Source organism: Ammodytes marinus, assembly GCF_949987685.1.
Source record: "Ammodytes marinus genome assembly, chromosome: 12".
NCBI classification, from domain to species: domain Eukaryota; kingdom Metazoa; phylum Chordata; class Actinopteri; order Uranoscopiformes; family Ammodytidae; genus Ammodytes; species Ammodytes marinus.
In genome coordinates, this window is record NC_137216.1 from 1926866 (window position 1) to 2071044 (window position 144179).

The following is a 144179-nucleotide window of genomic DNA, read 5'->3' on the forward strand; positions in this document are numbered from 1 at the left end:
ACCTGAATCTGACAGTTGTATACGTATCATGTTAAAACCATGAGCAGGTGTTGAACCTGGCTGCAGCGTCAGCATGAGTGATGTGGTGACCTGGCCAGGCTCACACTCAGTTGGATGGGCTTCAGGTCAACTTCTTCCAAAGCAAAGTGTGGAGCCCTGCTCTATATAGAGCTGCCAGCATTTATTTATTTTAAATAGACATTGCTGGTTGTAGTGTTTCTTCCCAGGGACTCCCAGTACTGGTGGGAGTGCTACTCATTGTGTTGGAACAGATCTTGATTTGGTCATCTTCTGCAACAGTAGACTTGAAGTGCTTTGGTGATACACAGGATGTTTCCTTCACTGATTCATGACATCACTGCTGGTGACTTGTGATACTGATATGACACATCCTATCTGACATGAGTAACAGCAAAAGCATTAACATTGTCAATAGAGATGATTTTATTCTTTAAATAATGTCTACATATGACAGAGGCTAACAGAAGACATGAGGTGAGTTCAAACTTCAGAGGCACATGACAACAGCATCATTGTTAAAGAACCTAACATTCAAAGAGCCACCTTTATCAAACCTGCAAACTCATAAGAGGTGAAAAAGGTGACAAACACCCGACCCCTCTAGACGACTCGGTATATCGGGGGATTTTCCTTTATTAGATTTTTTGGGGACATGGGACTACACAGGAATGTTGGGTGTGGGGGAGGGGGGGGGGGGTGGAAATGGGAAGAGGTTCAGTAATGTCCAACACAGAAGTAGGCCTACTGGTTATTATGAGCAATTGAGCAGGACCTAAGACTTTAATTTAAAATAATGTGAGGCCTATAGATACAAATAAAACAAAACTAAACAATTCTTGAATTTCGAGGGTGTAAGTTATGATAAAACCTTGGTTTGGGACACATTTTAATTGGGGGGATCTGGGGGTGCCCCCCCAGAAATTTTTGAGCATTCGACACTTCATTTCCTGCATTCTGGTGAATTTGTATGCACCAAATGTATGTAAAGTAGGCTAATTGACAACATTTAGGTTCCTGGTGACAACAATAGAATAGAATACAATGCAGTAATATCATGCATTCTGTATTGCTTTCAAATATTTATTCTCCTGTATTGTTCAAAAATTTGATTTAAACTGTAAAAAAAAGAAGTAATTATTCATGTCTATCATTGAGAATGTAGTGGCTGGTGGTATTTTACTTGCCTGCAATCTTCAAATATTTAAAAATAATAAAGTTTGAAATGAGGGTATAATCCTCATTCTGCTTCTTTTAAACTAGTGGTAGTGACGGTCTCTCCGAGACGGAGATGAAAAACGAAACTGAAACTAAACTATCCTGTCCTGCCTGGACTGGTGGATCAGCCAAATATAAATGAATACATATTGTACTAAACTGTAACACAAGTAATGAGTTGTGGAATTTGCATCGGTAGCCTACAGTAGTCCACATTCTTCAATCAGCCACTAACTGTTTCTTTAAGGTCAGGACACACCGACCTGATAATCGCCGTCGGAGAGTCTGGAAGGGGCGAGGACACGAATCTGTTTGGTGTGTGCCGTGACGTCGGTCGTCGTAGATGTCGTCGGGCTTCTTTTGGGCGGCGGGCAGTCTTTCAGTTGGAGTAATTTGATTGGTGGAGGGCTAGCGAATCAGTGAAGCCCGGAAGTGAGGCGGGTAGCAGAAACAGCTAACAACAGTTAGCCATTGTTTTAATGTGTTTGTTTGTTTCGTTCAGCGAGTACTCACATGCATCAACCCTTGTTGACTGCTCGACACCATGCTCGACACTCTCTGCTAAAAATGGTGCTCTTTATGGTCCATAAATATAAATACGTATTTCTATATATGTTTATGGTCTAGAGAGCCGTCCCATCATTTCCGGCTTCAGTATTTTTTTGGGCCACAATCAGTGTTGGGAATAACGCCGTTTAAAAGAACGGCGTTAGGTAACGCCGTTCTTTTTTCAGTAACGGGGTAATCTAACTAATTACTTTTTCCGCCGTTACACCGCCGTTATCGTTACTGAACGTTAAATGCGGTGCGTTACATTGATTGAATAAACTGTGTAATCCGAACGCACCCCTGGCTCCATACACAAACTGCTAGTGAGGAGACCGCTGTGTTTTAAATTGTGTTGTGGATTACATCATAACTGTCATTTAGCGCCGTCACGTCAGTCAGCCGGAGCGCTGTTTGGTGAAGTTTATTTTTCTTTCTCTCTCTGTTGTGTGAGCGAGCGTGCACGTTGCCGCAGTAACCACCTATCAATCCACGGTTGAAACGTGCTCTCTCCCTGAGTTTGTTTGCATCGCCCAGCCCTTGTGAGTAAGTGCATGGAGTTTCCCGATCTCTAATATAATTTATGCACGTTATTAAACGGCCGCGATTCGCCGGTTGCAACAGCTGTTTAGCTTGTCATCACGAGCCGAATATTGCTATTGTTCTTTTCCTGGGATCTGTATGCTGCTGTGCATGTTAAAGAAGAAATAAACAGCGGATAAATCCTTACTCCTCCTCTCATCGTCTCATGCTTCATAGTCTGACGTTTTTGGCCTTAAGTGGTGTTTTAGCCGACACCCCTGAATTGAATCCAGTGATAGCAGATCAGCACCGTACATTCAGCAGTTTCCTCTACTACTTTTGTTGAGAACAAAATGCTTGAAGTGCAGGATAAACCTCTTGCTGTCTGTTGATGTGCAATACATATTGAAGGGTATGTAGCCTACAAGTAGGCCTACCTGTCTGTTCTACTCATTTCAACTGACTTGTGAAAACTGCCCAGAAAAATCCAAATTTGTTGACATAGGCTATAGCAACTTTTTTTTTTTTTTACAGTAGGCTAACGCAAATAGTTACTTTCCTTGGTAACTAGTTACATCTATTATAAAGTAATTCAGTTACTAACTCAGTTACTTTTTGGAACAAGTAGTGAGTAACTATAACTAATTACTTTTTTAAAGTAACGTTCCCAACACTGGCCACAATACAGATTAGCGGCGCCTGCTGTTATGGAGACATTACGCCCCGCGCAAGCGCAGAGCGTACGGAAAGTCAGTAGTCGGTTTGGTGTGTTCTTGGCACTTTTTTGGCCGCGACGGGCAGACTGGTGCTGCCTGAAACGGCAGACTCCATTTTCGGGTAGTCGGACCGGTGTATCCTGGCCTTTAGTGACTGTTCCGCGATCTGTTTGTAGCCTATGTCTCGAGCCCCAATACACAGAGCCATGTCGGCAAACTGACAGCGCGACTAAAGGGACTGTACAGTGAGCCGCTCCCCTCCGTTAGTTTCTGTTTTCAGCCAAGTAAGTTACATTCACCTCCGACGCATGGACAGCGTTTAATTAAAGCCTCTAATTTGTATTATAAAAAAGGCTTTGATTGAGGCTTTTAGCCAATTCTAAAGTCTGAACACACACACCGGCAGCGGTGATGCTTAACGGTGCCCGATCTTGACGCTGATTGGACAATACCCATGACGTTTACCAAAGATGTTTTATTGCCAAGATAACGATATTCCCTTGTCTCACTCTACGGTCACACGCCCAAACAGTACAGTCCTGGGAAATGCTAGCGGGCTTCTCCAGCAGCTGCCGATACACCCCCTCCCCCCCTCTCCCAAAAACAAAAACACTTCGGATCTATACGATTCACGTGGGTGAATGAAACTCTGTTACAGCCCCACTTGATGATAACCATGAAGGCATTGGTGTAAGTAAATGTTCAGTCAAGCTGTTATTAGATTTGATTTAAGCTATCTGAAGGAACATCAGTACAATGGTACAACATTGTCCGGATATTAACAAGTTTATTAATATTATTACTATTGTCATAATTCATAGGATTGTTTGGGGAGGGGGTGCCCCCCCATATTGTTCATTTGGAAATTCAACACTTTTTGTGAAAGCAATTGGCTGACAGTTGGTAGATACATATGAACGTGTTGGCAACAATGTGGTGGATACAGAGACTGATCACTCAAGCAGTCTCTTTTGATTGGACTATTTAAAGGCACAAGTGTTATTTAGTCAGCTGGATGTGTACAGCACAGTTGGAGATGCAAATCATAAGCCACAAAGGAGAACATTGATACAAAGTAGCAGTGGCATGAAAAATCAAAAAACCTTCTGCACAACTTGACTGAAGTGTGATGAGCTCCACAGGGCTAAGAGGCTCCTTTAGCTCTCAGCTTGGACAGCAGCATCTCGTTCTTACGACACTCCTGGTGACAGAGAAGAACAAAGGCCTATATGTTAGAGTGTGTCCTCCACCAAACAACCACAGGTGGGTTTGTTCACTGTCAATGCTCTCACTCAATACATATGTGCATTACTGGGTTTTAATGTTAAAAAATAAATAGTTTTTTTAAATGTATTGCTTAAACGTCGATTATGGTTTGAAGATTTTTTTTTAAATACATGGGTATGCAAGTTCTTTTTTTTTCCTCAAAATTTGTCAAATATGTCAGTGCAGATATCTGTGTAGATTGAGTCTCTACTAAAACAAATGAGGAGTCACAGCATTCTACGGTCTGTTCCTCTGCATAATGTTAAGGAGAAGTCACCGTTATGGACCTACAGACATTGTTCTGATGGATCACTTCATGTCATATCAATCGGCTATCAGACGTTTACTGAACTAAACTTATAAATGATAAGTTATACTCCAATTCATAACATTGACTTTTCAAATAATGGTTTCAAACAAAAATAAATTATATGTTGTCATTGTTTATTTAACGAAAGAGATTGATTAAACAAAAAGTCAAATGTCATGGGTGTAAAAGTATGTGAACCCCTTCAGTTAATGTGATATTTAACCTCCTTTCTCTGCAATAACCTCAACCAAACAGTTTCTGTAACGAATAATCAGTCTCTCACTGGTAGGTGGTAGGATGGCCTAGAGGTAAGGTGGCCGACCAGTAACCATGAGGTCGCTGGTTCGATCCCCGGCACCGGACAGGAGGGTGTTAGTTGTAAAACTAGCAGAGGCTGGTATTGTGTCTACGGTACCCACCATCTCTACCATTGTGTCCTTGAGCAAGACACTTAACCCCAAAACTGCTCCACTGTACTGCGGCTGACCCTGCGCTCTGACCCCCTCCGAAGTGTGGTAACTTGAGAGGGGAGATGCGAAAAGACGAATTTCAATGTGCCTCGTGTACAACTGACAAATAAAGATAACTTAACTTAACATCTCTTTTGGGTGATCTTTGCCCACTCCATCTTACAGAATGCAAGTTGAATCAGGTTAGACGGGTTTCTGTCATGAACTGCCCCCTTCAGGTCCAGCCACAGAATTTTAATTGGATTAAGATCTGGACTTTGACTGGGCCAATCTAGAACAAGTATCTTCTTCCTCAACCATTCCTTGGTTGTTTTGCTGGAAATCTTCAGATCATTATCCTCCACCAAACAAACACAGGCCCAAATGGATCATGTTGTATGATCCATTGGGCCAAGCTTTAACTTCATAACTCAAGCCTTGAGGTTTTGTTCCAGGATATCACAGAATTCATGATTCTCTAGGCTAGGTGGAGTTGTCCAGGTCCTGAGGTATCAAAGCAGGCCCAGATCTTAACCTTAGCACCACCATGCTTCACTGTTGGGAGAAGGTTCTTTTGGTGGTAGGCAGAGTTGCATTTTCCAAAGCATGGCGGTTTTGGTTATGACCAAACAGTTCAAATGTGGACTAATCTGTCCACAGAATAGACTTCCAAAAGACTTCAGGTATCTCCAGGTGCTCTCTGGCAAAGTTGTGACTAGCAGTTTTGTTCTTTTTTGAGAGCAGAGGCTTCTTCAGCAACCCTCCCTTGAAAGCCATGTTGACTGAGTTTTCTTTGTATTGTGGAACCATGCACATCTGTCCCAGATGCTGCAAGAGAGGTCTGCAAATCACTAGATGTAATGTTTGGGTTGGCTTTTAACTGAAAAATAACTTTTCTTGTGGTGCTTGTGGATATTTTTGAAGGAAGTCCACTTCTAGGCAGATGTTCAGTCACTCTTAAAGCTCTCCATTTGTAGATGATTTGCCTCAGAGGACTGATGGAGGTCAAACTTTTTTTAAATTAATTTATAGCTGTCCCCAGACAAATGTGCAACATTACAACTATATTCCTGAGATCTTCAGATATTTTCTTTCCTCATGGCATGTCTGACCTGTATGGGTTCATGTTGATGAGCCTAAACTGACCTGGTTTTATCTTTGTTTTATCTAGTGCCGCCCAATTTCTTCCCTAAAGATCTCTCATTATATTGGTCTATTTCATCACTCAATGTGTCCCTCCTGATTGTGTTAACCTGCTCGATTTAAGCAATGCAGCTCAGGGTTCACAAACTTTTGCACATACAAAAGATGGCAAATCATTTGTTTTATTTTAGTCTTTTGAAAGCACAATTGATTTCCTCAAAAAAGTTTGTGGAATTGATAAACACACATCTGTTATTTGATATAAAAATACTGGTATTAATAAAATGTATTAAAAAGTGTTAAACTAAAAAACAAATGCTGAAGAGGTTCACATAGTTTCAAGCAGCAACTAGTTGGTTGCACTCTTCTATTGTTATAATGGTGTGTGCATGCCAGTGAAAGACAGTCTGACTCATTGTAAATGATGACAGGGCTTTGTCTGGGCGGCCCCTCAGCAGCTACTTGGTGTTGGTAGACCTTCTCCAAAGCACAGGGACAATGAATGGATGAGCCAGGCTAGCTCCTAGCCCATGCTATGGGGCTGCTTGTTTTACTCACCTCTTTGAAGTCCTTGACGGTTTTGAAGTAAAGCCTCTGCTTGTCCAGCAGCTCCAGGTATTGGTCATTCAGTTGATCTCTCCTCATTTTGTTCTCCTGCTTCTTCTTCTCCATCTGGAAAGAGTGTATAACATCTGACTGCTCTGTGTTGTCATGGTCTCAACACTTGACTTGGTGAGCCCAGTGTTTTACTAAGAGACATTTTTAGATTTGTACCAAGTAGACTGATCCTTAGGGAAAGTTTTACCTTGATGCGACTCTGTTTGATTCCCTCCACTATTTGTTCCATCTGTCTGAGGAACTGCTCCCTGGCTGCTGCAGACGCCATGGCCCTAGAGAGAGAGAGTTATTATTATAAATATATATAGATAGTAGAAGATTTTTTATACTTGTCTCACTATACGGCCATGGAGGGAGAGGGAGAGGGAGAGAGAGAGAGAGACTTAGGAACACAGACCTATAGTCTCGATTATACTATCACACCAAATACACAAGTGTGTTAGACTTACTGTTGGAAGTTATCATGAATGGAATTCAGCAGATTCACCTACATAAATGAAAGAAAGTTTGGATTAACATTAAAAACATACAGTATACTTGTATGGTTTGTGGATGTGTCCACCTTACTAATACAGTTACAGTACAGAGTTGCTAAACTCAGACAATTCTAACAGAAGCTGGCATCACATTTGCAGTTATCCAGAGTATTCTTAACAGATGCTTTCTGTTGGTACTCACCTCCTTCTCCAGATAGACTTTCTTGTCGTCTAAGGTGTTATACAGAGTGAAGAACTGCTTGGTCTCTTTGTGTGTTGCAGAAACTGAAAAGCAGGAATCAGCAGAGACATTTGGAAATGTAACCAATCATTCTAAAAAGGCAGATTTCCCAACTCGATGAATAATAGCAAAGATCACATCTATATGGAGACATGCACTCCTTTGCAATCTACAGACCAATCTCTCTCCTTCCTCACTTCTTAAAAATATTAGAAAAACGTTTTGTTCTAAGACTGGACCACTTCATAGAAAGCCACAACTTACTGACTGACCACCAATATACACTCAACAAAAATATAAACGCAACACTTTTGTTTTTGCTCCCATTTTTCATGAGATGGACTTAAAGATCTAAAATTCATTCCAGATACACACTATTACCATTTCTCTCAAACATTGTTCACAAATCTGTCTAAATGTGTGATAGTGAGCACTTCTGCTTTGCTGAGATAATCCATCCCACCTCACAGGTGTGCCACATCAAGATGCTGATGTGACATCATGATTAGTGCACAGGTGTGCCTTAGACTGTCCACAATAAAAGGCCACCCTGAAATGTGCAGTTTTGTCTCACAACAAAATGCCACAGATGCCACAAGCATTGAGCGAGCATGCAATTGGCATGCTGACAGCAGGAATGTCAACCAGATCTGTTGCTCGTGCATTGAATGTTCATTTCTCCACCATAAGCCGTCTCCAAAGGCGTTTCAGAGAATATGGCAGTACATCCAACCGGCCTCACAACCGCAGACCACGTGTAACCACACCAGCCCAGGACCTCCACATCCAGCAGGTTCACCTCCAAGATCGTCTGAGACCAGCCACTGAGACAGCTGCTGAAACAATTGGTTTGCATAACCAAACAATTTCTGCACAAACTGTCAGAAACCATCTCAGGGAAGCTCAACTGCATGCTCGTCGTCCTCATCGGGGTCTTGACCTGACTCCAGCTCGTCGCCGTAACAGACTTGAGTGGGCAAATGCTCACATTCGATGGCGTCTGGCACGTTGGAGAGGTGTTCTCTTCACGGATGAATCTCGGTTTACATTGTTCAGGGCAGATGGCAGACAGCGTGTGTGGCGTCGTGTGGGTGAGCGCTTTGCTGATGTCAATGTTGTGGATCGAGTGGCCCATGGTGGTGGTGGGGTTATGGTATGGGCAGGCATCTGTTATGGACGAAGAACACAGGTGCATCTTATTGATGGCATTTTGAATGCACAGAGATACCGTGATGAGATCCTGAGGCCCATTGTTGTGCCAAACATCCATGAAAATCACCTCACGTTTCAGCAAGATAATGCACGGCCCCATGTTGCAAGGATCTGTACACAATTCTTGGAAGCTGAAAATGTCCCAGTTCTTGCATGGCCAGCATACTCACCAGACATGTCACCCATTGAGCATGTTTGGGATGTGCTTGACCGGCGTATACGACAGCGTGCACCACTTCCCACTAATATCCAGCAACTTCGCACAGCCATTGAAGAGGAGTGGACCAACATTCCACAGGCCACAATTGACAATCTGATAAACTCTATGCGAAGAAGATGTGTTGCACTGCATGAGGCAAATGGTGGTCACACCAGATACTGACTGGTTCTGAGTCCCCAGATCCCCAATCAAGCAAAAAAATGCACATTTCAGAGTGGCCTTTTATTGTGGACAGTCTAAGGCACACCTGTGCACTAATCATGATGTCACATCAGCATCTTGATGTGGCACACCTGTGAGGTGGGATGGATTATCTCAGCAAAGCAGAAGTGCTCACTATCACACATTTAGACAGATTTGTGAACAATGTTTGAGAGAAATGGTAATATTGTGTATCTGGAATGAATTTTAGATCTTTAAGTCCATCTCATGAAAAATGGGAGCAAAAACAAAAGTGTTACGTTTATATTTTTGTTGAGTGTAGCTTCAGATCAAACCAATCCACCACAATGGAATGGAGTTTGTATAGGAAATATAGAGAAATAGAAGATATTCACAGTAGGAGTACTTATAGACTCATTTGACACAATAGATCATACAATATTAATAAGACGACTAGAAAAATATGGCATTAAAGGAGCAGCAGAAAGCAGGACGTACGAACACAAAATGACCAATCTGATTTAATGAAAGGTTCCACAAGGTTCAGTACTGGGACCAACACTCTTTATTCTGTACATAAATTATATCTGTTTTGAAATATGTGTTTTTGCTGATGATACAAATGTATTTTGTTCTGGTGGTTGGTAAACACGTACCAAACAGTTCCAACTCTATTTTTATATAACAAAAGAAGTATCATTAACAGAGCAGAATATCACAAACTAACCAATGCAGTATTTATAAACTCAAACACACTTCAATTTAGAGAAATGTGGAGTTCAAAAACAACGCAAATAATGAATGAAGTCAAGAGCAGGACGGTTCCAGACTGTATTCAGAAGTTGATTCAGATGATTAGAACAGGTAAAATGTAATGTAATGTAAATGTAATATGTGTTGTATGTACACTGCATTCCAAATTATAAGGCAAATTAGATTTTCCCAGATTTTCCTAAATAGTCGATGCAAATCACAGTCAGTATAATTTTCAAGTCATCAACCGTTAGAGTATATTTCAAATTGTATTGAACAAACCTCCCAATAATAAAAGTATTTTTTTTCAAAAATAAAAAAACTCAAAATGCACTGTTCCAAATTATTATGCACAACAGAGTTTCAAAACATTGTATAGGTTGTAAACAACTAAAAATAGTCATTTGTTGAATTTGCAGGATGTGGAGGTCATATTTAGTGAAATCAAAAGCTATTTAAATCAAAAACATCTTAACAGGCCAAGTAACATGTTAACATAGGACCCCTTCTTAGATATCACCTTCACAATTCTTGCATCCATTGAACTTGTGAGTTCTTGGAGAGTTTCTGCTTGAATATCTTTGCAGCATGCCAGAATAGTCTCCCATAGCTGCTGTTTTGATGTGAACTGCCTCCCAACCTCATATATGTTTTGCCTGAGGATGCCCCAAAGGTTCTCAATAGGTTTGAGGTCAGGGGAAGATGGAGGCCACACCATGAGTTTCTCTCCTTTTATGCCCAAGCAGCCAGTGACACAGAGGTATTCTTTGCAGCATGAGATGGTGCATTGTCAGGCACTGTCCTTTTTGTACGACGGAAGAAAGTGGTGAGTCAGAAACTCTACATACTTTGCCGAGGTCATTTTCACACCGTCAGGGACCCTGAAGGTGCCAACCAGCTCTCTCCCCATGATTCCGACCCAAAACATGACTCCGCCACCTCCTGTCTGCCGTCGCAGCCTTGTTGGGACATTGTGGCCATTCACCAACCATCCACTACTCCATCCATCCGACCATCCAGGGTTGCACGGCACTCATCAGTAAACAAGACTGTTTGAAGATGAGTCTTCATGTATTCCTGAGCCCACTGCAACTGTTTCAGCTTGTGAGCATTGTTTAGGGGTGACCGAATAATAGGTTTATGCACAACTGCAAACTTCTGGATCCTACACCTTGAGGTTCGCGGGACTCCAGAGGCACCAGAAGCTTCAAATACCTGTCTGCTGCTTTGTGATGGCATTTTAGCAGCTGCTCTCCTATTCCGATGAATTTGTCTGGCAGAAACCTTCCTCATATTACCTTTATCAGAACGAACCCGTCTGTGCTCTGAATCAGCCACAAATCTCTTCACAGTACGATGATCACACTTAAGTTTTCGTGAAATATCTAATGTTTTCACACCTTGTCCAAGGTATTGCACTATTTGACACTTTTCGGCAGCAGAGAGATCCTTTTTCTTTCCCATATTGCTTGAAACCTGTGGCCTGCTTAATAATGTGGAACGTACTTCTTAAGTAGATTTCCTTTGATTGGGCTTACTTAGCAAACTGATTATCACAGGTGTCTGAGATTGATTTCAATGATCCAAAGACACAATACCATCCATGAGTTTAAATTAAATACAAAAAATTAAATGTTTATGACACTTAATTCCAATTAGCATTATACTTTGTGACAGACTGTATACAATGCACAGGACTGAATAATATCAATAATTTTTATTATTAAAAAATAATAAATTTGAAAAAGATTGAAAAGATCATGGGGTACCTAAGAAAAACAGATAAATAAAATATGTAGTAAAAGGGGTAGGTGTAACGAGCAAATATAAGCTACACCTTTTCGCTCAGTATTGAGTATGAACAATGACAATGTATAAACTAAGACACCTTTGTTTTGAACTTTTTATGTATAATAATAATGGATTGGATTTATATAGCGCTTTTCTAGGCACTCTAAGGTCTTTACAGGGTTCCAGGTTCCATTCATTCACACAGTCATACCGGTGGTGGTAAACTACGATAGTAGCCACAACTGCCCTGGGGCAGACTGGCGGAATTTGTGGCCTACGGCCCCTCCGACCACCACAAACATACAGCAGTCATACACATTCACACCAGGCAAGGTGGGTGAAGTGTCTTGCCCAAGGACACAACAACCATGACACGGGTGGAAGGGTGGGAATCGAACCGCCAACCCTTGGATGATTGGCCGACCCGGTCTACCACCTGAGACACAGTAGCAGTAATGTTGTGTATCTATGTGATCCAAAGAAAGTGAACTAAAGCAGAGGCTGGGAGTGAGTGAGTGTGAGGTGAGCAGCAGCACCTTGGCTGTAGAGCTCGATGAATCTCTTCTGGTACTGTGTGAGCTCAGCCCGGCTGGGCACCTCGTCTATCTTCCTCTGCACCATGGCCATCTCACGGTTCCTCCGAGCCTGGCCCAGAGAAACACAATCGCTCATTCACAATCACAGAGAAAAAGGCTCATTTTCAGGCTCTCACTTTACCATTGGTTCTCTATTAAGACCTATTCACATTGAAGCAACATTTGGAGTGCTACCGTTTATACTGTTTGCTTATTTAATAATGCCTCATATTTAATCAAATGCTTATCTGCAGCATAACTGTAGCTCTCATATAAATAGTCTCTCTGAAATGTAGTGGAGTAGAAGCATTAAGCCCCTATCTCACTGGGCTGCGACTGTTTGTGACAAGTTGAAGACTGCATTCGCAAACGAGTCTCTAAACTGTCTCCAAACGTTCGCGGAGGTCTCAATTTCCTCGCATGAGTCGCAGAGCCGCGCAGTCCTGTCGCATGAATTTTGAACATGTTCAAAAAAAGTGTGCGACAAATCAGTCTCAAAATAGTCTCAGATTCGTCGCAGGTGTGTTGCACGCGTCGCAAACCCTTCTCAATTTAGTCTCCGCGAGTCAGAAAGTGCGAGGAGTGTGAGACAACTTTGCGAGGGTTTGGCGAGTGTTTGGCGACATATGAAACTAAATTGCGACTGCTTTGTGACAAAAATGAGACTGACATTCCGTTCGTGCGACACTCGCCAGACGTTAGTGAGACATAAATGCAACCTCTCGGCAAGGACATTCGCAAACGTGTCGTAAGTAGCAACTCAGTGAGACTGCAAGTGAAAATTGTCGCAAATTGGCATATTTTGTCGCTATTTTGTGTCTGCAACTTGTCGCAAACAGTCGCAGCCCAGTGAGATAGGGGCTTTACATGGCATAAGTACTGGAAATGGAAAAACTGAAATAACAAGCAAAGTACAATGGAACCTAATGAGTCAAAGACTAAAGTAATATCTATAGGTTGGGTTTAACATCCTTTAATGATCCAGACTAGAGAACTGTTCTGTTGTACAACAAACTATTTTGTATTACAATGATTGACTAGTGAAAAACCAACATTGACAGTACATGTGTTAATGACTGAATAGGCTGTTCATCTGTTTCCTCCACACAGTAAGCCATCTTATGTTCCTTAAGGAGCCCTTCTTCTACTGCTGGGTAGTAGATACTCAAAGACAATAGCAGAGCGTCAGACTCTGTTGGCCTTTTAAAATGCGCCTTGAAAACAGATATTTTAACCTAGCCTTTTCCAGCAGATCTGATCAAATGTGCATACGGAATAGAGAGCAAACATGCCGTTTCTAAATGACTTTTCTTTGATGTTTTCACCGATGTATTGTCTTATGGATTTCTTATTGACTGATGCCTTCAATGATTTGAAATGCCTTTCTATTTAGCTGATCTTCTAAAACATGCCCTGCTTCTTCTTGAAGCGCAAAGCATACATCTACTCTATTTGATCTTCTCTTTACTATTAATGTCAAGCTAGTATTTAATGTAATATTATCACTATTGTGCTGCATTTCTTGTATGAAAGGTGCAATACAAATAAAGTAGTGTTATTCTGATGGTCTCATTCTTCTGGGCTAATAGCCCAGGATGATAACTCTAATCTGGGTGTAGAGGTTACCATGAGCAGACGGATCTTCTGGAGCTTCTCTCTGTCTTTGTTGTACTGTGTGTCTATCAGCTGGTTCCTCTCCTGAGGGAACAAGCACAGCAGCTTCAGACACACTCTAGAGCACACCCAGGATTTTCACACTTTTTCTCAGGGAGCGTAGACAAATGTATATACACTGCCCAGCCCAAAAAATAAGTCATCACATGGATTTCACTAAGCAAATAGGTAAGAGCCCTCCATCGGTCAAAAACTGCAGTGATTAATATGTTTCATTTGGCAACAAGTTATTTAACCCTAACTGTTGCAGTGAATAGCTTCTTATTTCTTAAACAACCATGTCAGAAGACATATGCTGTGGTTTAGGAAAAGATGTAACTCTGTTTCAGAGGGGGGAAATGATTGGCCTGCATAAAACAAAGAAAACTACTCAGAAAAAGATGAAACTAAAACCATGTTAAGAACTGTCCAACACATTATTAAAACCTGATAGATAGAGGTGAACCGTCATCTTTGAGGAAGAAATGTGGTCGGAAAAAAATCCTTAATGATCATGTGGGAGATCACTTCAAATAAATACAATTATTTGGTGGAATCAAAATGTAAAATATCGACAGTAGAACTCCCGGCAATGTTTAATAGTGAAAGTAAGAGCATGTCCACATGCACAATGCAAAGAGAACATAAGGGATATGGACTATGTAGATGTGAAGCCTTAAGAAAACCACTCATCAGTGGGGCACATCAGGAGAAAATGCTTATATTTGCCAGGGAGCATACAAATTGGACTTTGGAACAATGGAAAAAGGTTGTGTGGTCTGATGAGACCAGATTGACCCTGTTCCAGAGTGATGGGTGCATCAGGGTAAGAAGAGAGGTGGATGAAGTGATGCTCCCATCATGCCTAGTGCCTACTGTACAAGCCTGTGTGGCAGTGTACAGTAGGATCTGGGGTTGCTTCAGTTGGTCAGGTCTAGGTTCAGCAACCTTATGTGCCAAATAAAGCTATCAGTATGTGCTACAGCGTATTCCCGCCGTAACCAAAACTAAAGGTGATCAAATGAAAAATTTGTGTGACTTTTTTTTGGCCAGGCAGTGTATATACACACACATCAGTGGGTGTCAGAGTAGGTAGGTTTGGGAGAGCTTTGTATGTGTGTGAATGTATTTTCTGTATATTTGTGTTAAGGAACCCTTTGAAAATGAGATGAAACATCTCAACGGGTTCTTCCTTCTCATAACATGATGCATTTTGAGACTTCCTTTCAGGGAGAAGGCTACTCACAATCTTTATGCATCTTAAAGGAGTAGTTCGGAATTTTGGACATAGGACCTCATTTCCTAGCCTGGCACCGCTCGCCTAAGTACTTCCGCTCAATTGTCATTTCCCTTCAGTAGTCAGTCTGGGCCTGCGGTATACTAGTGGGTTTTCTTTGCCAAATTTTGGCGGTCCAATCAGTGAACAGAGGGAGTGGCTGAGAACAATGGCGTGCGCTAGTTTCAGTTGTAGTCAAAAGCCGGCGCATAACAAACGTCACGACCAAACGTTATGCGTTTGGTTGGCAGATCCAGAGTGTCACTGGGCAGGTCCAATAGTTTTAAACTTCACCAGACACCCGCCTCCAAGTGAGTGAACGTTTGTCAATTGAGCGAATCCAGACCCTCTGTACAAATTAAATGAAGTACGATGGTCTGGTAGGACCAGGCTACTCATTTGCAAGTAAGCCAGTGTGTTATTTATCATTGGAGACGTCTTCAACAAATTTCATTCAGTCCTTCTAGTTGCAGAGGTCGCTGGTGCTAGGCTAGCGCAAGTCAAACGGTTGTTAGTAGCCTGCTAATAAAACAGTCTTACCCACTCCACAGTAGACCCGAGGCAAATCAATTATAACGCCAGATGTAAATGTCTGTGTTGATAAAATAATGTTAGAAATAAAATTAACCTTGCATTGCATGAATCATCGCATTTTGAGGGACTAGTTTCTCTGCAGCAGCGGAATATTACTTTGCTCCGGTTAGTTAGTAACCAAATCACTACAGCAGAAAGTAAACAGTGAAGCGCAGGACAGAAGCAGAAACAAACAACTAGGCAACACGGTGGTTCAGTGTGCATTTACCAATTGTACAAATAATCACTACAGATGGGCACCACAAAGTTTCCACCAATCTGTAGTAATGACAGCGGCAGGTAAACAAACTATTATAGAGCCGGTAACCTAGGTAATATCAGTCCGCCACTACCGCAGCCCACTACCAGGAATATAACGCTGCTGCTGAGACACAGCAAGCCCCTCAAAATGCAATATGCAAGGTTGGTTTTATTTCTAACATTATTCTATCAACACAGACATTTACATCGATAGTCTGGCGTTATAATTGATTTGCCTCGGGTGTACTGTGGAGTGGGTAAGACTGTTTTAGTAGCAGGCTACTAACAACGAACTCTGCAACTAGAAGGACTGAATGAATGATTTGTTGAAAACGTCTCCAATGATAAATAACACACCAGCTAACTTGGGAATGAGGTCCTATGTTCCTTTAATGTTTGTATTGTGTGTAGGACTCAAAAATGAGTGGATAGTGGATATAAGGTGTGGTGTACCCTGTCCTCCTGTGTGTCCTGCCCTGAAGCAGTCTGCAGCTCCTCTATGCTGCTCTGCAGGCGGGACATCTCTTCCTGGAACAGTGAGGAGAGTTAGGAGCATGCAGCTTTAACAGTGTGTGAGTACCCACTATGCAGTGTGTGTGTGTACCCACTATGCAGTGTGTGTGTGTACCCACTATGCAGTGTGTGTGTGTGCCCACTGTGCAGTGTGTGTGTGTGTGCCCACTATGCAGTGTGTGTGTGTGTGCCCACTATGCAGTGTGTGTGTGTGCCCACTATGCAGTGTGTGTGTGTACCCACTATGCAGTGTGTGTGTGTACCCACTATGCAGTGTGTGTGTGTGTACCCACTATGCAGTGTGTGTGTACCCATTATGCAGTGTGTGTGTGTGTACCCACTATGCAGTGTGTGTGTACCCACTATGCAGTGTGTGTGTACCCACTATGCAGTGTGTGTGTGTGTGTACCCACTATGCAGTGTGTGTGTGTGTGTACCCACTATGCAGTGTGTGTGTGTGTACCCACTATGCAGTGTGTGTGTGTGTACCCACTATGTTGTGTGTGTGTGTGTGTGTGTGTGTGTGTACCCACTATGCAGTGTGTGTGTACCCACTATGCAGTGTGTGTGTATACCCACTATGCAGTGTGTGTGTACTCACTATGCAGTGTGTGTGTACCCACTATGCAGTGTGTGTGTGTGTACTCACTATGCAGTGTGTGTGTGGTGTGTGTGTGTGTGCGTACCCACTATGTAGTGTGTGTACCCATTATGCAGTGTGTACTCACTATGCAGTGTGTGTGGTGTGTGTGTGTGTACCCACTATGCAGTGTGTGTGTACTCACTATGCAGTGTGTGTGTGTGTGTGTGTGTGTACCCACTATGCAGTGTGTGTGTGTGTACCCACTATGCAGTGTGTGTGTGTGTGTACTCACTATGCAGTGTGTGTGTGTACCCACTATGCAGTGTGTGTGTGTGTGTACTCACTTTGCAGTGTGTGTGTACTCACTATGCAGTGTGTGTACTCACTTAGCAGTGTGTGTGTACCCACTATGCAGTGTGTGTGTGTGTGTGTGTGTACCCACTATGCAGTGTGTGTGTGTGTGTGTGTGTGTGTGTGTGTACTCACTTTGCAGTGTGTGTACCCACTATGCAGTGTGTGTACTCACTATGCAGTGTGTGTGGTGTGTGTGTACCCACTATGTAGTGTGTGTGTGTGTGTACCCACTATGCAGTGTGTGTGTGTGTACCCACTATGCATTGTGTGTGTGTACCCACTATGCATTGTGTGTGTGTACACACTATGCAGTGTGTGTGTGTGTACTCACTATGCAGTGTGTGTGTGTACTCACTTTGCAGTGTGTGTGTGTACTCACTTTGCAGTGTGTGTGTGTACTCACTATGCAGTGTGTGTGTGTACTCACTATGCAGTGTGTGTGTGTACTCACTTTGCAGTGTGTGCGGAACTGGTGCTCCTGCTGCTGGAGGTTCTCATTCATTGTGACCAGAGCCCGCAGTGTCTCCAGCAAGCTGTTCAGACCAACCACCAATGACATGAACTTTATACTCCTCTCAGACATGTGTCCTTTATATTAAGGCTAGTGAAAATAAGGTTATTCATTTATTGATTGTGTAGGCTGAGCTTGTGTTGCTCTAAATGTTGGATCTTATCATGCTTTACACACAATGCAAATATTTGAAGGACTAAGTCAAATCCAAAGGTTGTCAGGGAATGCTGTTGCCTGTTGGATCCAAACAGGCAGCAGAACAAAGTTAGCAAAGGGCTTGTCCTCAGCCGGTGAAGCTGCAATGTCTTCCATGTGCCACAAGAGGTCAGTAAAAGTCTTAGGGCCTGACTGACTAAGATCCCAGATAAAGAGTGCTAAATTGGATGAGCATTTGAACAGATAACTCAAAGATATGGAAGAGTGTCTGTGAGAGAATAAATGCTGCGGGTAAAACAACAAGGGCTGATGAAATGAAGAGAATATGGCAGGACATTAGAGGAAGAGCAAAAGAACAAATAAAACCTCAGCAAATTAAAACATGTTGCACATGAGTACAGTCAAAGGCTTTGGTTTGGGAAAGCAGCCAGCGCTAAAACCCTGTTTGGTTTCATTCAGTGTGTCCGGAGTCTACCTGCCCCTACAGTGGGACATAGCATTACCCCACAGTAGAGATACAGTGAGACATAGCATTACCCCACAGTAGAGATACAGTGAGACATAGCATTACCCCACAGTAGAGATACAGTGGGACATAGCATTACCCCACAGTAGAGATACAGTGCTGGAATGACAGACACCAGGACATGTTTTGTCATGGCACATATTGTGTGACTCTTTCTTGTGGGTGGCTCTGAATCATCCAGAAGCTCCACAATGGCTTTACTGTCTGGGCCATGTGTTTGGATTATTTGTGTTTCTGTCAATCCAACTAACCTATTTGCATCGACTCGACCGATATTGCATATTCATCAAGGCAAACGTACATGTATGTAAATGGACAGAGCGTATTATTTGACACGCAATCCTCTTAGCGCGCCCATAGTAAGTAGATCAGCTTGCACCTTTTCTTTGCAGGTGAAATCCAGTTTGCAAACATTTTGACATTGAATTGTTTAGTAGATATCAGGCCCTTAGTTTTAAACTGCTGCAGCACCAGTCCATTTCACCTCCATACAAGAAGGACAGATGTTTGTAAAGTTTCTGATTGAAACCAAAGAGGTTATCAGTGCTGAATGTTGAAAAGTCTTTCTATGTATTTTAAAGAGCTGCTGGCCCCTCCTGTCTTGAAGAAGCCCAGAGGGAGATTGACTAAGTCATGCCACTGACCTGCTGTCAGCCTGCTCCTCCATCTCTTCTAAAGACTTGAGCTCTTGCTCCACTGTCTTGGAATGCTCCGTAACCTGGGGAGAAACACCAATGCCTCTTTATGGAGCAGTCACTAATGTTTCTGGATATTCATTTGAACACAGGTTGCACTTTGTTAGCATATGTCATTTACAGAGTTTGGTTTCAGGCTCATCTTGAATACTAAGTCAAGATCCAAAATAATAACTATCGGGTACCAACATGTCAGACACATCATTCAGCTCCCTTTGATAGCATTTAGTGCCAACCAACATCAGTGTCCCACTGGCAGTCTTACATTGTCAAGTCAAATGTTTTAGTGCAGTCCAATAACACAAATCACACATTTGGCTCAAGGGGCTGAGTTACTAATTGTTCCATGTCAATATATGAATCCTACCAAACAGATGATCAGAAATGGGCCTTCGGGCTGGTCTTACCTCCATCAGCTTTCTCTTGGCCTCTTCACAGCCTGTTTTCATCTCTGCATGCTTGGCTTGGAGCTGTCAATACAGAAATACAAATACTTGTTACTGATAGTTATGGCCCTTCCCCTTTATGGATCCATGATGGAAATTCAATTCCACAACTGTTAACTCATTCAGTTGCTCTTTTGTCCTTCCAGGTAAATGAATGCTGACTGTTTCTAGTAAACAAATATGGTCTTGTCTACATTAAATAATACAAATTGCACTTGTACCTCCAAATGGTCTAAATGTGGACTTGATACTGTTGTGTGAGCCTTACCTCCTCCAGCTGTGTGTTCTTGGTGTGGATGTGTTTGTGCAGAGAGGCCAGGGCTCTGCGGTGCTGCTGCAGGGGGCCGTAGTGCTCCCATGAGGACAGCACAGACTGCTGAAGACACACAGGAGCACACAGTCAGGACAAAGACATGCTGGACCACTACAAGCTGCTTGAATGCTTATGCTGTCTTTGGTAAATAGCTCTACACATGCCACTAGCCTTAACAAGTTTACCTTGGACCTGTTATGACAAAACTGCAGCAAAGGAAGGATATGACATCTGAGAAGTGAGCTGGGGATCCAGGCTCTTTACAGCAACTATTTGATCACTTTTAATCTGACATCATAACAGAGGTTAGATTAACACTTAGAAACATGGTGGTATGGTATTAAACAATACCACTTAATATTATATACACTATATATACTGTATTTATACACTCACCGGCCACTTTATTAGGTACAGCGGTTCATTTTCTTGTTAACACATATAACTAATCAGCCAATCACATGGCAGCAACTCAATGCATTTAGGCATGTAGACCTGGACAGGACAACTTATTGAAGTTAAAACCGAGCAACAGAATGGGGAAGAAAGGGGTTTTAAGTGACTTTGAACATGGCAATGTTGAGGGTGCCAGGAGGGCTGGTATGAGTATTTCAGAAACTGCTGATCTACTGGGAGCTAAAAACAGGAAAATGAGGCTACAATTCTCACAGGATCACCAATATTGGACAATGGAAGATTTAAAAATCATGCCTGGTCTGATGAGTCTCGATTTCAGTTGTGACATTCAGATGGCAGGTTCAGAATTTGGTGTAAACAACATGAAAGTATGGATCCATCCTGCCGTGCACCATCAACCATGCCACGTTCAAAGTCACCTAAACCCCCTTTCTTCCCCATTCTGATGCTCGGTTTGACTTCAGTACATTGTCTTGACCACGTCTAAATGCATAAATGCATTACATTGCTGCCATGTGATGTTTGTTTTTATAAGCCATTGAACAGGTGTACCTAATAAAGTGGCCGGTGAGTGTATATGCACAAGGTCCCACTCAGGGGCCTTTCATGATCCATTTACAGGCTCAATATAGGCCCCCCATTTTCATAGGCCACAAACAATGTGTAAAAAAGTTTTAAAATAAATTATTTACATTATTTTGTAATTTGTCAAATGATCTGCCCATCACTTGATATGAATGTTTGTGGCAAGTGACCTACGTGATCACGATGACACAACAGCCTATCAGAATGTAGAGAAGTAGTTTGGCATGTTGGCTAGCTAGTAGCAAATCTGAGAAGAAAAGGCTTGAGGGCGCACAAGAGATGTTATAAAGTTTGAGAGTAGCACGCAAGAATGAAGACTTCCAAGAGAGAAGGAGCTTCGGGATAAGGAATTATTTGAAAAATTCCCAAAGCTGTCTGGATTTTTTTAAACCTGTACATTTGTTCTTACTTTTTTTTGGTAATTCTGTGTCTCCAAATTATAAAGTATCAGAAAAAACAACTAAATAGCTCACTTAACACAGTTGATTTAGCCAGTTAGTTTTCCTCTCAAAGTGCATTTTACTTTTAAAGCCTTTTGTACACCCTTTTCTTCCAGGGGGGGGGGCATGCCCCCAGACCCCTCTAAAAGCTCCAGGGTCACCACCACAGTGGCCCAAAATCCTGTGTTTATATTTCAAATCATTTGACTGGCTTTTGTGTTTATGCACAAGTTACCTTAAAATGATTTGATCAACTATTAATATAAATGTGGCGTGTTATCTGTCTCAGAGAGGGACCAGTCACTAATACGTTTTGCGCTCTAGACAAACGTAGCTTTTACACATTTTCATAGTTAGACTCCTTTCAGTCAGGAGGCCTACACACCTCTCAGCCCCAGGGCCTAATGGCAGGTTAATGTGGGCCTGTCTACATGTCATCATTATGTCATCAGAATGAGTTCAGACTGTGGTTCTTTGTTGGTTGACATCTATTGAGTCTAGGGGAAGGTACAGTCCATGGGGCTAGCTGTTATTTGTGATATCGTGTTGTGTGGATAAGATGGTCTGACTTGAGTGTAAGGGTGTATTCACACTGGGAGAGTCCGCTAGTTCACTTGCTTTGGTCTAGACCAGGGGTCGGCAACCCGTGGCTCCGGAGTCACGTGTGGCTCTTTCATCCTTCTGTTGTGGCTCCCTGTGACTTTGGAGTATTTTATTAAAATTAAATTTTATTTTAGTTTGTTCATTTTAAAATATAATTCTGAATTTGAAGATTATGGTAAACTTGTAACATTAAAATAAAACGTTTTTAATATTTTTAGCGCCCAAAATATGCGTCCAAAGACAAAAATGACATTGAACAAATAGCGCTGTTCTGCCGATACGTGAGCGCTGCCGGGCCACAGGAAGAAATGATTGACTTAATACCGCTAAAAGGCCAAACACGGGGGGAGGACATCTGTGAGGCTGTCTTGGATTGTTTAAGAACCAAAGAAATAAAGACCACCCACCTGGTGTCAGTGGCTACTGGGGCACCGTGTATGACAGGAGCTCATAAGGGCTTTGTGACTTTACTGCAGAAGTCACTGGATAGAAAGCTGCTGACATTCCATTGCATCTTGCATCAAGAAGCACCGTGTGCGCAAACATTTCCTCCGGAATGCACAGAAGTAATGGATGTTGTCATTCAGATTGTCAACAAAATAATGGCAAAAGGTTTAAATCATCGTCAGTTCCGCGCATTACTAAATGAGGTGGACAGCGCGTATTCTGATCTCCAACTGACTGCACACTCCAGTACACGCAATGGAACACAGAAGCAGACTGCGCATTTTTCGGTTTGCCTTGTTCGTTCAATGCCGGTGGATAATATTTGGATAAGTTTAGATTTGTATTTCTTAAATACGAGGACTCAAATAGACACCGGGTATTTTATTTGAAATTAAGCATCAACCAAGTGTAAAATGCTTTTTGTTACATGCAGAAATAAAATGCTGTGTTCTCTGCAGCAGTTCGTTGATTTCATAAATGCAACATAGTCCCTATAGTTTTTTGTGCATAGCATACAGGTTATATGTATATATATACACGTATGTATGATGTCAAAATGGGTTGTGGCTCCGGGTGCTTTTTTTTTATTGGGAGGCGGTCCCAAATAGCTCTTTGAGTAGAAAAGGTTGCCGACCCCTGGTCTAGACCAAATATAATTTAGATTTTTTTTGTTTGGTGTGGTCCACTTTCATATTGCCCCTTATGCAATTGAACCAGGATTACGAAGCAAAACTACATGTGATCTGAGATCATTCATTCATTGGACAGACATTCTGCGGTGGAGAGAAGCAGGAAGCACGAAGTAAAAACTGCTAAATGGTTAACAATGATGGAGATATAAAGGCTACTGTGATCGTGTTTTTTTTGTTGTGCCATCAGCAAATAACAACTGTGCGTCATTAAAATCTGTAGGCTAGACTGAAGTCATACGTTGTAGAGAGAGGAAAGGGGGTGGACTACTGATCTACAGTTTGATAAAGTATGGGGTTAAAAATAATAAATAGGCCTAAATGTAGCCTTTAAATAAAGCAGAAAAACATAAAATTATTGTTGTTTCATATGGTTATAATATGAAGGCCTATGTCAATGCCACGTTATGTGGCTTGTACCATACGATGATGTTAAACATAATTTTTACTGTATTTTTGCTGCTGGACGCACGGGTTGCGAGAAGTATAGGCTCAAGCTGACCCACATCAGCTGTGTGTCAGTTTGGTGCAGCTCAGCTCCAAACTGACATGGGGATAGTATTGACGGTCCCGTACATGGGAAGCAAAATAAAAAAACACACTTCATGCAAAGCGCTGTGAGAACCTGTTGGCACCGTGCGGGATACGCTCCACCCTCTATCAAATGTAATATATTCACTCGGCTCCCGGTCAAACCACAACTAATCTTCCTAACAATGGCGACAACAACACTTTCTCTTAATGTGATTTATTAAAAAAGAAAAGAAAGAAAAGGCACAGTGCTTCCTGCATTTGGGTCGGATCGAGTCCGGCAAAATTCACACCACGAACGAACTGCAGCAGAGGTCTCGGAGCGCTAGTTTGGTCCGCCCCCGAGTGTGATTGCTGTATTCACACCTGTCTGAATGATGCGCACCGAAGGCGGAAGTGCACCTGAGTTCTTTTCAAGCAAACTGAACACGGCAGGTGTGAATAGACCCTAAGACTGTGTTGTGTCTTGATCTGTAGTTAGATTTGGGCCAATACATTAGCATTATTATCAGTGACTGTTGCTCACCTTGTCAGCGTACTCGGAGGCAATCTGTTTGATTTCCTCAGACTGCATTCCCACTATCTGACCCACTGCACTGGCTGTCAGCTGTCCCTGCACAGAGACACAGTTAACTGGACTATGCACATTCATGTTGCAGCCACTCTTTACAGTCAATACAGTGGTAACACAACGAGCACATTACTGAATATGGAGAACATAGAACAAAGCCTAGACAACAGATTGAATAATGTCTGACAGATGGATGCTAGAAAAAAAAAAGAAAAGTTGCTATGAGTATTGGGTAATAAAAATGATTTCCCTTCAGATAATGTTTGAGCCCAGCAAAGCACAGGAGAAATGGAAACTCAATTATTTACACTTCAAAAGTCAAGATGAAGAAGAGAGAAAAACAGGCCTTAGTCTACCTCTTCATTTGCCATGGCCGCCATGTTGGTCATCAAGGACTTGATTCTCCTCTGAGACAAACAACAAGCACACTTCATTTAAAGGCAGTACAGTCATGCAAGTACATTTGCAGAAACATACCTGTATTTAAGTAAAAAAGCAAGATTAGACATGATTATAAATACCCACGTCACTATTTATACATGATTTACAGTCAAAACCGAAATTATTCATACCCCTGGAAAATTCCGCCAATTTTTGTTCAAATGTTAATAAAAGCTTAATTTTTTTTCCCACAATGATGCCCCTTGTACATTGTCTTAATATATTTTGGGAGAAGCTTGTGTCATTTCCAATCAAGAAAAAGCTTGCTGGTTTCAAGTTAAGTAACTTTAAGTACAAATTTGCCATAATTAATATGAATAATGAATAATTTCGGTTTTGACTGTATATGGGTTTATACATTCTTATTACATGTTCTAAAGCAGGGGTTCTCAACCTTCTGCAAGCTGGGCCCCCCCACCGCCCCTGACAACACCCCCCTAGACAGACAGACAGACAGACAGACAGACAGACAGACAGACAGACAGACAGACAGACAGACAGACAGACAGACAGACAGACAGACAGACAGACAGACAGACAGACAGACAGACAGACAGACAGACAGACAGACAGACAGACAGACAGACAGACAGACAGACAGACAGACAGACAGACAGACAGACAGACAGACAGACAGACAGACAGACAGACAGACAGACAGATAGATAGATAGATAGATAGATAGATAGATAGATAGATAGATAGATAGATAGATAGATAGAGATAGATAGATAATAGATTATTATCACAAGGGCTAGGCCAGTGGCGCACCTTTGAGTTGAACATTGGGTTTAGGGTCCTAAAATTTCTTATATTTTAACGTTAAATGCATCATTCTGGTGCACTTTAAAAGCTAATTATGAGATCGTATCAATGAGACACTGAGGAAATGGTTTTTTTTTAAATCTCCTTAGAAGAGAAGAAAATAGTAGCCTAAATAGAAAATACACAGAATAAATTCTACAATAGGTATACCTGTTATGAAAAAGCTTCACAAAACAAAGTCTATGATTAATGGGAAACACTGCTGTCTGACAACCCAGTTCAGAGAATGTTTCAACTATTGAGTCAATCAAGATATTAACTTTAAAAAAGGGACCATTTACATTTAACATTGAGGAGAACACATTAAGCACTGTCCTCTCACAGATTTTTTTTTTTTACCATCAAACTCTTGAGTGGGAAATATAGCCTATAGTTTCAGGTAAGAAATCTTCCCAGCCCTTACACTTTCATTTTTGTCCGTTTTGGGAAGAAGGTTGTCTTTAATATTTGGAAAGTGGCCAGCTTTAGCTCAAAATGCTACCTGCGATTAATGTGCTGTGCAGCCTGAACGCGGAGTTGTGTGTGTCTCAGTGGCGTTTCCAGGAAATTTTGACTGGGGTTGGCCAAGGTGGGCCACAGAGCTAGAGTGGGGTGGCCATCGCACCCCTGAATGAATAGCATGTGATATGCTGTACAGCCAATTCAAAGATGATTTATAATCCCAAATGCCCAAATCATGTTAGTATCCATTGTAATGTTTGTCAGAAAACTAAACCCCTGAAGGGGGGTCTGGGGGCATCCCCCCCCAGAAGATTTTTTTTGTGTTTTTAACATGTAATCTAAGCATTCTGGTGCATTCTGGTGCATTCTGGCGAAGATAATAAATATTATTTCAGTTCAGATGAATAGTAAAATTAGCAAGACAACATAACTTGCTAGCAGCCAGATGCCTAACAACTGGACAGAGGGACAGATGACAACTAGCTTTTGACCAAATATCGTGCTAAAAAAATAAACCTTTATTTATGAAATTCTGCCCTAAGAACATGTTACACTTGCTAACTACAAACTTAAATTTTTTTATTCAGATTTCAAATCTGCTGGGACACGTGCCCATACATGTGCATGGGTGGCACGCATGTCACAAGCACACTTATGCTGTTTTCAAGACCTTTGCTGAACAGAGACCAGTTCTAGTGGCGACAGTCCTACCATTAATTTAGTAGTTGAAAATTGCAAACTGATCTCATATCAGTGGATTAGAGTGTTTGTGTGATGAACTTGGCAACTACCTATCAAAAAAAGTTAAGAAAGAAAAAAAATACATATCATCTCTGAACTAGGCTACATATCAAGAAAAAAAATTTAATTCCAAAAAAAAAAAATATTAAGATTTATTTATTTTAAATTTTTTTCTTCATCCTCGCGCCCACCCGGTAGAGAACCACTGTTCTAAAGGAAAGAAAAACATTTAATTTTTAATTGCAATATGTATATTCTTTATCTGTGAAGTATTGACATTTGTATTTCCCTGATTGTAGGTGTCTTTCATTTGTCCTTCTCTTAAGCCGCGTTTCCAGAGCGGTTCGGTTCGGTGTGGAATGCATTTATTTGCGTTTTCACTGTCAAAAGTTGGTCACAGTTTCTCTTGTACTGCTGGCTTGTGCACCAAATTGCTCTTCAAGGATTATACAGATACCTTGAACCTTGAAGGGTGCCAAAATAAGTGAATGTGCCACACCTATTTTTTTCACTCTTCCGTTGTACCAACAAAGGGTCCCAAAAGGGAGGAGCTACACACTGCTGTTCGTTGATTGGTCGAGAGATAAACCGTTGTGTGTAATCTCCTCAGAGAGAGTGAAGAGTCTTGTGTTTAGAGAAAAATGTCTCTTTGTTTATTGTGTGTTCCTCTTCATTTAATAAATCAGCAGGCTACACTGCTATCATATCACCAAAGTAACATAGCTGCTATGATGTCACCATGGTTACGTAGCTGCTATGATGTCATACGTTACATATTTGATATGTCATTACATGTCATTGAGCAGACACTTTTATCCAAAGCGACTTACAACTGGAGCACACATTCATAAGCCGATAGCAGCAGCTACCACGCAAGTTAACTATCGGAGCAATTTAGGGTTGAGTGTCTTGCCCAGGGACACTTGGACATGTGAGAGATGGGGGATCCAACCACTGACCCTACCGTTGTGGGTCGACCACGCTACCTACTGAGCTACATCCCTATGCTATGGTGAGCTATGGTGCTACATAGCATGCTATGGTGAGCTATGGTGCTACATAGCATGCTATGGTGAGCTATGGTGTTACATAGCTGCTACAGTATGTCACCATAGTTACGTAAGGGTAAGGGTGCTGTCAGCAGTGGAAACTCAAGCCAGATCTAGGGACACTGTGCCGTACCGTACCGTGCTGCTCAGTTGATGAGGAGCCTACCTCCTGTGCAGCCTGCAGCTCCTCCTCTGACAGCTCGTCCAGCCCAGGGGGCGCTGTGGAGCTCTGTCTGGCATCAGGCTGCAGGACACACACATGCTGCTGCTTACACACAGTCACACTCATGATGGACAATTTGAAATACTGTATCTTGCTTTTTAGTATTAACATTTCATTGTAAAAACCTGGTGCCTACATTACCCACAATGCAGCCTGTTACATCAGATATAAGGCTGAATACCTCTTTTTTCATGTATGCAGTACAACTTCCTAACAGCTTTAATGTCAATGTGTTGGTCTGATGTGTGTAGGTAGAGGAGAGCACACTGCTGTATCTTACTGTATAGACCTAGGAAGTCATTCAAATAAAGGAAATGCTCTGGGTAATAGACCCATTCCATTCAAACACCTACCTTGTCTTGTTTGGACTGTTTGCTGAATCCATATCGTCTACAAAGAGAAAAGAAAACTCAGAGAAGACGGAACAAAAAAAAAAGAAAAAACAAGAGTTCTCAATGCCACCATGCCACAATACAACCTCAGCACATCAAATGGCACTAATCCAGCATTGGGATAAACAGCCCTCTCCGGGCAACACTGTTAGATTCAATAAAAGACCACAAACCAAAGTGCAAAGCAGCCCTACAGTTTGCATCCATTCCATCATGCCTAAAATATGACAAGTGTCTGCATTCTCTGAGCCACAAAACACAGTGCTGTGAAGAATAGGCTTGCAGTTCAGACATACAGTACTTACAGGAGCAAATCTGACATTCTAGTACAGGGGCGGATATGGATGGATGGAAAAGACAATATGTCAGACAGATAGCACACTACACATGAGATGTGTGCATCAAAGACTACAACAACACATGACTGGGATTCAGCTAAACCAGGGGTTCTCAAACTTTTGATAGCTGAGGGCCAATTTAGGAACCCAACATTGGACCGAGGGCCGCCGAAGGAAAAAAAATTATAAAACTGAAATCATTTCAATGGCCAGCGTCTTTGCGTCTTTACAGTTTACATGTATTGGTCTGCATCCAATACTGTGTAATTAACACATTTAAAGTAATAAATGAAGGGCTAGGTCTCATTTCAACATTGGGGAACACATTAAAAGCGGGGGTCTGGGGGTTGTCCCCCAGAAAAATTTGAGGTTCGAACACTTCATTTTGTGCATTTTGGTTCATTTTGATGCAGTAATTTGTGTCTTCTGTATTTATTTATGGTGGACATGTTAAGGAAAAGACAACTCGCTCCCATTGACACACATCTAATGGAATATAAATCAAGGCACTGAGGCATTCTGTATTTCATTCAAATATTTATTCTACTTTATTGTTCAAAACTTTCTACACATTGAAAACGTATCACCTTTTGGAGTGGTTTTTTTTGTAGGACTCACTACTCATGATGCAGCAGCAGTGTTAACTATTATGACACTATACATTGGAAATAAACAGGGTGGGCTATCAGCAGTCAACTAGGCAGATAGTTCCATGGCTATCAGCAGCTAGCTAACGTTAGTTTGTTAGCTAAACTTTAGGCAAAAGAGTTAGAAACCAGATAATGTTAGCATCCATCCTTAGACACTTGACCTAATCTAATTCACCTTGAATGTGAGAAAGTGCATCGTATTAGGCTTGACAAGCTCACTATCTAACAACTTACATTGGGACCACTACACTGCCTGCTGCACTGCGGGAGGCTGACCAGCCGTCTGCAACGAGAGGCAGAGGCCAGCCGAACTTCGCAAGTTTAATAAGTGGGGAATGAATACAAACAATTAGGAGGGATATTTAAGTGTTTCGACCCCTGTACTGTTTTTACTGTTACGGGGGACGCATCCCCTCCGTGCGTTTCAATAAAAAAAAATAATGATTTTTTTTTTTTTTTTTTTTTTAAATAATTCATAATTCAATGCGGGCCGCCAGATATGTTTCCGCGGGCCGCACTTTGAGAACCACTGCTTTAAACGAAGGTAGCAGATGGTTGTTATACTGATGAGGAAAGCTTCTGGTAGCAGTGCTATCATGGTAAACCCCCCCTTACAGCATTGGTGTGTCTAAAAGCTTACATTACAGTAAATGTTACAGTAAATGTGCCAAAAAGCAGGTGCAGAGATCTTGCAAGAGCACAAAATTTCCGCTTGTGCGCTGTGCGTGCTCGCATCGTCTGTATCTCTGCCCACTATTATTTCCAGTAGCCCACCCTAATCTAACTGGCTAGAAACGACCCTGTGTACAGGTATGTGTTTATGTAGGAATAAGCGCATCATGCACATTGATACAAGTTCAGTATGAGTAAAGGGGGCCCAATGACTGGACCTTTTCAGGGGCCCAGTCATTTGTCTGGGCAGGTCTGCATACAGGTCAGACATGCTCAAACGGAAAAAAATCTCAGAGGATCTCAGGAATAGAGTTGTGATGCTGCACATTTGTCTGGGGACAGCTATAAATTAATTTAAAAAAAGTTTGAGCTCCATCGGTCCACTGTGAGGCAAATCATCTACAAATGGCCGCACTTTGAGAACCACTGAGCTAAACCATCCACAAGGCAGGCACAGGGACAATCTAGGCTTTAAGAAAGAAAGGGAAATACTTTCATCTTTTAGCTCCATGAGTTGGCCACCCAAACACAATACATACATTGTCCAAGGCTGCAGCTAACAGCTATTTATTATTATTATTATTATTATTATTATTATGGTCTATAAAAAGTCTAAGTTTTTGTTGGTGGGCAAGAGGAGGATGTCTGAATAATGTATTAATACAGAAGGACACACAAATGTTTTTAAAAGTATATTTTTTAAATTATTAAAAAAATTATGTGTTCACGTCTGCATGGTTATACTAGCCTGGCTCCGCCCGCCCGCCTACTTCCGGCTAATTTTCATTTTCCCTTCAGTAGTCAGTCTGGGTGTACAGTGCATTTCCCAGCTTTCGCCGGAGAATCTACAATCGTCCAATCAGTGAACAGAGCGAGTGGCTGAGAACGATGTCGTCGAAGTCGCGCTCCAGTTTCAGTTGAATGCTGCGTTCCTTTATACTCGGAAGAAGGAGATTTCCGACTTGGTAGTTCCGAGTTCCGACCTGTCTGTGTTCCAGTGCATCTGCTCGCGAAAGTATGGACGCCTAAAACTTTTCTCATCCAAATAACTAAACGTTAGGCCCTAACAAGTTACTGTTACCAGGTACCGGTAGATTCATAGACTACAATATGTAGTGAAGTTGGAAATTTCCGAGTTCCCAGTCCAACTGGAACGCACCGTCAAAAGCCGGCTCATGACACACGTGACGACCAAACGTGATGCGATTGGTTGGCTAATCCAGAGTGGCACTGGGCAGATCCAATAGTTTTAAACTTCGACAGACACCCGCCTCCAAGTGAGTGAACGTTTGCCAATTACAGCACTTCCAGACCTTCTGTACAAATGAAATGAAGTACGATGGTCTGGTTGGACCAGGCTATGGTTATACAGTAGGGGTGGGAAAAATAATCGATTCTCCGATGCATCGCAATTCTCTCTCGAACGATTCCGAAAATGTAATAATCGATTTATAAAAAAAATTAAAAAAATTCTAGTATCCAATACTAGTATTCCCTACGCCACTGTGCATGCACAACACACAAGTGCGAGTTGTTAAAAGTGGCGACAAAAGGGCAGAGAGCAGCAAACCCATATGACCTGCACTGGCTTTGTTACTGTTTACGTTTTTGTATGAGAGCTAAATTCCAAGCCATACTTTTTGCACAATGTGTTGAAATGACATATAAAATAATAGAATAGAAATCCTATAGAAACATGATTTACAAGGGGCGCCCTTAGCTCAGTTGGTAGGGCGTCCCCCCATGGGCCTCGGCCAGCAGCGGACCCGGGTTCGATTCCAGCCCGCGGTCGTTCTCTGCATGTCACTCCCCTCTCTGCCCCATTTCAACTCTGTCTCTACACTATCAATAAAGCATAAAAATGCCAAAAAAATACTCGGATGTGTATATAAATATATTTTTGAAAATCACCAATGTGTATGCACGTAAAAAAAAATTTGCATTGAGATGCATTGATAATCGATTTTGAATCGAATCATTGACCTCTGAATCGGAGTCGAATCGAAAGGTGCCAAGAGATTCCCACCCCTATTATACAGTAGCCTTTTATTAACGGCTGTGTCAGAACTAGTGTTGGAAGGCATGTTCTTCTTTGAGTATATTCTTGCGGTTGACAGTACAGCCAGTGTAATATGGAGATGAAACCACCTCATCCACTACAGAACAGGGTCAGACTGCTGACTTAGTGTGTAATGTTTACATCATGCAACGTGGAGTGAACAGGGCATTAAGTATGGCAGGTAATCAATGCCCTGTTTACTCCAGCAGAGTGGAGTGAACAGGGCATTGTTTACCTGCCATACTCCAGCAGAGTGGAGTGAACAGGGCATTGTTTACCTGCCATACTCCAGCAGAGTGGAGTGGACTCTGGACTCTTCATCCAGCAGCTCTCCTGCATCCCTCTGACGCCTGTACCTCCTCTGGGGTTTGTACACTTCCTGTTGAGCAATCAGTAGAAATACAGTATGAATAACAAGCTGCTCTTATTGAACATACAGTATCAACAGTAAAGGAATAATACGTATACACTGCATACGGAAAGTATTCACAGGTCGGACCACAAAACAAGCATGAAGTAGAAGGAATTGTCTGTTGACCTCCGAGACAGGATTGTCTCGAGGCACAGATCTGAGGAAGGGTACAGAAACATGTCTGCTGCTTTAAAGGTCCCAATGAGCACAGTGGCCTCCATCATCCGTTAATGGAAGAAGTTTGGAACCACCAGGACTCTTGCTAGAGCTGGCCGTCCCTCTAAACTGAGTGATCGGGGGAGAAGAGCTTTAGTTAGGGAGGTGGCCAATAACCCGATGGTCACTCTGACAGAGCTCCAGGGTTCCTCTGTGGAGAGAGGAGAACCTTCCAGAAGGACGACCATCGCTGCAGCCCTCCACCCATCAGGCCTGTATGGTACAGTGGCCAGACCAAAGCCACAGCCCGCCTGGTGTTTGCCAAAAGACACCTGAAAGACTCACAGACCATGAGAAACAAAATGTTCTGGTCTGATGAGACAATGATCAAACTATTTGGTGTGAATGCCAAGCGGTATGTTTGGAGGAAACCAGGCACCGCTCATCACCTGGCCAATACCATCCCTACAGTGAAGCATGGTGGAGGCAGCATCATGCTGTGGGGAGGTTTTTGAGCGTCAGGAACCAAGGAGAAACGTACCAAGACATCCAGGACTGCTCTCACTGCCTTGTCCTTCCTCTGACCAAACTCTTCATCCTACATCACATAGGAACACAAGCTCTGATTAAAAGCACAGTTGTTGATACACAGAGTTCTTTGGTTTTCATGTGAAGCTGCCAGCTATGGTGAGTATGTACAAGTCAGGCAAACTACTAGTAACCTAGCAATGTTTCAGCATTGAAATGAGTTCTGTAAACGTTCCCTATGTGCATTGATTAAGAGTTGTCCATTCTGTGCTACTGTGCTGTTACCTGTGGGAGGCTGTGGGTCTTGTGGAACTGAGAAATGGAGTAGGCTCTCACATAGTCGCCCATCTCTTCCCTGGTCTCTATGGCTCTCTTCACCAGCCACTGACACAGCACACACACACACACACACACACACACACACACACACACACACACACACACACACACACACACACACACACACACACACACACACACACACACACACACACACACACACACACACACACACACACACACACACACACACACACACACACACACACACACACACACACACACCATCAGTAATAACAAAGAATCAGACTCCCACTAAAGGCTGTTACATACTCCGCGAGAAGAAAGAACAAAGTTCTCGGTGACAGAGCTGAGAGAAGTTCTTTCTGGTCTCACATTACATACTTCACGAGAACTCAACTGCCGAACTCCTCACCGCGGCGCATTGTTACCATAGTAATTGACTCAGTAGCGCCAGCTGATTTCACTTCGCTTTCCTCATTGACTTCAGACTGACCAATCACACAATAGTTCTCGGACAAGCTGCGAGAAGAAAGTTCGGCCCAGGTGATGTGTCGAGAACAAGCTGCGAGAACAGCTAAACAAGAGCTGAGAGAAGAAAATGACGTCATTTTCTTCTCGCAGCTCTGTCACAGAGAACTTTGTTCTTTCTTCTCGCAGAGTATGTAACAGGCTTAACACAGAAGCGTTCTCCAACAGGGCCAGATGACATGTCATGGTAGAGTCAAAGCTTGTTGTCAAAGCAGTGGAAGATCATGAAACTTATTTAAGTATCAGTATTCTAATGATGTTTTAACTTGCCCTGCTGGTTCATATGTTCCTATCTGCAGGGTGTTACTGTGTGCTTCACATGGAGAGCTGTATTCTCTGGTAGTGGTTTGGTCTTTAATATGCTGGACTGTGACAGGTCATTACTTTGTGTTCAGTATCCCAGTGCCTTCTTCAAACTCTCTCTACGGCGCAGTGGATTTAACCTGTAGGACAATGGGGCTCACACACTTGGCCTGTGAAGGGCTTAGGTGTCCCACTACTGGGACCTTGGGGCAAATTGAAGCATTGTTGTTTCTGCTACAGGGGCCGTGGCCGTGGCCGTGTGTGTGTGTTGTAGGCCTATACAGTTCCGATGTGTACATTTGCGCTTCTCTGTCTCATATCACATTTATTTATTGTTCATGCAACACTATAATAGTAATGATAATAATAATATTGAGTCTGAAACATGTTGCCCCCTGCCCTTCCATGGTCCCCTGTCAGATATGCCTTGGTGCCCTGCCTGCTCTCACCTGGATGACTGGGAAGATGTGGATAAAGTCCAGACCTTGGATCTGATGGGGCTCCAGGCGATGAGGACACTTCATCTTGGGTAGCACAGACACTATCTTCTCTGTCAGAGCTCTACACAGAGAAAGAAAGCACACACCAGTGACTGAATACATCTCTGCTCTACAATGGATCCAGTTACTACACTACATTATTACTAGCCTGGCTCTAAGGTTGGAGAACGTTGAGATAAACCAATAGCCAATAAAAGCCGCCTCCTCCTCTTCCTCTTCCTTTTCTTTAATGCTCCTAGACAACAGGAAGTGTGCATGTGTGTGCAGCTGCAGCGCAACTATTTAGCTCATAGACTGTAGACCATGTACGGTCTTTAACGGTGTCAGTCGGCACCAAACTGCACTGTATTGGGAAGAACAAACTGCACTGTATTGAGGGAAGAACAAACTGCACTGTATTGAGGGAAGAACAAACTGCACTGTATTGAGGGAAGGACAAACTGCACTGTATTGAGGGAAGGACACGTTGTGGCTTCCTGGGCCCAAGGAGATTGTTATGTGATTGGTTTAATGAAATGACAAAGGGCCAGCTCAGTTTCCACCCTATCTCAGAATGATATAGTGTGCTGCCAGACCTACTATGAGCTGCAGTTTGGTCTGGCTGTGAGAGACTACATTATTATCAAAACCAAGAAGATTGATGGGAGAGCTATAAACAAATGAAGGAGGAAGCTTTTTCTCTTTTTGTAATAACATGCCCTGAAGGCTACTGTACACTGGCTGTGTCCTGGATCAAATCAAATTCAGCCTTATCCATGAAGAAAAACCCCTGGCTTAATCATCCCACCCCTACACATTTGGCTAAATGGCTACAAACACAGTTTTGGTTGTACTGGGAACTGACATCTAGATTGGCATAACTTCCACCTTGCATCCCACACTGTCATTCTAATAATCTAGTTCCCCACCCCATGGCTGTCAGACTCACCATATCAATAGGAGGCATGTCAGATGATGTAACAAAGACCTGGTTAATAAGTGCTTTCATCTTTAAAGCAAAGGAGAAATCCCATCATTGCCTTGTGTCATCCATCTGCTTTGCTCTTGTGTTTTTCACAAAAAGAGGCTTTGGCCGAAGTGCTAGTGCCACTTCATTTAGAAACTATGTTAAAACATGGTGGATATTGGGTAACACCGTCATATCAGTCAGTGTATCAATTCATGCCTTATCATAGTCCAAATGGAGGCCTGTCTTAGGTTGGTCAAGCTTTACAATCAGTCTCCAGAGGACAGAGTGATGGATGACCAAAGACTTCTCCAACACTTGTCTCTCCCAACTGTCATCAATCATCTTAAACAATAGGAAATCCCACAGTGCATTGGGGCCTGAACAGTCAGCTAGAGAAAGACTTACATTTTCTGGCCGATAGTTGAGTTTTCTTGGAAAAGCAGATCCACATCGATGTCAAAGTTACACGTGGTGATGCACCAAGTCATCCCACCGACCACCTGCAGACACACAGAGTCAGGCTGGGGCTCGTGTGTCAAGCTTCCTCACCTGTATAGAGCAGTGTGGAGCAGTGTGTACCTTATCAAACGGTGACAGGCCTTTGATCCTGGCCCTGAAGTAGCCAGCAGCCAGCAGCAGCTCCAGGATCTCCGCCAGCTTCACGCTCTGCTCTTCATCCTCTCGCGTTTCCACCTGGAAGCCAAACCACATCATCATCCTCATGCAGCCTGCTGTGTTGCCCAGTCTGGCTAGAGTAGACCCATAGCCAGAGGTGGGCAGAGTAGCCAAAAAATTTACTCAAGTAAAAGTAAGTTACTTTAAGATTATAACTACTCAAGTAGAAGTAAAAGTAGTTATAAAAATTATTACTCGAGTAAGAGTAAAAAAGTATGCAGTGAAAAGACTACTCAAGTACTCAAGAGTACAAGTAGGCCTACTGAATTACTCCAGATTTATTTTTGAAATATACAGAGTAACACAAACGGTACAGAATAGACACGAACATAATATAAAACAACAATGTTCAAATAAAGATATGTTAAATAACATAATTTTAAATAAAACAATAAATAAGGTTTTTAAAAATCAAATTAATAACCCTTGAACTCAAACAATAATACATTCATTATCTGCCAAATTAAATACATCACCCTTCAAATAAAATGATAATAAATTAGGCTTGTCCAAAATTATATTAATTAAAACCAATACACTTATAACACTGTTGCAATTGTTTTGCACATACACATTTTAAAACAAATTCCTACAATATGTCACTGGCCCTGAGAAAATTATCTAGGTTGTGTTTAGCCCCAAAAATATAAAACACAAAATTAAACTTCGTTACACATCAAAACCTGCTGGCACACTCACTTAACGTAGCCTATGAAACTACAGAGTGGCTGAACAAAGAGACCACTCACAGACTCTCACACAGCCAGACTGGGGCATGCGAAGTGAGTGCTACAGGGAGATCAGCGGTTTCTTCCATTTTCTCGACTCACCCAGATAGTCGGTAAAATATGCGTTTAACCTACATCGCACGGCCACGGACACAACATCGGTGCAGAACCGCAGCCTTTAAAAAAGTCCGCGGACATTGTTGAGCCCTATGACAACATGACAACACTTGTCATGTGACTGAAGTGGCTGCATTTGATTGGCAAGCTTTTGTAATGTGGTTTTTATTGGTTGAAATAGTCACGTGATAGAGATGTTGGCTGAAGACGTCCCCGGGGAGAGAAATCATGATAGAAATAGCTCTCGCATGTAATAAATAAAATATATAAAAAAACAAGGTAACGACCGTCACGTAGCCAAATGGAACGGCGTAAAAGTACCGTTCTTTCTTCAAATATTTACTCAAGTAAAAGTAAAAGTATGTTGCAATAAAACTACTCCTAAAATTACAATTTATTCAAAAAGTTACTCAAGTATTTGTAACGGAGTAAATGTAGCGCGTTACGACCCACCTCTGCCCATAGCTAGTATATAAAAGGGTTAGACCTCAGTTAGCTCGTCCGCCAGACACCATCTACCGGAGGAATGTTGACATCCCCATAGAACTCATTTCCTTAAACTGTTCTTCAATGTACCGTCGATGCGTTTGAACCCTTACATTGCATTCATGTTTTAATTCACCGTTATCAGCCTGCTCAGCCGTCATGTTCATCGTTGGCTAACTAGCGTGTTATTTGTTGACATGTAGGCTTAGCTATATACCGTAAGTGTGTGTGTGTGTGTGTGTGTGTGTGTGTGTGTGTGTGTGTGTGTGTGTGTGTGTGTGTGTGTGTGTGTGTGTGCGGTTTTGACAATAAGAGCCTCGGTGCCACGTTGAACACGTATTTACAATGCCTTTTACCTGAATGAGGTTGCCGTCTTGGTCATACTGCGCTCCTATTTTAGAGCCAGCTCTCACTCTCTGAAACACAGACGCAGCCATGATGGTGGGCTCCAGTGACGAAGAGTCACATGACCGTTACATGTTGGTAATCACGTGACGTCTAGGAAGTTTTTTTTCTTACCATAACACTTTATTCAAGAAAAATCTAAACAAATGCAGACATAAATATAGATCTCATCTCAGGACATGTTTCATTGTTACAGCATTTCAGAGACTCATTAAGCAATTATAATAAAATAATAAAACTCTAAAGCAAGGCTTGGATTTTTGACATCTGGACTGGACGGTCATCATATGATGAAAACATCCTGTAGGCCTATCTATGTCAATCAACGGGCTGCTCTTAAGCGCATGCCAATGTGACGAGGAGCATTCACATGTTGGCCATACATTCCAGAGGTGATACAAAACCAGGAAGAAGAAACATTTATAAGAAAATAAAGTGAAAGACATAAATCTAAACCTTGTACACAGATATTCTCCTCGCAACACTGTATCGTATTGTACTGTGACCATGTTGACAGGCTTTATATTCTCGCTGACATCCAGTCTAGAATCTGCCTTGTGTTTGGGTTGAAGTAGGCTAGAGTATGCAGTATAGGCCTACCTCTGATCCATAAAGCAAACTAGTAACACTTTATCTGTTTTTACTAAAATGTGTTCTAATAGAAAGACATCTATAATATTCCAAATTCGGGATAAAATGAGGCTATGCAAATGCCTACTAGGCCTATGTGTATTCTTCTGTATTAGCCGTAGTCTATCTTACTGCCCATTTTTATAACTATGTATCATTATTAGCCTTTTTATTTGTTTTAATCATAATCTGTATAAAATAAAATAAAAGATCCATGTTTTTTTTAAATGTTTAAATAAAGAGTGGAGAAAAAAAGGGTGGAGAAATGTTTGCGACAGTGCCGCTCACATTGCGGCGGCTGCTTTACGACAACGGCTCTATTGACGGCACACGTGTTTACAGTCCAGTCGTCTCCACTCAGTGCGGTGGTGTTTGCTCCAGCATGGCTACAGTTTCGAAAAAGAAAATGACTAAAAAGAGTGTGAAGGACAGCGGGGAAGTGATGGAGGAGTGCGCGGCGCTGCAGACGGATGAAGAAGAGGATTTAGAGCGTTCAGACGAAGAGGATCGCGGGGACGAGGGAGACGATGAGCGGAGGCACCACAAGCTGCTGGAGGCCATCAGCGCGCTGGGAGGCCAGAGGAAGAGAAAGCTGGGAGAGAGGTCTGAGGCGGCCGTCAACATGTCCGAGTACACAGTCACTGCGGAGGGAGAGGGCGACAAGATCCAGCTGTCTGACCTGATCGGGAGCATGGAGCAGACCCCCGCTGTGCCAACTAAGACCCGCAAGCAGCTCAAGAACCTGCAGCAGGGCAACAGGACCATCGCGTGCCCGCTGAGCCAGCAGGAGAGCGGCAGGATCCAGAGAGACGTGGCTTTCCATAAGGCTGCTGCAGAGGTGAGCCGCTGGAAAGCTGTCATCACACACAACCAGCGCGCCGAGCAGCTGGTGTTCCCCCTCAACCAGGAGCCGTCTGGGCCTAGACCCATGGAGCGAGTAGTGACTGGCTGGAAGGCTCACACCCCGCTGGAGCAGGAGATATTTGCCCTGCTGCGAGCCAACAAGCAGCCCCTCACTGACCCTGTGCTGACCCCCACTGAGGAGGCTTCCATCAGGGCCATGAGCCTGGACGACGCCAAGGTGCGCCGGGCAGAGCTGCAGAAAGCCCGCGCACTGCAGTCCTACTACGAGGCCAGGGCCCGCAGGGAGGGCAAGATCAAGAGTAAGAAATACCACAGAGTCAACAACAAGGCCAAGAGGAAGGACATGCTCAAGACCTTTGAGCAGATGGTGCAGACGGACCCGGCCGCCGCCTTACAGGAGCTGGAGAAGATAGAGCTGGCCCGCATGCAGGAGAGGATGTCCCTCAAGCACCAGAACAGTGGCAAGTGGGCCAAGTCCAAGGTTATCATGGCTAAGTACGACGAGGGAGCACGCAAAGCCATGCAGCAGCAGCTGGAGGTCAACAAGGAGCTGACCAGCAAGGTGGTGACCTCACTCAAGAACCAGGAAGAGGAAGAGGAGGAAGCAGGCCAGGAGGAGTTGCTGCCTGACTGTGTTAATGATGCAGAGCAAGCAGTGGATTGTTCCAACCCCTGGATGAGAGGCAAGCTGTCTGAAGAGCCCACAGTGCCAGAGCAGCCAGCCCCCGGGCCCCAGGAGGAGGAGGAGGAGGAGGAAGAGGAGGAAGAGAAGGAAACAGAAGAGGAGGTGCTCCTCAGACACTTTGACAGCAGGAGGAAACAGAGGCAGGAGCAGGTGTCTGACACTGTCACATGTGTAGAGGAGGATGAGGAGAAAGCTTTAGCAGACCCAGAGGAAGAGGGGCTTTCACAGGCTGACAGCATGTTGACAGAGCTAGAACAGGAGCTTCCAGAGGAGGCCCCAGCAGCAGCAGCAGAGCCCAGACACAGTGACACGTGTGCCCCACTAGAGGAAGGCCTGCTGAGGGTCAGGACTCTGGAGGACATGGAGCTGCTCAGTCAGGAGGAGCCTGCTGCTGATGAAGCTCCTGTTGAGCCCACACACACACAGCCTAACCCTGCTGCCCCTCCACAGGCTGACAGGAAGAGGAAGAAGAAGAGAGGGATCCAGCTCAAAGAAGTTCTCAGCAAAGACACGTTGCACATCCACGTGCCCCTGGCTCCAACCCTGGAGGACACTGAGGAGGAGAAGCTGGAGCAGCGCGGCCTCATCCAGGAAGCCTTTGCTGGAGACGACGTGGTGGCAGACTTCCTGAAGGACAAGAAGAGGCAGGAGGACCTGGGGAAGCCGGCCCAGGTGGACTTGACTCTGCCTGGGTGGGGGGAGTGGGGGGGCACAGGCCTCAAGCCCTCACGCAACAAACGCAGGAAGTACAGGCTCCAGACGGCCCCCCCTCCACCCAGGAGAGACCAACACCTGCCCACTGTCATCATCTGTGAGCAGAGGAATCGCTCCCTGGCCCCACACCAGCCCAGCTCGCTGCCCTTCCCCTTTGAGAACCAGGCTCAGTTTGAGAGCAGCATGCGTGCTCCACTGGGCCGCACCTGGAACACAGAGCGCACAGTGAGGAAGCTGAGCCAGCCCAGAGTAGTCACCCAGCTGGGGGCATACATCCAGCCCATGGCCCGCGAGCAGCTCCTCAAGCCCTCTGATGCACACAACGCCTTCAAAAGAAAAGGACAGCAAAAGAAAAACTAGTCAGCGGGTGTTAGTTACTCTCTGGATGGAGTGATTCCTTTGTTGAAACATCGGTTGTTTTTGCTGGACTTTCTTTATATTGTACATTTGATATTCAGATCCGTTGAATCAAATATAGCCATCAAAGTAGTTATGCTTATTGAAATAAATTCCTCCTTTGAAGTTAAAGATATGGTGACACACTTGTGAGTTTGATTATTAATACCTGTTCCTTCTTTACTCCTACTGTGTTGCTTTGTTCATGGTTATGTTGACAGAACACATTCAGCCCGCCTGCTGCAGTCATATACTGTTTTATAAAGACATGTACAACTAAAACAGTCGGAGTAACTCAGCTCCAGGGCAATACAAATATCAAATTTAAAGTGGAAATTTCTGTTGTAAATCTGTTCTGACCTTTTCAGCCCCACACATGCTGCTGTAGTTCCCAGTGAATCATGTCAAACAAGTTAAAGTCCATTCATTTGTTCCTTCAATTAAAGAAATAAAGTATTAACAGAAAGCTTCATAAAGGTATAGAGGAGTATTGCACTATTTAGTAGTGGAACCAAAACTAAGCTTTTGAATTTGTTACATAAAAACAATCGGTCACAAAAGAATATAAAGCAGCAAATATAATGTCATTGATAGCTTGACTCATGTAATAGTTCAAGTGACATTTTCAGCTTTTTTATTATGTGACAGCAAAAACTAAAACAAATCTTTGGATTCTGGATTGTTGACTGGACAAAATAAGAGCATGTTGTGCTTTAGATAATTGTGTTCGGAAAATGTTCCACTTTTTCTGTCATTTTCTAAACAACTAGAATGTTATGTTATTGAAAATAATCATTCATAGATTAGCTTCTAATATTTCCTTTCTATGGGTAAATATCTGCATCATATTCTATTCTGTTGCCATAATTGAATTCAACTGTGAAATGCTTTTGCATCGGCACAGGGTTTTATAGACATTTCTGTCACTTTAAATGTATTATTTTTCTGCTGTCAATCATAACCAAAAATGAGCTCTTATGTCAGGGTTTTCAGGGCATTTCCACAGCATTCTGGATATCCATGTTCCATTGAGTCCTATTATCATGATGTAAGCAGCAGGTCTGCAGACACACTGGATTGAGCCACGGTGACATACTGTCCTGCATGCCAGAGGCTCACAGTTAGGAGTCAGCATCCAACATCAGCATTATACAAGTTAGTACTATCTTCACCTCACTGTTGATTCTCAATACATCTGTAAGGCCATGCAGCAGTGTGTAAAAGAGAAGCCATATGAGTGTGGTTAAACCTTCACACATGGGTGAGAGTGCATGCTTTGGCACCTGACGTCTCTGTACTTCCCATGATAGACACTCTATTAAAGCGGGAGATCCTGTAATAGACTATGCATCACTTCAGGTAATGCTTGTCAGGCTGAGTGCCCCAGAGGCAGAAGAGAATTCCATTAGAAAGCTTACAGTTACTAAATCACTCATTCTCTATTGAACCACCTCTTTGAGGCAATTACTACAGCTTCATACAGCTCTCAACAATGAAGAGAGGCCTAGTCCTTGGACTTGTGCCCACTGGACTGCAACCGGAGCAGACAGTGATTCTCACTTCAATATATGAAGGCTATGTGGCTTTAAATCAGAGAGCTGGGGGCATGAACGGCCTACACCCCCTATGATGGAACATGTTTTCCTCCATAATGCCCATTTGTGAAAACGGCTTAAATATTTGTTCCAGGTTATGTTGGTTGTCTGTAAAGCATTGAAGATCAAACACTGTCTTATTTTCAGTTTTAGCAGTGTGTTATTACTATGAAATGTACTCTGACTTTCTGTACCAAGTCAAATCAGTGTCTTTCTCCTACAGTAAGGTGTTCAAAGCTGCAGTGTTATTTTCCACTGCTGCTTCAGTCCAATTACCTCTGTGCATGAAACTGATAGAGGACTCTTTTTCCATTTCCCCCTGTAATCCACGGCCCACCTCCATTCCCACCCTGACAGCTGTAAGATTAACTTAGTTAGGTGCAGAGCCGCTCATGCGCACCAAATTAAATTAATGGAACAAATTTCCCTCCTAATTAAGATGAAAATGCGTGTCAGTTGTAACCTTGCTGAGCACTAATTATGTACAAATGATTTATCATGTGTTTGGTCCTGAATAGCAATGGGCTCAACTCTCCGATAACCCTGGCTGGCTGTTAAGAGATGCCTCTTGATTAACAGTGACAGGTTTTGCTGCGGAGAAGCTGCATGCTGCCAGCCAGCCAATAGGAGCGGGCCCTGCTCACAATCTCCTCCCTTCCATTAACCTACATTGAGTGTGCAGCTGAGCATCACTTTGACTGGGATCTCCTTCTTCTTTCTCTCCTTGGAATGAAAATAAAGTAGATGTGTGGAGGAAGGTGGGAGGAGGTAGTGTGACTGATGCAGAGGCTGATGCAGGGACCAGTCCCCTGTGTACTGACACTGACTAAGCCCATGTCTGTTTGATCCAGCTCATGTAGGCTCCTAGGCTCAAAGAACACATTGAATAACAGAGGAAACAGGCTAGCTCATACGTCAACATTTTACAGCAGAGGGCAGATCATTGCTTTATAATGCCATAGAACAAAAACAAGTGTGTCTCACCCAGGTACCTGCCTGAGGCCAGCAGGTGGTGCAATAGGTTAAGCCTGCCAAATGCTATACTGTATCTATTCCTAAGGGCTGAAATATCAAAATAAACAGGGCTTCATTATACAATGACAGCCTAACAGGGATATTCCATCTTATTTCCTGCTGCCTTGCAAGTACAGATATATTTCAATGGGCAGCCGCTCTGATTAACATTAGAATCAGAGTCCCTTGTGATGCTCAGGGACACACCGGCCAATCTGTAATCATTGTTCCGCAGGCTTGCTCACAGGGGATATAGCCCGCTTTGTCATTATCATTCAATATGCCACACACATGCTGGCATGCTGCTGCAACCAACAGGCCATTTGCATTTCCCAAGAATTTACACAGACAACGAGCCCCACACATGGTGTCTGTGCCTGCTGAAGATGAGAGAAAAGCTCTCTCTCATTCCCTCCCTGTAAAGTCTTAAATGATCCATGTGTGTCCTCAAAATGTCATTATGTACAGGTGTCAGCTCCAGACACTGGACTTTTTATAGTGATTATTTAGCTGACACCTACCGTGAGCACAATGCGCCAACATACAACAAGTATGTTGGATTGTTGAGGTAAAGGTCAGTGTGACTGAAGGTACCTGTGTTCTGGTGCTGTCTTCTCAAAGCTGACTATTCCCCTAGACAATGCATAGCCACAGCTAATGCACACAAGCAGGGAGAGCATCTCCATGTTTCTGCTGCACCCTTGTTGTAACATGAAGTGGGAAAAAAAAGCTCTGCTCTTTTAAGGAATGTATGTCTTTTTTTGGATTTTTAACATATTTCCCCAGACAAAATTCAGAACATTTCTATGTGTATCAATGACCCTGACTCTAATGTGTGAGATGTTGGTGGAAACATAGCGGTCACATTCTCCTGAAGCCCATCATGAGACACTGTAGATAGATTATATCATTTACAGGATATTTACATTATATTGTGTTATGGATAACATGCAGGCCTCATAATGCAGGGTGCTTAGATCATACCAAACATGGTACACATTGACTGGAACACAAGAGCAGCAGCCATTTTCTTTTGTTGCTTTCCACAAAAATATGCCTGTGCCTGTACGAAGGGAATTGGTGGAAGAGAGAGGCTTGGTATTGGCTGCTGGGCATGGAGAGGGAGGGGGTTAGGGGTTAATGATAGACAACAGAGAGGTCAGAGGGCCTATTACTCTGGAGCCCAGACCTGCAACGCTCCAATGGGGATGAAGGCCCGGACACACCCACAACCCATCCAGCCACGCCATCACTCACAGTGCTACTGGAGCAGCCCACACTGGTCTGATAATGAAAAGGCCCTTAGCGCCTGGAAGAGGCAGGATGATGAATGGAATCCCTGGCCGCGTCAGGAGGCCTCCAAGTAGCCCTTGACAACTAATTGAAAGCCCCCATACCCTCCTCTTCCCTAGCACACTGCCTTTATCACTCTAATTATTAGGGTTAAGTGAGTCTCCCATGGGACTGTAAGGACTACGGTGTGTGTACAACCTGCAGAGTCAGCGTGCTAGATGGCAAGAGCATACATGAATCACTGTAGCTGCTAGAATATGAGGATAGTGAGTTGTAGCCATGTTCAAATCTTTTTTTAGGCAATGGGAAATACCGTTTGTTGTACTTTATATTTGCATTGTTGTGAGGAAATCCCATGTAAGCCCCAAATACTCACAAGAGCATCAAATGTGGATTAATGTGCCATTAAAAATAGTGCTCAATAGCGATGTTTTCATTTAACATTTGTTTCTAAAAGTAAGTAAAAAGTAAAATAAATACAATAATAACTTTATCTTTTCAATCTTAATTACGATCCTTCTTATTTGTATCCTTTGTATTTCATTCTGTTTGGTTTATCAATCTGTTAAATATAGTATTTTTATATCTTACTTTTATTGTTTTTTTAACCAAGTAGGCCTACGGTAAATATGCATACCAGCTGAGTTAACCAAACTGTGAAATTGTTGAACACAAAAACACTTACATCTTACATTATAATTATTCATATACTGAATACACTATATATATGTGTATTCTATCACATTTACTTTCGCAATCTATGACAATATTATATATATATATATATTGTATATATATATATATACTGTATATACATATACACATAATATATATATGTATATATACCGCAATCTATTGCAATATTATATATATTATATATATATATTGTATATATATATATATATATATATATATATATATATATATATTGTATATATATACAATATATATATATAGTATATACTATATATATATACAATATATATATATAATATATATAATATTGCAATAGATTGTGAAACTATGAATAAAAAATGTGATAGAATACAAGGAACCACAAAGTGATACAAGACATACTCGAGATCACAAGACATTTTATATTTTTTATACATTTCTTTCTCCCTTCATGTGCCATACATGTTACATAGCCTAACCATCTAAATGTCTTTTATATAGTTTTTTTTCGATTGCTTAAACACAATTTTGAAAACAGGGCCCGATTTCTCAAAACACTACACACAATTAGCACACCAAACACCCAATTAGCAAAACACCTCAGACCTTTTGCAAAATTAAACACTCTTTTCAAAACTATACACTATTTTATAAAAAAACATATTTTGTCACCATATGAAACACACACGCTTCATATTAGGGGAGAGTGGCCTAAGTTGTGCCACTTTTTACTCAAAGTGATTTTAAAGTGAGGCCTTGACAGTTATGTCTCCAACTCAAATATGTACATATATTTCAGGATGTTGTGCATCCCTTGCAATAAAAACTTTGGATCTGGAATAAACTGTTTAAGAAATATAGCTTTCTTGTGCCACAAGAGAGAATACCATGGGGTAAATTGTGCCATTGATATATATCTCATAAACTGCAATGCAAGACAAATCCATTTGACAATTACTTATTTAAGGTTTATTTAAAGTAAATAAAGTAAATATTTTACAAAGATTGAAGGTCAATTTTCTTAAACAAGGCCTAGCAGATCTAGGTGGTTTTGCCTGCAAAGCTCACAATGACAAAGTCACCATTATCATCTTTCTGGCCATCTGAACTCTCATCAGTGGTGTCAGAGCCGGCCCAAGCCTTCAGGGGGCCGAAATATGATTAGGGGGCCCCCCTCCAATGTTGGTGCTGCTGAAACTATAGATGTTTGTTAAATATCATTCACACACCCAGTGTTTTCCGCTAGTGCCTCCACTGTGAGGCTGTGCGAAAGTATTAGACAGCCGAGATTCAGACCCTCCTAGGGGGGTCCGGGGGTATGCCCCCCCGGGAGATTTTTTTAACCTTTTTAAAGTGAAATGCATGAATCTGGTGCACTTTGAGAGGAAAATTAAGAGGCTAAATCTGAGAAATTTTGTGTGAACAAATAATTTGGAGACACTGGGTCAGATGAATTAGAAGCTATTGAAGAAGGTCACATGGATTTTCCATAAAAATATTACTATAAAATAAAACATTATGGAGGGTCCTCTGGGTTGGGCTTGGAGCTCTTTTTTCTTTTACGGGACATATTTCTCTAATATAGTGAATGCATTTAAATGCAGTGTGAGGAACTAAGCAGAAGAACTCTGTTGTCCAGCTACTGTATCTTTTTTTCCACAGACAAGGCTGAAATAGGTTTTTTTAAGTTTTTAAAGTGAAATGCATGAATCTGGTGCACTTTGAGAGGGAAATTAAGAGGCTAAATCTAAAGAATTTTCTATGAAAAAAAATGGAGACACTGTGTCAGATGAATCAGAAGCTATTGGAGAAGGACACATGGATTTTCCATAAAAATATTAATTTAAAATAAAATACTATGCAGGGTCCTCTGGGATGGGCTTGGTGCTCTTTTTCTTTTATGGGACATATTTCTCTGTAATATAATGAGTGCATTTAAATTATTTAAAAATTAAAAGGGCCAAATTACATTATATTTTTCAAATGTGCCACGGGCCAATCAATCAGTTTTGACACCCCTGCACTAGTGGGTTAACTAAGAAATGAAAAAAAAAAAAAAAAAAATTTTTCAAAGGGCCAAATTATATTATATTTCTAAAATCGGCCGCGGGCCAATAAAAAGCGGGCCGCAGTTGGCCCGCGGGCCGTAGTTTGGACACCCCTGCTATAGACTATACACAGTGCATGGGCAACTGAGGGCAGCCCCATTTCCAATTGTTTTTAAATAAACTCAATACACACTGTGCATGGATGTGAACGTGACATGATCAGATAATTTCGGATTTCCTCCCAGATGAACTGATTACATTTTTAGGCTATTAATTATCTAGACCAAAACATTTTATTCCTTTTTTTGTATGATAACTGACATTTGCATAATATGATGTTAATATCAAACTCACAAACTTAAAAAAAAAAAATATATATTTTTTTTTTTTTTTTTTTGGAGGGGGCCCCCCAGGGCAGTCGGGGGCCCTAAGCGGCCGCTTAGTTCGCTTATGCCTCGAGCCGGCTCTGAGTGGTGTCGTTAAAGCGGCAACGAGTAACATTTAAATATCTTTTAAACAGCCTCATGTTTCCTCTCATAATCATAAATTACCTTTAACAGCAAACGAGACCATCAGTGCAAAGAAAGACGTTTTTATATAGTTTTTATTACTGCATTTGATCTGGTCGTACACCCAGTCCGATTTTCGGTTCACGCGTGCATGCTCTATGGTCACATATCCGTATTGGTCGCAGATTTCAGTGTGGCGCAGGAACGTGATTTGAGAAGCCTATCACTCCAGGTGTGGGAAGGGGATAGGGAGACCAGATCCCAATTCACCAGATGTGGGACAAAGACTACGTTTGTGCGGGACAATGCGGGACAAAGTGCCGTTTTTTTTTTCAAAATAAACTCGTGTCACCACCGGTAATGCCAGAGACACGGCTTTCTATATTAAAAAAACACTATCTTTAGATCAGCGCGCAGCAGTTAAGTTAGCTACTGTTAAACAAATAGAGCATTAAGGCTGCGGCTTCACATTAAAAGCATTTCACTGGCTTCACATTAGCATTTCACTTGACAAACGTGAGTTGGCTTTTATTTTGAAGTAACAGGAAGACAAACGCTGAAGCACTGCAGGCAGCACCTTCACAGAGCCACTGAGCCCAGCAGCCCGATACACACACACAGACAAACACACACACAGACAAACGGAGACTGCTGTCTCCTCACAGCTATCGGATAAATGCCAGATTATAAAACACGCATTTAAAAAGGGGGGCTCACTTTCAATAACAATGCTTCTAACTGCTAGGGTGACCAGATCGCATTTCCATTACTTTTCACACGTCCCGCAAATTGAGACGTTGTCCCGCGGGAGCCTTGTTTGAGACAGTTATTTGTCGTCATAATGACTGATAACGGGGCTGAACCATCAAAGAAAAAAAAGAAAATGCAATGAAGAAAAGCTAAAAGGGAGAGTGATAGGCGGGCGGGAGGGCGTTGCCAAGCAACGTATACACAATTTCACGGAGTGAACCTAGACTGCAGTGTTTACTCCTAAATGAATGAGCGGTAGCCTACTAAAACAAAGTTTACTTTGCCTCACCAGCATCATCAGATGACCATTATTCATCTGAAATAGTCATTATTTACAACAACATAAACACATTACCTCATCGTGATCCATAACTAACTGCCGTCTCTCGTTCATTCACTTTGTGTGGGGACACATACTCGTTCAGCTCTGTGAGAGGTGACAATGGATCAACTCATTGCAATCAGGTGTAGTTGATGCTGTGTCACTAACCACTCTCACCGAGCCGAAAAGAGTCCGGTGCCCTCACACTTTCAACACACGGACACGCACTATATTGCTTCCTGATTATTTGAATCTTGCACCCCCTGCACGAGCTTCACGACAGCTGGCGTCGTAAAAATACTACCGCTTTTGTTCAAAGGTGTCGCCAACGTGCCGACTTACTCGTTGTAGCTTTAAGTGATATGGAGATGTCAGTCTCTTCTGAGCTAATGTAGACAATCACTTTCTTTTTGGTGACCAGCGTATACAGCCATGCCACTGGCACAACTCTCAGAAATGTACTTTGCACTAGTTGCTCCGTGCTTGTGACTGCCACCTGACAAATGTGATTCCCCCTCCATTTCTGCCTTTAAATCAAGGCTCAAAACCCATCTGTACACCCTGGTTTTTCCTCCCCATTAACTATCTTCTGCACTACTATCTTTGTTTATATTTGTGGATGTATGGGCTTTATGTCTTTTATTTTTGTTATTGTTATTTTACCTTCATTGTTTATCTACTGAATGCACTATGTACTGCACTTTGGACAGTGCAAACTGTCATAAATGTGCTTTTATAAATACATTTTACTTACTTACTTACTTATAACTCACCTAGGCCCTTTGGCACAAATCACCCCAACCCCAGAATTTTGGATAATAGGCATGATGCAGCAGTTTAGGGCTGACATTGTGCTAACTATATAGACACACAGTGTAGCATACTAAAGCACTAAAACATGTGTCAAATGTTTTCAAACTTGTCTAATTGTTCGGACACAATAATCAAAAAACCTTGATCAAGGAAATTTTACTTTGAAAGGGACAATTTTTTTTTTTAGCTTAAATGTGCTTTAATCTTATTCCTTGTGTCTCCCTTCTTAACAGGATGAGTCAAATGGATGGCTCTTCTTATGTGGTCACATTTTCAATTTCTTCCACGGTTTTCTAGAAACAAGGGGTGGCACAACTTCCCCACCGGCACAACTTAGGCCACTCTCCCCTACTTAATTCTGTCTGAACCAGTTACACACTGCTGTTGCTAACCTTAAACACTTTTAGTAATTCTACTTCTCAGTGATTTGAGTAATGTATAAAAAGTACACAGAGAAAGTGCAAATATACAATAAGTTCACCAAACACTTGACAAGACCAATGCTGCAGACTGAGGAAAATATAATTTATTTCTCTCCATACACCCAAATCAGTCAACATGGAAAATCACAACAAAACATGTGTGCAGTAGTCTGCATAACACTGTTATCCCAGCAAACAACAACACACAAGTTTCATGCTTTTCTGAGAAGGTTAACAATTTGGCACATATCACCTCTCCCATAAAACAGTAGGCCTAGCCTACTTTAGGAAGCCGAAAATTGGTATAAAGGTATGGTTAAGAAAACCCTTAGAAAATAACTTGCCACCACTTGGATTCCTTAAGACTTTTAGTATGTTATTAATTAAGCTACATATTCATGATCAAAAACGGTTAGAATGGTTTCTGTTGCAATTTTTTTCAGGTCAGGTTATATAATGCCTGGACTATAATGGTTAGGAAGAATGTAGTTGCGGATATCCGAAATGTTCTTTTTGACTAGGCGAAACTGAATTACAGATATCTGCAACACATATCCAGTCAAGCGAATTTAATGTTAAATCGGCTTGGCATCATGCTTGGCATAGGCTCCTACTCAAACGAGCCTAATTATTTGTTTTGTATCACGTGATACGTCCGTTTTGCGTAACGTGGTTACGTTAAGGCTTTTCACGCTGATTGGGTGTTGGTGTTTATTCAGCTCAGAAGAGCGGAAGTAGTTAGAGTAGAGACCACAGGTCCATGAGACTATCAGGAGACAAGCAGAAGGCTAAGTAAGATTTTCCTGTTTTCAGTCCAAACCATTGCTCTGGGAGCTCCATGCTATGTGTCATGTATTCTTGAATCAGTCAAACGTCTCTGTCAACATAAGGGAATACTTCTAATTGACCTCAACTACTCTGACACGGCGGCTTATGCAGTTTAGCTAGCTATTTACCAAGCTAACTAACCTATATATATAACTAATCAGGCTAGACTACTGACGTCAAGCTTACTTGGCATATTCGCTGCCATCGCTACTTGTTCATATTTGAATGTAGATGTTACTTTGCTTTTTTCAAAAACTAATTCATAGGCAGTAATGGACACATGCTCAAATGATTAGCGGTTATGCAGTTTACTGCTGTAGCATCCCTGTTGCTAGCTAAGTTATTATTACAAAATCAAAGTAAATGCGACTATACAGAGAGCTCAAACTGTGTATTTGTAATGGAAAAGTGGTTCAGCCTGGTAGCACCTGCAACATGCGTTGGTGCCACAATAATAAGCACTTTAAATCAATGTTACAGTTCCAATGTGCACCACATACAGCACAAGGCAAGCAAAGACATTGCATGGTATCTGCATTCTAGTGCGATTGCGAGTATTTTACGTTTAAGCATTCAAAGAAGTTAACTACGGTTGTCATTACACACAATATTGGAACTTCACATAGACATATAGAAATTATGTAGGCTAACAACCTACCCACGTGTCGAAATGTAATAGCTATATGTCTAAAATCTCTTGTCCAAGCCTTGTGTGTGTGTGTGTGTGTGTGTGTGTGTCTGTCTGTCTGTCTGTCAACCGAATCACAGAAATACCATGTGTTATGGTGGGTGTTCCCAGTCTGTGTTGATGACCTCCATGTTTTTGTATTTCAGCGTGGTGTGTGATGTCAGGAGAGGACGTTGAGCTGACTGCTAGATCTCACACACCTAGCACATGTCTGTAACACTAACAGCCATGAGCGACAGCACAGTGACTGGGGGCCAGCAGCAGAGGTTGACTCCAGGGCCTGCCAGGGGCCCTTATATCTCATTCATTACCAACAGGTTAGCCTTCCGTCTGCTCCTCACAGGGGCCCTTATATCTAGTCATTACCAACAGGTTAGCTCTGCTTATGCTCCATAGGCCCACCTTAAGAAGTACATCCACATGACCAAAGCGAGGGACATGAATTTGAACCCTCAACTTCCATCATGTCATTTATTTCTTGTCTTCACTATAGCAGTTGAAGGATATGTAGGTATCTGCTGGCCATAGGATGACGTAGACTCTGTAAATGTACTTTCAGACCCTACATTCCAACTGTGTTGGAATAGATACCTTTCCTGACTTATTGTGCTGTGCATTGCAGGTTGACCAACCTGTTGATCCGAGGGGCCCTGCTGTTCTGTGTGGGTGTGTTCCTATCTCTGGTGCTAAACCTGCTGCAGGTCCAGAGAAACGTCACCCTCTTCCCCCCCGATGTCATCAGCAGTATCTTCTCCTCAGCCTGGTGGGTGCCTCCCTGCTGTGGCACAGCCTCAGGTATGTCACAGCCAAACACTGGATCTCTATGTTACCTTAGAGGAAAGAAGAGAAGGGAGTTGTGTTGTAGAGTTCTGGTTAACATACAGCACAAACACAGAGTACTGCATAGATGCTCTATTCAGACTGCACAACATAGCCAAACATTTACATCCAGAACATATCCATTAGGGGTGTAACGATACACGTATTTGTACCGTACCGTGACGGTACAGGCACGTATTTGGTGTTACAGAGGTGGACCGCGGTCCGTTTGTGGCGTAGCCTACATAGCGTTAATATGGCGAATGTACAGGCTTGTTTTGCGGTGTGGAACTTAAAACTTGTCGTCGGAGTTCCCCCCGGACCATTTAGCCTCCGGCTCGCTCGCACATGTGCAGTAGCAGCCAGCGATTTAGAGTCTGTTATCTCCATGGTGAGCACAGCATGAGGGTGCAGTGTTGCTAACTTAGCAACTTTTCAGACCCCTCTGGCGACTTTTTCAAAAAAGCGACTAGCGACAAATCTAGCTACTTTTTCTGGTGTTATTGGTGACTTTTGGAGACTCTGTTGCTAAGGCATGTATCGCTCTTTACTTCTAAACGAGCAGCGGCTGCCTCCCGAGGCTCCTGCCCCATCCCAGAGCACTGACAGGCGGCCGAGTCCTCACGCAGCAGTCCCTCCCAGCTGCGGTCAGAGCAGTAGATACACACCTCTCCGCTCAAGTATTCCGTTTGCATCACTATTAGCAGTTGTAGCAGCGTTCCCCCCCTCTTCTACAGTCAGGGTTTTTCCTGCATAGAGAAAATTTTGGCGCCCGCCAAAGCGGATTTATCCAGCGCCAAAGGAAAATCAGGAGCGCCAAAATGATAAAGATTGAGAATAAATATAGCTATTTAAAACCTCTCCAAATTCAGCCCAATTTAAGTCATCCTTCTCGAGGGGCTGGGCAATAAATTGAATTTCATTTTTGATTACTATTACGGCTTCCCTCAATCATGAAAACAAAATAATCGTTATTAAGCTATCATTGTTCCGCACGCCGGGGCATGCAGGCTGTTAAATGCAGCGCACCCTTTCAGCCGAGCGGTGCGCTCGCTCGGCCCCTCCCTCACCTGATAATTTAGCTATCGGCTGTTCCAGAGAGTAGGAGGGAGATGTTGCGTATTGCTGGGTGTTTTGAAAAACTTCTAGATGACGAGAATAAAGGTAAAACTAATTGTGTTGTCTGAAAACACTTCAGACTCACAACAAACTAAAATAATGTGCAAGATTTGTCAGGCGCGGACACGCGAGTCACATAACATACGCGACCGCGAGACAGAGAGAGACAGAGAGAGTGAGAGAGAGATAGAGAGATAGAGAGAGAGAGAGAGAAAAAGGCATATACGACCTGATCTGCACCTCTAAACATCCCGACCAATTTGTTTATTCACTTTAAGTCGAATCATAGTGGTCTATGACCAAGCAATCAATGAATAAAAACACAGGAAGTTTAAAGCTCCTTGACTCCTGCCACCACAACTGTCAACACCACAATGCAACTGCCTATCCAGCCAGCTCCATGACATAAATAAATCATGCCCTTACATTTAATGCTATCAATAGACGTGCCCTATCAACACCATTTACAACTGGTTATTTTTATTTTGACATATTTATTTTATTCAATTATTAAAAATATGTTTCACTTATTTAGCCTATTTCTATTCTCCCTGTTTTCAGTTCAATTAGGCCTTTGTTTAAAGTCCAAAGTCATGGTGTTATTAGAAAAAAAACTTGTTAAAAGTCAAATAAATGCATAATGTTCTTAAATCAATGATTAACTGTCTTTAATAATCGTGATAACACAATGTGATTACTCAAAATAATCATGATTATGATTTTTTCTTCTTGCAATTTCAATTAGAAACAATTACAGTATTAAATAGGTAGGCCTAGTCATTATTTGTATTTTGACTTCATATCTACAGGTTGTTTATTGTGATTTCATAAGCGTCAGTGAGCTCCATGGTTGACTGAAATGCTCTTGAGCTAGACAGAAACTCCCCTCTCCCAACCCCACACCCTCTTAAAGGTGCAGTGTGTAATATGACATCATCAAGAAAGTTCTACAAAGTTCTAGAATGCAACACTCCCTGGGTAACCCCAACCCCTTTGAATAATAACAGAAACTACAGTGGCCTTCAAGAACAATTCTAAATTTTTAACAATGCACCTGATGACATTCCAACTATGACACTTGCAAGATGGCGGCACTAGGCCTTGGTCCAAAATATGCAGAAATATGGACATATATGAGACCCTTTCTAAGGAAAAAAATAATAATAAAAAAAAAAATGTTCAGCTATTATGCAAGTAAATTAAATGTACTTATAATTACTCTCTACAAAATCTACTTGGAAATAAAACCCAAAATTCTACACACTACAGGTTTAAAATACATAAACCGTTTGCCTTTACTGTTGCACAGTCGCGACTCCAAAAAAAAGTTGGTCGCATACTGACCCCCCAAAGGCCCATTCTGAGCCAGGAAAAACCCTGACAGTCTGTAGCTATGTCCCATTACAGAGACCACGCACTTGGTAGGACGCAGTCTCGCGGTCTATGAAGGCTATAGCCTATGAAGGCCGATTTTAAGGCCGATTCCAAGGCCAACGAGCTTTGTTAAATGAGACGGTCTCCGCAGGTCTCCGTTTACGAGCATTTCCGGTTTACGTAACAAGCCGTTACCTTGCGTGACGACTCGCCGCTCCTGTGCTGCCTAGCAACCCTGATTGCTGCCAACGGAGACAGCCCTGTCAATGGAGGAAAAAAGAAAAAGAAGTTGCCTACCAGACGAAAAGAAAAAAAAGTACAAGAAAAAAAGAAAGGAAGATAAAAGTTAAGAAGATGGAGCAACACGTTGCTGTTTTGTTATTTTTTATTTTATTTTATGCAATCTCTGAAAAAAACGCAATGAATCTTGGGATATGTTGGGCCACAAAGGATCCATCTGATGCAGCCTTCAAAACCGTGAAACGAAGGCTGCATTTCTCGGCCGCATATGAGGAGCCTTGCAAGGAGCCTTGCAAATGGGACAGCCTTTGCGCGCCGCTATGACGCAATCGGTCTTCAAATGCAGCCTACGTAGGCTGCAACCCCTGAATCAAGACACAGCCTGTGAGTAGTGCAAATCAAAATGTTATACAGTGCTATCGAACAGAGAGCGAACTGCATGGCGAAAGACAACAGGAAACCGGAGCTTGCAGGCGCCCCCCTGTTATTCAAATCCCGCTTGAGGGATAACTTCGGATTCCAGTAGAATTATGAAAACAGTGATAAACGTGTGGAACAATGTCAGGGTTTTTCCTGGCTCAGAATGGGCCTTTGGGGGGTCAGTACGCGACCGACTTTTTTTGGGGTCGCGACAGTAAAGGCAAACGGTTTGTGTATTTTAAGAGGGGTGTTGGGTTGGGAGAGGGGAGTTTCTGTCCAGCTCAAGAGCATTTCAGTCAGCCTGTCAATCACTGTGTTACCATGGAGCTCACTGACGCTTATGAAATCACAATAAACAACCTATATATGAAGTCAAAATACTAATAATGACTAGGCCTACCTATTTAGGCCTAATACTTTAATTGTTTCTAATTGATCTAAACCATGGAAGAAGGTAGGGCTGCTCGATTATGAAAAAATCATAATCATGATTATTTTGAGTAATCACATTGTGTTATCACGATTATTAAAGACAGTTAATCATTGATTTAAGAACATTATGCATTTATTTTACTTTTAACAAGGTTTTTTTCTAATAACACCATGACTTTGGACTTTAAACAAAGGCCTAATTGAACTGAAAACAGGGAGAATAGAAATAGGCTAAATAAGTGAAACATATTTTTAATAATTTAAAAAAAATATGTCAAAATAAAAATAACCAGTTGTAAATGGTGTTGATAGGGCACGTCTTTTGCTAGCATTGAATGTAAGGGCATGATTTATTTATGTCAAGGAGCTGGCTGGATAGGCAGTTGCATTGTAGTGTTGACAGTTGTGGTGGCAGGAGTCAAGGAGCTTTAAACTTCCTGTGTTTTTATTCATTGATTGCTTGGTCATAGACCACTATGACTCGACTTAAAGTGAATAAACAAATTGGTCGGGATGTTTAGAGGTGCAGATCAGGTCGTATATCACTTTTCTTTCTCTCTCTCTCGGTCGCGTATGTCACGTTACTCGCGTGTGACAAATCTTGCACATTATTTTAGTCTGTTGTGAGTCTGAAGTGTTTTCAGACAACACAATTAGTTTTACCTTTATTCTCGTCATCTAGAAGTTTTTCAAAACACCCGGCAATGCGCAACATCTCCCTCCTACTCTGGACGAGCCGATAGCTAAACTCAGGTAAGGGAGGGGCCGAGCGGAGCTCACGGCTGAAAGGGTGCGCTGCATTTATAAGCCTGCATGCCCCGGCGAGCGGAACAATGATAGTTTAATAACGATTATCCCCGACCTGATTTTTTTTTTTACAACTGAGATTGCAAGTAATATGACTGGAATGGCGCGGAAATGGAAACACATTTGGAGCCGTTTTAAGTAGATTTTTATTTATTTATCTATATATATATAAAAAAAAACACTTTGGCGCTGAGGATTTTCCTTTGGCGGGCGCTAAAATTCCTTTGGCGGGCGCCAAAATTTTTTGAATGCAGGAAAAACCCTGAATGTCGGCACACAGGTTATTGTTTCACCGCGATCGCCTATGTAGGAGCCAACCATGGACATATAAAAGGGAGCCAACACGTCGAACATGCATACGCATTTGAAAAGGCACCATCCAGGTCATACTATCACTGTTACTGTGAAGAAAAATCGAGCTGTGCAAACACACAGTATTTTCTTTTTTATACTGAAAATACATAAGCTGTCATTTAATTGATGCTGCAGTTGCACTTTTATTTGATAATTGTTATATTTATAAAAGCGCTTCAGAGAGCTGCAGTCATATTTTATTTTTTTAAAGTCAAAAATACCTTTAAAGAAGACATACCCTTTTTTTACATACCAGCTTACAGAGCCTGCTGAGCATTAACACTGGCTTTATTTTTCACTGCAATTTTAGTTTATGCTGCACCTTCACTAGTATTTAATAAGTATTTTATTTATTGGAGAATTGCAGCAGTATTCTTTTTAGATTTGTTAGGCCTATGCATTTTATTTGTATGTTACACACTGTCAGCTAGTTACTGACAGCTAAAACTGTTCATTCTCCCTTAACTATGAACTAGGGCTGCAGGATATATCGAGTTTGTAAGATATATCGATATAAATCCAAAGGGGATACAAAATTGGACACTATCGTTTACATCGATACACGTCATTCTGCGCTAAAATAATTAGTTTCTGCCTCGAACGTCTGTGTTTTCCTCGCATCGCATGAAGTGTCTGTGTGTGTGAGACTTCCAGAGGAGTGAGCCCTCCCCCTCCCCTCTCTGATTTTCTGCACATGCGCAGTCCGCACATTCTCCTCACTCCGCTCCGTTCACAACACAACAAGCATGGAGGGAAGCTAGCTAGGCATAGTGACACAGCGCCGGTAGAATTAAACCAAACGGCAATATAACAACGGCTCGTTTACTTGGAATCGGCTCTGATTTAAAAGAACAGACGAGTTGCAGAAGCGGGGCGTTTGTAGAGAATGACAGAAACACGTTGCAAACGTTGCAAAGCACTGCCAATCTCTTCTAGCATTTACAACAGCAGCATGAAGTAGCGCGGGTAACTAGTTTTAGGTTGGACAATCGGCGTTCTGACATTCATCGGCAGCGTTTCAGGACTGTCAACACATAACTTTACATTGAAAAAGCTGACACTGTGTCCAAAGCGACTTCCAATTAGTTAATTCAACCATGAGGGAGCAAACCCAGAACAGCAAGAAGCATGTAGCTTATTAGCTTCAAGCTATTTTATAAAAAAATTTTAGACCATCATATTCTTCTTAGCCAAGGTGCAGTTGGAAGTGAATGTGTTTTAGCCTGTAGTGGAAGATGTGTAGACTTTCTGCTGTCCTGATGTCAATAAAACAGAACTGATGTTTTTCAATACCTCCATGCAGACTTTTTATCATTGCATTTGTAATATTATAGGCTAAATGTCATGGCTCATGTATCAGAATCATTTTAATGTAAAATGTGTAGGCCTAATTCATTATTTAACAAATTAATAAATAGCTTCACACATCACAAGACCAGAAAATACAGGACACACCTCTTGAAATGTTATATTAATGCTTAAGCTATTTTATATGAAAATATCTATTGAAAATCTATATGTTTTTCCTCAATAGCTTTATATCGAGATATATATCGTATATCGCCAGTCAGCCTAAAAATATCGGGATATGAAGTTTTGTCCATATCGTGCAGCCCTACTATGAACCATACCGTACCGTGACTTCAAAACCGAGGTACGTACCGAACCGTGACTTTAGTGTACCGGTACACCCCTAATATCCATACTCACTCACTCACTCACTCACTCACTCACTCACTCACTCACTCACTCACTCACTCACTCACTCACTCACTCAAAGCAGTTGAAACTTACCATGAAGTGTGGGGAAAAGTGATTTGAAATCAGTTAAACCAAATGTAATGACTTTAACAGTCATCCAGTCAGCATCGTTTTTTGCCAAACAGTCCCAGTTTCTCTTTTGGGACTGGGTCACTGTTAAAAGTGTGTTCTGCTGGCCAGCAGCAGAGAGCAGGGTCCTCCTGTGCCTGTATGGTTCACTTTTATCTCCATGCGAGAGTGGGCCATCAGAAAAGGGTGTGTGCTATCTTCAGCAGCAGACATGTTGAGCAGTGAAAGCTACTGGTTTGTGTTCTGACTGTGTCCCTCTCCTTCCTCAGCTGTGATCGGCCTGCTGTACCCCTGTATAGACAGCCGTCTGGGGGAGCCACACAAGTTCAAGAGGGAATGGTCCAGTGTGATGCGTTGCGTGGCTGTGTTTGTGGGCATCAACCACGCTAGTGCTGTATCCTTCACACTTCATGCTTCTGCTGCTTTCCACTTGTATGTTACTGTGATAAACAGTGAGTCTAATGCCTTGTTTCCACCGAGTAGAGCGGGTCGGATCGGAGCGGTTCGGTCCGGATAGTTTGGCTTTTCATTTGCCAAAAGTTGGGTAGGGTACGGTTTAAGCGCACCTAACCGCTCTGAGCCGCTCCTAATCTCAGTACTCCTCCGTAGGGGTACTAGCCGCCTGAAAGGGTGCCGAAAAGGCGGAGCTACACATGCCGTCCGTTTATTGGTCGAAATAATAATTTCCGCCGTGTGTAGTCACCTCGGCCGGAGTGAAGAGAGTCTTGTGTTTTGGCGAAAATGTGAGCTCAGCACTGTTTATTGTGTGGTGTCTTTCCTGTGTCCCACTGCTACGATGTCACGTAGCTGCCGCAGCCAGCACTGTTCGCTCACTGTCTCTATCAGTTGCACCGAGCCGTCTCTGTGCGTTTACACTCACAACAACACGGGGGGATTAAATAAAGAAGCGGCTGGTTTGACCAAGCAAAAACGAGAGACCGCTGGTTTGACCACAGTTGTTCCACAGCCCGATAGTTTAACCCATATTCTGGCGGTGGCTATCGCAGTCCAGCCTAAACCCCGTCCTACCAGTAGGGCTGTCGCGATAACCGCACAGATGAAATACTGCAATATTTTCAAGCCATTCGCAGAGCATGGGCGGTCACCGCAACAACCGCACGCGACGTCCATGGACCTGTTATAAAAGGTGACGCACCCCCGTTTTTCAAAACTCATATTTAGAAAAAAGATTTGAAGACCAGATCTTGTTTTTAAAAGGAAATTAATTTTATTTATTAAAATCATATACGAACATTTAATAAAACACTTTCCTTCATTGCAAATGAACAGTAGTACAAATAGACCGAACTCTGAAGTGTTTACTACAGACTTTATTCCTCTGCTCCGCTGTGATCGCTCTCGCTGTCATCTCTCTATGCTCTGGTTCGGTCATCCTCGCTGCTGTCCTCGGCATCTGAGACGCAACATTTATTTAATGCTCATAGTTAATCACATAGCCTAGTGCTGAAACGAAAGCTATCAACGCCGTGGTTTAAGGCTGAAATGATAACCGGGGCACGTTACAGTTGTCGTTTGGAAGGCTTCCGCGATATCCGTTGGTTTCAGTTTACAGCCGATAAAGTTACAATCACAACGACCGCATGGACAGCTTTTAAATAAAGCCTCTTATTCTTATTATCATTAGGGCTTTGATGAAAATTATGAAATCTAAACATTACGGCGGCTGTGGTGTGGGTACAAGGAAAAGCGCAGTTGGCAATCTCATCTCTCCTTACTGCCACAGTAAAAGTCGATCGCACAGCCGATTCCTGCCTCTGACACGTTGACTCGCAACATAATGATTTGAGGCTTTGCATTGGCTTTTGCGATGTGCCGTGCCTCATGTTTTCTCTCCACACAAAGCGTTCTCTCTCCCATTGCACACACACATGCCCCGGCCGCTTCTGAGAGCACAGACAGTGTTGGTTCCAACCGATAAAAAAAATAAAATAAACACAACTGAAGCTATGTAAAGCGCTTTGAGTGCGAGAAATGCTCTGTATATTAAATATAGCCTATTATTATTATTAAGCTGAATGGGGAAAAAACCCCGTCTTATATTCGGACCAATACGGTACAAACAAGTTGGCTTAATAAATATAGACCTATAATTAGGCCTAAAAAAGGGGTGGAGCAATTATATCGCATACCGCACGGTTTAGCCACCCTGACTCACCGCACGGGGTATTCCCTATCATCGCGACAGCCCTACCTACCAGTAAGGGTAGGGTCGGCGGTGGTAACACCACCGAGATTCTTAAAAGTGAGCTGTCCCGCTCTAAGCAGCTCCGACCCGCTCTACTCGGTGGAAACGAGGCATAAGGCATGGTTCACACCAGCTTTGTTTAGTGCGGTTGAGAGGAACCCTGGAGCGTTTAAGCCCTTGGTGTGGTTCATTTGGGTTGATTTGAACACAGTCCCAGACTCTGGTGTGAACTAAACAACCAGACTCTGAGGGGCACTTTACATGGTGAAAACATGCAAATTATTCAGACACAATTTATTTTAAATATTCACTCGTACACATGTTTTCAGAGGAAACGGGCCGAAATCGCTGTAGTAGGCATACCAAGCCAATAGTCAGCGGTGACACTTAGCCTAGTAGATAGCTCTTTCGGTACAATTTGATGCATAAAACCTTACTGTAACCGAAAATTAATGCCACTAACGTTCATAAAGCGGCTGGTGTAAGCTTGGGGTTACAAGTATTGTAAATGACAAGCTTTCTGTCCTCTTATTTCACCGCATTGAACTCGTGAAAACAGAAGACATGCTGATAGTGAAGGGGCTTTGTGAGCGGCTACTTTCCTGTTAGGCGTGTTTCAAAATAAAAGTCAACTCGTTTGTCCAGTGAAATGCTATTAATGTTTAGCCAGTGAAATGCTTTTACTGTGAAGCCGTAGCCATAATGCTCCTTTTGTTGAACAGTAACTTAACCGCTGCGCGCTGAACTATGGATAGTGTTTTTTAATGTAGAGAGAGCCGTGTCCCTGGCATATAGAAGCTACACACGTTTATTTTGCTAGAAAAACCGGCAGAGCACAAATCTTTCCCCAGACAAAGTGGCGGGTGGTCTCTCAATAACTTACTAATCGCTTAGACTAAATTGGCGAGTGTTATATTTGAGCCCTGCACGACACTCTCTGCTGATCAGTGATGGTGCCGCGGAGACACCTTGCATGTTATGTTGTCTTCTAACTTAATAACTCGCGTGTGGGTATTTTGACAGCAAATGTTATAGACTACGCATGTGTGAAGTGGAGCCGTGGCGTCAACGTTACCAGGGAAAATGGTTTCAGTGTTTACAAGAAACCAAAACCGTTGTTTTCCAAAAAATTCTCCCTGGGAGTTGATCTCAAAAACTTGCGGTTTCATGCCTGCGTTTGCTGTTTTCATGTAAATGATATAGTGCAACCGCGAAAATATTTTCGTGTTGTCGTATAAACAGCCCCTAAGTGAGCGACTCGGATGATCATTCTGCATCAGACCTGTCTGACAGTGTTACCATACACGTGACTTTAATTAACAATGTAAAGTCGGTTTGTGTTTTGCCTTGGTGAACAGGAACTGAACCATTTAAAAAACAAAAAACAAAAAAAAACAAACAATGTAACCGCTCTCAACTGGTGCACACCAAAGAAGCGGACTATTGGGTGTGAACACAACCTTAGACTTGCATGGCAGTGTTTCCCCCAGCGCTATATGGCTAGGGCGGCCGCCTTAGCAACGCCTTGACTAACAACCAACGACCGACCAAAAAAAATATTTAAATTATTAAATTTATTTTTAGTGCTGCACAGTAAATGTACTAGCAAGCACGATGTGTGCTTGTGCATGGTCATAACTGTGCGAAAGGCCGCGATTTGCGGGAAATAAATGTGCTTGTCTCCAAGCGTTTCTCTCTGATCAGACTATTAGCAGCTCTGTGCGCGACTACGGCATATACGTGGGAGAGTCAACGAGCAGAAGCAGGCCCACATTGAACTGGTGGCGAAAATAAAAGCAGTGCTGTTCTATGGGGATATTTAGCTGAACAGAAATACACTCAACAAAAATACACTCAACAAAAATATAAACGCAACACTTTTGTTTTTGCTCCCATTTTTCATGAGATGGACTTAAAGATCTAAAATTCATTCCAGATACACAATTGTACCATTTCTCTCAAACATTGTTCACAAATCTGTCTAAATGTGTGATAGTGAGCACTTCTGCTTTGCTGAGATAATCCATCCCACCTCACAGGTGTGCCACATCAAGATGCTGATCTGACATCATGATTAGTGCACAGGTGTGCCTTAGACTGTCCACAATAAAAGGCCACTCTGAAATGTGCATTTTGCTTTATTGGGGGTCTGGGGACTCAGAACCAGTCAGTATCTGGTGTGACCACCATTTGCCTCATGCAGTGAAACACATCTTCTTCGCATAGAGTTTATCAGATTGTCAATTGTGGCCTGTGGAATGTTGGTCCACTCCTCTTCAATGGCTGTGCGAAGTTGCTGGAGACGGCTTATGGTGGAGACATGAACATTCAATGCACGAGCAACAGATCTGGCTGACATTCCTGCTGTCAGCATGCCAATTGCACGCTCCCTCAATGCTTGTGGCATCTGTGGCATTTTGCTGTGAGACAAAACTGCACATTTCAGGGTGGCCTTTTATTGTGGACAGTCTAACGGCCCCCACACACATCCTACCTCTACTGCGCGTCTACCTCGCGTCTGCGTCTGACTTTTTGTCACAGACTGTGAAATCAACGTAGAGCGAGCACACATCCAACCTCAGACGCACTGCTGAGGCGCGTCGGAGGCACGTCTGCAGCGACGCTCCCCTTCACCTCAGGAGGCTCGCCTATTTTTTTTCTGAGAGCAGCGCGTCTCTCTCGCGTCTCTGTGCTTTAACTGATAGAGAAATACTCTGCTGACAGTCATACCAGCAGCATTCACTCTAGTTACACGTTTACCCGGTGTGTTTATTTCAAAATAAAACATCCCTCAGTCGTATACGCGAATAATCCCTTTATTTCACGATTTAATTGTGCAATCAAAATCCGAGGGATTTAAAACCTAATTTTCAATTAGTTCTGGCATTTCATTTTTGGATAAATGACACATATAGAGATCCATTATAGTGAAGAAATAAAAAAGATCATGATGAGCGCAACAGTTTTCCGTTGCTCTATCTGTGTCTACGGCCTTCTTCTTCCCCGACCACACCCCCCTCTCTCTCTCCCGTATAAATCAGTAAAGTGATTTTTGAAATACTCTGCTGAGAGTCATACTGACTTCATACTGGCAGCTTTCGCTGTAGTTTCACCATTTCCTGGTGTGTCCCCTTCAAAATAAAACTTCCAACAAGCGAAAATATGGCAAAAAAAAAGAAAAAAAAATGGCAATGGGGCGCACGGATTACTGTCCAGACTCAATATAAATCATATGCATCATAGATGACATGAAAGAACTTCATTTTTAATGGGAATTATCTATGAAAACTCTATGTAGAAAGATAGGGCTTTTAGAAGCAGCGCTGCAGCAGCAGCTGCTGAGACGTTGCATGTGTGTCCGAGAAAAGTCCGAGAGAGGCAGCAGTAAGGTAACGCGACGCGCTCCAGAGGTAGACGCAGGATGTGTGTGGGGCGCGTAAGGCACACCTGTGCACTAATCATGATGTCAGATCAGCATCTTGATGTGGCACACCTGTGAGGTGGGATGGATTATCTCAGCAAAGCAGAAGTGCTCACTATCACACATTTAGACAGATTTGTGAACAATGTTTGAGAGAAATGGTACAATTGTGTATCTGGAATGAATTTTAGATCTTTAAGTCCATCTCATGAAAAATGGGAGCAAAAACAAAAGTGTTGCGTTTGTATTTTTGTTGAGTGTAAGTGCTGTGCAAAGCTAGAACAGTTTAAGACTCCACATCACCGTGGCAGTCTGATGAATGCATGAGAGCTGCCTGGGCCAGTTTACAGAAGTGCCACACTGTTACTGTCTTTGAAATGCATTTAGTCATTTTAAGGGGAAAACACATTGTGTTTATTATTTCAACTATTGAGTTATTTTTAAAACAGCATGCTAGTGTAGGCCAAGAAGATTTATTTTCAGATTTTTCAATGCTGCTTTATTTTTGTTTTAAATTGGGAAATATATGTTCCAAAATGACCAATAACCTCTGCATTTAAAAATAAATCAAGCAAGTAGGCTAATAATAACCATTAATGAATTATATGCTATCGCATCACAGTAGGCCTAATTGTCCACAGTAATTGCACAACAGCCTAGCCTGGCATTCCCAGACCTGCCACTAGGCGCTGGTAAATTAAATTTGCTGCGCCTGTTGGTCTGGAAACTCTCCACTGAAGCTTTTTAAAAAAGACCAGAAATCTGGGTCTCACGTTTCAATTGGTTCTATCTAATATGGGCGGGCCAGAGCCCTTTATATGGTACTCTGGGGCGGACGTCGTAACCGGATGACGACAGTGACGTGCATGCGACGTCGAAGCCATGATAGTAAACATCAAAGATGGCTGCGGATATGTTGTGTGAGTTTGAGACTGCTTTGGCCTCGACCCTTTTACGATTTGGAAGACGGCACTCAAATATTTCATTAGCAAGTAAGTGGAATGTTCTGTTTTGCCGACTGACCACGGCAAACGTTTAATTTAACAGCTGTTCGCTAAACGAACGGGGCTTACGTCACCTTGTGCATCGCTCTGATTGGTTGTAGTGCTATCCAACTGCGTGCAGTGGCATTTGAAATGCACGAGTAGGAGCCGCCCCTTGAGTTGGAAATTACTATTGATCGTGGCCAGACCCTCTATCGTTCAAGATATCAGGGTCTGGATTTCCAGGCTAACAACAGCCCCCACCCAAAAAGGTACTTTACAGTGCGTTCCAAATTATTATGCAAATTATATTTTTCTCAGATTTTCCTAAATAAATGACAGTCAGTATAATTTAAGTCATCAACCGTTAAAGTATGATTCAAATCTTATTGGACAAACCTCCAAATGATAACGGTATTTTTTTCAAAAATAAAAAAACTCAAAATGCACCATTCCAAATTATTATGCACAACAGAGTTTCAAAACATTTTATAGGTTGTAAAGAAATACAAATGGTCATTTGTTGAATTTGCAGGATGTGGAGGTCATATTTAGTGAAATCAAAAGCTATTTCAATCAAAAACATCTTAATAGGCCAAGTTACATGTTAACATAGGACCCCCTCTTTGATATCACCTTCACAATTCTTGCATCCATTGAGCTTGTGAGTTTTTGGAGAGTTTCTGCTTGAATATCTTTGCAGGATGCCAGACTAGCCTCCCATAGCTGCTGTTTTGATGTGAACTGCCTCCCAACCTCATATATGTTTTGCCTGAGGATGCCCCAAAGGTTCTCAATAGGGTTGAGGTCAGGGGAAGATTGGGGCCACACCATGAGTTTCTCTCCTTTTATGCCCAAGCAGCCAGTGACACAGAGGTATTCTTTGCAGCATGAGATGGTGCATTGTCAGGCACTGTCCTTTTTGTACGACAGAAGAAAGTGGTGAGTCAGAAACTCTACATACTTTGCCGAGGTCATTTTCACACCGTCAGGGACCCTGAAGGTGCCAACCAGCTCTCTCCCCATGATTCCGACCCAAAACATGACTCCGCCACCTCCTGTCTGCCGTCGCAGCCTTGTTGGGACATGGTGGCCATTCACCAACCATCCACTACTCCATCCATCTGGACCATTCAGGGTTGCACGGCACTCATCAGTAAACAAGACTGTTAGAAGATGAGTCTTCATGTATTCCTGACGGCCTCCACACACATCCTACCTCTACTGAGCGTCTACCTCGCGTCTGCGTCTGACTTTTTGTCACTGACCATGTAATCAACCTAGAGCGGGCACACATCCAACCTCAGACGCACTGCTGATGCGCGTCGGAGGCACGTCTGCAGCGACACTCCCCTTTAACCTCAGGAGGCTCGCCTATTTTTTTCTGAGAGCCGCGCGTTTCTCTCGGGTCTCTCTGCTTTAACTGATAGAGAAATACTCTGCTGAGAGTCATATTGACTTCATACCGGCAGCTTTCGCTGTAGTTTCACCATTTCCTGGTGTGTCCCTTTCAAAATAAGACTTCCAACAAGCGAAAATTAAAAAAAAAAAAAAGAAAAAAGAAAGGCAATAGGGCGCACGGATTACTGTCCAGACTCAATATTAGACTCAATATAAATCATATGCATCATAAATGACTCGAAAGAACTTCATTTTTAATGGGAATTATCTATGAAAACTCTATGTAGAAAGATAGGGCTTTTAGAAGCAGCGCTGCAGCAGCAGCAGCTGCTGAGACGTTCCATGTGTGTCCGAGAAAAGTCCGAGAGACGCAGCAGTAAGGTAAGGCAACGCGCTCCAGAGGTAGACGCAGGATGTGTGCAGAGGCCGTGAGCCCACTGCAACTGTTTCAGCTTGTGATCATTGTTTAAGGGTGGCTGAATAATAGGTTATGCACAACTGCAAACTTCTGGATCCTACACCTTGAGGTTTGCGGGACTCCAGAGGCACCAGCGGCTTCAAATACCTGTCTGCTGCTCTGTAATGGCATTTTAGCAGCTGCTCTCCTATTCCGATGAATTTGTCTGGCAGAAACCTTCCTCATTAAGCCGGGAACACACCGCACTGGCCGCGCGGCGAGATTACATACAAAGTCAATGTACTAGCGCGTGGCCGCGCGTTCACCCAAGAATCGGCGGCGGGCGCTTGCGCAGCCGCGCCTCATCGAAGCGCGTGAATCGAAGACGCTGCCATTTGCGGCGCGGCCAACATGTGCGGCGAACGCAGAAGATGAAATTATTTATCTTTTTGGCGTCGCCGCGATAGCCAATCAGCGTTGAGATTGCCCGGTGGTCTGCAAGACGAGGTGGGCGTGTGGAGTGAGGACATTGGGCTTCCAATACATTCTGAAAATATGTGTATTTTGCATCTGTTTAGCTGTTGGTTGTACTTTAGCCAAGGTAGCGCCGGTTAGCATAGTGAAACTCACCCAGCTGTGTGCTGCTCCTGAGGATAATATGAACCCAAAGTTGACGGCAGTGTCCGTGTGGAATTCCAATATAGTACAGCGAAGCACCGGTGTTGTCCTCCGCCAGACCTGGCACACTTTCAGGTAGGCTGATGTCTGCCTTTATTTTTGCAGCTGAGCACACACTGCTGTTGTTATTGTGTTTAGTATGTTGCTGAATTGCTGTTAATGTGTAATGTGTGTGTGATCGGGGTGCGTCTTCATGCTGTTTTAATGATATTTGTGACATGACTGCCGCTGTACACAGTGTAGCCTACCTACATCTGTATTTTTTGGCACAGCTGGACCATGTTATTGTTGTTGTTGCACCGTATGTGTGACGGGTCCATCTACGGGTGAATATGGCCCAATATGACCAAGCGGCGAGCCTCCTGCGTTCACGCGGCCAACCGCCGCAGGCGGCCAGTGCGGTGTGTTCCCAGCTTTATGCCTTTATCTGCACCAACCCGTCTGTGCTCTGAATCAGCCACAAATCTCTTCACAGTACGATGATCATGCACGCTTCCGTGAAATATCTAATGTTTTCATACCTTGTCCAAGGTATTGCACTATTTGACGCTTTTCGGCAGCAGAGAGATCCTTTTTCGTTCCCATATTGCTTGAAACCTGTGGCCTGCTTAATAATGGGGAACGTCCTTCTTAAGTAGTTTTTCTTTGATTGGGATCACATGGCAAACTAATTATCACAGGTGTATGAGATTGATTCCAATGATCCAAGGCGTCCTGAGACACAATATCATACATGAGTTTAATTGAAAAACAAAAAATGTAAAGTGTATGACACTTCAATCAAATTTGCATAATAATTTGGAACACGGTGTAAAAAGTTTAATTTGGTCTTTGATGTGCATATACACATGTTACACGTCTGGTCCATTATTTGTATTTTGTGTGTCTGCATAGTATTGCACCAAAACAGTAGAAGTTTTTTTAATTGTATTTTGTACTGTCTGCATGTTTGCACAAAATGTATACCTGCACATAGCAAACATAATTGCACAACTGTAAGGTCAGTGTCTGTTGTATTTAAATAAACAGTTGTCTATTTCTTTAGTGAGCATTGGCATCTTTGAGCAAACCCCCCCCCCACCCCCCCCAAATGTTTGCCGCGGCACATGACGCTGCGCCTCCTATAGGACTGGGCAGTGACCACCTTGGCTAAGACAAGGTGGGGGAAACACTGCATAAGTTACAATATTTGTCCCTTGTGAAGGTAGGCAGTGGATTGTGTGTCTGTTGTACACCAAATAGAGCACGTTCACTGCTTTAAGCTCTTGATCTGATGACTAAAGGTACATTCATTATGGCTGCCATGTGAATCCAGTGTTCCGGTGCCTGCTCCTTGACCCTCCCCCTGTCAGAAAGTGGACTTTGCCAACAATGTTCAGCTGTCTCTGACTCTAGCGGCGCTGTCCATGGGTCTGTGGTGGACATTCGACCGCTCCCGCAGCGGCTTTGGCCTGGGCGTCAGCATCGCCCTGCTGGCTACACTGGCCACACAGCTCCTGGTTTACAATGGAGTATTTCAGTAAGTTCCCTCACACCTAGTTCACTCTACATAATGATACAATGTGGATGCAAATAGATGAAAACAGGAAAAATTTACAAAAAAAAGTTCTGTAGTTTGTTTCTGATGACATCATTGAATGATAAAAAATGTTCTACTGTAATTTCTTCTGAATTTAATTTGTAGTTGGACTTTGTCTTATGCTGGGCTTACACTACACAACTTTTCACGCAATTTGACAGTCGCAGACAATCTTCCAATGTCGGACTGAAATCACGGGAGTCGTGCTGGAGTTGTGGCGCGCGCACGTAATCTCAGTCGTTTGGTGTATGGTGGTCTTCTGACCCGATTTCAGCCAGTCTTCTTCCCGTCTTGATTATCAAACATGTTTGATATTATCGCTAGTCTTGGGGGGTTGGCTCAAGCGAAATGACGTAAACACTGTCACACTCTCGCATGCACCAAGCACGACGCAGGAGGAGCGGCATTAGTCGCGACCTGTGTCCGCCTGGTGAGGCACTTATTTCGGATACTTTTTCATAGAAGCCTCGGTGGAGAACCAGGCTGACAGCCGCGTAACCTGAACACTACCGTCAAATACAGGGTTAGGAGTTAAAGTTATTGTGGTATGAGATCAGCAAATAAAGCTGGTCAAATAACTAAAGGAAGTCCCCCGCTCGGAATATTGAATTAACTTGCTTTTAATTATATAATCACAATCGCGTTTGCGGAAATAATATTGTAATAAACCTTGCCTCTGGGTTAGAGGAGATAGAGAGCACCTTAACAGTTATGAAAGGAAACAAAAACGAGGAGGACACTGAAGAATACCAATCAATTATCTTTATTGAACATCATGTAGGAGACACGGGACGGGAACACATGTGGAAGAGCCTTTAGGTTAGACCCTCTTTTCTGGTGACACTTCTCAGGCATTAAGGGCATTAGCCACCCACACAAACCCCCAGCAACAGGGCACGGCACACAAATGCTGCTATGCAGCCACACCAAACCCCTTAGGGCACTGCACATCAAACCTGCACTGCAACCCACTACACGGCAACCCGTGGCGTCAGAGCCCCCCTGTGCGCACTGGACGAGTTGTTACCCCTACTATTTCCCCCACTAGGTCCCCTGTACTGCCGCGTCTAATTAAAATACAATTAATTAACAAAGCTATAAACACACAATACAAAAATATATATCTATATCTAAAAGCTACTTAACTCTCCCAGGAGTTGAGACCCCCCCCTCGGGGTCTGGGCTTTGGCGCTGGCCCGGATTGGCTGACGTGCACGGCTCCGGTCCAACGCAGCGAGGCAGCTCCACAAACTGCAGGAGAGCCTCTTCACAGATTGGAGAGCAGCTTGAGCACTCCTAAATGATCCCCACCCTATCAGTAACTCGCCCTCAATACTGGAACCTCTCCCTTACTCTATTGCTATCTTCACCGCCGGCAACCCTAGCGGCATGCGAACGGCACCACCCCCCAGGCCCGAGTGCATTCGGCTTAGAATTGGTCTTGGTTGGGCACAAGCCCTGTAACATTCAGTCCGCCCCCCAACAACCCTGATTGTCATCTGTCTGCCCTTTTTCTAACCTCCTTCTTCCCAAACCCACTCCCTTCAGCTGCATCGCATCATCCTAATTACCTAATTAACAACCACTCTGTGGCTCACTCTCTGATCACAGCCCATGGTTCACTATAATATATAGATTAATATTAGATTAATATAATATTAATCTAAAAAGGAATCTAGTTGTAGTCTTGCAATATGAGACCCCCTGTCTTTTCAAAATCCCACTCTGTGACTGAAAACTAATGACTAGTTGTCTTCAGGTGTGAGTTGATTGTCTTTAGATGTAAGAGGGTTTCAGTCTTCAGTCTTTTCAAAGTCTTTTAAAAGTCCTCTAGTGTAAACCCAGCATAAGATTGGACTCTTAATCAAACAGTTAAAGTTGAACTCAGATAGTTTAGTTGAAGTTCTATATACAGTGCTGTTTGAAAGTTTGTGAACCCCTTGAGCCTTTTGGAATTTTATTTATTTTAACCATTATTAATACATTTTTCAATACCAGTATTTTTACATGAAATAACAGATGTTTGTTTATCAATTCAAATTTTAAATTTTTCAGAAATCAATTGTTAAAACAGATAAAGACAAATTATTTGACAATTATTGTATGTGCAAAAGTTTGTGAACCCTGAGCTGCATTGCTTAAATCGAGCAAGGTAAACACAATCAGGTGGGCCAAACTGATTGATGAAATAGACCAATGTAGTGAGAGATCTTTAGGGAAGAAATTGGGCGGCACTAGATAAAACTGAGATAAAACCAGGTCAGTTTAGGCTCACCAAACTGAACCCATACAGGTCAGACATGCTCAAACGGAAAAAAATCTCAGAGGATCTCAGGAATAGAGTTTTGATGTTGCACATTTGTCTGGGGACAGCTATAAATTCATATAAAAAAGTTTGAGCTCCATCGGTCCACCTTGAGGCAAATCATCTACAAATGGAGAGCTTTAAGAGTGACTTAACATCTGCATAGAAGTGGACTTCCTCCAAAAATATCCTCAAGTGCCACAAGAAAAGGGATTTTTCAGGTAAAAGCCAACCCAAACATTACACCTGGAGATTTGCAGACCATTTGCCACCATCGTTCTTCTTATGACCAAACAGTTCAATTTTAGACTAATCTGTCCACAGAAAAGACTTCAAGTATCTCCAGGTGCTCTCTGGAAAGGTTGTGACAAGCACTTTTGTTCTTTTTTGAGAGCAGAGGCTTCTTCAGCAACCCTCCCATGACAGCCATGTTGACTGAGTTTTCTTTGTATTGCGGAACCATGCACATCTGTCCCAGATGCTACAAGAGAGGTCTTCAAATCACTAGATGTAATGTTTGGGTTGGCTTTTAACTGAAAAATCACTTTTCTTGTAGCGCTTGTGGATATTTTTGAAGGAAGTCCACTTCTAGGCAGATGTTCAGTCACTCTTAAAGCTGCAGTTGAGAGTTTTTTTACTGTAATATTTGGCAAAACTGTCATAATAGCCATTCAGCTATATGTAGGTGAAGTGGTCTGAAAATATTTTTTTATCACTTTGCTCCCCCTGCCTCTGTGTGCTGCCCCCCAAAATTGCCACCGCTCATGTTAATTTTGACCAATCAGAGCGAGGTCAGATTCTCCGTTCTTATTGGCTGTGGGACCTTGGCAACGACGTTGATGCGTCAGTTGCATGAGCGTTCACGACCATAGCAGTTTGACACTAGCCTACTGTTTGGTACAAGGCTACTACGGCGGACAGCGAGTAGCAATGTCTTCACAAACGAACCCTCAATTTACCATTCCCAGGATACTAACAACTAACACCGCTAAGACAGCAAAAAAACGAGGAAAGACGAATGTTGAAAAGTTAACTGCTGAAAGGGAGACGGAGAGAGCTCGAAAAAAAGTACACCGGCCATGTCTTCTTGCCCTATCACATCAAGACCTCTCCGACCGCGACCTCGTCCCCTTCCTCTGCCCCTAGGCTGCCTGCCGCTAGCAGCAGGACGTCCGCTGGCCCTATATAGCCCTCGTCCTGTGCTCAGTGTTGCCAACTCAAAGCGATTTTGTCGCTATATTTAGTGACTTTTCAGCCCCCCTGGCAACTTTTTTTTTCAAAACAGCGACAAATCTAGCTTTTTTTTCTGGTGTTATTGGTGACTTTTTTCGCCAAAGCAAGTATCACCTCTTCTCAACGAGCAGCGGGAGCACTGACACGCAGCCCGCTCCTCGCGCAGCAGCCCCGAGCAGCCCCTCCCAGCTGCGGTCAGAGCAGGAGCATAGATAGTAGGAGATACACACACACCTCTCCGCTCTGTTACAATTAGTTTGCTGTCTTGCCTGGCTGTTACAGCTACTTTTGTTAGGCCTACCAGCACACTTACAATGATTTTAAGCTAACATACATGGTCTGTCTGTGATTAAAATGAAGATGCTCAATATGTACGTATGTAGTTATCATTACTAATGTTTAATCACCTCTGAATCGGACATGGTGTTTGTCTCCTGTCAATGTAACTGAATTCACATGAACGTGCATAGCTGTCGTTCAGAGGGAGGAACTACAGCAGGTAGAGCGTTGGGAAAACAGCCGTTGGGATGCCAACGGCTGAAACTCTCAACTGCAGCTTTAAAGCTCTCCATTTGTAGATGATTTGCCTCAAGGTGGACCGATGGAGCTCAAACTTTTTTTTAAATTAATGTATAGCTGTCCCCAGACAAATGTGCAGCATTACAACTCTATTCCTGAAATCCTCTGAGATTTTTTTCCGTTTGAGCATGTCTGACCTGTATGGGTTCAGTTTGGTGGGCCTAAACTGACCTGGTTTGATCTCTGTTTTATCTAGTTCCGCCTAATTTCTTCCCTAAAGATCTCTCATTACATTGGTCTATTTCATCAATCAGTTTGGCCCATCTGATTGTGTTAACCTGCTCGATTTAAGCAATGCAGCTCAGGGTTCACAAACTTTTGCAGATACAACAGTTGTCAAATAATTAGTTTTATGTTTTAACAATTGATTTCTGGAAAATAAAAATGTTGAATTGATAAACAAACATCTGTTATTTCATATAAATAATACTGGTATTGATAAAAAATTAATTAATAATGGTTGAAATAAATAAAATTCCTAAAGGCTCAAGGGGTTCACAAACTTTCAAACAGCACTGTATCTTGTTTTAAAGAATGATAAATTGCTGTTGCAGGTATACCTCTCCAGATTTCCTGTACATTCGCTCCTGGTTACCTTGCATCTTCTTTGCTGGAGTGATAACTATGGGAAACATAGGACGGCAGCTAGCTTTGGTAAGACTTTAAGAACCTTTTCAGTCAATATGCTTGGCACAACTCTGTTTAGTTAGTATTATACTCATGCTGGCTTCTTAAGGTGGGCTCAGCCATTCTGGAGAATGTTTGTTGACAAATCATGTTCAGTCAAAATCAGTGAATATCTCCTGATGATCTGCTCCCTGTCTGTACTGCAGAGTCCTGCAGAGCTCAGTACAGGACCAACCCGTAACCCCTCATTATTTCAAAGTCAAATCCTGAACCCACCCGGACCGTTAATATAAGATCAGGGCGAGAGCAAGTGGAGTGACATTGAGTGTGTCTGTGTATATGAAGAGAAAACTAACGACATAGCTTCTCAAGTTATGATGGATTGGTCTCGGGTCCAATCTGCCGGTGAAGTGAAGAGTGTTGACCCTGTGAAAAGTTTAGCCCTGGAGGGAACATGTCCCCCGTGCTTCCCAACCACGCCAACTGGAAAGGTGTAACACAACCTGGGCATATAGTGTGAGCCGGAGGGGGTGGCTGGATCTTCACAGGGCTCATGCAGCCATTTCAATAAATCACTGTGCCAGATCCATCTCCAAGCACACACAGTCTCAAATGATCTATTGTTGCAGATGGCCCGCCTGCGTTTAGTTCCTTTCTACCAGTGCCCATAGCCATGAATTTATAAAACAAATAATGTACATGTTGCACAGCTTTTTCCCGACCCGTTGCAGGGGTCTGCTGTACTGTGTGTGTGCGCACGCTGTTTACATTCCCTTTGTTATCATACCAGTTTACAGAGCCCAGGCTGTTTATTAACACCAGATGTATTCCTTTGTTATCATACCAGTTTACAGAGCCTAGGCTGTTTATTAACACACAATACAGACAGGTAGCAGATCAAGAGGAGTTATTCATTGATTTTGACTAAGTGATTTGTCTACAACAATCTCCACAATTGCTTGCCCCACCTTCAAGGTGTACTTGACTATAAAGCCAAAGAGCTGCGCTGTGCCTAATGTTCATTCTTGCTGTTGTATTTCTTCTCAGTATGAATACAAGTTCATCCAGGATAAGAGCCACCAGGACTGAGGGGTGGGCTCCACCAAAGAACAGCCAGGAGCTAGCTGCACACTGCTGGAGCAGACAGTGTTCCTGCCTGGCTGTGCTACATGCTCACTATGAGAGCATAGCCACTTTATCTTTACTCACCTGGGCAGGGCTTAGCAGCAGAGCATCTATCATTCTTCACATCTGCTCCAATCTTCCAAAGCGTTGACTCCATTGTGCCAAACCCAGTCCCAGTTTGAAAGTCTGCTTTAATGTCCTGCTTCTCTCCATTCCTTCATGGAGAACACACAGCCTGGTTGACTACTGTCTAGGAAGACGTGTATACCAGAAAGCTTTCCTCTGGAGTCAGCTTCACAGTGTGTCATGTATGCTGCTGAGTACACAGTGTTGACCTCTACTTGGTATTTCTAGCAGAAGAGAGGAAAACGAAGAGGATACATGAAAGAAGAATTGAAGCTCTAAGGTTGTGAGTTGGAAATGAAAGCTACATGTAGATTTGACTGTTTCATCCACACAGAAACACGCTGCAAGTTTCAGACATAATTAGACATTTTCTAAAATAAATTTATGTTAAATACTTTTCATTTCAGGGAGCAACATTTTTGCAAATATATCTAGATCTATATATACAGTACAGACCAAAAGTTTGGACACACCTTCTCATTCAATGAGTTTCCTTTCTTTTCATGACTATTGACATTGTAGATTCACACTGAAGGCATCAAAACTATGAATTAACACATGTGGAAATATGTACTTAACAAAAAAGTGTAAAACCACTGAAAATACGCCTTATATTCTAGCTCTAACTCTTGAAGCTCATCAAGAGAATGCAGAGTGTGTGCAAAGCAGTAATCAGAGCAAAAGGTGGCTACTTTGAAGAACCTAGAATATAAGACATATTTTCAGTTGTTTTACACTTTTTTGTTAAGTATATAATTCCACATGTGTTAATTCATAGTTTTGATGCCTTCAGTGTGAATCTACAATTTTCATAATCATGAAAATAAAGAAAACTCTTTGAATGAGAAGGTGTGTCCAAACTTTTGGTCTGTACTGTAGATCTAGATACACACACATCATGTTATGAGTGTGAGAAATGGTCAGGTAGAAGAACCTTCATGTCTATGGACAAGTACATTGGATCAGTAATGCAAATATTGCTTTGTGAGAGTTTGGTTGTATCATTGACTGTAGGAGCTTTTCTACATTACATTTGACTGTCCCACGAATACAACCCACATATACAGTGTTCAGCAGTGTTACAGTATGTAAACCTCTGTATGCAGAAGGTGTGTTTTGGTGGATGGATTGAGAACTCTCCTCCTAGAAATAAATGATAAAAAAAAAGAGAAGGCATACTATGAATGGAGTACATGTTCACCCATAAGACGTTTGACTGGTTCATTTAAGGGATATTTTTTTATCTGTGATAAAAAATGATTGGTATAATTAGAACCACGGCCTTTACAACTGACTACACAGTGTTTTTGTAATAATCCAGCATTGAAGTTACCGGGAGATGATACTGAAGACCTTAAGAATGTGTTTTAATGCTAGCAGCTTTTATATCAGGACTGTGGAAGGTTTTGTCAATCAAACCCATCGTTCTACTTCCTGTAGGATGAATTGACTAGTGGTTACACACAGATTAATACATGTATTTCAAATATGAATTTGGTTTAATAAAGACGAGTACTGTTTGGTAACTGCTTCTGATTGGTTTGCTTAGCTGAAACATGCTAAAGTGAGCAGGTAGGGGGCAGCCTGATGGCAGGACAAATGGACTGCTAATGGTAAATTCAGATTGAATTGATTGGATATACATCAACAAGATCACACTGTAGAAGCTTCCTAGCAGATGGGGCAGCATACAACCAGGCTGTGCGCTAGAGGTTTTACACCCATGAAAGGCCTATCCATCTTGGGACCTGAAGAATGATTCTAGCCCACTCCAGAATTTGGAGAAGCTTCCTCAAGAACATTGTTGTCATCTTTGTAGTAGTTATTGTATATAATAGTAGTAATATAGTAGCTAAGCTCCAGCTAATTAGGGGGAGATACTGTTCATATCTGACACAAATGCTGGAACACAAACTGCGGAGCCACTGCAAAATTGCACCAACTGGTACAGTGTGCATTGCTAATGTGGATTAATGTGTCCTGTCTCGTAGCTCCCACAGACACAGGCTCTTATAGACAAAAGTAATTAAGATGAATAATCAGGATGCAGGGAGCCTTTGTTTGCATCATTGCTAAATTCTAGGATAAGGACAGCATTTTGCTGTGCTTTACATGAGTGTATGAGGCAATTTGCTGTGTGAATGTTATTGTTTAAGGCTAACTAGCTAGTGAAACAATAGGCGTGATGTGTCATAGCAGTAAGTGCTGCTCCGCACAGCTAAACTCCCCAACACTAATGAATTCATTAATCTCTCTATTTAATCCTGACAAGCAATTATCTGTGCTCACACACTGAGGGTCACATATATGCTGCTCTCATACACCTGCTCCTTCTGCTCTGTCTCTGGCCAACACTCTTGAATACTCCTGCATATGAGGATTAATTTACTGGCTTTTAACTTAACCTTCATCTAAACATAGACTTGAGTCATTGTAATTAGTTGACACACTTTGTCTTGGACAGGACCATGGACATATAAGGACAGGACACCGCCCACATTGTTCATACCAGTTCCCACCTTTTGCTGAAGTGTAAAGTAAAAACACATCCAGCTGATTTGAGGAGGTGCCTAGTATAAATGTTGGGTTATCCAGTCAAAGATTTGAGCCTGGCTCAATATTTCATTTAATTTCATTTAACTTTAATTTATCCTCGAGAGACCAATTGAGGGGTGACCCTCATTTTCAATGACGTCGAGTCAAAACAAATTCAAAACAACAATACAAACAAAATATTCAATGCAAATACATCAAATACACAACAAGTGAAGAGAAGAGAAAACAAAACGATTGAAACATTTACAGAGTGGGGAAGAGTGGCAGCAATTAAAAGGCATAAAGTACAATATAGTCTAATATGCACTGTAATGCAATGGACTGTCATCCAGCTGATACCTTCACCATTCACACCTGGCATTTGTACATAACTGAGGATAAAAAATACCACCGTGATGACTTTCTTGTCAAATTGTAGTTGCATATCCCTGCCTCTTAGGATACTAAACCTCTGTGCAGTGTTTTGGTGTGAACACCTCCTAATGATGCATCTATCTTCCTGGATCACATTTAATTAGCGATACTGAACCTGAAACAAGCAGCCCCTATCAATGCCACCCCCTTGTATTTTAACACAACACTGTTTAGTTTAGTGTTTAGTTCAAGCACCCAGTTACTCCTTAAGTATCCAAAAATGACAAAATAACCATTTGTTTGTCAAAGGAAAGCGGCCGGTGTGTTTTGCCCTGTAGAGATTCCAGTATGAACTGTCTCTGGAGCACAGCTGAAGGTGTCTTCTCCCTTTCTGTGTAAAGTTCAAGCTAACACAAATAGCAATGAGCAAATGCCTGATGGGATTTCATGATAAAGAGAGACATGACCTCACAGCATGAAGTCCTGTGTTCCTAAGTCAAGTTGACTATTGCAACAGCCCTTAACAGTTCATCACCAATGGATTGACCCTGCTAATGACCTAGGCCACATGTGTCAAACTCACATCCGTCCCGTTTCAATCTTTGATCCGGCCCGCATATCAATTTAGGTAATACATTTTTATATATATATATATATATATATATATATATATATATATATATATATATATATATATATATATATATAATCCAAAAACATGTAATATGTTTTGAATTTGCAGAACATTTTGAACAATCCAGGAGAATAAATATTGTGGCTCAATCCAGAATGCCTTCCATAAGCATTTTCAGATGCAACATCCCCACTGCTTCTGTCTGATGCAACATCCCCACTGCTTCTGTCTGCAGCTCCGTGTTCAATCAATCAATCCACATTCATTTTAATACATTTTTACATTTCTATAGTTCATTTCTTGTATAACCACACCACTAGCTTCTGTCTCCAAGCCAAAACCTTGTGCCACTTTTGACGACCCATGTTAACTTGCTAGCTCTGCCACTGGTGCTGGAACTCATAACGTTTGACCTTGCACCCACTTAGGTTTTTTCACATATAACAGGCCGCAAAACCTATAAAAGGCACACAGTAATCGCTGAGGACAGGCCAAATCCAATGAAATAGGTTTACGCCAGGCACCACAGCGCTCTGTCTCTAGCCTGTCTCTGAGGGATGACCATCTAAACTGGAATAAAAGCCTGTTAAACGGTGTCACAACATGAATCACTGCCCCGGGAGACATCCATCACTGCTTAAGAGGTGACCACAAATGATCTGTGAGCCACTAGATATTGATTACTCATGTGCTGCAGGTGTCAACTTTAATGTTGCAGTAGCTTGATAGCGTCGCCTCTGACAGCCGCTGCCCTAACTCTCCTCTGATAGATTTTAATGGTGAAATATTGATTTCTCTGTGGCCAAGGTCTGCCAGCCAGGGCCAGATCATTTGTTGGGGTAATGCAGGACACTCTGTGCCCTGGTCCCAATCAATCATTTTGACAGAGAGGAGCACCAGAGAAACAGGGAAGGAAGAGGAGGGAAGAGAAATCAGAGCTGGTGAAGCTACAATCAGGAGTTACATACCCAGAGAGAGAGAGAGAGAGAACAGACATATCTCACAATGACTGCAGTTAATATGAATACTAATGATGTGTTTATTGAGTGGAAATGCTCAGCAAATCACAGCTGACGCGATAACAGTGTGAGTGCCTTGAGCAGGGAATGAGGATCTCGGAGAGAGGGTCTATATTTGATTTAAGCGTTTCTGTGTGCTGGGGCCGGGGAGAGAGACTCAGGTAATGTGTTGTGTTACAACTCAGTGCTCGTTCCCCCCAGCCGGCTGATAACACACTGGCTAATGGGAAGCCATCAGTCACAATCAGCCTCTCTTCCTCTGCTCTGCTCAGACAGGGACCATACAGGGAACCATGCAGAGCTGCGGCTTCTAGCAGCAAGGCCTGGACTCATATCTCCAGCCAAAGCAATACATGCTCTGCCATGTCAGCATGTCCTTTAATAAGATAAGGCTCTGAGCAGCAGGGCCAGTCCCGGCCAGGCCTAGGCAGGCTAGGGGGAAAGCACTATGAGTCTCAGGTGGGGTGGGTGTGTTGGGCGTGCGGTGCCAAAAGCAGCTAATTGGTTTTTCATTCCACTCTGTTCAGTGTACTGTTCCAGCCACAGAGCACAGGCTGCAGACAAAGACACATGAATGAACCAATACATGAAGAAGCAAGAGTGTAGCCCAACCTACAGTATTTCTCCTGTATCTGGACATTTGAATGTCATTTCATCAGGAGGTTTCTTAGTAGCATCGATATACACTCACCTGTTCAATGGCTTATAAAAACAAAAAGCTAATCAGCCAATCACAAGGCAGCAATTTAATGCATTTAGACGTGGTCAAGACAATGTACTGAAGTCAAACCGAGCATCAGAATGGGGAAGAAAGGGGGTTTAGGTGACTTTGAACATGGTATGGTTGATGTTGCACGGTAGGATGGATCCATACTTTCATGTTGTTAACGCCAAATTCTGAACCTGCCATCTGAATGTTGCAACTGAAATCGAGACACATCAGACCAGGCATGCATTTTCAATCTTCTATTGTCCAATATTGGTGATCCTGTGAGAATTGTAGCCTCATTTTCCTGTTTTTAGCTGACAGGAGTGGCACCCGGTGGGGTCTTCTGTTGCTGTAGCCCATCTGCTTCAAGGTTGGTTGTGTTTTGCGTTCAGAGATGGTATTCTGCATACCCTGGTTGTAACGAGTGGTTATTTGAGTCACTGTTGCCTTTCTATCATCTCAAACCAGTATACCCATCCTCCACTGACCTCTGACTTCAACAAGGCATTTTATATCCACACAAATGCCGCTCACTGGATATTTTTTCTTTTTCGGACCATTCTCTGTAAACCCTAGAGATGGTTTGGAGTGAAAATCTGAAATACTCATACCAGCCCTCCTGGCACCCTCAACATTGCCATGTTCAAAGTCACTTACAGTCATATGAAAAAGTTTGGGAACCCCTCTCAGCCGGCATTATAATTGACTCTGCTTTCACACAAAAAAGATAAAAGTGGTATGTCTTTAATTTACCAGGAACAGCTAAGTACTGGGATGTTTTCCAAACAAAGATTTTTTGAAAAGCAGCATTTGGTTGTATGAAATAAAATAAAATGTGAAAAACTGGCTGTGCAAAAATATAGGAACCCTTGTGGTTTTGTTGATTTTAATGCCTATAACAGCATGTAAAACTGATGACTTTAAACACAAAGTTGGTTGGATTATGTTGTTAAGCCTTGAACCTCATAGAAATGTCTGTTTAATCCTAAATGCAAGTTGCACTTCTCTTTGACTATCTGCTGAAGTGAGACAGAATGGGATCATCAAAACAGCTCCCAAAAGATCTGAAAAACAAAGATTGTTCATTGTCATGGTTTAGGGGAAGGCTAAGAAGCTTTTCCAAAGGTTTCAATTATCAATTTTGACTGTAGGGAACGTTGTCAGGAAATGGAAGGACACAGGCACAGTGGCAGTTAAACCCAGGCATGGCATACCAAGAAAAAAACAGGAGCGGCATAGGTGGAGGATTGTGAGAATGGTTGCACACAACCCACAGATCACCTCCAAAGACCTGCAAGAACATCTGGCTGCAGATTGTGTATCTGTACATCGTTCAACAATTCAGCGCAATTTGCACCAAAACATCTGCTTTTTATAAAGACCAAATAACTTAATTTTTGTCTCATCAGTCCAAAGCATTTTCTTCCAATATGAAGCTGGCTTGACTAAATGAGCTTTTGCATACTCCATGCAACTGTATCTGTGGCGTGGGCGCAGAAAGGGCTTCCTTCTCATCACCCGGCCATACAGATGTTTTGGTGCAAATTGCACTGAATTGTAGAACCATGTACAGATACACCATCTGCAGCCAGATGTTCTTGCAGGTCTTTGGAGGTGATCTTTGGGTTGTGTGCAACCATTCTCACAATCCGCCGCATATGCCGCTCTTGTACTTTTCTTGGTCTGCTAGACCTGGGTTTAACTGCAACTGTGCCTGTGTCCTTCCATTCCCTGACAACGTTCCTTACAGTAGAAATTGACAATTGAAACCTTTGGGAAAGCTTCTTGTAGCCTTCCCCTAAATCATGAAAATGAATAATCTTTGTTTTTAAGATCTTTTGGGAGCTGTTTTGATGATCACATTCTGTCTCACTTCTGCAGAGAGTCAAAGAGAAGTGGAACTTGCATTTAGGCACCTACAATACCTTTTATCATGATTAAACAGACCTTTATATGAGGTTCAAGGCTTAACAACATAATCCAACCAATTTTGTGTTTAAAGTCCTCAGTTTTACATACTGTTACATGCATTTAAATCAGCAAGACCACAAGGGTTCCCATATTTTTGCACAGCCAGTTTTTCACATTTTATTTAATTTCATAAAACTAAATACTGCTTTTCAAAAAATCTTTGTTTGGAAAACATCCCAGTACTTAGCTGTTCCTGGTAAATTAAAGACATACCACTTTTATCTTTTTTGTGTGAAAGCAGAGTCAATTATAATGCCGGCTGAGAGGGGTTCCCAAACTTTTTCATATGACTGTAAAACCCCTTTCTTCCCCATTCTGTTACTCGGTTTCAACCTCAATAAGTTGTTCTGTCCAGGTCTACATGCCTAAATGCATTGAGTTGCTGACATGTGATTGGCTGATTAGTTATATGTGTTAACAAGAAAATGAACCGCTGTACCTAATAAAGTGGCCGGTGAGTGTATATATACTGTGTATGTATGTGTATATGTACTGTATATAGATAGAGACATACAGACAGACAGACAGACAGACAGACAGACAGACAGACACTAGCTGCGTAGCTGCGTTGGGCGCTTTGAACCATTTTTGACACAAAATTATGAAGCGCCAGATTAGGAGCAACATGAACGCGCATAGTTGTCGTTCGGAGGGAGGAGCTACAGCAGGTAGAGCGTTGGGAAAACAGCCGTTGGGATCCCAACGGCTGAAACTCTCAACTGCAGCTTTAAATTGTTCATTTTTGAAAAATTGAAAAAAAAGTATGGTTGTAGGGGAGAGTGGCCTAAGTTGTGCCGGTGGGCAAGTTGTGCCACCCCTTGTTTCTAGAAAACCATAGAAGAAATTGGAAATGTGACCACATATTTAAGAAGAGCCATCCATTTGACTCATCCTGTAAAGAAGGGAGAAACATGGAATAAGATATAAGCACATTTAAGCTAAAAAAACAGTTTTTTGCCTTTCAAAGTAAAATTTCCATGATCAAGGTTTTTTGATTACTGTGTCTGAACAATTATAAACACGTTTGAAAACATTTGACACATGTTTTAGTGCTTTGTGTCTATATAGTTAGCACGACGTCAGCCCTAAACTGCTGCATCATGCGTATCATCCAAAATTCTGGGATGGGGTGATTTGTGCCAAAGGGCCTAGGTGAGTTATAAGTAAGTAAGTAAGTAAAATGTATTTATAAAAGCACATTTATAACAGTTTGCACTGTCCAAATGTACATAGTGCATTCAGTAGGTAAAAATTAAGGTAAAATAACAATATTCAAAATAAAAGACATAAAGCCCAGACATCCACATATGAACAAAGATAGTAGTGCAGAGGTAAGATAGTTAATTGGGAGGAAAAACCAGGGTGTACAGATGGGTTTTGAGCCATGATTTAAAGGCAGAAATGGAGAGGGAATCGCATATGCCAGGTGGCAGTTGGTTCTACAAGGGCGGCTAGTGCAAAGTACATTTCTGAGAGTTGTGCCATTAGCATGGCTGTATACGCTGGTCACCAAAAGAAAGTGATTGTCTACAGTAGCTCAGAAGAGACTGACATCTCCATTCCACTTAACGACACCACTGACAAGAGTTCAGATGGCCAGAAAGATGATGATGGTGACTTTGTCATTGTGAGCTTTGCAGGCAAAACCACTTAGATCTGCTAGGCCTTGTTTAAGAAAATTGACCTTCAATCTTTGTAAAATATTTACTTTATAGCCAGTACGAGTAACATTGCACGTTGGCGGCCCCTTTGGACAAAAGCGGTAGTATTTTCACGACGCCCGCTGTCGCAAAGCTGTTTTCTAGCTCGTGCCAGGCGTGCGAGTGTGAACTGAGAAGGGCGCAATATAGTGCATGTCCGTGTGTTGAAAGTGTGAGGACTCTTTTCGGCTCCGTGAGAGTGGTTTTGACACTGCATTAACTAATGCCAGTCAGTGCTACACACACCTGATTGCAATGAGTTGATGCAGCAGTGTCACCTAACTACTCTCTCTCACGGAGCTGAAAGATTACGTGTCCTCACAGAAAGCGAATGAACGAGAGAGGGCAGTTAGTATGGATCACGATAGGGTAATGTGTTTGTGTTGTTGATGTAAATAATGACTATTTCAGATAATGGTTATCTGATGATGGTGAAGCAAAGCAAACTTTGTGTTAGTACCAACCGCTCATTCATTGAGGAGTAAACACTGCAGTCTAGTTTGCTCTCATGAAATTGTATACACGTTGCTTGGCAACGCCCTCGTCCCGCCCGTAGCTGTCACTCTCCCTTTTAGCTTTTCTTCATTGCATTCTCTTTTTTTTCTTTGATGGTTCAGCCCCGTTATCAGTCATTATGACGACAAATAACTGTCTCAAATAAGGCTCCCGCTCCCCTTCCCTCATCTGGAGGGATAGGCTTCTCAAATCAGGTTGCTGTGCCACACTGAAATCTGCGACCAATACGGATATGTGGCCATAGAGCCTGCACGAGCGAACCGAAAATCGGACTGGGTGTGCGACCAGACCAAACGCAGTAATAAAAACTATTTAAAAACTTATTTATTTGCACTGATGGTCTCGTTTGCTGTTAAAGGTAATTTATGATTATCAGAGGAAACAGGCTGTTTAAAATATATTTAAATGTTACTCGGAGCTGCTTTAAATAAACCTTAAATAAGTGATTGACTAATGGATTTGTCTTGCATTACAGTTTATGAAATATATATCAATGGCACAATTTACCCCATGGTATTTTCTCCAATGGCACAACTTACACCACACCAGGGCAAGTTGTGCCACAAGACAACTTTTTTTCCGAAAGCTATATTTCTTCAACAGTTTATTCCAGATCCAAAGTTTGTATTGCCAGGGATGCACAACACCCTGAAATATATGTATATATTTGAGTTGGAGACTTTACTGTCAAGGCCTCACTTTAAAGTCACTTTGAGTAAAAAGTGGCACAACTTAGGCCACTCTCCCCTACTTATTTGAGATAAAATAACACTTTAAAGTAACCTTCCACCTATATTTCTTACATTTGAAAGGTTGGATGTCAGTAAAATGTATTCTCTTATATGCCATTTATAATTTTCTGATAAACTTATAGGAATATGGTTGTGTTTGATGACATTATGTGCAAGTTTTCTAGAGTCTGTGAAAAAACATTGCATTTTTGATGGAATAGAAAATGTATGTATATTTTTATTAGAGAGAGAGAGAGTCCGGATATCAGGGACTTAATTCTTCCCACAACTATTCTTTATAATACTCTTTATAATTAAGAAAAAACCTGGACATCCAGGAAAGCACGAGCAAATTTGCATTCTTGTATGAAGACATACTTTTAGACTACATAGAGATGTTTATAAGTGGTGTTGTAATGCAAGTTCCGTGAGACTGAAATAGCTTTATGGTAGCTGATCACTTTATTGCACCGCACCGGAAAATATACAAGCCAGCGAATGGCCTACTGATAACTCTTTAGGGATTTAGACAATGGATTTGTCTCCTCAGTGGATTTTGACAAGATTTCAAGAAAAGGTAAGCTGCGATCTAAGTATCTGCTGGATTGGTTTATCGTACAGGCTCAAAAATGTATGTATGTAAAAGTAAATTTTCTTGCTGTCAACTTAATCGATTGTTGTACCTAATCAAATTGATTCAGGTAGAAAAACTTCTATCATACATGTTGATGAACTACCAACATATGAAACCATGTGATGATGATAACTGAAGATTAGCCTGAATTGCTGAGAGAGGTAGTTTTTTCTCAAATTGTGGCAGTGGGGTTAAGTGAGACAAATGATGTGGGGTAAAGTGAGACAGTGTCTGTGCTCCCTTTTAATCAATCCATTATATTTGAGGTAGCAAGGAGTTTGAAAAGACAAAAGACAATGTGGGCTGGAGGTGGGGGTTGATGGTTGAAGGGGTGTCAGCAAGGGCATGGTTAGGCACGTATGTATGTGGGGGACAGGAGAGTGACCTTTAACATCAATAGACTCTAAGTAATATGTCTTTATTCAATGAATGATCCCAATAAAACAAATGCAGAAAAAAAGACTCAAAAGATGGAAAATGACAGCTGGGTCTAGTCCTGTTCTGAGTCCCAGACTGTTCTGGTTCTGATTGTCCTTTGCTCTGACCCCCAGACACTAGCTGGCTCTAAGGGTCCTGTGTTCTGACCCCCAGACTGTGTTTCAATCTAACTGGTTCTATCTGTCATTTGAATGTTAATTATTGAATATGAATTATATGTTGTATTTGATCAGAGTTACTTTCAAGTGTTTATAATTTTTTTTTGCCTAATTGACCAAACCCCATGATTCTGTTACTAGTCCGACATTAGTTTTGTAATATTTGGTTTTCAAGCTAGCTGTCAGGATTCTAACTGTTACAATTTGTGTTGTTATGGTAGTTTCAGAGTGTAAAAAGTAAGTGGTTCAGTTTACCCCCTTGATTTTTCTGGTCTGTCTCAGTTTACCCCACAGCTGGGGTAAAGTGAGACACATGACAACTTTTTTTTAAAACAATCATGTTTTCACTGCCCTTTGTCTTGAAAAAATCTGCTAATGCCCATTTCTAGGAAACATGAATTAACATGAACATGAATTAATGGGAAATGTGTAAATTTGAGTGATAAATAATTTTAGCTCGCTTAGAGGGGAGCAAATGTAAAAAGTGTCTCAGATTACCCCGTTCTCCCCTATATATATATATATATATATATATATATATATACATATATATAGGAACTTTTATTAACAGGAAAAAAATAAACCTGCAGCTTTATCCTTTAACTAGGCATATGTGAATGATGTCAGTTTAAACCAGTTTCCCTGGCAAGCTATAGTAGATTTTCATAGAAAAATTGTCAGATTGTTGAATTGAAAGTTTTTTCAGAGATATGCAGTTAGAAGGTTGACAATGTTATTGCAAAAGTTGAGGACCTTCAATAATGAATCAAAACATGCTGTGGTCTTAGTTAATGTTAGTCTTATGTGTTAATAATTTTCTGCTGATCAGCTCTGATCCATGGATTGTTAAAATATATTGATATAGAAATATAGTGTGTGACCAGAAGGGGGCACAATACTACATGTCTGCTTCTCACTGATGTGTCAACGCCTCTAACAACCTGAATCGGATGGATGAAGTGATTTTGACCAGGGCAAATAAATACAAGCTGACACAACCCGTATATTGTTTGTTTGTTTTTGTTTGTTACTAGGGAGTTGCTTTCATAGTTAGGAGGAAATGCTCTTGTAAATATAAATATTATTATATTATTAAATGAGTATTATCATGTAATATGAGTCTACTTTCAAAAACATATCCAATTTTTAACGAGCCTACATGTGAAATAAAAAACAATACATTTTAAAATAGTGGATGTTTAATGTGATTTGTGCTTTAAAATGTGACCGATGGGATGTTCACACACATGCACACACACACACACACACACACACACACACACACACACACATGGACCCGACCCAAACACTCCTGAAACCCAAATACAGCAGGGGGCCCTGAAAATTCTCTTCCTTTAAACTATGAAGATTAAACAATCATGAGGACAGTGCAGGGCAACATAATAGTAATGAACATGAATTTTAACCTGACGCTTTGTGTTAACCTTTATTTATACAGGTAAATCCAACTGAGACCGGAGATGCTTTCAATGCTGTAGTGTTGTGTCTAGAACTTAAAGGAAAACCTTTCTTTTGCTCAAATTTGCAGCTTCTATTTGTAGGTTGGCCATGAGCACAGACAGCAAGAATCCCCCACATCAAAGGTAGGACTCTGTGTGATGGGGAACAATGGTGTGGTCACACATCAGTGACTAGCTTCTCTGGCAAACCTTCAAGTCCCTCAATCTCCATATGGCTGCAGTCAGTAGGGCTCCACCAGGCCTAATGTCCACACACTGCTACAACACACGACCATGCTCATTAAGCGCTCTGAGTGAGAGAAAAGCGTTATATAAATAACATTTATTATTATTATTATTATTATTATTATTATTATTATTATTATTATTATTATTATTAACATAAGAAAAGTCAGAATATTCTACAATAGTAGTATAAGAGAGACAGAAGACAGAGCTAAATCCTTTCTTAACAGTGGCTGCTCCCCCTGTCCCCCTGCAGTAGAGTGACTTGTGTCTAATCACACCCGGCGTTGTCATCATACAGTGATTTCCTGCCCTGACACAAACTCCACAGTCACTCGGTCATGGAGGTCAGAGCACATTTTCTCAGAGAGCTTCTGAAGATACAAAGGCACTGTCACGGTCCCCATGGCGATTTAACCCCTCCCCCTCCCCCCAATTCTGCTGAAAGGTACAAAGCTAACTTCAAGCTAAGATGGAGTTTGTCACTGTTGGTGTATGTGTGGAGCAGCAGTTTAAGAAGTGGTCTGCGGGACAGAAGGAAAAAAATTTTTTGGGGGATTGCACACTCTTGGTTTTCCTGGGATTTTTAAAATAGTCACTCACATCTTCCCTTGTTGACGTCTCGTAGAATCTTCCAGAGGTGTTTTTTAAACAAACATTTAACTAAGACGGCTTTTGACAATGATTCTGTTTAGTTGATGTTAGCGTAACATTGATGATATGTTCTTTCCTTTAATGCTAAATACATCTTATCCAAATAACACAATGTTCTTCAAAAGATGTGCTTTTCTCATGAGCAGTATATTTCAAACTTTTGTTTCCAGGGCAAATCTGAAGACATTCCACCTAGAACTGAAACATTGTCACCCTAATGTGAAGCTTTCTTTCAGTGCAACTTTCATTTTCAAACTAAATTCAGAAAAATGTTCAGGGCTTATGTTATTACTGAGTGCACAGGTCATTTCATTTGTACTTTCACTAGAATTTAAGAGCAAAGTTACATTCTTCACTAATGATTCACATGACGTAGTGGCCCATCCCAGTATGTTTAGGCTTTAATATCTTTCATTTTTATTATGTATACAAAATAGTAAATAAATCATTCTGAAATCTATAGTCCATAGTCTAATCATGGTGGAGAAGATTTTAAATGACTGCTTTGGGCCTTTCTACAGCTCCTTGGCTCATTGAAGTATTATAAGAAGGACGGCCGATTAAAACATGCATGGCGCCCATTCATTCCTATGAAAGCTGCTCATTGGCACAGGGCAACATCACCGATAGAGTTCTGAATTTTTTCTTCTTCGTCAAGGGGCCCTACTGGACATGCGCAGTGGCAGCGAGTGCACGTGAGTCTGCACACAAGCGGACTCACGTGCACGCTTGTACTGTACCTGTTTATTGCATTTTAATTTTTTTATTATCAGTTGTTCCCTCTTTAATATTTAATCTTGTTTCTGTCTTTGATATATATATTTTTTAAAGCCTCCTGTGGACAGGTGTTGAAAAGCATTTATGCTATTACACTCAAAACAATGCATCTGGTTCGCCCAATGAAATTCTCATGTCCATGTCAAATAAAATCTACAATACAATACCGGATGTAGAAATATTCTTGTTCTGGGAACAGCCTATGTTCTGGAGCTGTATGTAACTTACCCCCTGAGGATTCTCTATATGTGATCTCTAAATACACTCTGTTGTTGTAAAGTAATAGTTATTAACACATTCAAAACAAAGTTTCCTCCTGCCATCTGTTTGACTACGTCTCTTGTCAGCTGCCCACCCTGCTTCTCCTGCTCATAAAACGCTTGAGGTGGCGTTTAAAAAAGACATAATTTTCATTTCATAAGTACATGGTCTAAAGATAATTATGAGCCTTTGATTGATATCCAGAAATTTTTTCTGATAGATATTCCTCTTCCCCACTTGTATTGGAGTGAAAGGGGATATCTGCTTCTGGGCCCAGGACCTGCCAAACTGCAATACCAGGCCTGGCCACCGAGCACTGCTGGACTGATAAGCAGGCGCTATTCATGGGGGCCTGTATTGACTCTGGTCCAAATCAGGGAGCATGTTACAATGTTGCATTTTGCCTTGAGTCTGGTTCCTGTTCACAAAGCGTTATTTAGAAGCCGACCAGTGGTTGTGATGGTCAGGGGAACTACTGTGATTGAGGAGGTATCAGGAATCTCCCGCACCGCTCTGCAGTGTGGCAATAGAGGGACAGCTCTGAGTGTGGGCCGGGGCCTTGCTCATCATTTATGACATGCTTTGGATTTGATGCACTGATCGGATTCATCTCGCAGCATTTAGTAGAAACTAAAGAAATGACAAAGCTCCCAAACCTACCCATGATGCACTGCACAGCCTCAATGCTTCCTGCAGTTAGGCCAGATATAGGCATACACCTTAATGTGTGCTTGGTTTTTAAGGTCACTCACAATCTAGCTCCACCATCACTTGCTGAGTACATCAGTAGAAGAACAGGTACTGATCGTGTCACAAGGGGTTCGTCGAGGGGTGATTGTGTTATTCCGTTGCGAAAAAGCACTTTTAGTCAGTCAGCCTGGTCCGTCAAAAGTGCAAAGAAATGGAATTCAATCCCACAATATATCATAGAACTAAACACATAAGAAATAGTTTACTAAGCATTAAGACAATGGATGATCAATACATATACATGTCAGCACTAACATGTTGTTGTGAATGTGGTCAACACACTATGTTTTTATTTGTTTCACTGGTTCTAGTTCTTAAAGTCAGTTCTGTTTTGTTCTGTCCTGTTTATGTTGTTGTTTTTTATCTTGTTAAAGCCTTTGTTTAACATCGATGCCGGGGGACTACAGATGAAAAATAGTCTTTTGGCTGATTCTGGCATTTTTAACCCATGTATGATCATGTGTTTTATTACAGTAATGCGCCCTGTCCCCTTCTTAAATAAACTGAATTGAATTGAATCTCAATGTATTTTCATCTTTTGACTCTAAAATCTCCAAAACATGACAGCACTTAGCATTTGAAATAGCTTCAGTAGACATTTCCCCCCCGCTCACTGCTGTTTCAGTTGCTTTGCTCTTGTACAGCCTGCAAACTCTCCATCCTGTGTGTAAGCTTGTATGTGTCGGACACATATGACATGCTAAATCACTGACAACATTAGACATGCTAGCTGACCAAACGGATGACATGCTAGGGTCCTAATCCTCGGTTTGAATTGCTGTGCACTCCGTGACTAAATGCTTTTGGTCAAACACAAATCAACAGTGTGTAATCCACTTAGCTGTGTGTGTGTGTGTGTGTGTGTGTGTGTGAGTGTGTGTGTGTGTGTGTGTGTGTGTGTGTGTGTGTGTGTGTGTGTGTGTGTGTGTGTGTGTGTGTGTGTGTGTGTGTGAGAGAGAGAAAAAGATAGCGTATGTGTGTGGTCCAAAATAGCAAAACAAACTGTTACACAGCAGCTTTTAAACTGTACATAGCGGAGCAGGGAGGATACACTTACTAAAGCTTCTGTCTGGTCCCATTCTCTAACCTTTTTCAACTTATCACATTTATAAAAACATATCAAGAATTAAAGGACTTATGTCTCAGCAAGATTTAGAAAAACTTGTCCATGCATTTAACTTTAGTAGACTTAACTACTGTAACAGTGTCTTTGCAGGCCTTCCAAAAAAATCTATCAGACAGCTTCAGCTAAATCAGAACGCTGCTGCTCGAGTCCTCACTAGGACCAAAAAAGTGGATCACATCACCCCAGTTCTGAGGTCTTTACACTGGCTTTTACCTGTCACTCAAAGAATTGATTCCAAAATATTGATGTTGGTTTATAAAGCGCTAAATGGTTTAGGGCCGAAATACATTTCTGATCTGCTGATACGTTATGAACCGTCCAGAGCCCTTAGGTCATCTGGGACAGGTCTACTTACAGTCCCCAGAGTTAGAACTAGACAGGGAGAGGCAGCTTTTAGTTTTTATGCACCAAATCTCTGGAACAAACTCCCAGAGAACTTGAGGTCTGCTGCAACCCTCAGTTCCTTTAAATCAAATCTGGAGACTTTTCTGTTTCCCTTTTAACCTGTAATTTTATTTTAATTAAATGTTTTATTTATGTGTATTCTATACTTGATGTATTTTAATTTTGCCCCTGTAAAGCACTTTGAATGGCCTTGTGTCTGAATTGCGCTATATAAATAAACTTGCCTTGCCTTGCCATCTGTAGCAGCCTCATCATTAAACCATTGAAGACAACATTTGAAAATATGAAAATGCTGAATGGCTCAATAAAAATGTTTGACCTTTTTATAACTGGAATGGCATTCTGCCTGCAGTGTTAAAGTCGTAGTTTCACTTTGGTTGTTTTCATTGCGAGGGCTACGAGCAAAAGGGGCGTAAGTGACATATTTGGCAATTTTTTTTTTTTTACATATTACTTATGTATCATTTTAAAGGTCTTGATTAGTTCTATCAAATGGTAAAAGAATAACGTCACTATATTTAACTTTTTGAAATAAAGGCTGAAAACATAAAGGCGTAAGTGAAAAGCATCAATCGAGTTTGGAGCAAAATAGGCGTAAGTGCACTGAGCTTTGTGCACAAAATGCCTTGGTGCATCATGAATAGGCTAAAAGAGCTGACAATATAGAGGGAATGCAGAAAAGACCAACATTTATACTACGGAAGAAGTGTTATGGGATATGTTTGGAGAATTTTATATACCCACAAATGGTGGAGAAAATATGGACACTAAAATAAACACTTTATTTTAGTTTTTCTTTTATAAATATTTTAAATTTTTATTTGAGTTTAAAGAATAAATAATTCCTTGAATCCTAATCTCTATTAATGTAGAGATTGCTCCCATATGCTGTTTTTTTATTAAATAATAACGTTCAATAATTTGTTTTGCTCTCCTGTAAAATTCAGAAAATGTCACTTACGCCCCTTTTGCGCCAAGCCCTAGATGGGTGACAGTGAAATAGTAGTAACATGTTCAATGACACATCATTTGTTAGAATACAAGAAAGGACAATTCCCATGGATCCAAACACTTACTCATATACAACCTAAACGGACTTGTTCCTTGGTGTAGCCACCAAGTACTTGCTGAAAGGGCAAACTGTTTGTCTCCCTAGAGCAGGGGTGTCCTAACTTTTTTCACTAAGGGCCACATACAGAAAAATCTACGAAGGGCCGGGCCACACTACAAAATAACACATTTATCAGGACATGTAGCTGCTCTGATGTTTAGTTTCATAGTGTCTTCGTAAATTGTAATCCTTCTTCACGGCAACACTTTACTTGCACATTAAACAGATACATCCCCCCTCTTGTTAAATGCCATTGATACACCCAGTGTTTTCTGCTTTTGCGTCCAATGTCCAGCTGGGTGAAAATAGTAGCCAGCCGAGATCCCGCCCCTCGAAGGGGGGTCCGGGGGTATGCCCCTCCGGGAGATTTTTTTAAGTTTTTAAGTGAAATGCATGAATCTGGTGCACTGTGTGAGGGAAATTAAGAGGCTAAAGCTGAAGAATTTTGTATGAAAAAAAATGGAGACACATGTCAGATGAATTATGCCTCGTTTCCACCGAGTAGAGCGGGTCGGATCGGAGCGGTTCGGTCCGGGTAGTTTGGCTTTTCATTTGCCAAAAGTTGGGTAGTGTACGGTTTAAGCGCACCTAACCGCTCTGAGCCGCTCCTAATCTCAGTACTCCTCCGTAGGGGTACTAGCCGCCCGAAAGGGTGCCGAAAAGGCGGAGCTACACACTGCCATCATTTGATTGGTCGAAAGAATCATTTCCGCCATGTGTAGTCATCTCGGCAAGAGTGAAGATAGTCTTGTTTTTTGACGAAAATGTGAGCACAGCACTGTTTATTGTGTGGTGTTTTTCCTCGTCAATAAATTAATCAGTTGGTTACACTGTGTCCCACTGCTAGTCACGTAGCTGCCGCAGCCAGCACTGTTCGCTCACTGTCTCTATGAGTTGCGCCGAGCCGTCTCTGTGTGTTTACGCCATAGATAGTAGTAAATACACGCTCACAACAACACGGGGGGAATAAATAAAGAAGCGGCTGGTTTGAATCATTTACGCCGTGTGTAGTCACCTCGGATAGAGTGAAGAGAGTTTTGGCGAAAATGTGAGCGCGGCACTGTTTATTGTGTGGTGTTTTTCCTCGTCATTAAATGAATCAGTTGGCTACACTGTGTCCCACTGCTACGATGTCACGTAGCTGCCGCAGCCAGCACTGTTCTCTCACTGTCTCTATCAGTTGCACCGAGCCGTCTCTGTGCTCTCAACAACACGGGGGAATAAATAAAGAAGCGGCTGGTTTGACCAAGCAAAAACAAGAGACCACTGGCTTGACCACAGTTGTTCCACAGCCCGATAGTTTGACCCACATTCTGGCAGCGGCTATCGCAGTCCAGCCTAAACCCCGCCCTACCAGTAAGGGTAAGGTCGGCGGTGGAAACACCACGAGATTCTTAAAAGTGAGCTGAGCTGTCCCACTCTGAGCCGCTCCGACCCGACCCGCTCTACTCGGTGGAAACGAGGCATTAGAAGCTATTGGAGAAGGACACATGGATTTTCCATAATAATATTAATTTAAAATAAAATATTATGCAGGGTGCTCTGGGATGGGCTTGGTGCTCTTTTTCTTTAATGGGACATATTTTTCTGTAATATAATGAGTGCATTTAAATTATTTAAAAATTAAAAGGGCCATATTACATTATATTTTTAAAATGTGCCACGGGCCAATCAATCAGTTTTGACACCCCTGCACTAGTGGGTTAACTAAGAAATGCAAAAAAAATAAAAAATTCAAAGGGCCATATTACATTATATTTTTAAAATCGGCCGCAGGCCGTAGTTTGGACACCCCTGCCCTAGAGTTAAACCTCTCTTGTGAATTGGTGCTTTAACAATAAGATTGACTGACTAGACCAGTTTGACCAGCTTTGTATTAATAATCTATCATGTGAAAACATCTGAGTATACAGTATATTCTGTATAGTTCACGTGTGTTACCACATTTAAATGACTTAGAAGTCTGGGCCAACGCCTATACAAAAGCGCCTTACCGTGATGTCAACTTTACACACTACAAAGAAAAAAGAAGCATTCATATAGTTAACAATGTAGGATATCATACACACATCAATACACTGTATTTTGTTTTGTGACTCACCTTATTGTTTAGGGATCTGGTTGAATTCAAGACTGCACAAATCATTTATAAAGCAATGAATAAACTGCTGCCTTGAATAATACAAAGACTGTTGACAGATAGAGAGGGGGTTGTAACTTGGTAAGCCTAGGTGTCTTCCTATTCCTTTTCCAACGGGTCTAGTGTGTGTAATGTTAAATTGGCTTTTTTAAACGTATTTATTTATTATTTTCTTAATGATTTAAAAATCTGTTTAAATAGAGATTCATTCATTTGTACAACAATATTAATTGTAAATATAATAATTTTCACACAAAATCTTCATGTCATTTGGAATATGGTTTTCTAACGGCTGCTCTCCATTCATAAAACGATAGTTTCACATAGTACACATTGATTAAACAGTCACAAATCAAAGAAATAAAAAGCAATAATCCTTAACATGGTTTGTTCCTCAACACAGTCACAACCATCCAGTCACCCACAGAGTGTGAGCATATTGTGTGCATGTTTCCACCATCTCTATGGCCAGCCTCCGTCAATATCAAGGTATTCAGGGGATCTTAAAGGCTTTAACACTGGGTTTAATCCCTGCTACAAGTCCCCAGCAAAAGCAATTTATCTGCAATAAAAGGGCACGTCCTCAGCTCTCTTCCTCTATAGCCAATGATGGAGATTAGGCTTATTAAGAGCCAGTCATTACACACACACTGCTCCTCCTCTGTTCACCCTCAAACCTCACAGGGATTAATCGCCTCCAAAGTCAAATCAATTACGCACACACACACACACACACACACACACACACACACACACACACACACACACACACACACACACACACACACACACACACACACACACACACACACCTCCGATATCATGCCAGAAACACTGCCGATTCATTGTCAACCAGCATATGGCAAAGGCAGGGGAATATTTGTGAAGAGGCAGTGATTGGGATTGCCAGTGTAAATATAATACGTTGGCTCATTCCATCTGTGGAGATAGAACATTTCCTCTCTGTTCTCTGTGCACACCTGAAGTTAAATAATATATCTGTGATTTTTCTGGACCATGTAGAAAAAAAAGAAAAGAAGTGAAACAAAGACAATGTCAGAACATCTACAGACTGAGTTGAAGATCTTCTACATGTGATACATTGTGTTACCGCTGCTGTACATTATCCTCTAGTGCAGACTGCACATGACTTTAAAATGGACTTCCTGAGTGTGAAGTGATTTGACCTGTGACCTTGCAGTTCCATCCCGTTTATGAGACAATGATTTGTGTTGTGAAGGGCCCCCCTGCTGTGGCTGTGTGCTCACACACTGGATGTTAAACCCTGGGCGCACACCAAAGGGGCCAGGGCTTTAAATGCTCCCCTGCTAACATGGCACTTGACCCTGGCTGCCCCCTTGACACCCTCCTTCACAGCTGATGTCATCTACTCTTCACTGGCTCAAGTATTTCCAGAGGCTTTTAGGGAAGCAGTCATATGCTGAGCCTAGGTTGAATCCAACTGTAAACCTTCAGCGCTCACACATCCTGTGAAAATGATTTGCACTGGGCCAGAATAGCCAGCCTGCTAGCTGTGTGTGGGCTGTGGGCTTTGGGAGCGCCCTGATGTCTGACACCAATCCTCTACAGAGCCTGGAGTACATCATGGCGCATCACATCTACATTCCACACTGACTGGAACACTGTTGTTATGTCACAGCAGAGACTGTTGACCTTGAACTCTGAACTAGGCCAAGCTCTAAAACACTGCTAATGTATCAGCTAATGAATCTTACCTTTTGACATTCAGTCATCACTTGTTTTTCAGTCATCTTTTTCTGGGCACCAACACAAAGGTAAGCAGGTAAGGAGGACAGAGGCAGGCATCAGGAGGAAACAACATGTAGAACTGAGCCTGTGCATGAGCGGGTTATCTCCCAGTCAATACACACTCTACACAAAGCCTCGGCTTTGTGTGTGACGAAACAGAGGGAGGCTGGCCCATGTGGGACCAAGAGGGATGTGTGTCTGTATGTGTGTGTGTGTGTGTGTGTGTGTGTGTGTGTGTGTGTGTGTGTGTGTGTGTGTGTGTGTGTGTGTGTGTGTGTGTGTGTGTGAGAGCAGACAGCAAAAAGGCCTGGAACACATGAGACCCTGGCCACTGAAAGGTGAAGCCTCTTCAGCAGGTTAGTGGCGGCATAATTAAAAAGATAAACCTTGTGAGCTGGGCACAGAGATAAGAGAGTAATGAGAGGGAGGAGGGGACTGGACCAATGAGAGGAGAGCAAGGCGTTAGGAGGCGGTCCCATGGGAAATAAAGCCCACCTGTCAATCATCTGACACAGATACATGTGGATATGGAGCCCTGCAGCACATCTAAGAGAGAATGATCTGTAGCATAATGTAGTCAGGAGTCTCCTCCAATCAGTGAGCAGCTTTCAACTACCAAGTGGAATGACATTAACAGCTAAACCTGATGAGAGCGTATGTATGTAGATAGTAGTATGTAGATAGTAGTATGTAGACCAAATGTACATACATTTCATCAGTTCCAAGGGTTGCCCCTCCGCACCTGCTGTCAAAGACCAGTTTAATGTGGATACAATGCATTTTTAGCACAATCCACAAGCTATCCAGATCATCTCAACTCCCCTCAATACTTATTGCTTTCTTAATGTTATGGAAAGGCTATGATTATTACTTATTCAAAATATGCTTAGGAAAATAGTTGGTTAAACCTGCAAATCATCATTTTTCAATCTAGAATGTCAAACTTGTAGCACACAGTTCTAGCTCTCTCCACATTCAGACACAGACCAAGGTGTGTTTTTGCTGAAAGCCGCTGCCTTCTGTGGATGAAAGTGATTGAGAGTTCAGGCTAAAAACACCCAAGAAATCTAGCTGAAGGACAAGCAAGATAAAGAAACACCATGCAGGTGTCTCATTACTTCATCACTATGATTGGCCCCTTGCACATTACATATAGTAAATTCAGCCGTTGTTATTACACTCATATTTAATATAGCCCTTCAATTGAAGGATTGTGGTTATGGTCAATACTAGATCTGGCCTGAGCAACTTTGTATGTAATTCAGATCATCTTCCTCAATACAACCCTTCACTTTGTTCCGTGAAGGGCACACCACTTCCTGCATTGGCACTAAAATGGTGTGGTGCTGTAACATCCAATATGGCTTTGATTCCTACTGCGTGATACAGGATTATTAAACTTTTATTTTTGTTGGGGCATTTGAAGTATTTATCCTATATATAAGACAGTAGAGAGAGATGGTGAGAGGAGTATGCATTGTGGGTGTCTTAACCCTTGACCCTGGGGATGCCCCATTAGAAACGGCTTTTAGAGCATTTGTAAACTTCATGAGAAAGCAAGTGTTCCACATGTGTTACACATTGAGCAGTGTGTGGTGAAACACAAGCCATAACTTTTCTAATCTCTCACTTCTCCATCCTTCCTTCCGTTGTGGGATTATTATGACTGAAGTGCAGTGCAGTTCATGCCCGGCTTTAAAGGGTCACTAGCACCATTGCCCCGCTGCAGTCATCCAGCAGAAGGATGTGTGAAAGGGGCCATGCCGCAGCACAGTGCGCACGGCTGTGTAAATAACAGACATGTATTCGTACAGCGAGTAATTCCCACCCTTCAAAACACACATATAACAATCTGTTCCAGTTGCAGCGGTACACTCAGCCCCAGTCGGCTGTGTAAATGATGTGTCTCCTTTGCCTAAGCCTAGCAGTGAGCCCTGCACAGGCGGCTGCCTCATGATTGACAGTAAACTGGTGTGCGCGACACTCGGCTGCTCATATGTAGAGTTTAAAGGCGTGAATGCGGGCGTCTCCTGTGAAATGCTCCCGCTCTCTCCCTCTTCTGTTTCTGACACCCCCGATTAGAAGGGAAGAGCAGCAGCCTGTGGGGCTGTCAGCTGGAAAGGCAGCTCTCTTGTTACCGGGCCGGCAGCAGAGCATGTTTACATGAGGAGAAACAGCCTCACAGCAAGGCCCACAACTCAGCCACATTCATCCATGCCCTGTACTCTACCTGCAAGCACCACAGCAGGAGCATTCATTCTCTGTTTGACAGGGGGAGCCAGCTTTTCATTTAGAGCTTACATGAAAGAGAATAGTGAATTCTAATTTTGAAATGATGGGTTGTAAAAAAGTAAAAATATGCCTTTCAAAGTGAGAGCTTTGAGATTAGGTGAGGTGATGGTCCTGACATCTACTCTCTCAGATACTGTGGCTTCAGACTCCACATGTCATATCATGATTTCAGTCTATGGAAACAAGAAGACATAGTACAGTTATGTATAAATAACTGTATGTATAAATGTATGGAGGGATAGGATGGTGCACTGGTTGCCACACTTTGGACTGAAGCCTCACAGCATCCCTCATTTGTCTTACAACTGAATGAAAGGGTGAGTTCAAATCCTTCACATCTGACTTGATACGTATTTATCGAAAATAATTGTATATTTTAAGCGAAAAGAGAGAATTTTATGTGAAAATTACTGTTGACGTCTTTAAGAACTTAAAGATGTTATCTTTTAGGATAAACATCAAATGTATCGTCTCCTAAGTTCCTATGTCAAATAGTGAGTTAAAACAATGGTGATTGAGCATATGACCAACTGATGAAAGCGCCTGTATTTGCTGCTTTACTATCAGAGGGGCTATGCCGTATTACCCACACTGCAGCGGTGTGTTCTCTTACTCAGGACAGGGGAGCTTCAGACTCAGTAGTACTCAGTTCAGACCTGTGTGCATTCCAGTACATCTGTTAGTTTTTTAATTTTGTTTATATACAGTCTATGGGTTGTACACTGCCAGGCCCAAAAAAAGTCACACACTCAAATATCTTGTTGGACCATATTTAGCTTTGATTACGGCACATATTCACCGTAGTACATTTTGATAAGCTCTTAGAACCTAGACCTGACCAACTGAAGCAACCCCAGATCCTACTGTACACTGCCACACAGGCTTGTACAGTAGGCACTAGGCATGATGGGAGCATCACTTCATCCACCTCTCTTCTTACCCTGATGCACCCATCACTCTGGAACAGGGTCAATCTGGTCTCATCAGACCACACAACCTTTTTCCATTGTTCCAAAGTCCAATTTGTATGCTCCCTGGCAAATATAAGCATTTTCTCCTGATGTGCCCCACTGATGAGTGGTTTTCTTAAGGCTTCACATCTACATAGTCCATATCCCTTATGTTCTCTTTGCATTGTGCATGTGGACATGCTCTTACTTTCACTATTAAACATAGCCGGGAGTTCTACTGTCGATATTTTACATTTTGATTCCACCAAATAATTGTATTTATTTGAAGTGATCTCCCACATGATCATTAAGGATTTTTTTCCGACCACATTTCTTCCTCAAAGATGACGGTTCACCTCTATCTATCAGGTTTTAATAATGTGTTGGACAGTTCTTAACATGGTTTTAGTTTCATCTTCTTCTGATTAGTTTTCTTTGTTTTATGCTGGCCAATCATTTCCCCCCTCTGAAACAGAGTTACATCTTTTCCTAAACCACAGCATGTGTCTTCTGACATGGTTGTTTAAGAAATAAGAAGCTATTCACTGCATCAGTTAGGGTTAAATAACTTGTTGCCAACTGAAACATATTAATCACTGCAGTTTTTGACCGATGGAGGGCTCTTACCTATTTGCTTAGTAAAATCCATGTGGTGACTTGTTTTGGGGCCTGGCAGTGTATAAAACATGGTCCTTGGTCTCACATTTTCACAATTAATGAAAAGTGCTAAACTGCGTGAGCATTCTAAAAATTGCACTTTTGGTTTGTGAGTGTTCTGCGTGTGATCAACTAAGAGTTAATGTGCAAATGACAACGGGTGCAAACATGTTAGAGGAAGTAGATCTAGAGTAGGTTTTAGCGTGTGTTACTGGTTTCTGTGTTTGGACGGAGAGCAGAGTGACAGCAAGCGCTAAGAGAAATGTAATGCCATGGAATAAGAGGCAGGGCTGTACAGTGCGACAGTTTTGATCGCATTTGCTACTGAAATTGATCACGTGCGATGATGAATACAAATCCATTCGCACTCGTGCGACAGGCTGCTAATGAGGAGAGGCTGTCTATGAAACACAGAGGAGAGATGCACAACACTGCTTAGAGGGCTCTACATTAACACTCCAAATGGGGGTAAGTGTAGACTTAGGCAAGTAAGTTATTGAGTCCACCCTCCACTTTGGCTGGTGAAAGATATAAGTTCTCGGGATCTGTGCTCGTGCAGCGATTCTAGGTATAAAAACGTCACCAACGGTAATTACCAGAAGGAGACGGCACATTAACGCAGTTAAGTTAGCGTGTGTACAAACAGAACATGTCCTGTGCGCCTTCACATTAAAAGCCTGTTACTAGCCAAACGTGAGTTGACTTTTATTTTGAAGCCGGTAAGCCGCTTTTTTCTAGCTTGAAAGGCAACTCATTCAGCTGCAGCGAGCAGTCAACAGTAGCCTAGTCTATTTAAACACAGTTTTAAATAAGCCACTGAAAAGCTACTCCCAACACATTCACAACAACCTATTTAATTTATCCTAAATTGTACCAATATGTATACTTATTTATTTAATAGGCTATTTTTAATGTTTTAAAGTTTGGTTTTAATTAACAGAAGGACATTATAATAATAATAATTCTGAATCAGCATAAAATTGCAATTGACAGGTTTGATTCTTTTGTCGAAATTGCAATCAGTGCACCCCTATTAATTTTTCCATAATTATTACTGCACACACTAGGATATAATATTAATTGAGAATCTCAAATGAGACCAAGATAACATGCTCAAAGGTAATTAGAGCGAAATGTAAGGGTTAAGGTTATGCAAGTTTTCGATCATACTTTGTGTGCTACCAAATTTATTTTTGTGCTACTGAATTTTTTTGCTTGCTAGCACCAGTGCTACCACCTAAAAAAATAAGCGTACAGCCCTGAGAGGTGTTATAGAAAGAGGAAAACAGACGCACTGTTGAGCTACAGTGAATTACTATTAATGTTACTCAAAGTAACGTAATATGGGAGAGTATCTGTGAGAAAATAAATTATGTGGGTAAAACAACAAGGACTGATGAAATGAAGAGAATATGGCAGGACATTAGAAGAATAACAAAAGATCATACAGTATATCTTCTAAAAAAGCCTCAGCAAATGAAACAGGTTGCATATGAGTACAGTTGCTCCTGTTGGAAACAGCAACGCGTAAAAGCCCATTTGGCTTCATGCTGTGCGTCCAGATTGCGCAAATGTTAGTAGATGAGCTTGAATTTTGATTTGCGGGTGAAATCATCATCATCATCATCATCATCATCTTCAACCGCTTTTCCAGAGTCGGGTCGCGGGGGCAGCAGCTTGAGCAGGGAGCCCCAAACTTCTCTTTCCCGGGCCAACCAGCTCTGACTGGGGGATCCCGAGGCGTTCCCAGGCCAGTGTGGAGATATAATCTCTCCACCTAGTCCTGGGTCTTCCCTGAGGCCTCCTTCCAGCTGGACGCTCCTGGAACACCTCCCTAAGGGACCCTGGGGGCATCCTTACCAGATGCCCGAACCACCTCAACTGGCTCCTTTCGACGCAAAGGAGTAGCGGCTCTGCCCCGAGTTCCTCATGAATGACTGAGCTTCTCACCCTATCTCTAAGGGAGACGCCAGCCACCCTCCTCAGAAAGCACATTTTGGCCGCTTGTACCCACAATCTCGTTCTTTCGGTCATTACCCAGCCTTCATGACCATAGCTGAGGGTAGGTAAATCAAAAGCTTTGCCTTCCGACTCAGCTCTCTTTTCATCACAACAGTGCGTTAAAGCGAGTGCCAAACCGATGCTCCGATTCTCCGGACAAGCTCCCTCTTCATTGTTCCCTCACTTGCAAACAAGACCCCGAGGTACTTGAACTCCTTCACTTGGGGTAAGGACTCATTCCCTACCTGTAGTAGACAATCCATCGGTTTCCTGCTGAGCACCATGGCCTCCGATTTAGAGGTGCTGATCCTCATCCCAACCGCTTCACATTCGGCTGCGAACCGATCCAATGAGAGCTGAAGGTCACAGGCCGATGATGCCATCAGAACCACATCATCTGCAAACAGCAGAGATGAGGGTGAAATCCCGTTTGCAAACATTTCTATACACGCAAACGTTTAGTAGATCAACCCCTGTTTATGCTGCCGTTTCTGAAGTTCACGATTTTCCACGTACAATCGAATGCAGCATGCCTGGGCGAGTGTCACTGTTACGACGAGTGAGGACATTGGGCTTCCTGATACATTCTGTGGATATGTGTCTTTTGCATCTGTTTAGCTGTCAGTTGTACTTTAGCCAAGGTAGCGCCAGTTAGCATAGTGAAACTCACCCAGCTGTGTGCTGTTCCGGAGGATAATATGAACCAAAAGTTGACGGCAGTGTCCGTGTGGAATTCCAATATAATACAGCGAAGCACTGGTGTTCTCCTCCACCAGACCCAGCCCACTTTCCCTTTCAGGTAGGCTGATGTCTGCCTTTATTTTTTGCCGCTGAGAACAGACTGCTGTTGTTAATGTGTTTAGTATTACGGTGCAGTTAATTTGTGTGTATTTGCGAGTGGGCTGTCTGTTTAGTACGTTCAGTTGCTGTTTATTTGTGTGTGTGTTTGCCAGCTACATCTGTCTTTTGGCACAGCTAGACCATGTGGTTGTTGTACTGTCAGGCTCACAGTGCACAGTTGTGCCGGGTCTGATCTCAGACACGGCGTCAGGCAAATATGATCAAGCGGCGCGTCACTGGCGACGCGGGCATCGTGTGCAGTGTGTTCGTACCTTTATAATGATTGCACTTATCACCATCTCCATAAGGTAACACATTAACTATGCCTAAGTATCCCAACACCTCTTCAAAAACACATGAACCATTTCTTAAAGACTTTCTTTCTAAAAAATATAACTATTATTTTATTTTATTATTCTCACTTCTCAGGAAAAACTCCTCTAATGATACAGGAATTTTTTTTAAAATACAATGACGAAATACATGACTTCAGATTTCTTATACAAAACTATTTCCTGTTTTCTTCTTAGAATGACTGTTGTCTGTTTGACAGTGATGCCACACTGATCTGCGCTAATTGATTTGTCGCTTGTGGTAGAAGGTTATTTGTCACGGCCAAGTTATTAATGAGCTGCTCTAGTAGAATGTGTAACCAACACATTTGACAGTCCGGGCTTAGTGTCCATGCCGCTGAGAAGTGAAGATATGTTGAGCCAAAAGCTTTGAGTCACTCAGTGGAACGTGCGTCCTATGGGAACAAAGTGTTGTGATAGCTCGAGGTTGGACCCAAAAGCAGAACGGACACCAGGTAGTCAGTTTAGAACAATGTTTATTTAGGCAGGCAGGCAGGACACTGGACGGCTGAATGGCGTGGCGAGCAGAGGCAAGTGGATATCCGGAAACCCGCAGGCAGGCGAGCAGGTAAGGTGAACAGCGGAGGCAACTGGCACGGAAGGAAAAAGGAGCAGAGTTAGAACTCACTCCAACTGGAGACACGAAGAAAACAACAAACAGGGATATCCTTGATCTCGGGTTAGTTACCGCTCTGGTACGTAGTAGACTCTGGCGCTGAATGACTGGAGTCCACAGGTTTCAATAGGGAGCCCTGATTAGCCCAACAATCCACACCTGGAACAGCCTGCCCTGGAGTGCCACCACGCCCACATGCCAACAGGGAGGAGATACATAGAACAACAAAACAAAGGAGAGACAGACGAGGGAAAACACACATAGGAGAAGGAGAGACTGCCGAGCCGTGAGTCATGGCACAAAGTTCATGTGTACTGTTTGTCAAAAGTCCTTTCAATTGTTCTCTCTGAATTACAAGCTGTTTTATTCCAAATGCTAAATCTACAGCAGACAGCCTTCTTGAATTAGTCATTTCTGGGAACTCGGAAGGATCTTTATTATACTTCTCATTGTGGTTTGGCATGCTTTAAAAATAAAAAAAGATTTATAGGGTACATACAGTTCACCATTATCCTTTGAAAATGGTTAAAAGGGGTAAAACCGTTTATGTGTAGCAATTTCAGTACTGACAGTAAAATAGAGAGACATGAAACACTCAAACTCATTTATTACTGAGTGTATTATTGACATCAACAGTCCTAGACATGACACATCTATACAACCTGCAGACTGACTCATAATAAGCTAAATAATAAATGAACAGTAAATGACCGTATGGGGAGTGTTGGCCAAACTTATCCCACCCGTGCTGTAAGCCATGTCTGCTCCGTCTGGATATATTATCTGATAAAGTGTCCTGTGATGCACAATCAAGTTATGAACATCGTTTTCTTCAGGACAACCTGGGCCAGGCCTGCCCTCAAGGGGGGACAACCCATACAGTTGTCCCGGGTCTTGGAGGGGAGGGGACACAGTTAGAAAAAGAAGTCTGAGAAAAAAAATATGTTTACAAGAAAAATAAAAAGAGGAAGAAGAGAGTAGCTTAATTTGCCTGCTTTGCTTACTATTTCTTAACAAAAACCTGACCACAAATACAAGATCCTCATCCCACTTCTGTAGCCTACAACATTGTGGGTCTTTCTTTCCACACGGAGCTGCAGGCAAAGGGGTCACGGGTCTGCCCCATTAACTTGATGCACTGTGGCATTAATTGCAGACGGTGATGGCTGTTAGGCAGCACACAGACAGGCACCTGCAAAGCCTATATAGCCTATACCAGTGGGCCCCAATGTGATTTTTTGTAACTATTTAATCTGAGTAAGCCTTAGGGCCCGTGTCTACCTAGCGCTTTTTCATGCGGAAAAAACTTGCGATGCACTTGGAAAAAACGTTTGAGCACTCGGAGAGGGAACGCTGTCCCTATGAACGTAATCTTGTCCCGGGCACGGTGAAGACATGCAGCGGGCCTGACCTGGGCTATAAGAATATACATGCTGCAGTGATGTCAAAATAGTTACGGGACCATGAAGACCAAAACAAAGATAGATATTTGTTGATATGACACCCAAATAAATAATACACATGCATTTCCAAGGCCAAAAACACCCCTCCTGTGTGTTTGGAGTTAGAAAATTAAAAAATAAATGTTATAACTTAAGGCGTGAACACATCACACTCGGCAGTTGGCCGCGCAAATCGCAGGTTCCGCGCCGCATGATCATATTGGGTCATATTGTGTCCGCCGCCCGACCAGAGTAGCCTTCTGTACTCTGGGGATATGCTGGTGCTAACCGGTGCTGAGGGAGACAGTCTGCTGTGCTGATGGTGCTTTACCCAAGCTAACCGGTGCTAACTTGTTTCATATAAAGCAAAACCGATAGCTGTACTCAGGCAACAGACAAATATTCAAAGAACTTATGGGAGCCCGACCTCCTCGCTCACCCTGGGCATGGACCATAGATAGTATATAAAAGGCATGGACATATAAAGAAGACCCTAAGCCACGCCTGCTCCTTTTTCCGGTCCTTGTAGAGGACGCAGTTGATGTCATAGAGCACCGGGATCCCGCAAACTGTGACTATTATGTTTTCATCCATCTTAATTTCCTCTGTGCATCGTCCTGAAGCAAGTGACGTCGGGAGGAGCTCAACGCTGATTGGCCATCGCGGCGCGGCCGGCGGCAAAAAGATCAATATGTTCAACTCCTGCGGCGCCGTGCCGCGTGAACCGCTCAATGCCCGCCGCCGGCCGCCCATTCGCGGTGGAGTGCGGTGTGTTCGCACCTTTACACTGCCCGGCCAAACAAAAAACGTTGCCACCTGGATTTCACTAAGCAAATAGGTAAGAGCCCTCCATCGGTCAAAAACTGCAGTGATTAATATGTTTCCAACTGGCAACAAGTTATTTAACCCTAACTGATGCAGTGAATAGCTTCTTATTTCTTAAACAACCATGTCAGAAGACATGCTGTGGTTTAGGAAAAGATGTAACTCTGTTTCAAAGGGGGAAATGATTGGCCAGCATAAAACAAAGAAAACTACTCATTATTAAAGGTGAAGTAAGTGATTTGTTTATGTTAATATAAGTATTAAATCACTCTTTATTCATACAGTGATCACTTACATAGTGTGCACGTTTCATAAAGCCGATCTCTCAGTCACCCGCACTGCATGTAATCGGCAAATAAACTTTTCGGGGATCCCGAAACTGATATCCAATCAGAAGAGAGAACGCTACAAACCGGCAGCCGTCTCACTGCCGGTGCACGCGCAGAGCGACAGATGGGTGAATGTTTGTGCGCCTACAATGGCGGAGCAGGTAAAAATCCTTCCCAATGTCTGTTTTGATGGTTTTTATCATGTTTTATCACACTTACTCATCTGAGATGATGCTAGATAACTCGCTGCTTGAAGACGCAGCCTCGTCCCCATGTGGTGACGTAGGGACGAGGGAGGGGACTGCTAAATGCAGTCAGTGACAGGAAGTTAGCTAAACTGACCATTTCGCTTACTGAACCTTTAAATACGCATTATTAAAACCTGATAGATAGAGGTGAACCGTCATCTTTGAGGAAGAAATGTAGTCGGAAAAAAATCCGGTAACACTTTAGTTCGATAGTCCACAGTTGACACTCAACAAGCCATCAGTTGATACGCAGTTGCATGTCAACAGTGAATGAGTTTACATATCTCAACAGATAAGTAACATGAATTCAACTAACTGTAAGTTAACTATAAGTTGCACTATTAGTAGATGATTAGTTGATATTCAACAAAGCTTGTTCAACAGATAAAAAAACAAGGATTCAACTAACTGTCTGTTAACTATAGGTTGCACTATTAGTAGATGTTTAGTTGATATTCAACAGTGAGTAAGTTGATACATATTTAGAATGCATTCAACTGTCAGTTAACTATAAGTTGCATGTTTAGTAGATGTTGTTTTGTACACGTAGCATGCATTCAACTAACTGTCAGTTAACTATTAGTTGCATTATTAGTAGATGGTTAGTTGATATTTAACAGTGAGTTAGTTGATACTTAACAAAGCTTGTCATCAAATATGTAACATGCATTCAACTAAGTGTTAGTTAACTATACGATCATTTTATTTTGTTAATTTATTTTTACAAATACAGTCTGCAACAGACATTGTACTTTTTATTACATGTTCTTTACAAATATTCAACTATCAGTTGAGTGTCAACTTCTAGTAAGTTGACTATCAACTGCTGTTATCAACCAATTCTCAACTTACGTTTCATATGGATCAACTTTCCCCCACTCACAAGGAACACATCTAATGAATGAACATTCAACCCTCTGTTGATCATATATGTTCATTGTAAAATAAAGATGAGAATGTTTTATCAATCAATAGGCACCCTGTGTAGGTGACTACCTGTTGATTGTCATATGACTGTCGACAAACTATCAGTCAATATTCAACTTAGCATAAGTAGACAGGTCTTGGGACTGTCAAATTAAAGTGAAAACAGTTTAGTGTCTACACACTATTAACAGAGCAAAACAGAGAAAATAGTTGATTCTCAACAAACTATCAGTCGACGTTCAACTAAGCATTAGTAGAGAGGTCTTAGGACTGTCAAATTAAAGTGAAAACAGTTTAGTGTCTGTAGACACTCTACAAACTAGTAACAGTAGAAAATAGAGACAAGTTTTGCTCAACTGATGAGTAACACTGGATGACCCCAAAGTAAAGTTAAAAAATATATAGGCAGCATATCTGAACAGGAAAGAACATTTATTTGAAGTAAATTTAACTTTTTTCAGTAGTTACACAACATGTAGGTACACAGCAAGTACCATCAATACCTCTAAAAAAGACAATAAAACTAATGCATGTATTTATTTAGGTGTCACTTAGGCAATTGTTTAACGACAGATTGTCCAAAAATTGACATTCAAAAAGCTCAGTAAAGTGTACCATAACACCCAGTACCACTAGTTATGATACTGAGCAAACATATGTAATATATAACATCAGTTCTCATGAAACGCTTTGTTATGGTAAGAAAAAGATATATAATTTTGTTATGGACCAGAATATCTGAAGCTCCTAGTAGCTCGGGAGAAAATGGATTAACAGCAATGGTGAAACAAGACACACTGATTCAGCAGTTAGGTTTGACAAGTAAATGTAAAATACTTATTTTCTACTCTCTCTTCCTTGAAGTGTATGTCATTGTTGATTCTCAGTAAAACATAAAAAAAACACAACAGTGCAATTTTTTTCATTATGGACTCAAGATAAAACAACTTAATTATCACTCTCCTGTGACCAACCACTAGTTTAACCTGGTCCTGCCACTGTTATTTGAATGAGCACATTTGAATAATTTTTCGCTCTCTTTAGATCCAGTTGTTGGGTTACTAGCCACTCCAGGCCTGCTGTACTCCTCTTCAATTGAAGCAGTCGGGCTGAAGAATCCAGGAATCTTGTCCTATCACCCAGTTGATGAAGATAGAAAGAAATGATCTGAGAATTACCACAAAATAGTTCAAATGCATTTTGATTTCCTTTATCTAAATCATTATAGCATTGTGGTTCCACATTAAAACACATAATGCTTTATATTGCTTTAATAAAATATATTTGGTACCCTAATCAAATAAAATTCTCACTGAACCTTGTACAGATTGAAATTATTTTTTAATTAAAGAAACATGTAATCTCTATGACCATTCTACACAACACCACATGCATAGACTCAGTTTTTGCTCACTTTAGACTGAAATAGCAATGTGCACTTTGAATGTGGAACATGCACACATTTATTCAAATACAGTTTAGTGTCTATAAACACACTTTATTTAGACAGATACTTGTGAAGCTAGGCAGCGCTAGGCTCATGCTAACGTTGCTAATATAGCTAGTGCGCTAGGCGCGGCGCTAATGCTAACGTGGCTATGCTAGCGGGAGGCCGCGTCGCTAATATATATGACATTATTCTTACATACACAAAAAGATATCTCACAAATACCTCAGTTAACTCACCAATTATTCCCTTTGGCCAATGGCAGCATACTTGTGACCACCACGGGTCTTTAGTGTGAAATGGATGGGTTGGTCAAGCTGGCTTTTAGCACATAGCTTTACTGTCCAGGCACACATCCATTTTTTAGCTGCCCAGGTCAGTAAAACGAGCCCTCTCTGTCTCGAAAAAGCCCTAACCACGCTGGGGCAGTTCAAGTGCTTGAAAAAGGTGGGTAATCGTAATGTCAATCATATTCGAAAATCCAGACTCCAAACATATTATCACCTTCCCAAAGTTTAAATACATATTTATAGATGTATCTATGTTTTTTTATATAATTGTTAATATCAGCAATGGCTTTATAAACCTCTCAAGATTAGAGGACCTAAATAGGCCTACATAGAGTGGTGTGCAATACAATGAGAACGTATAGTGGTTACTGATAAATAACAACTATAACCTGTAGGACATTATTGATAATATTGTGAGCAGAAATTATATGAAAAAAATATATATTGATCTATCAATGTGTATTTTAAACTTTGGGAAGGTGAAAATATGTTTGGAGAGACTTTATTTAGGAAACATATTTAATTTTTAACTGTATCGACATTACGATTTCCCACTTTTTTCAAGCACTTGAACTCCCCCAGCTTGGTTGGTAAGGGCTGTTTAAGCGAGAGGTCTCGTTCTTTACTGGCAGCTAAAGAGAATGTTGTGTGTCTGGTCAGTAAAAGCAGCAGCTATATGCTAAAGACCGCTTGACCAACCAATCCATCTCACACTGAAGACCCGTGGTGGTCACAAGTATGCTGCCATTAGCCAAGGGGAATAATTGGTGAGTTAACTGAGGTATTTGTGAGATATCTTTTTGTGTATGTAAGAATAATGTCATATATATTAGCGACGCGGCCTCCCGCTAGCATAGCCACGTTAGCATTAGCGCCGCGCCTAGCGCGCTAGCTATATTAGCAACGTTAGCATGAGCCTAGCGCTGCCTAGCTTCACAAGTATCTGTCTAAATAAAGTGTGTTTATAGACACTAAACTGTATTTGAATAAATGTTTGCATGTTCCACATTCAAAGTGCACATTGCTATTTCAGTCTAAAGTGAGCAAAAACTGAGTCTATGCATGTGGTGTTGTGTAGAATGGTCATAGAGATTACATGTTTCTTTAATTAAAAAATAATTTCAATCTGTACAAGGTTCAGTGAGAATTTTATTTGATTAGGGTACCAAATATATTTTATTAAAGCAATATAAAGCATTATGTGTTTTAATGTGGAACCACAATGCTATAATGATTTAGATAAAGGAAATCAAAATGCATTTGAACTATTTTGTGGTAATTCTCAGATCATTTCTTTCTATGTTCATCAACTGGGTGATAGGACAAGATTCCTGGATTCTTCAGCCCGACTGCTTCAATTGAAGAGGAGTACAGCAGGCCTGGAGTGGCTAGTAACCCAACAACTGGATCTAAAGAGAGCGAAAAATTATTCAAATGTGCTCATTCAAATAACAGTGGCAGGACCAGGTTAAACTAGTGGTTGGTCACAGGAGAGTGATAATTAAGTTGTTTTATCTTGAGTCCATAATGAAAAAAATTGCACTGTTGTGTTTTTTTTATGTTTTACTGAGAATCAACAATGACATACACTTCAAGGAAGAGAGAGTAGAAAATAAGTATTTTACATTTACTTGTCAAACCTAACTGCTGAATCAGTGTGTCTTGTTTCACCATTGCTGTTAATCCATTTTCTCCCGAGCTACTAGGAGCTTCAGATATTCTGGTCCATAACAAAATTATATATCTTTTTCTTACCATAACAAAGCGTTTCATGAGAACTGATGTTATATATTACATATGTTTGCTCAGTATCATAACTAGTGGTACTGGGTGTTATGGTACACTTTACTGAGCTTTTTGAATGTCAATTTTTGGACAATCTGTCGTTAAACAATTGCCTAAGTGACACCTAAATAAATACATGCATTAGTTTTATTGTCTTTTTTAGAGGTATTGATGGTACTTGCTGTGTACCTACATGTTGTGTAACTACTGAAAAAAGTTAAATTTACTTCAAATAAATGTTCTTTCCTGTTCAGATATGCTGCCTATATATTTTTTAACTTTACTTTGGGGTCATCCAGTGTTACTCATCAGTTGAGCAAAACTTGTCTCTATTTTCTACTGTTACTAGTTTGTAGAGTGTCTACAGACACTAAACTGTTTTCACTTTAATTTGACAGTCCTAAGACCTCTCTACTAATGCTTAGTTGAACGTCGACTGATAGTTTGTTGAGAATCAACTATTTTCTCTGTTTTGCTCTGTTAATAGTGTGTAGACACTAAACTGTTTTCACTTTAATTTGACAGTCCCAAGACCTGTCTACTTATGCTAAGTTGAATATTGACTGATAGTTTGTCGACAGTCATATGACAATCAACAGGTAGTCACCTACACAGGGTGCCTATTGATTGATAAAACATTCTCATCTTTATTTTACAATGAACATATATGATCAACAGAGGGTTGAATGTTCATTCATTAGATGTGTTCCTTGTGAGTGGGGGAAAGTTGATCCATATGAAACGTAAGTTGAGAATTGGTTGATAACAGCAGTTGATAGTCAACTTACTAGAAGTTGACACTCAACTGATAGTTGAATATTTGTAAAGAACATGTAATAAAAAGTACAATGTCTGTTGCAGACTGTATTTGTAAAAATAAATTAACAAAATAAAATGATCGTATAGTTAACTAACACTTAGTTGAATGCATGTTACATATTTGATGACAAGCTTTGTTAAGTATCAACTAACTCACTGTTAAATATCAACTAACCATCTACTAATAATGCAACTAATAGTTAACTGACAGTTGAATGCATGCTACGTGTACAAAACAACATCTACTAAACATGCAACTTATAGTTAACTGACAGTTGAATGCATTCTAAATATGTATCAACTTACTCACTGTTGAATATCAACTAAACATCTACTAATAGTGCAACCTATAGTTAACAGACAGTTAGTTGAATCCTTGTTTTTTTATCTGTTGAACAAGCTTTGTTGAATATCAACTAATCATCTACTAATAGTGCAACTTATAGTTAACTTACAGTTAGTTGAATTCATGTTACTTATCTGTTGAGATATGTAAACTCATTCACTGTTGACATGCAACTGCGTATCAACTGATGGCTTGTTGAGTGTCAACTGTGGACTATCGAACTAAAGTGTTACCAAAAATCCTTAATGATCATGATGGGAGATCACTTAAAACATTTGGTGAAATCAAAATTTCAAATATCGACAGTAGAACTCCTGGCTATGTTTAATAGTGAAAGTGAAAACAAGTCCATAAGTTCCTTCCCTTATACATAGATAGAGGCCTTTTACAAGCTCCAAACACATCAGAGTGGATTCCAATCATCTAAATGAGAATTTTCTAACTTTATTCCATGTCCCTGAAGCGACTCGACAGATGAAAGGATGAATTAGAACGGGTATATCTCCTCAATCACGTAAGGGTGGGAGGAAGACAGATAACCAATCAGAAAGTCCCTCCCGGGGCGCCTTTAGCTCAGTTGGTAAGGCGTCCCCCCCATGGGCCTCGGCCAGCAGCAGACCCGGGTTCGATTCCAGCCCACGGTCGTTCTCTGCATGTCACTCCCCTCTCTGCCCCATTTCAACTCTGTCTCTACACTATCAATAAAGCATAAAAATGCCCAAAAAATATCTTAAAAAAAAAAAAAAAAAAAAATCCCTCCCTAGGTCTTCTTGACCAATCAGAGAGTGTGTTTCAGAAGCCATGGCAGTTGCATGCCCAGGAAGTAGACTACAACCCACAGCCAATTCTTGAGTACTAGGTCCACACTTCATTTAAAGGGCCACAAACATGATGAAGTCATGAAATAGTAATGCTTAGTTCATCATGATTTTAACACTTGATATTTAACTAAACACATGGTGTGACTGGACAGACATGATCATCAGTAATAACTCAAACATCATGATGAATCACATACCTTACCTGGTGCATTAACGTATGTATTGTTCCATGCATTAGATAGCATTAATCCTAGTGAATTACTGATAGTTCATGAAGTACTACATGGATGATTTCATGCTTTTCATGCATTTATTCAGACATGAATTCATGATGATTCATGTACCATTAAAGGTGAAGTGAGCGATATATTTATGTCAATATAAGTGTTAAATCGCTCCATATTCATACAGTGATCACTTACATAATGTGTGGGCTTCATAACACAGGTCTCTCAGTCACCCACTCTGCATGTTATCGGCAAATAAACAACCTGATATCCAATCAGAAGAGAGAACGCTACAAACGGACTGGGCCTATGTTGTATGCGCCCCATCCACTACGCCACTGGAGCGGCCCTTGTTTTAATGACATTTAGGGTGTATTCACACATGCCGTGTTTAGTTCGGTTGAAACGAACTCAGATGCACTTCTGCCTTCGGTGCGCATCTTTCAGGCAGGTGTGAATACAGCAATCGCACTCGGGGGCGGACCAAACAAACGCTCCGAGACCCAGCTGAAGAGGTAGTCTCGGTCCGTTTCCAAACGCACTCTGCTGCAGTTCGTTTGTGGTGTGAATTTGTCCGAACTCGATCCGACCCAAATGCAGGACGCACTGTGCCTTTTCTTTCTTTTCTTTTTTAATAAATTGCAGTCAGCTTCACATTATGGGAAAGTGTTGTTGTCGCCATTGTTAGGACGATAAGTTGTGGTTTGGGGAGCCCAGAACAATATATTACATTTGATCGAGAGGACGCGTAAATATGCTGAATGTGTTCAGCGATCAGATGAAGGAGAGGGGAGTGTCTCCCGCACAGTGCCAACAGGTTCACGCTGCGCAAGAAGTGTGTGTTTATTTTGCTTCCCATGTACGGGACCGTCAATACTATCCCCGTGTCAGTTTGGAGCTGAACTGCGTCGACCCAGCTGATACACAGCTAAATCAGCTGAGTGTCAGCTTGAGCCTATTCTTCTCGCGAGCCGCGCGTCCAGCACCAAAAATACAGTAAAAATGATGTTTCATATCGTAGGCTACAAGCCACATAACGTGGCATTGACATAGGGCTACATATTATAACCATATGAAACAACAATAATTTGATGTTTTTCCTCTTTATTTATAGGTTAGATGCAGGCCTTTTTATTATTTTTAACCCCATATTATATCAATGGTATATTTCGCAGTTTTAACTCCGTGCTTCCTGCTTCTCTCCACCCCAGAATGTCTGTCCAATGAATGAATGACCTCAGCTCACGTGTGGTTTTGCTTCGTAATGCTGGTTCACTAGCAAAAGGGGCAATGTGAAAGTGGACCACACCAAACAAAAAAAATCTAAACTCTATTTGGTCTGGACCAAAGCAAGTGAACTAGCGGACTTTCCCAGTGTGAATACACCCTTAGACATACATTCTAATTCCCCTAACTTGGAAACTCCATATTAAGTGACTTATACTTGCACTGGCTTCTTGAAAACACAGTTTGAAGAATGGAACCGTAAGCTTTCTTGTGTGAAGACGCTTGAAGATTTGTTTTAGGTCTTTTCTCAGGTCAAAATCATCTAGTGTAATAACCTTCAGGTGCGTTACATGCCTGTACTGTGTGGAGAGCTTTAGCTGAGGTGTTGAGCCTGATCCAACATGCTAGTTCTATGTTGAGCCACTATGTTGTGCTCTTCAGCAGCTGATCATCTCACAGCCCCATCTGTCTCTCTCTCCACTTCTCCTCCACACTCTTCAGACAAACTTCTGCTTCTCATTGTTCTGAGGAGGAGGCAGAGAGAATGGGATTTGTGGGTGTGAAGAAGTCTGTACCACCAGCACTGCACATGCTCCCCAGAGGCTCTGAGTGCTGGGCCTCCATACAGGAAGACAGATAATGTGTCCACTGGGAGACCAGCCTCACACTACAAGATGTTTCTTCCACTTGTATCGGGTCATTCCAGGAGTTCCACAGCAGCTCTGGAGGTCAGGATGTGTCCGGATTAGATGTTAAAGCTGGGGTATATGATTTATGATTGGTCAAAGTTAACATGAGCTGACACTTTGACCAATCAGAACAAGGCTCCGATTCTCTGTTCTTATTGGCTGTTGGGGACTGTCCATTCACTTTGGCACGACTTTGTTGGTATAGAGCGTGTCAGGGAGGGAATACAGGGGAGGGACCAAAGAGAACAAGTGGAGCGGTTGAGGTATTTGGATTCGAATCTCTATCCCAACTGCCATTTTCTCCCCAAATCCTCCACCCCAGCTTTAAGCAGGTACAAGCAGCTATAAATGAGATCACTCACCACTGCAATAATGAATCTAAGAAGTTTAAATCTAAACTGATAATTAAAAGGGGAACACGCTTGAATTAATAATGTGATAATCTCGGAACAACAAGAAAAGCAGTAAGCAGTGATTCCTCTCAAGCATCTGCTTTGCAGTAGCAGATATCAAAGAGCCAGCCTAAATCACTGACTGGAGACAGAAGACTTCTCTTGGCCAAACACCTTGAACTGCTCACTCTTGTCTATTGTCCCAGACAAAGTCTGGGAAGCATAATGATACGTGGTTAAAGGGTTCCTCTGTTGAAAGGTACTGTCAGTGGCTTCATACATTTAAAACAAATTACTTTTGATTTTGCTAGCAGTTCCCATTCAAATAATAACAGCTATAATAATGAGCTCCCGTTATAATTGCCTTTCTTTGTATTGCATGTGTATGCTACATATCTCTGTTGTTGTTCTATGTGCTTTGCTTTTCTGAGTGGATGTTAGGAGACGTTGTAGTACATGTGATGACTGTGTCACTGGTATGTTTAGATATGTCCTTTTAACTTTTTACTGTGGCTGTGTTTGCAAGCAGATGGCGGTTGGAAATGTTGTACACTGCTGTCTTTTAGCTGTGCTGAAAATGTGTGTTTGTGTGCCTCTGTTTGCCTCTTAATATGTTTGAATGGTTTGGATAAGCTGTGTGTCTGCTGTTTGTCCTAACATTTCATTTGACCTTCTTTTCAAAAAGTGCCTTATTCTACCACTTCTCCACTCCTCCCACTGCAATTAGAAATATGAGTGAATGTGTACATTCACACATGCTACAGAAACATATGAACGATAATACTATCTCAGAATTCTGACTTCATAATCGCATTTCAGAAGAAAAAAAACGAACATGTTTTCTCAAGCGAATGCATTACCCTATCAGTAGTAAGATTTAAGAAGGTCCAAACTACAAATGAGATTCCTTCACAAATACTTTGCCATACTACAAGATGAAGGTCTGCATACATGAAATAACTATAGTAACAATACAATATAATATACAATGCAAGTATTACAAAAACAATCACATGTTCACAATCTGTCAGTCAATGTCTCTCTCTCTCTCACTCGCTCGCACGCACGCACACACACACTGAACCATAACAGTCTGGTATAAAAAGCTAAACATATGAATCCATGCAGGTCCTTATGTCTTCTCTAGAGTAATAAATGTTAATAGCACATCAAGGGGACATTATGGAGTCATGGTACAGCGGGTCTTCATTTACAGCCACATAGGACATCAACTAAAGGCCAACTGTTTTAGGCTGCCCTGTCTGCTGACCTGTAAGGGCCACTCCATTCTGATTAATTGGATCCTCCAGAGGGAGAGGTGCAGGGTGTTAGGGTGGATCCCTGGTGGTGTGCTGCTTCACTGGGCCAGGATCCTCCGTGGGCCCCCTGAGACCATTGGGGCTCCCCCTCAAAGAGGAGCAGCAGGCTGGGGGGAGAGGAGCACAAAGGATGGCTGGATCTGCTCTCCAGGGAGACCAGTGCTACATTGTAGCTCATTCACATGATAAATAGTTCATCTGGCTGTTGCTAGTGTGAACACTGAGGACGTTTGTGTTACATGTGTGAACTCATCATGCGGATTCTTTCTGAAATGTGAAACCATTTTGTCTGCCTGGCTGATTGAAACAGTAATACTAGAATGTTACCGTGACAACACCGACTATAATGTTTATTCAGCAGGTTTCAAATCACACATAAAGAACTTTAGAAATTGGACACTTTGATTTCTTCATTTTGACACACAATGAACATTATGTTAATGTTGTGGTCTTGGAATGTTCTTCTGACTTTGTGATTTTGTGGCAGTAGTAAACAGGGTTTGCTGAAAATGAAGTATGCCACAGCTTACTTTTCTGTTACAAGCAACACTCGAAAACCATTCATTTGTGAATGAACATTTAATACTTCAGTTCCTGCAGGTTCCTAGTATTTTCTAAGTTTTAAAAGTTTAAATATCTGAGAGCAGTTAATAAGAGGATACATATGACAGGAGTGGTGCTAGAGGACAGTAGTGATGGATTCAATTACTGCTCCTTTGTCCAGTCAACAAAGAACATAATTAGTACTAATGGTGATAGCAGAAGCTATTCTCTGTCACACGCACGCACGCACGCACGCACACACACACACGCACACGCACGCACGCACGCACACACGCTCGCACGCACGCACACACACACACACACACACGCACGCACGCACGCACGCACACACACACACACTCAGACACTCACAAACATACATTCATTCACCTGCAATACATACGCCTGTTCTGCAGTTCAGCATACAGCATCAAGAAGGGACAAAAGGGTAATTTCAACAGTGAGCAGGCCAATATTTGGGCAATGCTTTCAGCTTGTCTAAATGAACCACTAGGATTAGAATCAGCAACCTACCAGTCCCAGTCATGGCCTTTCATTCAGCCTGTGAATGATCCAAGCGATGCTTCTCTGTCGATAGCAAACTCTTTTCATTGACTGGCATAATAGTCCTCCTGAAACCCGTTAATTACTGTGATGGTAAGATATGAATAGGGCACTATACACATGGTAATTGAAGAGATGTGTGTAACCACCCCCACCATTATTAATCCACATCATTTCCTCCCTCATTTCAAATTAATTGGAATAAAATGCCTGCTACATTAGCCTCATAATGGAAGGCAATAATCTACAGAAAATGTATAAGAGCAAGACCTTCGTCTGCAGGTTCAAATTAATTACATTTCTTTTTAGCCATATTTCATTAAAATGCTGTGGTTTCAGGCCAGCCAGTATCAGGCCCTGTGCCATTCAAGAGACACTGAGGAGAGGAAGAAAGGTGAATTGTTGAGAGAACCCGACTGTCAGCGAGTTTAGTTCCAAATTAATTATTTCAGCCCGATAACCCTTTTCATCTCTTTTGACTCACTTTATAGAAAGAGCCAATTAAATATGTCAAACATGCTCTCTCCTTTTGCTCCCCAGAGTGGGCAGGCAGGGTGATGGGGATGTTTACTGTAAAAGGATGGGATGATGGTGATGGCTGTGTGTGTGTGTGTGTGTGTGTGTGTGTGTGTGTTTGTGTGTGCGTGTGTGTTTGTGTGGGCAGGGGGCTGTTATGGAACAGCCCACCCCTAATCTCGACACACCTGTCAGGCATGCAGCTCGTTATCTAGGCACTGAGGGCCCAGGCTGGTTATGTCAGGAGCTGAGCCTTAACAACAATCCAGGAGAACATGTTGGAGCACCACAGTCAACACACACACACACACACACACACACACACACACACACACACACACACACACACACAGACACGCACACACACACACACACGTAACCTCTCCAACACATACAAACACTGTCCACTGATAGACAATTCACTCAATTAGCCAACTGCACTCAACCGCAGCATTAATGAGCTGGGGAATGGAGAATAAGTCCAGGGTCAAGATGTTGTTTCTCGTTGAGACTTACATTGGTGTTTGTATTGTTGCCCATGCAGCAGTGTGTTCTCATCATTGTGGTTGTGTTAGGTGAATCTGAAGGTTGGCACCGTGGATAACCATTTATGCAAATCAGCATATTGCTGAGCTGAAGCTGTGTGCGTCTCCCTCATGCAGAATACAGTGTTATGAAGACAAGCTGGAATGAGTCCTATGTCTCTGAATCTGTTCCAGAAACAGAGCAGTTCACTTAAGTGTTCTACCATATCTACAGGCATTCTGTTTCTACAGCTGATTCAGCTGACAGGCTTTACTGTCTACAGTAGACAGACGCTAATGATTTGGATGGTTATTATGCCACACCCTTTCACACAGTCTACCATTGAAGGTATTGTTATTGTGGATGCAGTTGTTTAGCCAAAAAGTGGTGAAGTAGTAGTAGAAGAGTGAGAAATGAAACGTTTATATGGAAGAAATTCAAATCCTGCTTACTATCTCACTGTCATACCTAACCGTTCACTGTGAGAAGTGGGCCTGCCTCTCAGATTTCACTTCATAAAAATACGTCAAAGCCAGCGGCGGACGCAGGGGCGAAACTAATGAAAAGTGCACCTTCTGTAGGTAGGTTTGGATCATCATCTTTCTGAAGCCCCAGGCTTGTTTGTGGTAGAACGTGTGAAAGTCAGGTCAGTGTTGCTCTGTGGAACTACACTAAACAGCACGTAGCAACAAGGGAGGACACAATCTTCCTTTTTTTTGTGACATCAGCATAATGTTGGCTTTGTGGCACAAATGAACACAGACCCCCAGAACTGTGGGGTTGATTTACAAGACACACACACACACACACACATTTTAATTCTTTATTTGAGTCCACCAATCACATTACAACAGACAGGATTCAAATATTTCCAGAAATGAGATAGGACAGTGTTCAAGGGTATAAAAAACACCTCCTGCGCCACACTGCCAGGCTGCCTGTCACCGCTGATATGGAGCAGAACTTTGACAGCTGTTTGGATGTCCTGCTGGAGAGCCCTGCCAGCCTTAACCCAGTGAAAACAAGATGGTGGACATGCCCCAAGCTGCCAAAGATCAACACCACCAGTTTGCTTTGATAGCCCAGTTCACTTAGTTTGGACAGAATGAGCTGGTACTTCATGATTTTATCACTAAAGGCAATGTCCATGTACAGATCGTACACACAGCCTACTTCAAGCAGCAGCACCTGCCTACTGGCTCTGTCCAGAAACACAACATCCGGGGTGTTAGGGATGTTACAGAACACATCAGTAGAGCTGTTGAACCACTCCGGCATAATACGAGAATGTTTGTACATGGTCACATTTTCTGCCAATACTTTCTTTACAGCGCTAGCTATCAGATCGACAATTCGGTCATGGCGTGCAATATAAAGTCCTTTGTACATAGTACAGCCATTTACAATATGAGCAACAGATTCAAGTTGATGGTCTGAGTGCATTATACAGTATGGATGGTTGTGTGCAGGGTACCATAGTGCCAGGTTGTATTTAGTAGGTAGCACCTGCAGTCTGGCTTTAGCTGTGAAACAGAGGATGTCCTCACCGACAGCAGCATTTGTGTACATGGAGTGTGAAGCAGAGTGGTTGGCAAAGTCCAGGCATGCTAGCTTCCCCTGCATTCTGAGTCCAGTCCAGTGTTGTTTGGTCTCTGCTTGCTTTACGTGGAGGAGGAGTCTCCTAGCTGTTGTGTTCTGTAGTGTGTGTTTTTCCTCATTGTAATTGACAGTAGCCTTGACTGTTACAGATGAGTCTGTGACAACTGCATCAGATGGCTGTGGTGCTGTGTGTGAGTTATGTTGTGTCCATTCCAGTTTAACTGTCATTCTGTTGCACAGATCATTTAGGTCCGGCCAGTCCGACCGGACTCCAAAGCCTGCAGCCTGTGTGTCCAGTTTCCCGCTCCTCTTCCTCCTGAAGCCCAGGAAGCTGTCCTGGCCTGCTGGGGCCAGGGGCACCTTCCTCTTCCCGAGGTCCAGCAGCAGGGAGGCTCTGGCTAGCTCTCTGACTGTGGCATCGTCATTGTTGAGCATTCGGATGAGGTGTGACAGCCTGGTGGCAGTGTATACCCATTCCACGTTTGGGACACCCAACCCCCCCTCTTTATGTGAGAGGAAGATGATGTCTCTGGTAGAATGAGAATTCAGCCCTAGCCATTTCCTGACAGCCTGGACTGTTTTATTGTTCATGTCCCGTAGGACATTTTGTGGGATGTGGATGGACAGCGCGGTACCGGCACAGCCACCAGTTTCCTCCGCTACACTAGGCTACATGATGAAAGATACGGTAGCCTACTTAAAAAATATAGCCTACTTTTTAATATTTTTGGGGGAAAGTAGCAAGTCTTGTCAAGTCAAAAGGCTCAAGTCCAAGTCAAGTCACGAGTCATTGATGTTAAAGTCCAAGTCAAGTCGCAAGTCTCTTTACATTTTGTCAAGTCAAGTCTCAAGTCATCAAATTCATGACTCGAGTCCAAGTCATGTGACTCGAGTCCACACCTCTGGCCTTTAGCATCTAGCCTATTCTATACAGGGGGCTAGCCTTTAGTCTGGTCTATACAGGGAGCTAGCCTTTAGCCTGGTCTGTACAGGGGGCTAGCCTTTAGTCTGGTCTGTACAGGGGGCTAGCCTTTAGTCTGGTCTGTACAGGGAGCTAGCCTTTAGTCTGGTCTGTACAGGGGGCTAGCCTTTAGTCTGGTCTGTACAGGGGGCTAGCCTCTAGCCTGTCTACAGGGGGCTAGCCTTTAGCCTGTCTGTACAGGGGGCTAGCCTCTCAGCTCAGAGCAGACTGAGGGCCCACTCACACTAGGGCCGTTTGCCTGTTCCGTGCTGCAGGAAGATTCAGCACGATTCCCCCCCTCCCCACTCCCCCCGCTGGCCCGTGCTCACACTGCTCGTGGCCTGGGCACGTTTGCACCTTGCCTACGTCACCGTGCGCGTTTAGGATTTGGAGCGTAGTCTTGTAGGCTATACGACTGTTTGTGAATATTTTCGTCCGGCCAAAGTTGCATCATATATTCCACTTCCACATTAGAGCAACGAGAATCCTTAAGCTATTGTTTTTTTTTTAAATGTAGCCTTGACGTAATAGGTCGCGGTGGACAGTCTCATATTTGTGCAGCACGCTGTTTATTATTAATATAACGGCCCGTCATCAGACCATACGTACCGGATGGTTTTATACACACACACATCGCTCCATCAAATCCAAGTCAGAACTTTTTGTATGGGCAGAGATTGTTTTTTTAAGTGTCTTTATAAAGTTTATTGTTAAACCTTAGTGTAGGCTACTGTTTCCTTATCACCGGGCCGCGGTGTGTTGTTTTGGGTGCGTCTCCACCGCCATGCGTAAAGACAGTATTATGACAGCTGACGGGAGGAAAAAAAATCATCTGACGAACGTGAGTAAACATGAAAACCTTTTTGCTTTGCTTTCTGCGCTCACCTATTTAGCTCTCTCCCTCTTTTATTAGCCCACACCTAGGCCTACACATACGTTAATTCTCACACATTTTATGTAGCTACAAGTCCAAGTGGTGGGCAATTCTGGTGCCGACTAGTAAGGCAGCGGACGTTAACGGACTATGCATCCTTAATAAATTCACGTCAGGAACGCCGCCTGTGCGCTTGCTTGTGCGCGTGTCATCTCATTAGCATCTGTACTTTGGCCACGGCACACCTCTCCCAGGTGTGCCAAGGGGCTGTTCCGTGCTGGAATACAAGTTGGCGTGGTCACACTAGCCAAACGTTCTAGACTTTAGTATGCAAATGAGCTTTGGCACGGGGCCGCGGCCCTAGTGTGAGTGGCCCCTTAGTAACTGACGTGGCCAGACAATAACATGTGAGCCTGACACCTTGTCTTTGAAGGGCGTGTCCTCCTGCTCCAACTCTTGTGGCCCAAGCCGTGACACCTGGATCTGGATGAAGAATTCACACATCCCTGAGTCAAGCCTGCGGCAAAGCTGCCAGCAACACTTCACTGAGGATCCAAAACCCTCATTTTTGTTAAGGAAAAAAAGTTGGGAATTCACGCCTTCTCAACCTAGAGGCCCTTCTTGCATAGTTTCTACGGCTGACTGCACTTTGTCAGTCATTGGTAAAGGAATGAGCAGTAGAACACCTATCTGGGGACAGGGGTGTATCACCAGGGACTGGGCTAACCTTTTCATTGCTGATCTTCTAGCTGTGTCTGGTTTATATTAAAGTTTAACTCCATTCTCTCTGAAACCACCATTTTAAACAGCTTCTTTCCATCATTGCTTTAGTCTAGTCAAGGTTCTTTACCAGTATTACAGTTTCACATGACTTTTCATAACAGAAACTCACATTTAAAAAAAGTTTTAATTAACTTTTTGACGATCTAACCCTTGTTTTGAAGCTGAGCAAAAATTATTTCATCGCAATTACTAAAAACTGAATTTTACGGTTGGAATTAGTCTCCAGCACAGGTTAAACAGAAAGTAAGTAAACCCCACTCCTAACTTCTCATTGCAAAGGATAACAGTGAGTACACCAGGCACTTATGGTTTATAACTGAACAGTTCATACTTATTTTCTCCAGTAAGTGATGTTGAGACGTCACGTCAGCATTTACTGAGTGAGTAAAATTCCAACATTTCCCTTATGAGTGATTAGCCTGGTTTTACCAGACCATTTCATTTGTACAGAAGGTCTGGGAGTGCTCAATTGACAAACGTTCACTCACTTGGAGGCTGGTATCTGTTGAGGTTTAAAATGATTGGATCTGCCCAGTACCACTCTGGATCTGCCAACCAATCGCATAGCGTTTGGTCGTGACGTATGTCTTGCGCCGGGCCCGGCCGGAAACCAACAAAGCAAAGCTTGTTCTTGCTCCGGCTTTAATTTATAGATATTCGGCAGTGTTGCCACAACAGACTGAATAGCTTCTCTCGTATCCTTATCCATTGTCTTTGACTACAACTGAAACTGGCGCACAACCTCGACGTCATTGTTCTCAGCCACTCCCTCTGTTCGCTGATTGGACCGGCAGAAATCTGTTCGAGCAGGAACGCATGAATATACCGCAGACCCAGACTGACTACTGAAGGGAAAATGAAATTTGAGCGGAAGTAGGTAGGCGGGCAAAGCCAGGCTAATGAGTGATGGCCAAAGGTAAGAAAAGACCATCGTTGTGATAACCAGCCCCTTTTTAATATTATGTTATAATATAATATTGCTCTCAAATGTGTTATTTTGGCCATCAGACCTTGTGAAATTGGACAAGATTAGTCCGTCACATATCTGGCTAAAATAGCACCAGACGCTTTGAAATCCATATTCCTCTCTGCTGTGTAGAGAGTGAGAGCCAGCTGAGAGCTGAGAGGACAGTGCTGGTGGTCCTTCTGTTTAACCTAACACAGTGCACTGCATATGACACGCAGGCTGACATCAAAGAGCTGCCCGACTGCAGGGAGTTCCTGAAGTCAAGACAACCTACCACTACAGCAGACACACAGCTCCCAGCCCAGCATGAGCCTCAACCACACACACACACACACACACGCGCACACACACACACACACACACACACACACACACACACACACACACACACACATACACACACGCACATACACACACGCACACACACAATCACGCACACACACACAAGCACACTTCACCTTGAATGTGTGTGAAAGCCGCGAACTGTCTGGTGATATTCAAAGCTAAAATATCTATGAGCCTGCAGGATACTGCTGCACTAGTAGCCATTCATTTATTCATTCAGTTGTTTAATTGATTTTCAGATCTGCATGCCATCAGTCCAATATTTTTATTTTAAACTTTAAATTACTTACAAAAACAACTGTATAAAGAAAAAGTGTTGTTTTCACTGATGGACTGGTTTGCTGTATTCAGGGGGAAAATGTGACTGTTTCATTAACATTTAAAAGTTCCTTTTAGTATGTTTAAATAAAAGAAATTAAATAGAGATTCAGATTTACAGTAAGCAGGGAGCCACCATCATAGCAGCAATTCTAGAAAGAATTTGGAACTTGATTCACATACCAGAATGAATGCCCATGAACCAAGATACAGTTACAGAGACCTGTGAAATAAATATCTATAAATGTATGAAACGTAATATGAATTACATGCAAATACAAAAACATATGACGTAAATGTATAATTTCACAAATGCAGTGCCTTGTTATCATATAAAAGTCCACCTATCATTACTGTAATGGAATAGTGTGAGGATTTAGTTGCAGTTTTTTTTACGATCGCGCCAACACTAAAATCAAAAGTATGACACAATTATCAAAACCTTAAACTCAAGAAGCAAACCATTGGCCCTATGTGCACCACTATAAGCACAAAGTTAGTCAGCCTCACACTTTTTGCAAAACAATACACACAGTGATTTGCAAAACACTAAACACACTTGAATACATTAGACACAGAAGTAAATCATGATGTCACCTCATTGCAATTCCAAAGCACTGACTGTCAAACTACCAAACACATGAGCTAGTCAGTAAACACAACCCCCAAATGCACAAACACATGATTGCTTTATTGTAGACACTCCAATCAGGTTCAAGCACTATACAAATGCAGCAGGTAAGTTCACCTGCCTTTAACCAAAATGGAAGGAGTCAGAATAACAGTGAGAGTGAGGGGGTTGAATCCACAGAGGAGATGGGGTCCTCCTCTGTCATGCCAATATTAGCCCTTACAACACACCTCACATACTCACATTTTTAGACTGATTGCAAAACATAGTCACAGCAGGAAACCAAATGCACCAGACGCAATACATTGTCATCTGGGACAATGTGTCATTCCACCATGCTGCTCTGGTCCAGAACTGGTTTCAACACCATCCACAGTTCACAGTTCTATACCTTCCACCATACTCTCCTTATCCAGTTTTTCTCTGCGTGGCGGTGGAAGGATGTGGATGAAATTCTCTGGACAGATCCAGCTAGGCGAAGAGATAATGTCTAGCATTTTCTATATTGTATTTTCTGTTTCCTTTATCAGATTTTTTAAATGTATTTACAGTATTATCTGTAATTTGTAACCTGTACTGGATACAGTATTGTATGTGTGTTGTTGTTTGCTGGGATAACAATGTTATGCAGACTACTGCATACATGTTTTGTTGTTATTTTCCATGTTGACTGATTTGGGTGTATAGAGAGAAATAAATTATATTTTCCTCAGTCTGCAGCATCGGTCCTGTCAAGTGTTTGGTGAACTTATTGTACTCAAATCACTGAGAAGTAGAATTACTACAGTTTTTCACAATTGTTTAAACAAATGTTTTGTAACATCAGACGTGCACAATCTGAAACTAATTTACCATCTGCTTAACCAATTCTGCTGAACTCCAAACACATTTCCTGCCTTAGACTCATATTCTCATTCCAAAACACACATTTTTCACAACACTACACACAATTCTCTATATATTGCACACTCTTCCTGAATTCTCTCTCATGGTATTCACACAGAACACACTGCCAATCACATTTCTAAACTCAAAAGGCTTTTGTGCAGTTAGCTATAGACCCCTTATCAGTCTACGTCACACAGCGTCACTCCCCGCTCAACTGCGCATGTCAGCCGCAGAAAGAGACGAGCGACACGAGCCACAATCATGTCTTGTTGTGCTGTTGGATGCACAAACCGTGTATTTTTAGTTTGAATGGTGATAAAGCTAGTAAATGGCCAAATGCACCGCTGTATAATTACATAAATGAGTTGTGAAATGTTTACAATAAGGACAGTGACCGGAGACGAGGCTATAGCAATGGAAAGCAATGGAGGCTTATTTACAATGACCCAGACGTTATACATCTCCGTCCTCTTCCCTTGTGTTTGACTCTATGGTTTGACTAGGCAGTAGGGGTTTGCACGTGTAGGCTACTAAAGCAGATAACACAACACATTATTGTGTTTGGTTATAATATTTATTCATTTAAATGCTCCACCATAAGTTTCACTTTCCTTTTCATCTCCGTCTCAAACAGCTGGTCTGATAAGCTGGTCGGCTCGTGAGCCCAACGGCCCTGAAAGCAGGAGTCAGTCTAAAAACAGATGATCACGGCTAGTTATGATCACTTTTAAATCAAAAAGCAACATTATGAAATAAAGGCATCTCTGCCTCTCTCTGTCTATCTGTCTGTCGGTCTTTACTGTCACTCTCCAACAGCAGTCCGGCCACTGAAGTCGTCGGGGCCATTTCTTCTCATCATTTATCCACTCAACTGCCGGCAACGCGTATGGGTCATTAAGACGTATCTCGTTCAATAGTGTTAATGTGTCCGCATAACCAATGTTATCACTCGCTGATAAACTGTTTTTAGTAAGCTGACAACATCGCTATTTAGCACCATGGACATATAAAGAAACACCGCAACTGCAATATAACCAAACGGGTAACCATGGCAACCAGCCAAACAATTTTTCTTTCTGCAGCTATGCAGCGCGCGCATCCGCCGTGTTGATAAACAGATAAGGGGTCTATAGAAGGGTCAGAGATGAGCTCCTGTTTGCTGTGATTTACAGTAGACTGCACATTTTGGTACAAATACAGTTTTTGCCGAATACTGTAAACACTAAAAGTGACTGCTATGACCACAGCATCACAACCTCTAACTTTTGTAACTATGCCCTAAACCAAAGCACCAACCCTACAAACACGATACATGCTTTGCACTGTGTTTGAAATTCTCCAACACACTTCTTGAAAAAAAATTTAACTAATTGAATACCAATCAGTCTAAACCTTAGCACTAGAAATAGACCCCAGGTGAGCTCAGCTCCTTTGTGAGACAGTAAGAGTCAGGGGAAGAGGAGGAGAGAGAGCGACAGGAGGAGGAGGACAAAGAAGGCAACATACGGAGACACATACAACAGAGACACTATAGTGGACCATGTTATAGATCATGGCCCATCAATGAGGGAGCCTGGACAGAGAGTGCAGCCCAACCTGAGTCGCTCCATAATTAGGAGATTTAGACTGGATATCAGGTGATCATTTCCCTGTTGCTTCTCAAAAGATGACATTGAGTGTGATGTTGATGAGGCGATGTGGCCAGACACAAACAGGAGGCGGTATCCATAAAAGGATTCATAATCCAACCACCCAATTCCTTACAACGCTGTTTTTTTTTTACCATTGTTCCCTAATTTTACTGTAATTGTTTCTTAGTTCATCCTGACACACTGAATTGCTTGAACTGCAGTCACCTATTCATTGTGTTTGTTTGAAATGGCAAAATAAACTATTCTGCAACATGTGTGTAACCATTCGGCAAAAACCGTAAAGTATTTGTTGTTACTGTAGGTGAAAGTGTATGAACATGCAAAGGCATAATTCTACTGATAAAGCATTCATATAGTGGTTTGCATTTATACTATAGTGTTTTCCATTCTGCACACCAGTGTTCAATGAGTGCTAGAAATGTCTAGTCATATGATGTGTGTGTTTGTCATTTGAAAAGAAAACACCATTTAGTGAAGAGTTAACATTGTTTTGAGGGTAAAGTGTGCTTTTGCAAGACAAGTGAAGGATATTGCATTTTGTGTTTTAGTTTTGAGATTTGTGTTAAGGATTTTGAAAAAGTGAGGTAGTCTATCAGGAAATGTGTTTAAGCAATTGTGAAAAACTGTAAAAGTGTTTAAGGTTAGCAACAGCAGTGTGTAACTGGTTCAGACAGAATTAAGTTATATGAAAAGTGTGTGTTTCATATGGTGACAAAATATGTTTTTTATAAAATAGTGTATAGTTTTGAAAAGAGTGTTTCATTTTGCAAAGGGTCTGAGGTGTTTTGCTAATTGGGTGTTTGGTGTGCTAATTGTGTGTAGTGTTTTGAGAAATCGGGCCCTGTTTTCAAAATTGTGCGCAATCGAAAAAAACTGTAAAACGGACACTTTGTGAAAATGTAGAACATATGGTAAAACAACTCTCTTGGTCGACTTCCACAGGATGAAGATTATTTGGAGGCCAGACTCCATAGATCTAAGGTCACTAAAGTTCAAGGCCTTTTGTTGGGGCATCAACCAATCCTTTTCACAGCTCCTCCTCACCAAACATGCTCCTCTGTGGTCCATTTCACTTATAGTTCAATCCAATAGAAGCTTCTAGCTATATTAAATCATTCGGACCCTCTGATGCTAAATTTCAAACCATCCTACATGAGGTAATTATTCTGAAAGTCATGGCCAAGATGGAAGCTAATGACCCCCCTCCTCCCACACACAGTTTGGGTTATATTATCTTAACAACAGTTGGAATAGTCAAAAATGGATTGAGCAAGAAAAATGAAATGAAATGAAAGCAAAATAGTTCTAATGCAGTGTTTACCCCAAAGAAGATCCATGAAAGAGGATGATAAAAATCACTCTTGTAGCACGCAGTGTGCTTCTGTTTGTGGACATGTGTGGGTGTTTATACTGTGCATATGTGTGTGTGTGTGTGTGTGTGTGTGTGTGTGTGTGTGTGTGTGTGTGTGTGTGTGTGTGTGTGTGTGTGTGTGTGTGTGTGTGTGTGTGTGTGTGTGTGTGTGTGTGTGTGTGTGTGTGTGTGTAATAGCTTTTCGGCTGACTAAAAGTAATCTGCTTGATTCGTTCCCAGTCACACATCCAAATGAGTTTGGATGAAAAAGTCAGCATGGGGCCTGATGGCCTCCCCAAATCCAAGGCGCCATTTCTCTGCATGGAATCGTCTCCCTCGCAGTTGACTGTGCAATGAATTTATGCATTCTAGATAAATAAGTTGAGTCAAAACAAAGGGAAGAGCCCACAGGGTCATTTTTAGATGTGCCACGCTACAGTCTCATCACATATGAATGAGTCTGCATCTCGGCTTCACACATTTCCCAAACTGGCCTGTAAGAGAATAAATGCTGGACCCTGACATTTTTAACAGGAATTATTTAATTATATACACAGTGGTGTCACTGTGACATATTTGCATATTGTCTGTCTGGTTGGATTAACCATGGAGAAACTCAACCCATTAACATGCACAGTAAGCTGCACTAATCTATAGACAATTCATATCAACAATGGATGAAGAGAGACCTCTGGTTATGGCCTGGTTCCAGTAAGACACACCATTGTAAAGCTCCAGGACTAACTGTTTGATTCACTCATTTAAGAACCAAAACACTTCAAACTTCACAAATAATTTGAACAGTAGACTAATACAATATGGGGAAAAACAGCCCAGAAAAGTCCAGCTAAAGCAGCGACCCCGCAAGCTAGTTTGGCACCAACTCAAGACCAAGACGCCATCGTGGGGGCAATGAGAGAGGATGAACCGAGAGTTCTCAGCGCCATAGCCTCCATGAAGAGCGACTTCATAAAGACATTTGAAGATGTGTTGGAGGGAATAGGTGGGCTCCAACGTGACATTCAAAAGCATGCTACTCATGCTGTACTCGGTACACTTCCTCTGCCAATCGTGCTGAGGCACAGTACGGGGCAACGGGCCTAGTGTGAGTGTGCCCTGAACGATTCCATGCTAGAACCAGCTGACTACATGGGTTAATGAGGAGCTGCTGGTTCACACGTACAATAATGTGCTGTGAGCTTGGTGCCTTAAGTCTTTCACTTCTTAACAATTATCTGAACGGTACTCAGATTGATAGTTAAAGCCTTTCACATGTTTTATGTCTTCCATCTTACTTGTGCCTACCCCCCCCCCCCCCCGGAAGGGCTTTTGAAAGCATCTTTCCAACCATGGGGAATTATTTGCATTACCATGCAATACTAGGAGTGGAATCCACAAGGAACAGCTGAAAAATATGGATATTATATATTTTCATTTCAGGCTGTAGTACCTTTTTCTAAATGGTATGATGAGGTTCTATAGTATACAAACACTATACAACTACCTTGGCCAACATCTACCAAAGAACACCAGTTATGGAATTCTTATCAGAATCACATTCAGCAGAATGTCTATACACATGGTTAAGTATGGTCGTCTGTCATGAAACACATTTCAATGAATATTGTACAATGCATGAAGAAGTTAGATGCACTTCCTGTGTCCATAGTGGGGCTGGAGAAGTCTAGTCAATGTTATTCAAGAAGCACCACATTTCAACAGTTATCTTCTGACACTTTTCATAGAGCAGGTCTAGACCAAACTCTTTCATTTAAAGCTAAACTTGAATGTGCAGTGCATGTTGAGTATACACATTTCCCCTGGAAACATCAGGTTGAACGGTGCATAGCAGCAGCAGGTTGTCCACATCTTGTGGAGCAGGTGCCTCAGAGAGGGTCAGGGGTGTGAAGCAGAGGCCCACAGGGGTCACATAGTCTCTTTTAAATGCCCCACTCCCATGCCACCTGTCCCCCCAGAGGGCTGGGGTCAACAGCTCTCTGGCCACTTTACAGGCTGGCAGGAGGCTATGTGTGGAATGTCCAAACTGCATGAGCATGTGACTTTGTGTGTGTGTGTGTGTGTGTGTGTGTGTGTGTGTGTGTGTGTGTGTGTGTTTGTGTGTACATGTTGTGTATATTAAAGAAGGAAGGGCAGAGGCAGCACCTTACCATATTGCTGCTGACCGCATCTGTCTGTCCATTCATTGTGGATATAGCCTACAATCAGGACCACTGAGTGCCTTCTTACCGGACAGTCAGTCCAATGACTGCAAAGAGACTCAAAATGACTTCAAATGATTAAACAACAGCAACACAGAGAAGTCAAATGGCGTCTTCAATACAGTGAAGACTATCAAGAGATGGAAATGACACCAGAGAAACACATACTGTCCACAGAGAGATTTAAGTCATTTTCTTTGTCTATCCGTCTTGGGATCTGGCTCCTATTTAGATCACATGTGCCCAGGGGCCCACCATCCATCCATGGCCGCAATGCAACATGTTGGTGGTTTGCATGTGTGTTTAAGAAAGCCAGTCTGCGCATGCACGCGCACACACGCGCACGCGCACACACACACACACACACACACACACACATTATATATATATGGACTCATGCATTGCTATGGTAGGAATGTGTGTTTACTCACTGCCAGGCTACACCGTCACAACAGCAGATGGACACCTGGCCTCTGGCCTGTCTTAAATTAGGCAGCCTTCTCTGTGAACTCCCCTCACCCTCTCCCCTCCCTCCATTACATAATGTACATTTTCTTTCGTTTCTTTTTTCCTGTCCCTTTCTCATTACATTTAACCCTTGTGTGTTGTTCATATTATTGTTACACAGCCAGTGTTCATGGGTCTGGTGGACCCGCAGCATTTTAGGGTTTTTTAATTCAACACAATCAAACATTTTATGTTAAAATACTCAACAGATGTTTACTTCTTACTTACTACTTTGTTAGATCACGTTTATGAATTTTTTCATTTTTTAAATAAAATTTGTTAAAACAAGAAAAACTATTATGATAAAGATATGAGGAGAATAAATTCAACAAATTTACAAATGGTTTTTCATCACTATTGATTTGAATTCATTTGAACTTCATTGGAAATGTATCCCATTCAGGTCAGTTTACACTACAAAGCTAATGGGCTGGTCCTAAGGCTGGCTGCTGAAGGCTGCTCCTGTGTCTTCGTTTTGTACAGTGTGTGTTCATTGACATTGTTCATCACAGTAAATGAGCCAAGGCCAATGAGTTTCAGTTTGAAATTATACTTAATGTTATCTTTGTTTCAGTTACTACACATTGGTGTTGTGTTTTCTTCTAGTGTGTGTGGATTCTTTGGATTTGAACTAAAAGGTTTTAGACAGTGGCCATGAACAAATTGGTTGGCACATGAAACTCCTCCATTTATCCACACTTGAAATTGTTTCCATCTTTTTGTTGTCCTGCCTTCATTCTCCTGCACACCTGTCAACCAATTTCCTGCATTGTAGACTGTTTCTTATTCATTCAAATGTGGCAATCTGACAAGTGAGCGTGGTCCAGTCATTATTAAACTGGATTCTTTCAATATAGAAAATCCCATCAACACTTTGTGTTAACTGTTGGCAAGGCATGCTTACAAATAGTAGCAATTATAAAGTAATGAATCATTTTATTATATTATATTATATTAATTATATTATATTATATTATATTATATTATATTATATTATATTATATTATATTATATTATATTATATTATATTATATTATATTATATTATATTATAGTATACTATATTATATTATATTATATTATATAAACAAAGGAATGAAAGTGAATAATGTCAGAGAGCTTAGGAATGAGGGTTCAGTTTGTGCTGAATTTGTTATAAGATCGGCTGCATGTGTTATTGAAATTAAATGAACAAGAGCAGTGCCCGTAGGAAGCAGTAGCTTATGCATGCTTAAATGTAACCCGTCTATCAAAGTGGGACACATAAACAGATGTGGCCTACACGTAGGCAGTGTCACACAGTCATTGAAATGGCTGTCACATCGCTCGTCAATGTGACTTATATGGTTTCTTTAATATTTGTTGCGCCATATTATCCTCTATTCTTTATGGGCAAAGCAGGTGAAATTTTTTTTTATTGGTGATTGCAGCTTGAAGGCAGCAGCATTTATCTTTGCAAACAACATGAAGGGCATTTTTGCATCTTACATAGTCTTTAGCTCGTTTAGCTGTTAGTTTCTAACGAATTTAAAACATTCTGTGGAAGCGATCATGTTTACATTCACCGGTAGCAGAGCTATCCGAGACCGTGCTAGTTTAAATGGAAACCGCTATTGAAACGCTAACTGAAATTAGCGTCACTGTCGTGGAAGTGTTTAACTATACTATACAGTGAAAATAGCGTAACGTGCGATCTTTAACACTAAAGCAGACAGGTTTGAGGAGTTGGTGATGTCTGTGGAAAGGTTTAAGAACGTTTGGAAAGTTGGGTGCATTGAATGAGGAAGTAACACCAGGCTGTGTCGGTCTGCTGTGTGTGTCCCGTTCGTAAATTCATGCTTTGGTCACAGCGGCCAATCAAATCAGAGGGAGGTGGGGTTCAGCCGGCGACTACTTCATGCCCGTCGTTACTGTGGCCTTCAGTGCGCGCATGTATTCGCCACCAGTATGATATAAATATGATAACTTCTACATATTTGGTCCAAAAAACCTAAACCTCACAATCAATCAAGGATGCACACCTTCGTGCCGTGCGCAAGCCATATCCGGAAGCTCAGGCCGATCTGACTAACAGTCCGAGAGATATGCGGGCCACAGACACACAGACAGACACACAGACAGACAGACGTTTCTTGCTTTATAGATAGAAGATAGATACAAATGACTGAAGATTTGCACCGGTAATACACTGCAAAAAAAAAGTCACACACTCAAATATCTTGTTGGACCATATGTAGCTTTGATTACGGCACATATTCACCGTAGTACATTTTGATAAGCTCTTAGAACCTAGACCTGACCAACTGAAGCAACCCCAGATCCTACTGTACACTGCCACACAGGCTTGTACAGTAGGTACTAGGCATGATGGGAGCATCACTTCATCCACCTCTCTTCTTACCCTGATGCACCCATCACTCTGGAACAGGGTCAATCTGGTCTCATCAGACCACACAACCTTTTTCCATTGCTTCATCTTCTTCCGAGTAGTTTTCTTTGTTTTATGCTGGCCAATCATTTCCCCCCTCTGAAACAGAGTTACATCTTTTCCTAAACCACAGCATGTGTCTTTTGACATGGTTGTTTAAGAAATAAGAAGCTATTCACTGCATCAGTTAGGGTTACATAACTTGTTGCCAACTGAAACATATTAATCACTGCAGTTTTTGACCGTTGGAGGGCTCTTGCCTATTGCTTAGTGAAATCCAGGTGTTGACTTTTTTTTGGCCAGGCTGTGTAAGGGGCCACTCACACAAGGGCCGCGGCCCCGTGCCAAAGCTCATTAGCATACTAAAGTATAGAACGTTTGGCTAGTGTGACCACGCCATCCGTATTCCAGCACGGAACAGCCCCTTGGCCACGGCACACCTGGGAGAGGTGTGCCGTGGCCAAAGTACAGATGCTAATGAGATGACACGCGCACAAGCAAGCGCACAAGCAAGCGCACAGGCGGCGTTCCTGACGTGAATTTATTAAGGATGCATAGTCCGTTAACGTCTGCTGCCTTACTAGTCGGCACCAGAATTGCCCACCACTTGGACTTGTAGCTACATAAAATGTGTGAGAATTAACGTGTGTGTAGGCCTAGGTGTGGGCTAATAAAAGAGGGAGAGAGCTAAATAGGTGAGCGCAGAAAGCAAAGCAAAAAGGTTTTCGTGTTTACTCACGTTCGTCAGATGATTTTTTTCTTTTTCCTCCCGTCAGCTGTCATAATACTGCCTTTACGCATGGCGGTGGAGACGCACCCAAAACAACACACCGCGGTGATAAGGAAACAGTAGCCTACACTAAGGTTTAACAAGAAACTTTATAAAGACACTTAAAAAAACAATCTCTGCCCATACAAAAAGTTCTGACTTGGATTTGATGGAGCGATCGATGTGTATAAAACCATCCGGTACGTATGGTCTGATGACGGGCTGTTATATTAATAATAAACAGCGTGCTGCACAAATATGAGACTGTCCACCGCGACCTATTACGTCAAGGCTACATTTAAAAAAAACAATAGCTTAAGGATTCTCGTTGCTCTAATGTGGATGTGGAATATATGATGCAAATTTGGCCGGATGAAAATATTCACAAACAGTCGTATAGCCTACAAGTAGACTACGCTCCAAATCCTAAACGCGCACGGTGACGTAGGCAAGGTGCAATCGTGCCCAGGCCACGAGCAGTGTGACCACGGGCCAGCGGGGGGAGTGGGGAGGGGGGGGGGGAATTGTGCTGAATCTTCCTGCAGCACGGAACAGGCAAACGGCCCTAGTGTGATTGCGCCCTTATAGTCCAATATGACAGTGACAGCCAGGGGGGGCGTAGACCAACATTCTGCCCTGGCATTTGGTCCTTGACAGGCCCAATTGCATGAATTTTTAAAGTTCGAAAAAAAAACTACTGTGTTATATAAAATAACTATATTGGTGCTCAGCAGTATTATATGTGATATGGTGGGTCATTTAAAAACAACGACAACAACAAAACAATCTAATTTCAGAGATAACAGCAAAATAATTGGAAAAATGGCAATACTATGGATTATTCATCATTGGTAATGGAAACCAACAACTGGAAAGGACAACTAGAATAGAATAGAATAGAATAGAATAGAATAGAATAGAATAGAATAGAATCTTTATTGTCATTGCACAACAGGTATACAATGAAATTGCAGTGCTTCTTCGACCTGTGCATAATAAATATATATATAAAAAAGGAAAACAGTAATAAGTTAATTAATTAAATAGCAAAGAATAAAAGGAGAAACATAGCAATATATACTTTGTTTATCCAGCATAGCACACACACACACACACACACACGTCAAGAGTCCAGGGACCTGATGGCCCAGGGAAATAAACTGTTTTTTAGTCTATTTGTCCTGCTGTTGAGGCACCTGTACCTCCTGCCCGAGGGGCAGTAGATTGAACAAGTGCTGTCCTGGGTGTGAGAGGTCTGCAGTGATTGCCCTAGCTCTCCTGAGACACCGATTGCTGGCGATGTCTTCAAGCGAGGGTAGGGGACTGCCAGTGATGCGTTGCGCTGTGTTAATGACCCTCTGCAGGTTCTTTCTGTCCGCCACAGTGCAATTGGAGAACCAAGCCGTAATGCAGTACATCAGGACGCTCTCGATGGTGCTGCGGTAAAAAGCCACTAACAGTTTCTCCTCCAGATGGTTGCGTCTAAGTATCCTTAGAAAGTGAAGTCGCTGTCGGGCCTTTTTCACCACTGCGGATGCGTTGGTAGTCCAGGACAGGTCCTCGGCTAGGTGTGTTCCGAGGAATTTGAAGGAGGAAACCCGCTGAACACAGTCCCCGTTTATGCTCAGTGGGGCTGGTTCCCCCTTTTGTTTCCTGAAGTCTATTACCATCTCCTTGGTTTTACTGGTGTTGAGCAGCAGGTTGTGTTCTGAGCACCAACCTGCTGCCTGTTGACCTCGTCCCTGTACGCAGTCTCATCCCCTCCGGTGATGAGGCCGATGACCGTAGTGTCATCTGCAAATTTAATGATTGTGTTGGAGGGGTGGATGGGTGTGCAGTCATGCGTGTACAGGGAGTACTATCATCACTCTATGAGCCAGATCCACAAAGAAAGGATTGCGCGTACTAATAGCTCCATGAATTGTATTGAAATAGCTCCCACAATCTGCCACGTTTTAACACCGTATCCACAAAAGAATTTGGAAGTTAAGTGCAGTTTGCCCTTGTTTTGCTTTTAAGTAATAAAGTGAAGCTCTTCCAAGGCGGCACTGTTTCAGAAGGCACTGTGTGCTTTTACGCACTGTGCATCAGGATTGGATGGTGATGAAAGTTCTATAATCTGCTTTTCCCCAAAGCTCACAAGCTTTGAATAGAGAGAGAGAGAGAGAGAGAGAGAGAGAGAGAGAGAGAGAGAGAGAGAGAGAGAGAGAGAGAGAGAGAGAGAGAGAGAGAGAGAGAGAGAGAGAGAGAGAGAGAGAGAGAGAGAAATGTTGCCAAGGGTATGTGTTGCATAAAGAAAGCACCAATGTTAATTCCTGTGGCCATTATTGCTGGTCTTGGTAAATTTGGTGCTATTTTTGACAAGGCTTTATTATATATATCAGTGATTCTTGAGAAGTGGGACAAAACAGGGTACAATGTTGAAAAAATACAAACCCTATGTTTAGGAAAATTAAATTACATGTATGTATCCAACATACTATACTAAGCTGCTGAGCTAAGCTTTGACACAACCTCCCACCTCCTTTTTATCAAAATGGGCTTTTTACTATGCTATTCCTTATCAAAATGGGCTTTTTACTATGCTATTCCTTATCAAAATGGGCTTTTTACTATGCTATTCCTTATCAAAATGGGCTTTTTAGCTCGTCATTCCTTATTTTGTGTCAACACCGTCAGACACCAAAAACTTTCCCTCAAAAATGCTAGACCCATGAGATGTTTAGTGATCACAAATATTCACCAAGAAGGCCCAAAAAATATTTATAAAATGTACATGAATATACATTTTTTTCTTACATCTGACGGTGTTGACATATTTAACGTTTCTTAAATAGAACAAATAGAGTTTTTCTAGTAGCAGTTTGGTTTTTCTGTTGATGATAGGTGCTAGTATGAACTACTTCAGGGAAACAAAATGATCAAAACATTTCAAATAACTTCTTCAGAAAGTCGGTGTTGACGTATCATGGTTGTGACGCAGGACTTTCAAGATTTGGAATGTAAAATATTCTAAAACTACAACACTTATCAGAGCCTGTCTGACTCTAATGTATTCTACAGAGGTAGAATGTGACAAGAGGTCCTTCATAGTGACAGCTGCCCCTTATTTTGGCTGATTTTCTTAAATTTTAATGGATTGTCTGATGGTGGTGACAAAAAGTGTCCCACCACTTTGAAACCATATAAAACATGAATTTGTTGAAGAAAAAACTGTTTTTATTGACATGAGAGGTTATTTAGTTTTGCTTTTGATGAAAAAAGCACTTTTTAATCATTAAAGTACATTTTTAATAGGTTTTATTGCATATGAAAGATTGAAACCTTCTCTGTGGACACACTGTTTTGGACGTCGTGAGAACATAACAAGTGTCATAAATTTGACATTATAATGATACAATTTAATTTAAGGGGATATTTGTGCTCCAGACATTCTATTCTTAATCCCTAATAACATCTTCAATTATAAATATTATTATTTTTAAAGATAACAGCAGTTACATATGGAAGACGGCCTTTTGTCCCGGTTCTCAAGAATCACTGATATATCATATTATATTCCCTGATTAACTATACATGCAAATGGGACAGGCCCAGCCAGGGTGCTGTCTGCATGGCGTTGCAGTTTGCACTTCCCACTTTGTGTGTGCGCTGTGTGAATTAGAAGCTATCTTTCTCTCTCATTTGAACAGTTTGAAACAACTGAAACTGAAGTGAACATTGAAGGTCAAAGCACTGACTCATGATGAATGAACTAAACTGTCATCGAGAAGTCCTTGACTAGAACTACATCAAACAACTGGAATCAGCAAATAAAATGAGTCATTTTCCTCTCTATTGTTATCACCCTGAGGCAAATAGTTACTTTTGATAGTGGGCTAAATAAATACATTTGAATTGATTTGTTATAATCATTAATGGTGTACCATGTAGATACGTATTCATATTAGAATATTAATTCTAAATACCAGATGTTTCACTCTTCCAGGATAACAGATTAAAGAAGTCCCGGAGATTCTCTTCAGCTACAGATGCCAGTGGGACAGTGGCTACCCAGGGCCTGAGGTCAGGACTCTATAATGCACTCTATCATTTGAAGTTGTCCATGACCGCGTCATAATAAGAAAGTGTCCATACAGCAGTTTGTCTGAGTGTTGGGCATATGGAGAGGTGGAAGTGTCTTGGCTGCAGAAATGTCAGCAGGGTGCAGGTCAGGAAAAAGGAGCTGGTTTCATCAGCGTCAACACCTTGAATGAGTTACACTCCAACAGGATGAGTAAGAGGATCCAACACAGTGTTTGAAGTGCTGCCAGATGCACAGGGAACACTTGTACTTCATGTGTATAAAGACAGCCGCTGCTTTACGTGCTTTACTCAGAGAGCAGTGACAGCTTGGCAGGCTGCTGCTGACACTTGTGAAGGTATCTAAATATAAAGGAGTGTGAACCCTGGAACACACATCCAGCATCTACTGCTCGTCTGACTGTTTAACACACTACAGCTCCACACATCCAACCTCAGACGCCCTGCTGTCGCCCGCTGGAGGCGCGTCTGCAGCGACGCTCCACTTCACCTCAGGAGGTGGAGCCTATTTTTTGGGGGAGACGCGCGTCTCTCTCGGGTCTCTCTGCTTTAACTGATAGAGAAATACTTTGTTGACAGTCATACCAGCAGCATTCACTCTAGTTTCATGATTTCCCGGTTTGTCTCTTTCAAAATAAAACTTCACACAAGTGAAAATGTGAAAAAAAGAAAAGGCAACGAGGCACTCAATATTAATCATATGCATCATAAAATTACATGAAAGAACTTCATATTAATGTGAATTATCTATGAAAACTATGTGAAGAAAGACAGGGCTTTTAGAATCAGTGCTGCAGCAGCAGCAGTTGAGATGTTCCATGTGTGGCCAAAAAAAAACAGCGAGAGAGAGGTAGACGCAGGATGTGTGTTCCAGGCTTAAGTGTGTTGTATATGGTTACACAGCTGTCAGAGATTGAAACATGCAAATTAGAAACTACTTCACGACCACTATGAGGCATCCCTAGATTGAAAGACATTGCTGCTCACATGTTAGTGCTCACTAAACACATCCACACATCTAAAAGCAAAGCCAGGGGCGATGAACCCTGGACGTGTGAGTGTGTATGATGGTAACAGAGAGAGTGGAGAATGCAGAGAGGGTCAGGGACTTGGCCGGAGCTCTAACATTCTGTAGATGTGGGTGGGCTGCATAGTGAGGACTCCTCTCCTACCCTGGGATAGACATTATACAGTGTACCTGCACACTATACTACTGCCATTGTATAAAGCTGCGCTCTGCAGTTAATTAAAGCAGAAGTAAGTGGTTGAATCGTTTTAGCTAACTTCCTTTCAGTGACTGCAGTTAGCAGTCCCCTCCCTAGTCCCTACGTCACCACATTTACGCGCAGCAGTCTTAGACGCAAGTTTTTACCTGCTTCACCATTGTAGCCGGGTAAACGTTCAGCTCGCTCTCCGTTCACAGGCAGAGAGACCCGCCTTTTTGAGTTCTCTTTTCTGATTGGATAAAGGGTTGTTGGATCTGGGATACAATAAAAGTTTCTCCACTGATTACGGCAGAGTGGAGTGACTGAGAGACCTGTTTTATGAACCAAACACATTGTATAAGTATTTGCTGTATGAATATAGAGCGATGTCACATGTATATTAAAGCTAGGGTATGTGATTTCTGATTGGTCAAAGTTAACATGAGCAGTACACTTTGACCAATCAGAGTGAGGCTCCGATTCTCTGTTCTTATTGGCTGTTGGGACTGTCCATTCACTTTGGCACGACTTTGTTAGTATAGAGCATGTCAGGGAGGGACCATAGGGGAGGGACCAAAGAGAACAAGTGGAGTGGTTGAGGTATTTGGATTAGAATCTCTATCCCAACTGCCATTTTCTTCCCAAATCCTCCACCCCAGCTTTACAACATATATCACTTACTTCTGCTTTCCTTCATTAACCCCAGCTACCTAAAGGGTCATGTCGGCAGTGGAAACACAAACCAGGTCTAGCTGAACCACACTGAGCCGAGCCGTGCCGCTCAGTGGAACAGTTCTCTTATCACTTTGGCCCAATAGTAGCTCTACAGTTGTACCACAGGACTGCTACTCACAAAGTCTGCTGTCATAATCAGCTGTGTGTAAATAAG

The 144179-nt window shown here is 42.0% G+C and overlaps 3 protein-coding genes across 4 annotated transcripts; 2 read left to right on the forward strand and 1 right to left on the reverse strand.

The window, feature by feature from the left end:
• Positions 1 to 466: 466 nt before the first annotated feature.
• On the reverse strand, positions 467 to 38341 carry ccdc93 (CCC complex scaffolding subunit CCDC93). 2 transcript variants are annotated; one of them, XM_080037567.1, is made up of 23 exons: positions 38252 to 38341; positions 36469 to 36582; positions 36295 to 36389; positions 34890 to 35001; positions 33592 to 33690; positions 33320 to 33376; positions 32489 to 32589; positions 28453 to 28489; positions 28043 to 28120; positions 24736 to 24786; positions 24335 to 24421; positions 20052 to 20156; positions 19745 to 19807; positions 19287 to 19360; positions 17901 to 17982; positions 16453 to 16527; positions 13863 to 13934; positions 12198 to 12306; positions 7485 to 7567; positions 7256 to 7293; positions 6994 to 7078; positions 6747 to 6860; positions 467 to 4221 (listed from the first exon to the last, which is right to left on the reverse strand). In XM_080037567.1, the coding sequence occupies exons 1-23, from the start codon at positions 38330 to 38332 to the stop codon at positions 4165 to 4167; spliced, it is 1869 nt and encodes a 622-aa protein (XP_079893693.1). In that variant the 5' UTR covers positions 38333 to 38341; the 3' UTR covers positions 467 to 4164. The 2 variants fall into 2 exon arrangements, with proteins under 2 accessions (XP_079893693.1, XP_079893692.1); XM_080037566.1 differs by having other exon boundaries at positions 20052 to 20159.
• A 926-nt stretch (positions 38342 to 39267) lies between these two features.
• Positions 39268 to 42011, forward strand: LOC307258535 (U3 small nucleolar RNA-associated protein 14 homolog A). Its single transcript, XM_080038102.1, has one exon. It carries the CDS (start codon positions 39313 to 39315, stop codon positions 41551 to 41553), a length of 2241 nt encoding a protein of 746 aa, XP_079894228.1. The 5' UTR covers positions 39268 to 39312; the 3' UTR covers positions 41554 to 42011.
• A 9746-nt stretch (positions 42012 to 51757) lies between these two features.
• On the forward strand, positions 51758 to 78117 carry insig2 (insulin induced gene 2). Its single transcript, XM_080038089.1, has 7 exons — positions 51758 to 51822; positions 52693 to 52863; positions 53169 to 53341; positions 60211 to 60335; positions 70380 to 70546; positions 75278 to 75377; positions 76398 to 78117. Exons 2-7 carry the CDS (start codon positions 52754 to 52756, stop codon positions 76437 to 76439), a joined length of 717 nt encoding a protein of 238 aa, XP_079894215.1. The 5' UTR covers positions 51758 to 51822; positions 52693 to 52753; the 3' UTR covers positions 76440 to 78117.
• The last annotated feature ends 66062 nt before the right edge of the window (positions 78118 to 144179 follow it).

Bases quoted from the DNA above. Each gene is read 5' to 3' on its own strand.
- LOC307258535 (XM_080038102.1), top strand. From the start codon at position 39,313: ATGGCTACAGTTTCGAAAAAGAAAATGACTAAAAAGAGTGTGAAGGAC.
- insig2 (XM_080038089.1), top strand. From the start codon at position 52,754: ATGTCTGTAACACTAACAGCCATGAGCGACAGCACAGTGACTGGGGGC. The intron at 52,864-53,168 runs GTTAGCCTTCCG...TGTGCATTGCAG, and splicing joins ATCTCATTCATTACCAACAG to GTTGACCAACCTGTTGATCC. The intron at 75,378-76,397 runs GTAAGACTTTAA...ATTTCTTCTCAG, and splicing joins TAGGACGGCAGCTAGCTTTG to TATGAATACAAGTTCATCCA.
- ccdc93 (XM_080037566.1), bottom strand. From the start codon at position 38,332: ATGGCTGCGTCTGTGTTTCAGAGAGTGAGAGCTGGCTCTAAAATAGGA. The intron at 36,583-38,251 runs GTAAAAGGCATT...TTTGGCTTCCAG, and splicing joins AAGACGGCAACCTCATTCAG to GTGGAAACGCGAGAGGATGA. The intron at 35,002-36,294 runs GTAAGTCTTTCT...TTCTCTGTGTAG, and splicing joins TCAACTATCGGCCAGAAAAT to AGCTCTGACAGAGAAGATAG.